Raw genomic sequence first — 142,930 nt, 5'->3', positions numbered from 1 at the left:
AATTAATACATCCCCTTTATCTTCTCTAACTATGGTCATGAGGAACGTAGCTTCCTGGGGTCTGAAGCAAGGCATTTATCAAAAGGGAGGAAAAAAATATGTTAGCCAAGTTTGCTGCTGGCCTGCTTCCCCCTTCTCTCTGTGTGTATTTTAAAATGCACTTTGGTCTTGGGCCAAAATGTTTCATTGCTGTTGGATCTTTCTAATTTCCACTTAAGAGCTTGAGCCGCACAGCAAAAATCACAGGGGCAATTGTAATTAAAGTGCAGTCACATCTGCATTTCAAATGAACTCGATCCATTTGGGTTTCCATAATATTAGGGGATGAATAAATCATGCTCTCCAAGTTATGAATGGCTGCAAAACCAAGTCCCAGGAGAGAGAGCAACTGAAGGCTTCAAAATGCTCCGAGTTATTCTGGGCAGCGAAGGTGTCACTTTGAGGACTCATTCTAAACCCGGATATTATTCTCCTTGGAATAATGTCCTGAAAAGTGCATCATTGACCCCGTTCTCTTAACCTTCACGCAAGAGTGATCCACTCTTTTCTCACTTAGAAAAATTTATCTTTCGCTTGTGACAGGCGACCATGTCAGACATGCCACCATTGGTGATTTATTATAAATTGGTAATTTATTGTTTTAATTTTCATCTCAAGAATCTGTCATGGAGGACAGATGGAGCATGAGTAGTTTTTGATGGGCCATTATAAGATTGTTTGTGTTTAAGTCACTGGGTCACCAAAGAGTATCTGTCAAAACAAACAGCCAAAGTTCTGTTTCTGGCAGTCAGGCCGTTTGGGCGCCCTGTCCAACCCTTCGGACTGAAGCGACTATATCAAGTTGTTCCTTTTAAACACATTGTTGGAGAGCACCAAAGTAAGAAATGCACAGAGACACAAAGCAAAATCAAAAACCTTAAGACTTAAGCAAGTGGAAAGCTAACATTCACTTAGAAGGTTTCTGTTGAGCAATGGAGAACTTGAGCTTCTGCTTTGATGAGTACATGGGTGAGAGGCCAGATTAAAATCTTAGAGGCCACCCCAAGGGAGGAAGCTGGAGAAAAATACCTGCATGAGATTGGGAATCCAAAGAGCTGTCATTTCTAGGGTTAGAGTGAACCAGAAATAAACCTAATTGCAGATGGTTATAGAAAGGAAATTCTCTATCTAGACTTACTGCTTGGGAAAAGAAAAAACATTCCCCTGAGAATTCATATCTATAAATAAGATATTGTACAAGCTTTCAGACTAAATTCAGAAAGTCTCTGTAACTGCTAAAAACCACCAATACACAATTTTATTTAAAGTTGTCCCAGGTTGGTAGCACCTCCAGGATATTGTGAAAGGCAAATGTGAATTCTCTTTGAAAGAACTCAGCCTTAGGCCAGGACTCAAAGAGTTTCCAGAGATAAGGGTTCAAGGAAATAAGCTGCTCATGGCAAATCACAAACTCCACAAGGAAATGAGGCACTATGTGTGAGAACCAGCACAATCAATAGACAAGCGGGGAGAAAAGTCCTCAAAGAGAACTTGAAAATATGAGCTAGGAACAGCAGATCACACAAAATGACTATGAGGGTGTTTTGGTTTTTTTTAAAGAACAATTAAAACAAAAAGCAACAGGTGAAATGAAATTTCGATAGATAGATTAGCCAGCAGATTAGCAATAGCTAAAGAGAATTCAGTAACTACTTGAAGAGAGGTTGAAAACATGTTCTGGAATGCAGCTTAGTGACACACAGGGAAACAAAATGTGAAAAAGGAGATGAGAAACATAGAGGCTATAATGACAGGGTGTAAAGTATGTCTTAACAGACTACCAGCATGAGGTAGGAAGGACAGATCATATTTTTTAAAAATTACAGACGAAAATTTATCCAGAATAGTGGAAGAACATCAATTTTTAGATCCAAGGAATCAGGTGAATTCCAAAGTGCTAGCAGGTAAAAGACCTTTTATACAAGAGAAGAAATTGATGGGCATGTCAGTAAATCTAATGTATATTTATAACACAAAAAGTGTTAATAGTATTAGATTTCTGGGTCAAAAAGTGTAGCATTAAAATTCTAGACAAGAGGGACGCCTGGGTGGCTCAGTTGGTTAAGCAGCTGCCTTCGTGCTCAGGTCATGATCGCGGCATCCTGGGATCGAGTCCCACATCGGGCTCCTTGCTTCGCAGCCTGCTTCTCCCTCTGACTCTGCCTTCCACTCTGTCTGCCTGTGCTCGCTCTCGCTCACTCTCTCTCTCTGGCAAATAAATAAATAAAATCTTTAAAAAAATAAAAAAAATAAAATAAAATAAAATTCTAGACAAGAAATGCACTTTGGAAGGGGATTGGTTAAAGATGCCTTTTACTTTTAGTTTTTGCAAGCAACATACAGTACTTGAAGATCTAGGGTAGCTTTTATAATACTAGAAACTACTCTAAAAATGGAAAAATAGTTAAAAAAAAAAGGTTATTTATTACAGTGCTATGCATAACAACAAAATGCTGAAAACAACCTATATGTTCACTGGTAGATGACTGGTTGACTAAACTATGATATATCCATGCAGGGAAGTCCTATGAAAAGAATGAAAATATAATTTCTAAACAAAGCATATAGAAAAAAAATGAAGTGAGTGGGTAGCAAACTCTCAATCATTCCAAAAGAAGGCAGAAAAAGGAGAAGAAAAATATAAATAGAAAAAGTGAACAAAGGTAAGTATATAATATTATAGTAATGAATAGAAATCTGGCATATCAGTAACTATAATAAACATAAGATGACTAACCTCTAGGGTTAGGAGCTGAGAGTGTAAGACTGAGTTAAAATAATCCTACACAAAAGCTGATACAAGAGGTATATCTATAAGATATTATCTCAAGTGATTAAAAGTCAATGAATGGGAAAATATGTATGGGCTGAATATTACTTCTCAAAAGCTGACATAAAGAATTTAAAGAAAATAAGTTCCACTGAGATTCACTAATGATAAAGATAATGAGGAAATGTTCAATGCATAAGAATGAACTTGTGGGTTCCTGGGTAGCTCTGTTGGTTAAGCATCTGACTCTTGGTTTCAACTCGGGTCATGATCTCATGGGTTGAGATGGAGCCCCACATTCGGCTCTGACTTTGGCAGGGAATCTGCTAGAAGATTCTCTCCCACTGCCCCTCCTTCCATGTGCACTCTCTCTTGCTCTCTCTGTCTAAAAGAAATCTTTTTAAAAAAATGAATGAATGTGTAGGAAATTCATATTTAATTTCAAAATATATAAATCAAAAATTGACTATCAAAATAAGAAACAAAAATTCATGTTATTAATGGGAGATTTTAATAAAGATCTCTATAGATATTCAGGGTGGACAAGCAATAATTGATAAATCAAGCAAACCAAATAGTATTAAGTATATAGACTATATACAACAGTACTCCTCAAAATTAAAGAAAACACATCCTTTTCAGGAACATATGGAATCGTTAGAAGGCATGTGAAAACTGACCATCTTCTATGTTATAAAGCTTCCTGCACCAAATTTAGAAGGAGGCATCACATACATATCGAACCACAACACAATTATTCTGGAGCACATAAACAATAGCAACTATAAAAACCTGGAGAAAACCATACATCCAGACATTAAAAAGACTTTTAAACTGCTCATGGGTACAGAAAGAACTAAAATAGAAATAGGAAAATAATTGGATATAAAAAATAACAAAAATATTAGATATCAAACTTATGGGACAGTCGAAACAGTACTCTGTTAGGTCAGGTATTAACATCATCTCTGTAATAATGAGGTAAGCACCCAACTTCACTTCAACAAAACAACAGAATTAATGCAGAGAAAGGAGAAGGATGGGATGATGAAGCAGATGGTGATGATAGAAGAAACAAAGTTGCTGTAGAAAGAGAAGGATCAGCAAATCCAAAATTAGGTTCTTTAAAAAAGTTAAATGGATAGAAAATCATCTGTTGAAATTTATTAACAAAAACAGAGGACAGGGGCACCTTGGTGGTGCAGTGGGTTGAGCATCAGACTCTTGATTTCGGCCCAGTTGTGATGTCTGGGTCACAAGATCATGGCCTGCATCAGGCTCTGTGCTCAGCGTGGATCCTGCTTAGAATTTTCTCTCTCCCTCTCCCTCTTCCTCTGCCCCTCCCCTCCACCTGTCTTTTCATTTTCTCTCTCTCTCTCAAACAAATAAATCTTGGAAAGGAAGGAAGGAAGGAAGGAACGAACCAACGAACAGAGAGAGAGGAAGGAAGGAAAGAAAGATGAATGGAAGGAAGGAAGATAGAAAGAAAGAAGAAGAAAGGACAGAGACTCCAGTGAATTCTACTGGAAAAGGGAACAAGAATACACATCTACTGAGACAAAATGGGTAAGAACATATGATACACACCTTTATACCAACACATTTTTAAAATAATGGATTGGGGATGCCTGGGTGGCTCAGATGGTTAAGCATCTGCCTTTGGCTCATGTCATGATCCCAGGTTCTGGAATCAAGCCCTACATCTGGCTCCCAGCTCAGCGGGGAGTCTGCTTCTCTCTCTGCCTCTCCCTTTGCTTGTGCTTGCTCTGTCTCTCTCTGTCTCTCAAATGAATAAATTTTTTAAAAAACTTTAAAAAATAATGGATTGGACAAATTCCTTTAAAATACAGTTTATCAAGAAGACATAGAAAAGAGGAATAGTCTTAAAATGATTTAGGAGATTGACTCCATAATTTCAAAATATTGGCTCAAAGAAATATTGAGTCCCAGTTGGCTTTACCAGCAGTTTTACCAAACATTCAGGAAGAAATAAGTGCTATAACTGCCAGATAATATAAAGAAAAAAAAGGGGGGAAATCCCTAATTCACTTTTTGAGGTTGGTATGACTATGATACCAAAAACCTGATAAGAACAATAGGAAAAATTAAAATTATAGGTTGATATCACTCATGAGTGTCAATGCAAAAAACCTCAGCAGAACAATGAAAGCCAGCAATACATAAAAAGATTAATGCATTGTGACCAAGAAGGTCTAGCCCGGAGATTGAAAGACAAATGAGGACCAAATAATCTTTACACCTATCAGAATGGTTACAGTAAAAAACTACAAGAAACAAGTGTTGAGAAGAGTCAGGATTAGAAAGGAGCCCTCATGCACTGTTAGGAATAAAAATTGGTGCAGCCATTGTGGGAGACAGCATGGAGGTTCCTCAAACAATTAAAAATAGAATCATCATATAATACAGTGATTCCACTGAACCTGGACTGGATCCTGACAGAAGAACCAAGTGATACTCAGAGACCTTGGAGGTTCAGAGGTTTATTTAATGCTGGCGGGCCCAGAGAAGAGTAGTCTCCCAAGGTGCTCTGAGCCGTGAGCACAAAGAGGGTAGTTGATAAACTTTTAATGATGCATCTGTGTCACTCTTGCTACAGAGGCAGGCGGGACAGGAGGGAAAACCTGGAATGGCGCTGGGGCTGGGACTGGGATTCCCCTACTGGGTGGGTTGGCCACCTTAGAGCACAGATTTCCCTTATCACCACCATTGGGTATTTACTCAAAGAAAATGAAAATGCTAATTGGAAAAGATATATGCACCCTTATATATGTTTATTGCATTATTTACAATAGCCAAGATCTGGAAGCAACCCATGTGTCCATCGATGGATGAACGGTGATGGTATGTATACCACCGGTATACATACGATGTGGTATGTATACCGTACGGAATATTACTCTGCCGTAAAAAAGAATGAGATCTTGCCATTTGCGATGACATGGATGGATCTAGAGGGCATAATGCTGTGAATTAAATCAGATGGAGAGAGACAAACGCCATATACTTTCACTTAAATGTGTAATTTGAGAAACAAAACAAATGAACAAGGAAAAAAGAGATGAACAAAAGCAGGCTCTGCAAATACAGAGAACAAACTGGTGTTTCCAGAGGGGAGGTGGGGATATGTGAGATAGATAAACGAGATTAAGAGTACACTAAACTATGATGTGCGTGAGTAACATGTAGAATTGTTGAATCACTATATGTACACCTGAAACTAATACAGCACTGAATTAATTATCCTTGAATTTTTAAAAGGGCTGGTTTAACAATAGGAACATGATTTAGGAAATTCACCACAGTAATAAAGGATTAAAAACCATATGATTATTTACGTAGATGCAGAAAAGTACATTTGATAGAACTTCACTTCTGATCATGACCAGATCTCTTAGCAAACTGTAATGAGGAAGGAACTTCCACAACCTAATGAAGGGCATTAAAAAATGTAAAGCAAACATTATGCTTAATGGGGTTGACTCAGAAGCCACTTGAAGTGACTCCCAGGGGCCCAAGTTTGGGACAGTTTGGACATTACTAAAAATAACGCTAGCTCTGGATGTAAACACATCACCTAAATGTAAGCCCAGAAGTTATTCGTGACAAAAACAAACAAATCAACATATTAATGATCTCTTCACTGGGGCACCTTCGTGGCTCAGTAGATTAAGCGGTTGACTCTTGATTTCAGCTCAGTTGGTGATCTCAGGGTCCTGCGATCCAGCCCTGTGTGGGCCTCTGTGCTCAACAGGGAGTCTGCTTGAAATTCTCCCTTGTCCTCTGCCCCACCCCCGACTCAAATGTGTTTTCTCTCTCTCTCTCTCACTTTATAAAATAAATAAATCTTTAAAAAAAAAAAAAAACAACTCTTGATTGGCTGCCTTTAAATATAGTAGGAAACCGACTCCTTAGTCTGAAAAGTAGCAAATAGGAGTGCCTGGGTGGCTCAGTTAAGAGTCTGCCTTTGGCTCAGGTCATGATCCCAGAGTCCTGGGATCCAGTCCCGCACCCGGCTTCCCACTCAATGGGGAGGGAATCTATTCCCTCCTCCTTCCCACTCCCCCTGCCCCTGCTCATGCTCTCTCCCTGAAATAAATAAAATCCTTTTTTTTTTTAACTAGTGAATAATGAAAATCAAGAATTTACATTATCTTTTTTATATGGTCTGTTCCTCAGACCAACCAAATAGTTGATGTGAAAAGCTTTCCCTTATCACTGCTTATAAATGGAAGAATAATAAAATTAGAATATCATATATTTGGAAGCTGTAGTGATCATCAGTGGCTGTGAACATCACATAGACTCAGATAAGTCAGTACTATGTGTCTCATGGTGGATACAGCTCTCTGTGGAGTCATTCCTCCTATCCTGCCCCAAAATCAGAGTTGAACCAAAGCATGCCATTAGAGCTATCAAGTTACAGGAAACAGGGAGAGAAGAACATCCTGTCAGCATGGAGATGCAATTAGCAAAATCCCAAATGTGGCAAATCCTAAAGGCCAAATGATCTTGTTTCTTCAAGAAATAAAACTGTGAGAGAAAGCAGGGAGGAGAAAAAGGGTTTGGGCAGCAGCAGCCCCCTGGAATCCATCATGTCCCAGATTTCTTCTCTCTCTCTCTCTTCTCCTCTCTCCTGCAAGGGAGAGCTGCTTAGTCATGGTCACAAGACAGCTGCCAAACCTCCAGATAGAGCGTCCACAACCAGGGAGGAAGAATTCTGGAGCCTTTCTTTGATTTGGGACAGGCAGTCCTTTCCAGGGTCTGTCAACCGGGACTCAAGCAGAATTCGGTCTCCTGGAACCCCCAGCTGCAAGGGTGTTAGGGGAGAAGACTGGTTTTAACTAGGTGCATTGGATCAAAGAAAGTGGGGTTAAGGAAGAGGTGGGGAGTGGATTCTGAGCAGCAGGTGGCCCCTTGCCTCTGACACAGACAGATTGGTGTTGTCCTCGAGACACTGGTTCATCTGTTGAGATTAGAGACATGGCTAGGGCCCAGATCACAGCTCACTGCTCAGAACAGAAGGACATTTTTGACTTGGGAGGGGTGTTCTTATTAATGCTAACCAGCCAGCATACAGTTCAATAACATATATAACCACAAACTGGGCTCCTCTCTTCCCCCAGTCCTGACTTCTTTGCCCAAATGCCATAAACAAAATAATTGTCTTACAAACTCTACAAGTCTTGGGGCACCTGGGTGGCTCAGTTGGTTAGGCATCTGCCTTCAGCTCAGGTTGTGATCTCGGGGTCCTGGAATGGGGCCTCCCGTAGCAGGGCGCCTGCTTCTCCCTCCCCCTCTGGCCCTCCTTCTTTATGTTCTCTCTCTCTTTCTCTAAAATAAATAAATAAATTTTTTCGAACTACAAGTTTTATTTCCTGTTCTCTAGACGCTAATACCCATGATAGCCTATATGGGGGGCATTTTTCGTTTTTTAGGTATGTCATATAAAAGAAGAATTAGATCATTTTTCTCTTTGACTTAACTATTTTCCCTCTCCTTCAATTGAATGCAGAGAATGATATAAAATCATATGATTAATGGATTGAGCCACCCCTCACCATCAAGTCTTGGAACCTATCGCATAGGTTACTAGTCAAATATCTATGCCAGAGAATTAAGCCAAAGCCAAGAAAGTTACTTCTCCCTGTCTCTTTCTATTTTCCTTCTATCCAGAGAAGGAAAGGGGATTTTTAAAAATTAACAAACTTTATTTTTTAGGGCATGTTACAATTTGCATTGTGTTCCCCCAGAAAGACATGTGGGAGTCAACCGTTCCTGTGAATGTGACCTTATTGGAAATAGAATTAAGATGAGGGCTTTAGGGTGGGCCCAAATCCAATGTGACTGGCATCCTTCCAAAAAAGGGAACTTGGGACCCAAACATCACATGCACAGAGAGAAGAGGATAGTGACCAGGGATGTGATGGTGGAGGCCGAGGTTAAATGGGGGAAGGTGCAAGCTAGGAACACTAAGAATAGCTAGATATCCAACTGGACTTCCCAGAAGCTAGGACAGGGCAAGGAAGGAGCCTACCCAGAGTCTTAGAGGGACACCTTTACCGACACCTTTGTTTTGGACTTCCAGCCTTTAGAATCATGACACAATAAATTTCTGTCGCTTGAAGCCACCCAGGTTGTGGTCCTAGATACAACTGCCCTAAGAAACTAGTATCTGTGACAATTTTAGATTTACAGAAAAATAGATCAGGAAGCAGAAGTTCCCATATATTTCCTCATAACATGCCCTCCGCCAACACAGGTTTCCCCTATTACTAACCTCCCGAGTTGGTGTGGTACATTTGTTACAATTGATGAGCCAATATTGATATATTATTATGAACTGAAATCCTTTAGGGCTCACTCCCATGTAGTACCTACCTTGGTTTGCTGGTTAGTTTGTTTTAAGATATTATTTATTCCTTTGACACAGAGAGAGAGATCACAAGCAAGCAGGGCAGCAGGCAGAGAGAAAGGGGGAAGCAGGCTCCCCACGGAGCAGAGAGCCCCATGCGGGACTCGATTCCAGGACCCTGAGATCATGACCTGAGACAAAGGCAGAGGCTTAACCTACTGAGCCACCCAGGCGCCCTGCCGTGGTTTTTGTTTTTGTTCAGACATAAGTTTTCAGCTTCGCTGGGTAGATACCAAGGACCACAATTGCTGGATCATATGGCAAGAGTATATTTTGTTTTGTGAGAAACTGCCAAGCCTTCTTCCAAAGTGGATGTACCGTTTTGAATTCCTACCGGCGTGAATGGGAAATTCTGTCGATCCTCATCCGTGCCAGATCTTGGTATGGAGGTACGGAGAGGTATGTCATTGTTGTTCTAATTCACAATTGCCTGATGATCTGTGATGTGGAGCATCTTTTCATATGTATATTTGCCATCACTGTGAAGCCCAGGTCTTTTGAAGTCCAGATCTCCTGCTTATTTTTAAGTTGGGTTGTTTGTTTTCTTGTGGAGTTTGCATGTTTTGGATACCATTCTGTTTCAGATCTGTGTTTTGCAAATATTGTCTCCTGCTCTGTAGCTTGTCTTTCATTTGTTAAACAGTGTCTTTTGCAGAGCAGAAGCATTTTAATTTTAATGAAGCATAACTTATCAATTTTTTTTCACTGTGCTTTTGGATCTAATAAGCCATTGCCAACCCCAAGGCCACTATTCTCCTGTTATCTTTTGTGAGTTGAATAGTTTGCATTTTACTCTTAGGTCTAAGGTCCCTTTTGAGTTCATTTCTGTGAAAAGTCCGAGATTGTGTCTCTATTCATTTACCTGCGTCAATGTTCCAGCGGTTTTCATTTTCATCATTTTCATCAAAATTATCCTTTCCTACTGGATTGTCTTTGTTCCTTTGTCAGAGATCAGTTGCCTTCGTGTGGCTCTATTTCTGGGCTTTTTATTCTCATCCATGAGTCTGTTTGTCTATTCTTTGTCCAGTAAAGATAAAAATAAAAATAAAGAGTAAAAAATACTGTCTTGGTTGTTGTGCCTTATATGAAGTCTTAAAATCCTCCAGCTTTGTTCAATATTGCCTTGGCTATTCCGGGTCTTTGCTTTCCCATATCAAGTTGAAACTTTAGAGTTAGTTTGTCTGTATCCACGAAATAACTTGCTGGGATTTTGATTGAGGTTATATTGAATTTATTGATTCACTTGGGAAGAACTGATACCTTGACAGTGTTGAGTCCTTCCAAACCATGTGCATGGAGACTTTCTCCACTGATTTAGTTCTTTGATTTTCTTCATCAGATCTTTGTAGTTTTCCTCATATAGATCCTGTATATATTCTGTTAGATTCACATCTAAGTTGTGTGTGTGTGTGTGTGTGTGTGTGTGTGCGCGCGTATATGTTAAGGAAAGAGGATTTTTTTAAAAAGTGTTTATAAAAGAAATAAAATTAGAAAACTTGGCAATTACAGAGAGGTAAAGTAAAAGAAGAACAATTAAGTTGCAATTCAAGGCATAATTCCAAATGCAAAATACCAAAGGAACAGAATATAGTTCTCTGAAAGGCATAAAGAAAACCCTGAAGTCTTCTTTAGTGAAACAGACATGCAAAAAGCAAGCTGAATGCCCAAGAACACAGTTCAGGGATGAAACCAGCTTTCTGCAGGTCAGAGAAAATTCCCCCCATCTGGCAAGGCTCTTAGCAGCCCCTGCCTGTACCATGCCCTGAAGTCTGTCCCTGCAAGACAAGGAGAAGAGAGACAAAGTCACAGGCAGGGCCCCACAGACCCCCAAATCTCTCTTCCACCACTCAGAAAACCAAGTCAAGCCTTTGCGATATCACGTCTTCTGAGAGAGCCAGGCTGTCAGAGAGACTGGGGAAATGCCAGTCCCTACCCAGAATTAGACATCTCCTCTCTCACGCGAGGATAACGAGGACAAAAGAGATATCATTTGTCAAATGTTGTTTATCAAGTACAACTGCTATAAAATTTTCTCCCTAAAAGGCAGGAGTCTTTGTTGATAAGAAGCTGGGCGGCTGAGATTGGGCTCTGAAAGCAAGGCTTTCAGAAATCGAGAAGACAGAGAGGACAACTTAACAGCTCTCGGGAAAAATGAACAGGAATTTTAGGGTGTGGGGAATGCTGAGAACAGAGAGGAGAAGAGAAATGGGGAGGAAAACTCCCAAGGAGGGCACCTGGGTGGCTCAGTGGGTTAAGCCTCTGCCTTCAGCTTGGGTCATGATCTCAGAGTCCTGCAGGGAGCCTGCTTCCCCCTCCCTCTCTGTGCCTGCCTCTCTGCCTACTTGTGATCTCTGTCTGTCAAATGAATAAATAAAATATTTTTTAAAAACCCCAAAAAAACCACCCAAGGAGGACTGAGTAATATGGTTTGGTGTCAGAAGGACTAGACTCCGGTATAGAATATCTGATTTCATGGTGTTTGGGGCCATTTCAAGGACTTCTGGGGGCTCTCACATAGACTGACCCCTTCCTCTCATCTTCCTATCCATGGGTGATTTCTGCTCTGCTTTATTGTATTTTGTGAAATAAAGATCTGGGGGCGGGGATGGGGGCTGGAAATCAAGGAAAGCAGGGTGAATTACACAGTGGGTCAGCACGGAGAAGAGTGTTATAGGAGGGAAAACAAAGTGATCTCACAGAAACCACTCAAAGTCAACATGACTGCAAGAATACAAATTTCAGGGAATATGCGGACATCTTGGAGAAAAATAGGACATGAGGATCAAATGTCAACTAGGTCATGTAAGAAAGAAAAAGGTCTCCTCTTTAAAACTGATGACAACCAACGTTAATCGACTGTTTCTCCTGACTCAGTTTTTGCATCCAAGCAATTTACAAACATTATCTCCTTTGACCTTATAGCCCTATGAAGTTAGGGTTCTTATCATTGTCTTTATTTGCAAATAAGAAAATTGAGACTTATGGGAAGTAATAACTTGCCCAAGGGCACTTGGCAAGTGACCAAGCAGGGAGCCGAGCCCAGACAGCCCAACTCCAGAGCCCAAAGCTCACCTAGATGGTTTAAAGCTGTTTCTCTGGTCCATGGACAAGAATGACTCACAGCTAACTAAGAGGTCTTACGATTCACCTAAACTCTTCTTGTCAAGGTCACCAAATCACCTCCTGATTGCAAAATCCAATGCACTGACTTCTGGGTCATAAAAGAAACAGAATCTAGTTTTTGCTTCCCCCGCCCCCGCCCATGACAACAGCTAATGTGAATCCTGTCCCAGCCAGATACTTCTTCCTCCCTCCTTGAATCTTTATTTTTCTCTACACCACTCATCTGTATTTGAGATTTCCTATTTAACTTCTTTGTGCACTGTGTTCTCCTCAACTAGCTGTCCCAACAACGGAGGCTTTTGTTCCATTTTATTAGTACTCAGTCAGTATTGGTTCAATTCTCCTTAGTATTTAACCAGGAATACAACATTTCGGAGATGCGTGGGCAGTTCTTGGAAAAGTTAAGCATCTACCTGATGTCCTAGCAATTCTACTCCTAAGCAGTTACCTAAAAGGAATGAAAATATAGATGTTCCCGTCCTCATCCCGCCCCCACCCAGCAGTCCTGTTATGAATACTCTGTATTCCTAACAAATAAGTCAGACAGAGAAAGACAAATCCCAGATGTATGTGGGCTCAACAAACAGACCCAGACTCTTACAAAGAACAAGCTGGCAATTGCCAGGGAGACACAGAAGAGGGTTTGGGAGAAATAAAGAGGATTAAGAGGTACAAACTTTTTCTTAGAAAATGAATAAGTCACAGAGATCAAAAGTACAGCCTAGAGAACATAGCCTATAGTCCTGTCATAATGTGTGGTGACAGATGGTGACCACACTTACCACCGTGAGCACTGACTAATGTAAACGGTTGTCAAATTGCTCTGCGGTACCCTTGAAACTAATATAAAGTTGTATGTTAATTATACTTCAGTAAAAAATAAATAAATAAATTAGAAAAAAAAAAGTGTTCATAACAACCTTATTCCTAACAGCCAGAAACTGGGAACAACTTAAATGTCCATCAACAGCAGAAGGGATAAACTAGGGTACATCCTTTATATGAACTAGCACTCGGCAACGAAGAGAAACAAACCACTGATATAAAAAGAAATACACGGGGCACCTGCGTGGCTCAGTGAGTTAAGTATCTGCCTTCAGCTCAGGTCATGATCTCAGGGTCCTGGGATCAAGCCCCACATTGGGCTCCCTGCTCCACGAGGAGCCTGCTTCTCCCTCTCCCACTCCCCCTACTAGTGTTCTCTCTCTCTCTCTCTCTCTCTGTCAAATAAATAAATAAAGTCTTTAAAAAATAAAATAAAATAAATTATTAGTCAAAAAAGGTTTTTCTCCTCCTCCTGGAAAGCAGTGGGATCTGGTGAAATGGAATTTCATTTAGCTGGGAGAGTTCTTAGCTTCTGTTCACTCACACCCAATATGAGGAACACAGTGCTTGTCTGGCAGCATGCTTGTCGGGATGAAGTAAGACAAGGTATATACAGTACACTCTTTGTCTTAGTAACTGGTACAGAGTAAAAGCTCCAAAACTGTTAATCCCCTGCCTTGCTATTAGAAACAAAAGATAAGGGCCACCTGGTGGCTCAGTGGGTTAAGCCTCTGCCTTCCGCTCAGGTCGTGGTCTCAGGGTCCCAGGATCAGCCTTGCATCAGCAGGGAGCCTCTCTCCCCACCCCCGCCTGCCACTCTGCCTACTTGTCTCTCTCTGTGTCAAATAAATAGATGAAATCTTCAAAAAAAAAAAAAAGAAAAGAAAAGATAAATCTTTGCCCTGATTACTGCGCTCCATCCAGTTCCAGGTTTTGGCTATCTTTTCTGAGCACTGGCCATTTTCTGAGCATGCCTCTGACTTTTTGGAAATTGAAAAATTCAGTCCATAAGACCACAATGCTTTTGCCCTTGACACAAAGCAAAGCTGGGTCAAATGCAATCAATTTAGATAATGGCAAGGTTAAACATCATTTCTGCAACGTACTTCCTAACCCTCAGATCTTCTTTTTCTTAAGGCAGTGATTGACAGAAGGGGCTCGTTGACAAAAGGCTTCCACAACTGTCATTTTGATTCTCAAAGTAAATGTCTACCAAACGTTATGAATTTGGTTGGTGCTGTTATTATCGTGGAGAATAAAAGTAATTATCGGTCGATTTTGCATTATTGACCGGTGTAACGATTTCTGTCTCTGTGAAGTCCTGCTCTGGGGATCCTGTGTGATCCTCACATCTTTGATGTGGCTCCCTCCCTAAGTGGCACTGTGACAGTCAGGCCAGCAGGATGTCAGTTCTCAGCTGGGCGGGAAAGGTCCCCCACCCCCATTCCTACCACAGGACCTGCAATGAGCTGCCAGCAGGGCTCTGGGAGACTGGGGGAGGCAGGCAGATCTGAGGACTTCAAGTTCACCTCTGAGACCCTGCAGAATCTATGAGGTAGGAGGACTTGTAACATTTCAGATTCTGGGGTTTCCCCCCCACAGGGCCGACCGGAGATATCCTGACAACCTGACTTCTGAGGACATATAAAAGCGGCCAAAATAGTCTGTGACCCTTTCTGCTTGGGGAAATCCCTGTCCATCTCCCAGAGGGTTTCTATCCACCTGGAACCGTAACACTGTCTGCTTTATTTGCTCTCCACCATTAGACTTGATCAGAGGCCGGGAGCAGGGGTACACATCTGGAACCAGCGAGTAAGAGCTAATATTAAACCCCACCCCTTCCCAGTTGTGACTGCTGGCGTCCCCTTCCACGTAAATCATCAGTCCCAAGGTGCATGGCCAGCCAGAGCTCCAAGATCTGCCTTCTACCTTCCAGTTTTCCTTGTAGACTGGCATCATGGGACTTCATTAGAATAAGGAATAGAGACGTGGGACCCTACTCTCTTCCTGTCCCATCAGTGCCACATGGGGTGTTTTGTGGAGTAAGAAGGATATTACAAAGCCTCTGTGTCCCTGGGCAAGTTCCTCTTTCTGCCCCTGATTTCCTTTTCTATAAAGTGGGGATGCCACCTCACAGGGTCATCCTGGGGATTGAGGAAGAAAGAATAAAGTTCTAGCCAGTCAAAAGATAGAGGCTACTGAGTGTAATTAATTTTATAGCAACCTCCTAAAACCTTGTCTCTCCTTCTCATAATCCTGAAATCGTTTTTTCTCCAGGCTTCATGACTGCCTTGGGTATCTCTTGTTGGTCATCTGGTCCCCCTCAGGTTGTTTCGCCTGGATACTTCTGCACCCACTAGAACAGAGAGTCTCACCTTTTCTCAGATTTCCTCTCCCTTCCAAAGAGATGGAAAAGAGGGGTCCAAGAAGATAGGGCGCCTAGAAAATTCTTCTGCCATACTGAAGAGTCTTTGTGTTCTGCTATGATTTGGTTTCCCTTATAAACAGCAACTACAGAACCACTCAGGACCCACCAGGTGAGCAGAGATGGGGGAACCAACAAATGCACATTCATAAAATCTTTTGGTTTCATTTAACACAAATGTTCCCAGATGGTACATGTGAGGTGTTTCATGGTTTTCTACTTTGGGTCATTGTTTTCTTATTCCTTAAGCAGGAGGAGTGCCACAGAATCACAACCTCTTCTTCCTGGAAGGGTCCTAAGAGACCTGGTCTGGGGCACCCTGACTGAGGGCCATGGAAGGCCTTCAAGGTGGGGGTGTGACTCTCTGACACTGCACCTTATTTTTAGGCATATGTGTGTTTTGGGGGAGAGCTTTGCCCCTTTCATGGCTTCTCAAGGATGCAATGTCTCAACCTCATGATTTTACATACAAAGAGGCCAAGGCCTGTAGAGAACAGGTGGGGTGCTTCCAAGCTAATTTAAACCTGGTTGTGCCTAAAGGAAGGCTACCCTCAAGAGCCATGGACGGCTGCTTTATTGTTTCCCTGTATCTCTTCAGCCCATCTGCCAGGTTGCCTCTCTCGGAATCTAGCACGCTTGCCCAGAATTTCCAAAGCCTCCTGCTACCCATTCCCTGTGCTGCACCCTGGAGAGAGGGTTGCCAGAGTTACCAACAAACCGGCAGTAACAACCACAAAAGGATGCCTCGTTAAATCTGAATTTCACATAAAGCACAAATAATGTCCTAGCACAAGTAGGTCCCGTATCTGAAACACACTTTTAACCAGGCAACCCTCTATGGAGATAACACAGCCACATAATCCAGAGCCGTGACCTGTAGCACATTTAAGGAATGTTCTTGGGGCCCCTGGGTGGCTCAGTTGGTTAATCATCTGCCTTCAGCTCAGATCTTGATCTCAGGGTCCTGGGATCCAGCCCCGTATCGGGCTCCCTGCTCAGCAGTCTGTTGTTCCCTCTCCCATTCCCCCTGCTTGTGTTCCCTCTCTCCCTGTGTCTCTCTCTGTCAAGTAAATAAATAAAATCTTTTTTCAAAAAAGTTCTTCTATAATTGCTAACTAAAAATAGGGCGGGCCATCTGGGGGCAGAGACCAGGACCCCCCAAATTGCCCAGAAAGTCTGGAAGGAGTCCAAGAGAAGCTCAGAAATCCATGACCCAGGGGTAAATAGTATTTTCATAGGCCAATTGTGGTGTGGGAAGCCTCTCTAAACTTAGGAAGGCTGAAACTAGGGGGGGTCAAAACAATCCCCTCTTAACCTGAAGTCTGTGAGAGGTTTGGCAGGGGTTCCCCCACTCCTGGGAAGAAAAGCTGGAGGGTTCGCCCAGGATAGAAGGTTCGTAGGGACTCCCTAGACACCCTGCAGGAAGTGAGGAGAATGTCCCTTCCAGAGGCAAAAAGCCGGAATTACTAAGTTACTGTTTCTCAATAATAATAATAAGAAGAAGAATTACCAAAATAACACCAATCTGTAGAAATTTTGCAAATTTCATTTTCAAATATGAAACTATAGGACACGGAAGACTGAATCACAAATAATTAGAAGGCCAAGCTCTCCAGACTATAAAATAATTGCATCTCAACACTTGGCTTTCATGGTGACACTGTGACGCTGGATCCGTGGCTCAGCCGTCCCAATGTCTTGCTTTCTGTAAAAATCGTTGCTAGGCCTGAGTGCCTTACTTGGGTATTTTAGGCCTCACATCTTTGAAAAGAAGTTTGAATCCTAAGAAACGACATTGGCAAAGTTAAATATATCCTAAGAGCTATAGAAGTATGCCGAAAGGCGTCTGATAAGCTATAGTTGCAGATACCTTAAAAGACGCTAGCAGATGACACACTGTATTTCAGAAAGTAGCCTGAGCCTTGTAGCTCCTCACAGGCTGACGGGACACCAGTTATATCACATTGCTTCTACAGGTCCTGTTTCTTTTATAGATTATACTGTAAAGAACTACATGTTCATTATAGTTCTCAGATACATGGCACCTAAACCACTGAGATCATGATGCTGGGTATCTAACCTATTTATTTTTTAGTTGGAGAGAGAGAGCATGTGTGTGCAGGAGCGGGGCAGTGTGGGTGTTGGGGGTGGGCCAGAGGGAATGGGACAAGCAGACTCCATGCTGAGCAGGGAGTGGGAGCTGGGACTCCATCTCAGCACCTTGAGATCATGACCTGAGCCAAAATCAAGAGTCAGATACCTAACTGACTGAGCCACCCAGGCACCCCTAAACTTGCCTTTGAAAGATGATACTGTTATATGCAATATTTTAAAAAGAGATTTTCGGCTAAGAAGAACAAATGAACAACAGACATACGAAAATATGTTCCACATCACTTGGCATCAGGGAAATACAAATCAAAACCACAAAGTGATACCACGTCCCACCAGTCAGAATGGCTAAAATTAACAAGTCAGGAAATGACAGGTGTTGGTGAGGATGCAGAGAAAAGGGAACCCTCTTACACTGTTGCTGGGAATGCAAGCTGGTGCAGCCATTCTGGAAAACAGTATGGAGGCTCCTCAAAAAGTTGAAAATAGAACTCTCCTATGACCCAGCAATTGCACTACTGGGTATTTACACCAAAGATACAAGTAATGATCCAGGGGGTGCCCACACCCCAATATTTATAGCAGTAATGTCCACAATAGCCAAACTGTGGAAAGAGTCCAGACGTCCAATGACAAATGAATGGATAAAGAAGATGTGGTATAAAGAAGACAGTGGAATATTGTGCAGCCATCTAAAACAGTATGAAATCTTACCACTTGCAACGACATGGATGGAACTAGAGGGTATTATGCTAAGCAAGTAAATCAATCAGAGAAAGGTAATGATCTCACTGATATGTAGAATTTAAGAATCAAAACAGAAGATCATAGGGGAAGAGAGGAAAAAATAAAACAAGATGAAACCAGAGAGGGAAACAAACCATAAGAGACCCTTAATCATAGGAAACAAACTGAGGGTTGCTGGGAGAGGGTGGGGAGTGGACGAATGTGGTGACTGGGTGATGGACTTTAAGGAGGGCATGTGATGTAATGAACAGTGCTCAAGGGTTCCTATTTCTCCACATCCCCTCACCAACTCTTGCTGTTTCTTGTGTTTTTTATTTTAGCCATTTGGGCAGGTGTGAGATGACTTTTTCTTTTAAAGATTTTATTTATTTATCAGAGAGAGAGGGAGGGAGAGTGAGTGAGCACAGGCAGACAGAATGGCAGGCAGAGGCAGAGGGAGAAGCAGGCTCCCTGCCGAGCAAGGAGCCTGATGTGGGACTTGATCCCATGACCTGAGCCGAAGGCAGCTGCTTAACCAACTGAGCCACCCAGGCATCCCCTGAGATGACATTTTTTTTTTTTTTTTTAAAGATTTTATTTATTTATTTGACAGAGATAAATCACAAGTAGGCAGAGAGGCAGGCAGAGAGAGAGAGGAGGAAGCAGGCTCCCCGCTGAGCAGAGAGCCCGATGCGGGACTCGATCCCAGGACCCTGAGATCATGACCTGAGCCGAAGGCAGCGGCTTAACCACTGAGCCACCCAGGCGCCCCCTGAGATGACATTTTAATGTGCTTTTAATTCACATTTCCCTGAGGATGAGTGATGTTGAGCACTTTTTCATGTGTCTGTTGGCCATCTGGATGCGTTCTTTGGAGAAATACCTGTTCATGTCTCCTGCTCATTTTTTATAATTTTTATTATTTTATTTTAAAATATAAAAATATTTTAATATTTGCTTTTGTGTGTATGTTGAGTTGTGTACATTCTTTATGTATTTTGGATACATCCCTTTATCAGATAAGTGATTTGCAAATACCTTCTCCCTAGTAAGTTGTCTTTCAGATTTGTTGATCATTTCCTTTGCTGTGCAGAGCTCTTTATTTTGGCATAGTCCCAACAGTTTATTTTTGCTTTTACTTTCCTTGCCGCAGGAGACATAGAAAAATGTTGTTACAGCCAATGTCAGAAACATTATTGCTTGTGCTCTCTTTTAAGATTTTTGCTGTTTCGGGTCTCACATTTAGGTCTTCAATCCATTTTGAGTTAATTTTTGTTGATGGTACGTAGCTGTCCAGTTTTCCCAACATCCTTTGTTGAAGAGATTCTTTTCCCCATTGCATACTCTTACCTCTTTTGTTGAAGATTGATTGACCATATAATCATGGGTTTATTTCTGGGCTCTCTATTCTATTCCACTGATCAATGTGTCTATTTTCTACCAGTACCATCCTGTTTTGATTAGTACAGCTTTGTAATATAACTTGAAGTCTGGAATTGTGATGTTTTTCTTTTTCAAGATCTCTTTAGCTATTCAGAGGCTTTTGTACTTTCATACAAATTTTAGGATTGTTTGTTGTAGATCTTTGAAAAATGTTGTTAGTATTTTTATAGGGAATGCATTAAATCTGTATATTGTATTGGGTAGTATGGAAAATTTAACCATATTTGTTCTTCTAACCCCTGAGCATGGAATGTTTTTCCATTTGTGTGTGTTGTCTAAAAGTGGAATTTTTAAAAAAGTATAGCTTTTGTTGAAATCTAGAATTTATACTTTATTAAACATTAAGAATTTCTAAAATAAAATTATGTAATTGACTCTTCATGGCATGAGGTTATCAACTCAGCCTTTCAACTATGTATCCAATAAAATTTCAAATTTATGTTTGGGAAATGTGTTTTCAATACACTCCAACATTTCACTGTTGCTGAAAAGTGTTAGACAGTTTTTGGATAGTACACAAAATGCCTGTAGCTCAAACACCTTTTTTTCTGCATTATTTCTCACCAAGTTTAAAGAATGTAAGAACCTGACATGAAGTATGGGAACGCAAGTAGAGTGAAAAGGGTGTTCCTCTGTCACCTCAGCCTGGTGTGGAGCCTCTGACCGGAGTGAAGTGAGGAGGGTACCCACATGGGGTAGGGTTGGAGAAGCAGCCCAGTGCTGGAAGTCAGAGCCAGTATGGGATAAAGAGGTAATCCCCACAGAGGGGAAGCCCAGCTGATCACTAGAGTCTGAGCAGGAGACTGTCTACATGAGTGGGGGCAGCACAGCACAAAGAATCTGAGCCAGTGTGAAGTGAGGTGGGATCTGGAGGGGGAGGTGCAAGTTTGGGTACATACACGGGAACTGGCCAAATTGTGTAAGTATATGAAGGATAACGGGAGCCAGGTTTCTTATATTTGGAGTAGTTTCAAATATGGAAGGGGAAAAAGAGCTTGAATTAGACCTGTTTATTGGATTGGGATTGAAAATAATTGTATGAACTCAAGCCCGAAATATATAGATACATAAAGGTAAAGAGAGATGGAAATGTGTGTAAGTATGATCCCAAACACATGTGTGTGCCTATACACACACATATATATTTAATAGTGTTCACTAACTTGCTTGGAAACAATGACATCTCAATGGCAATGAGGACACCTAAGCATTCAGATCCTGGCTTCTAAATTCCCTTTTCCACTTCAAAGAACCAGAAATTAACTGATTCTAGGGCTGGGTAGTAAAAGTACAAGATAAACTTGGAAAATCTTGTTATATTGAAGTGTTCAGAGAACTATGAGTACTTGTCAAAAGGACACAGAAGTCAGTTTGAAGGGGCCCCTCCTGGTCAGACTCGAGACAACATAACCATCACGATAAATAATAATGGTAACAGAATATAATCCATTTAAAAATAGGAAAATATATGCCCATACAAATATTAAAATAAATAAAAAATCAAAAGTTGGATGAGGGATGGTATATTTAAATAGTGTTAAAATACCACCCCACTAAATACTTCCAAATTTTGGAAAGGAAAACTATAACTTCACAGTGAAGACTAGAACAGTCTGCCATAACCAGGTGATTAAAATTAACATCATCAATGATGGGAAAAACCAAATCCTATGCCACATAAGATGCAATGAGAAGAACACAGAGTCACTTCTGTGTTATTTCTGTCAAGAGACATAACCTGGATCTAATCAGGAGGAAACATCAGACCAAACAAAACTGAGGAACATTCCAGAACAAACTGGCCTGTTATCTTCAAAGATGTCAGGTTTACAAGAGTCAAGAAATGACTGAAACTTTGAAATGACTGAAAGACACTAAGACAGACAGGAATGCATGCATCCTTCATGGGTTATTGGGGCAATAGCCAGAATGTGAAAGGGGGTCTGTGGGTGAAAGGATAGTTATATATTCACATACATTTCCTGATTTTAATGCTTGCACTGTGGTTATGTGGGAGAATATTCTCATTTGTAGGAAATCCATAGTAACGTATGCAGGAGTGATAGAGCACTGAGGTTATTAATGAACTCTCAATTGGTTTAGAAAAATAAAGCTCCTCATTAACTAACTTTTTAATTGTTTCAAAATAAGAAAATAATAGTGTACAGAAGAAGAAATATAAAATGTCCTAAATACGTTTTAAGTAAATGTCTTTTAGTTGATTCTGTTTTCTATGCACATTTGCAGCAGAGTTGTTGTATTCTTGGCCCAAATTATTTTACTATACTTAGTATTTGTGTGTTGCATACTTTGTATTTTGACTTAGAATCTGTAAACATGTAAACATGCAAAGTCATATGTAATAAAATTTTATAGTAATAAGTAAATATCACGTAATGTAGTATGTATGTAACAGGTAGGTAATTTATACACAAACTAAATCCCCATATCACTGAAAGTAACAGCTATAGTACAACTGGTGGACCATTTTGCAGAAGTTCCTAACTTACTTCTGTGCAATATTTTGTGGCTTATTAACAATCAATGAACATTAACTCTTAAAAATGTTGACACTACGAAAGCACATATAAATTGGAAACTCAAAATGCCATTCTGTCTTCAGCAAACAGATCTCAGAAGATATGATCAATAAATCAACTCCTAAAGATCAAATTTAGCTAGTCTCTAATATCAATGGTGTCTCATTTTTCATTTTAAGATACAATCGGTATAAGAATCAGAAAAGCAACTCTTTGTCTGGAAGCAGTTTACTTTATTTTTATTTTTGTTTGGGCAAAAAGGCCTTTCCCTTTATCCAAAATATTTGTGTTTCATAATCAAAGCAGAATGATGCATAGACATCTCCCATTTAACATTAGTTAATCCATCCCTGAAACTCAGATGCTCTGAATAACAACAAAAATAGTCTTTGCCCCATTACTTTCAGTGGTAAAATTTATTAGACATTATATGTCAACAGAAAATCCCAACAATTTACTAAGACATAACTAGAACAGAGGAAATGACTACACATAAGTAACAAACACATGAGGGTTATAAGATGCTTACAACATTGTTTCCTGATCCTAACAGTTAATATGCTTGCTCTGTATTCAACAGCTTGTAGACTTTGCATGCAATAGTACATCGACAATACAGCACCACAAATAACAGACATCAACAAGTGGATCTAATGGGGAAAATGCAGACAGAAGTTGCAATAAATTAAGGCCATTTCCTGCAATGCACTCACCAAAGTGCTACTCACTTTGGAGTGGACAAAACTTAGGAAGTGGCCAAGGGGAGCTCTGCTTACACTTTACACTCTCAGCATTTATTTGTATAAATTTCTTTATAGGGCAGTATAGAGACATGAGGCCACATTGAAAAATCAAAGCTTGTCATCCTATGGCCTTGGGTCAAGAATAGAGATAGTGTTGCTCATGTCAGTTTCAACCTCCAGTGGCCTGACACTCTTTCAAGTCTTCACCATAGCCTTTCTCAAGCTCAATGGCCAATAATCCCACAGGAGGAGATTTTAGGGCCCTCTCAAACTTCTGTTTTGCTATCTCTCCCCAGCCTGCTTCCTCTGCAAAAGTCACCACTTTGCCTGTGCATCTACCACCTCTTAGAGCCTTTGGAATCAGCCACGAATTGCAGTGCTGATTCCTTCCATGACCACATATTGTTTACAGGAAAACTCTTCTTCGTTATGCCTTGCCAGTCAGAGTGACAGTTTCATCCACAACCTGGACCAGGTTCGGGAATGTTCTACACATAAATATGAGCAAATGTCTTCTGTACTGAGAGACATGTACATTCTGTAAATGGGCTCTATTGAAAAACCAATACATACGGTACACTTATGTCCTGACCCAGCTGGAAGGAGGAACTTCATTTCCATCTTTCAGAAAATTGGTGTAACACATTGATTTTCATAACAAAGAAAGCAGTTTTGTGTCCTCTACCAAAAGACTGTCATAGTAAGCAATAAATTGCCTCTTTGGAGTCAACAAATTAATAAGATATTTTCTAAATTTCAAAATAACAAAGACAGAACGATGTCTGTAATGCTAAGGGCATCCCCGTAGTTGCGGGACATTGTGTCATGGACCACCTGAGCAATGACACATGGCAGCCAGTATGATTTGTACATCAATTCACCTGGCAACCTGTTAAAAGAAAGTCTTGCACATGACAAGCTTTCAATAAGACACTGACAAGATGGCCAGGAAGCCCCCTTCCCTGGCTTTTTCAGGTGTCCAGACATCTAGTCAACCTACCTCACCAACTCATCACCATGCTTACTGGAGTAAACCCAATCTCTTCCTTCCCCCTTGGAGATGGGAGAAGAGCCACTCACACGTTTGTATGGAATTCTCATTCCCCCTCGCTCTGTCCCCACATGGCGCTGTCCGTGTAATAAATAAACAAATCTTTATGTCACCCGGAAGTTCCTGGGTCAAATTACACAACTTGGACAATTTAGGGTCACTACAGCCGTTTGTTTTTCTCTCCACCTTAAGCCTTCTGGGTGACCAACAGCTATCTAAAACTCATGTTGCTGCCATATGCTGCTGTTCTGCTTCATCTTCCCAGTGAAGTTCAGTATTTTTCCCTAAAGTTTGGTTTATCAGTATTCTTAACTTGGAAGGAAGCTGCAAACACTGACTTTGATTTTTGGAGTGCTAATGGCTAAAAGAATTTTGTGATGATATCGATTTTAAGTGAAATCTATTTTTAAAGCTTTGGATTGGCAAGTCTGGGATGAGAAGTGTCTGGTCTCAGACCTGTGCTTTCAGACTCGGACGGATGAATCTCGGATCAGTAGAGCAGGAACTGACAGCTCCTGTATTTTCTAATACTTACAATTATGTCTTTAAAAAACCATCTCTAGGGCACCTGGGTAGCTCAGTTGGTTAGGCGTCTACCTCCAGCTCAGGTCACAATCCCAGGTCCTGGGATCAAGTCCCACTCTGGACTTCCTGCTCTGCGGGAAGCCTGCTTCTGCCTCTGCCTCCCATGTCTTATGAATAAATAAAGAAAATCTTTTAAAAATTAAAAAAAATAAAAACTATTTCTATCTTCCCACTTTTAAAGATTAATTCTAGGAATTATTGCTACAAATCCAAGTGTCCTATCTCTTTCTTAAAAAGTCTTCTCCAGGGCACCTGGGTGTCTCAGTTGATTAAATGTCTGACTCAAGATTTTGGCTCAAGTCATGATCTCAGGGTCATGGGATTGAGCCCTAGTGAGGCCTCTGTGCTCAATGGGGAGTCTGCTTCTCTCCTTTTCCCTTTGCCCCACCCCCCTACTCACATGTGCACACACGTGTTGTCTCTCTCTCTCTCTCAATAAATAAATAAACAAATCTTTAAAAAGTCTTCTCCAAAGAGAGTTTGAGAAATAGTCCAGTAATGGGCTGGAAGAAAATATTACAAGTTTTATTCATATTTCATGTCATCCATTTAACTGTTTAGCTTTTGCATGTCATTTATAATGTGCATAATAATTTAGTAGAGTAGTAGAGTCTATAATTTATCAAAAATTTGCTTAAATTGGTGGTATGTCTGCAAATATTTTTGTATGTATGTATGTATGTATGTATTTTTGTGAAAGAGAGGTGCACAGTAATAAAAGGAGATCACTGCTCCAGGGACCCAGATATTTCCCCAAGTCCTGTTTCCTTCCATTCCCTCTGGGCTTCATTAGACCCCCTTAACACCACATCTTGTCCCTAAAACACACCCTCTGCAGCACCAAGTTCGAATGCTTAACTCGGGCCATCACTGCAGGCTGTACCGGGATGACCTTAGGGAAAAGGGTGGTGGGTCTCAAGGGTTTGCTGTGTCACCCCCATGAACAGTCCTTTGTTCTGAACAGCTAGTGCAGCCCACGTTTGCAATCACAGGCTCTGGCACCAGAGTGGGCGTAGATCCCAGCTGGCCCCTCAGTAGCAATATGGCTTAGGGAAAGTTGTGTCATTTCTGGCCCAGACTTAAGGCTCATCCATAACGTGGAGGAGAAGACAGTGTGACCCTCAGTGGGCTGTTGAAAGGATCATGAGATGGTTTGACTCAGGTGCTCCGAGGTACCCAGCACACAGTAGGCCCATAGTAGAACATAAAGTTGTTCTATTGATCTTATAGTTACTATTACTCATACTAACAAAACTGATCATTTGAGATAATTTTCAAGCGAAGTGTCTTCGCCTGGATTTCTAAGATTAACCTGCTTCAAAAATGAATTCTGCTCTACTGTGAAAAACGAGCTAACCAGCAGGTTTCTTCTGTGTCTTTTCTGAACTTTTTAGGATCCTCTCTAGAGAAAGGTTCTAAAGGAAGGCAAAGTGCAGAAATACTCTTGCTTCAAAGGATGTGTAGGAAATGATTAATTTTGCCAAAAAACAGTGCCTTGAACATAAAAGATGTTTGACGAAGCTCACTGTAGACAGTGTATCCCTCCAGGATTCATAAGTTGAAAACTCAATGTCCAAAGGGACATAACTAGGAGATGGGGTCCTTGGGAGATGTTTATGTCATGAGGGTGGAGTCCTCATGGGCGAGATTAGTGTCTCCATAAGAGAGACCCCACAGAGATCCCTCGCCTCCTCCACCTTGGAGGTTATAGGGAGAAGATGGTCATCTGTGACCCAGGAAGTGGGCACTTGAACAGACACGGAATCTTCCAGGGTCTTGATCATAGACTTCCCAGCTTCCAGAACTGAGAGAAATAAGTATGTCTTTAAAGCACCTAGTTTATGGTGCTCTTGTTACATCAGCCCAAACTAAGATAAAGCTTGTCTCTTATACTGAAAAATAACACAAATGTTAACAACAATTAAAAAAAAGGAACATTGTGGCCAATGACATGTAATGAACATCATCTCTCCTCTACAGAGCCAAGAGCTTAATTAGTTTCGGGCAACTCAGTAGAGTATGATTAAACCAAAGAGCAGCAAGATGTCTAAATGCTCAAGTACTCTGCCTCCTACTTTTCTGCCAAAACAAAAGAAAAGCCCTAGGCTGGTTTTGGTTGCCAACAAGCACAAAACAGCCAAATTCCAAATTAGAAAGCTCTGGGGTTTAATTGTGGATGTATGGAATTACATAGAAGCTCTCTTTGATCATTCCAAAGGATGTTTCCCTCAAAGGTTACAAATACATCTCAGCCTACCAACCATCTCAGGCCTACCACAAAAATTATATATATACACTTTTAGCATTTTAAAATGTGTCTAAATTTCAGTTTCGGATCCAGTTTTGACTATTGTTATGGGCTTAGTTGGATGCCCCCAGATTCCTACGTTGACGTCCTAACACCCAGCATCTCAGAATGTGGCAGTATTCAGAGACAGGATTTTTAAAGAAGTGATAAAGGGAAAACGAGCTCACTGGGGGTGGGCACCAAGCCAACAGGACTGGTGTGCTTACAGGAAGAGGAGATTAGGACACAGACAATACAGACTGAAGGACAATCATTTGAAGACAGAGTGAAGAACACAGCTATCTGCAAGCCAAGGAGAGACGTTTGAAGAATTGAACCCTACTGCCACCTTGATCTTGGACTTCCAGCGCCCAGAATCATGAGAAAATAAATTGTATGTTGCCTAAGCCACCCGGCTGTTGATATTTTGTTTACGACAGCCCATGACTCAGAAATTTGAAGACCCGCCCCCGCTAGACTTTATCCTTTAGTTCTGTTTCAGCTTCAGGGGCTTGTGTAATACTACTGTATCAAGGAGGGAGGCTCCTGCCATTCCCCGCACTGGGTCATTGAGACACTGCACAGCTGTCCCCAGGGCTGGCTACATAATTTGCAAGCCCCATGCAAAATGAAGATATAGGGCCCTTTGGGCAAAAACAGGGAGGAAGTGTTTGTTAAAGGTACTAAAATAGAAAGCTCATTTCCTCCATGGTCTGTCTTCTGAAGGGGCATGGCTGCTGTTTTCTATTTGCATTTAATGTCATTCCAAGCAAATAAAAAATTTAAAATGTGATTGTGGGCATGATTTTTGCCATTCATCTTCGCAGGGTGCAATGTCAGTGTTAAATAATTCACGCAGGGATTCCACAGCTGGGGCACACCCACGTGCCCTCTTCTTATCAGAACCGTGGAAATCGTGCACAAGACCAGCTCTGCCATCTTTACCTCACCTGGGGACTCACACCTGTTCCACCGACCCTGCCTCCCTCGGCTTCCTGATGAGTAAGGAACTTGACAGGATCAGGAGCCGGGGGCTGCCTTTCTTTCCCTTCCCTCCTAAGTCACCACTTCCAAGGCTTGGCTAACACAGGGAGGTGACATGAGTGAGAAAGGACAAGACAGGGTTCTGGGCTGCTCACAAGAGGCCACCGCCTCCTGCCGGTGCTCAGAGCAAGCTCTGATCTGTAGGGAAGGCGAGCTCTGGTTGACTCGGTCATAGACGTCACGTGGTCAGCGAGTCTCGTTGACCACCACTCACGAGGTGTCCATTTCCATGCTGTGCTCACCGGGCAGGGCGAGCAGTACATGCAAATGAGGAGGCAAGGAACAGTGGATACCCAGAGTGGGCTGTCCCCTCCACTATGTACGTGCTCCACTGTCCTACCTGTTATGCCCCAATAATGGGTCCATGATTAAAAGAGCAAGACTGATACAAAGCGAAGGTCAAATAAAGCTTTATTTCACACCAAGCATCAAGAATCAAACTGACCAGCCAGGGCCGCTTCTCTTACAGAGAAGTCGACCCCTCTCTCTTTTACGGACTAGCTTTTAAGGGCAAAAGCCATGCGGTTGGGCCTGGCCACGCACAGGTGGCCAATGAAATTGTAATGAAAGACCCCCCCCCCCCGTCGTTAACTAATTAACTGCTCTTTTGTTGTGTAAAAGTACCCCTCCTCCCCTTGCAATGAAAAGACCCTTCCCCCAGGGTTGAATTCAATGTAACTGCTCTTTTGCCTTTCTGTAACCGCTTGGCTTTTAGGGCATGACACTTGACTCCTGTTTGAACAAGATACCCTCTCCTAATAGCCGGGGCAAGTTCACGTAGGCAAGGGGGCTGCATGGTCCCATAGGTCACGTAGACAGGGGGCTGCATGGTCACGTAGACAGGATGCCTTTCTGCTGAGTGATGGTGATGAGGGAGCAGGAGGCTGGCTGGGGACGGAGCAAAGGCTGGCGCCTTGCACCCCCTCTTCACCCGCTCCCCTCCATATGTGTAGCATTCCTCAGGCACCCCTGACTGCCATAAAACGATAAATAGTTGACTTGCAGGGATCACAATCCTGCAGAACAGGAATCTCCCTTGCTCTACAAGATGTCCTAGAGACCTAAACAGGGAGGTTACCTTATCAATAGCACAAATTTCCAGAGGCAAATAACTCTTGGTTCCTGAAGCCCTAATGTCCCCCTCCCACCATAAACTGGAGGAGATTGGGGTAGAAAGGAATGTAAATGATGGCCGGATCATAATGCCCCACCAAGAATCCCCCATTATCTTGATGTTAGTGCCTGACCTAAAGACGACATTGATCAAGCCATAATGGCAAAGACTCCCCCCCCCCCGCACCTTGTAGACCCTCCCTAGCATGTGAGAACTCTGTCGAAATCCCCCATTCCTTCACCACCTCCCCCCCCAACCGTGGGGTATATAACATGCCCACCTTCACAACCCGGGGCAGCAGCAGCTCTTCCTGCCCACGGGCCCTGTCCCCGTGCTTTAATAAACCACCATTTTGCACCAATGACGTCTTAAGAATTCTTTCTTTAGTCGTCGGCTCCGAACCTCCTCACCCCACCGAACCTGACTTAGGTTCTGGGACTTCATCAATGGGGTCAAGCTTCTCCTCTTTGTTTCCCCTTCCTGCCCTTTTTCTTCATGCGTGGGGGTCTTCCAGGACCAATCCACTAACACCAAGTATGCCTTTTTTCAAATGTTCAAATTGTCAGCCAATCGGCCCCATCCCATCCGGGACTTGTATGTACCTGTCTATAAAAATCCTGCACCACCCCAGCCAGGTGTGCTCAGCTAGCAGGAGCTGCTGACCACCCACAGGCGTGCGCTGACCACCTGCAGGCGCCTGCGTAACAATAAAGAACCTCTTGCTGTTTGCATCCTGTGGCAGTGTTGAATTCTTGGGTAAGGGGATCCGCGTGTCTTTCAGTAACACACAGAGAAAGCTGCACAGTGATGCTAGGTGACCAATTGAATTACAATTTACCTTTTAGTAGACATTTGACCTAGCCTATCACCTTGGTTAGGATTGGCGCCCAAAAGACTCACAAAGGGCGGGACCCATACTCTTTGGTAGCTAGGGAGACAGTATGCAACCCTCCACTGATCAGATGTCTTCACCTGGCCTGACCCACCCTTGTATTTGGGCTTTGTTACCTGAGGTTGATTTCCGGGACTTGTTTTTAAGTAAGCCCCCTGGGAGAAGGGGAGCAGGGACAGCTTAAGGGTTAAACAACAAGGTTATTGTGTAACCTCAATGGAAGCCGCTGGCTAAAATATAAAAATATAAAATAGGTCCTTACACCACCCACTTCGCTCATAAAACACAAAGTCAAAAATAAAACTGAGTAATTCCTAGACAGTGAGAGAGAAGCACACTGACTTCACCTTAGAACCCTTCTGAGGGCGGTGCTTGGCTGGGGTAGGGGGATGGGGGGGTTGGGGGATAGATAATGGGACCTCTCAGGGTGTGGCCCAAAGGGCAGGGCCCTTTGGGAAGGGGCTTTCTGGGGGAGGGGCCCTTCTGGGAGCAAAGCCCTGGATGGGGGCATTCCCTCTGGGGGCAGGGCTGGGAGCAACCCCAGAAACCTGGCCCACAGAGAAGCTGGTCCTGTCTCTCCCTCTGCCCCCTTTCCCCAGGGACCCCTAGGCTTTGGAGACTAAAGTCAAAATTAAAGCCATATGTCTAAATGGTTCATACTGTGGTTGGGTAGTGCTTTTAACATATTAATTGACAGGTTTTCTCAGTATTTGTCAAACCTTTCCCAACTCAAGACTTTCTCTTAAGCAGCAGCGCAAGGCTGGCCCTTCAGTTGGGTCAAGCTGTTTGGTGATTCTCTGTAAAAACCCACCCTCTTGTGCTGCTCAGGAGGGCAGTGCTGCATCCTAGGACAAACAAATATATATCAAATGTGTTTACAAATTATATTTATATGTATACATTCAATTCTATGTTTACATATATATGTATAAAATAAAAATAAAAATATTGTTTAAAATGCTGTTTTGTGGGGAACCTGGGTGTGTCAGTCCTTAAGGATCTTCCTTCCACTCAGGTCATGATCTTAGGGTCTTGGGATTGAGGCCCACATTGGGCTCCCTGCTCAGCAGGAAGCCTGCTTCTCCCTCTCCCACTCCCCCTGCTTGTATTCTTGCTCTGTCTCTCTGTCAAATAAATAATTTTTTAAAAAGAAATACTTTATTTAAAAAAAAAATAAGTAAAATGTTATTTTGCCCTCTATCCTGGTAAGATGGAACACATTCCTAACAAGAGATCTTCCTTGACTCTGTGATAAAAATTTAACATTGTCTTAATGAATCCTCACAATATCCGCCCCCTCAACCCTTCTCAGATGTTACAATTAAGGTTCAGTGAAGTCCAAACACTGGGCCTGAGGTAATATACCCAGTATGTGGCCTCTTGGCATAGTCTAGCAGCCCAAATTGGGGGCGAGGGTGTTTGAGTGTCGTTGGCCAGGATGAAAAAGCTGAAAGATGAAAAGAAGGGTAGTCTTGCTTTTTGGCCCAAAAAAAGAGGATTTAGAAAGAGACCTGTCGCCCAAAGGAGGAGGCTCCCCACTGATCCTGGCTGGGCAGGAGTCAGAGCAGAAGGGAAACTCCCATCACCAAGGAGAATGGGTTTCTCCTTCATACAAAAACATAGGATCCCTCTCACCTGATATGTTTCTGTCCCATAGTCATCCCCCTGTGCCTGCCCCATAATAGCATTCTCAGGAAATGGCTGAGAGATACATTCAACTTGCAGAATTATAGCAAATAAAGTAATCTTTGACCCATCCTGGGAGCTTCTGATTACTGGGAGGGGCCAAGCCATCCTAGGGCAAGTGCACTCATTTCAAGAACCAGTAAAATGACTCCAAGAGTATCCTAAGGGCTAGTGATCATGACTGGTCCAGAAATATTTCTGGGAGTCCCTTTTAACATCCCTCCCATCATTTCTTCTCATCTCCAAGGGAATGGTACTTAGGTATTCTGAAAGAAATATGCATCACTAGTAAACTGTGTGTGACCCCTGCCGCCTAATTCATCCCTCACCAGCAATTAACACTGATGGTTTGAAGGATGGCTACTCCCCTGGCAGGGCAAGAGCTGAAGCAGAATGTATGGGGCGAGGCGGCTCTTCCCCCTGGATATAAATAATTAAACCCAGTAGCCACCCTTCCTGCCTGGCCACTGTCATTTAGGTATGGCTGATTATCCCTAAATGGGAATGAGATGGGGGCGGGGGTGGGGGAGGGAAGCAGGTGACGGTCAAAAAAACTACAGCAGCTGCCACTGAGGGTCCAACCTGGCATTAGACTGAGCTCAAGTCCTGACTCCATCATATACGAGCTGTATGAACTTGGAAAACTGAGTTCAACTCTCGAAGCATCTGCTTTGCCCCCACTTGGAGTGAGAATAGTCAGTAGTATTGACTTCACAGGGCTTGTTAGGAGGATTAAATTAGATACTGTTCATTTAGCACAGTTCCTGGCCTAGAGAAGGCACACATAAAAGTTGATTATCGTTTTTATGGACCTCCAACTTTAAGCCTTCTATAAAGAACCAAATGATATCTCTGAAAAATACCAACTGCCTACAAGGTTGTAGGGAAAGTGGTATCTATGTTGACCTGATTAGAAAAAAGTGGAAAATCTCTCTTGTTTAAGCCTTGTTGAAAATTTTCTAAACTCTGTCCGCTCTTCTGCTTTAGTAATTAGAACAAACGTTGGAGATTCGTGGTTTTCTGATAATTGAGTTGCTCGTTGTAATGCAGGGCAATTCGACATTAGTGTTTATTTAAAAAATTACCGCAAATGAAGATAAATGGTGAGACGTGCACTAAATTTGATGAAAATCCTGACGTGAATGTTTCTTCTTGGGATTCTCTCTCTCTCTCTTTTTTCTCCTATGATCTGAGAATGGATTACATTCTACTTGGGTGATGGCTCAGGTCAAATGTGTGGTTTTGCAGGTGCCTAGCCTTTCACAGACAATCTTGGAAGAACCATCATTGTCTCTGTAAGAAAACGGAGGGAAAGATGTGATTTTAACACTCAGCCTACAACAGTTCAACAATCTACCAATGTGAATTTAGAAACGCTGAGCAGGTCCCCCTTCTAGTAAGGAATACTTCTCCCGTTTTCTTATAATACCTGAGTTTCTACAACTGAGCAATCTACTCTTTTGTGTAAAACAGCTTCCCAGGATTCTTTCTCCTTTAAACGCAAGTGAACTTTGGGGATGGCACTCAGATCCCTTTCTTTTACTGGACAACTGTGGAGCAGGGGTTGGGTGTGTTTCAAGAGGGAAAATATCCACAAGGGGACAGAAAAAGGACATAAATGTACAAAATCCCATTTTCCAAGAATGTAAAAAGCTAACTTCCAGGGGAGCGTGGGTAGCTCAATTGTTAAGCATCTGCCCTTCAGCTCAGGTCATGATCCCAGGGGCCTGAGAATCCAGCCCCACATCGGGCTCCCTTCTCAGCAGAAAAACCTGCTTCTCCCTCTCCCACTCCCCCTGCTTGTATTCCCTATCTCATTGTGTCTCTGTCAAATAAATAAATAAAATCTTAAAAAAAAAAAAAAGCGAACTTCCAATATGTATTATTTTCTTTTGCTCTAAATATCTCACAATGTTCACTTGTTGAAAGCAATTGATTGAAACCCTGGGAAGAAATGGTAGATTTAAGCACTCATCAGAGTTGTTTGTGCTGCTTTGCAGGGGTCTGGCTGCACTAAATTATTTCAAGAAGTATTAATTATCTAAGTCACTCAGAAGAAGCCATTTACCTATTTCATTTTCTTTCTTTCTTTTTTTTTTTTTGAAGAGAATCTTTTTTTTTTTTTTAAAGATTTTATTTATTTGTCAGAGAGAGAGGGAGCGAGAGCGAGCACAGGCAGGCAGAGACAGAGGGAGAAGCAGGCTCCCTGCCGAGCAAGGAGCCCGATGTGGGACTTGATCCCAGGATGCTGGGATCATGACCTGAGCCGAAGGCAGCTGCTTAACCAACTGAGCCACCCAGGCGTCCCCCTATTTCATTTTCTGTGGTTCTTGATCCTTCCCCCAAATTCTCACAGGCCTCCGCAGCTGGCACAGAGTCCGCTCCCATAACTATAATCCATGTCCCATACTCTCACCTCCATCATACATCATACATACGTGATAAAACCCCACCTTGGTAAAAACCCAACCCTCTGTCCACCCTACATCTGCCCCTGGCAGCTGAACATGGATCCCAGGATCCCAGGACCCTGAGATCATGACCTGAGCCAAAGGCAGTGGCTTAACCCACTGAGCCACCCAGGCGCCCCTTTCACATTAAATTCTCAGCCACAAATCCAAGTATGTTTCTCTGACCGACAGAATCTCCACTCTTCTCGTGAAATATTTTGACTATTTCACATCTTCTTTCCTCCAACCTTAAGCCAGGGCTTCTCAACACTGGCCACACTTTTGAATCACCTGGAAGCCTTTAAAACACAGGAGTGCCCACCTCCAGAGGATCTGATCTAATTGGTGTAGAACCAATTAGATTAATATCCAATTGGGGTCTGGATATAAGCGTGCTTTTAAAATTCTCCCAGTGATTCTAATGTACAGCCATTTTGTTCAGAGTGAGAACTGAACACCTTCCTTCAGATACAGCTGATGACTGACCATTCTGATGACTTCACTGAGAAAAGTAAATTGGGGGCACCTGGGTGACTTCAGCTCAGGTGATGGTCTCAGGGTCTTGGGCTCTCGCATCAGGCTCTCTGCTCAGCAGGGAACCTGCTTCTCCCTCTCCCTCTGCCTGCCTCTCTGCCTACTTGTGATCTCTCTCTCTCTCTTTCTCTCTGTGTCAAATAAATAAATGAATAAAATATTTAAAAAAAAAGAAAGAAAAACAAATTGGGTGGGTGTGTAGGTGGCTAAGTGGTTAAGCGTGTGAATCTTGGCTCAGGTCATGAGCTCAGGGTTATGGAATCAAGCCCCACGTCATGCTCCATGCTCAGCGGGGAATCTGCTTGAGATTCTCTCCCTCTCCTTCTGTCTCTTCCCCCTGAGTGTGTGTGCTCCTGCTCTCTCTCTCTCTCAAATAAATCTTGAAAAGAAAATCAAATCGGTAAGGAAAGAAGACCCACAGAATCCCACTAAGTATACCTGGGTGGAACCCTTACTCCAATCCCTTCTGAGTGAGGACAAGCCCCTCCACTTGGGGTTTCTTCTCATTTCCCTGATCTCTGAGTATGAATGTGCTCCAGGACCCAACCTCAGACTTCTCCTCTGTCTACACTGAATCCTTGGTGACTGTCCCTCTCCTACCATCTATCTCCTGATGACTCCACATCTCCACCTCCAGTCCAGACCTGGATTTTGAACTTTCTTCCACTGCCTGCTTTCCAGATCTACCTAGATGAGTTAAACCCAACATGTTCAAAACCAAGCTCTTATTCTTCTCGAGCTCTGCTGGTCTTGCAATAGCTCAAACAGGAAACTGTAGAGTCATTCTTGATACATCTCTTGCTTTCACTGCCCATGTTTAATTCTTTGGTAGAAGCTGTGGATTCTATCTTCAAAATATATTCTAAATCTGACCAGTTCTCCACACTTCAGTTACTCCCACTGTGGTCCAAAACACAGTCTTCTATAGCCTGAGTTATTGTAATAGTCTCCTATCTGGTCTTCTGGATTCCATCTTTGCTCTGTTCTAGTTTATTTTCCACTCAGCAGTTAAAGCAATCCGTTTAAGACAAAAGTCAGACCTTGTTATTTCTCTGCTCTAAGATCTCCAATGGCTCCCCACTTCACTCAATACAAAATTCAGTCTTACAAAATTTAACACTCAACTTCCTTCTCAATTCATCTCCTACCTCTTCACTCAGCTATCTCTGCCTCCGCTCACCAGCCTCCTTAGTGTTTAACAGAGTACAGCAAGTGCGTGCCTCTCTTGGGGGGTTGCACTTGTTTCCTCTTCTTAAATGTACCCGTCTTATTCTCTGAATCCACTCAAGGATCTGCCAATGTCTTCTTATCAGAGTAATCTCCCCTAACTGCCCACACAGCCAGCACCAGCACCATCACAATCAATGTAATTTCTGTCCCTTTCTACTTTTGACCTCTTATCAACAGCTGACATATTATATATTTATTTATTTACTGTCTGTTCTCTCTCTTCTATTTGAATGCATGTGCTATAAAAATTGTATTTGTGGGGTTTTTTTTTTCCTGATTTATTCTGTGTTCAGAAGAGGATTTGATACATAATACTCAGTACATAATTGTTGAATGAATGAATGAATGAATCAATCAATGGAAATATCAGGTTATCTCAATCCTAAGAGAGATTTCTCTCAAGCATTTTCTATAGTATTGCCCTATTTCATTCTCTCCATCTCTGGGTTGATTAGTAGATAAAATCATTATGTAAAATCAGTTTGAGCAAGGTTGGATCCTTAAGCTTCTATGTCACCTAGGACTCCAAATGTCACGGTGTACCATGCACATTTGCCTCCAGCCTTCTCCCCCATATTTTGGTCATGGTTCAGCAGCTGTGGCATCGTTCAGCTTTCTTTTCCCCTCCCCTGTCTCAGTTCCAGGAGGTCCTCCTTGGCTTTGGGCCCCCTCCTTGTGGGTGATGAAGGCAATGTAGGGAGAGGCAGCAGCTGCCCTGACTCACCCCTGCTTTCTCCATTCATACTGATCCAGTAAAGCATAGCCTGTGCAGTACAGGGCTGGCCAGGTCAGTCTCTGCCACCTTAGGACCTCATTTTTGTTCCCTGCGGCAGCTTGGCCATTTGCAAAATCAGAAATTGTAAAAGTACAAACAGGAGACAATATGCCATATTTTATGGATTTTAAGATGCCCCTCCTCTCCCATTTTCTTTCACATCTCCAATGTCAGGAATTGTCTTATAGCTGGAGCTGAGCAGGTGGAAGTCCCTATAAAGTTACCACAGCTTGACCCTGTGCCATGTGGTTACTGCTCCTAGGGCACAGTCGATCATCTACATCCCTTGGCATGCCAAGCCACAGGCCTTTTGAGGACCATTTAAAGAAAGAAAATAAACTGGTTATTATATGAAAATCTCAGTTAAGGAAAAAAAAAAGAAAAGGAAAAAAAAAAAGAGAAACCCCACCAGCATCAAACCAAGCAGAACGGAGGGGTGGCAATTTGGATGACCTCAGAATACTTTTATAAGAAGTGCAGCATGCAAAACAATCTTGAGAAAGGAGAACAAAGCTGGAGGTATCAGTTTCTTGGATTTCAAGATATACTACAAAGTTATAGTAATCAAAACAGTAGGGTACTGGGAGAAAATATACCTAAAAATCAATGGAAACAGGATAGAGAGCCCAGAAATAAATCCACAATTATATGGTCAATTAATCTTTGACAAAGGAGGCAAGAATATGTAACAGAAGAAAGTCTCCTCAAAAACAGTGTTGGGAAAACTGGAGAGCCATATGCAAAAGAATGAAACTAGACCACATTCTTTTACCATACACGTAAAGATACTCAAACCGGATCAAAGATCTAAATGTGAGATCTGAGGTGTGCCTGCCTGGCTCAGCCTGTACAGCATACGACTCTTATTCTTGAGGCTGTGAGTTTATGTCCCACATTCAGTGTAAAGCTTACTTAAAAAAAAAAAAATTAAATGAATAAATGAGAGACCTGAAACCATAAAACTCTTAAAAGACAATAGGCAGTAATCACTTGGAGATTGGTTTCAGCAACATTATTTGTGGATATGTCTGCTTAGGCAAGGGAAACAAGAACAAAAATAAACTATTAAGACTTAAACAAAGCTTTTGCACAGTAATGGAAACCAGCAACAAAATCAAAAGGGGACCTACAGAATGGGAGAAGATAATCGTGAATGATAAATATAATAAAGGATTAATAACCAAAATATGTAAAGAACACACACACACACACAACCCCAAAAAACCCAAACCCCAATATATAATCCAATTGAAAAATGGGTAGAGGACTTAATAGATATTTTTCCAAAAAATACATACAGACATCCAATAGACATGTGAAAAGATGCTCAATATCACTCATCATCAGGAAAATAAAATCAAAACCACAGGGAGATCTATCACCTTATACTTGTCAGAATGGCTAGTATTAAAAAGACAAGGAAGAACAAGTGTTGGCCAGGATGTGGATAAAAAGGAACCTCTGTACATTTTTTAGTGGGAATGTAAATTGGTGCAACAACTGAAAAAAGTATGCAGGTTCCGCAAAAAAATTAAAAATAGATTTACCATATGCTTCAGTAATTCTAGTACTTGGTATTTACCCAAAGGAAATAAAAACACTTGATTCAAAAAGATATATGCCCTCCTAGGTTTACTGCAGCATTATTTATAATAGTCAGGATATGGAAGCATTCAAGGTATTCATCAGTAGATGAATGGGTAAAGATATGGTGTATATAGATATATAATGGAATATTATCCAGCTATAAGAAAGAATGAGATCTTGCCATTTGTGACAACATGGCTGGATCTAGAGGGTATTAGGTTAAGAGAAATAAGTCAGATCGAGAAAGGCAAATACCATATGATTTCACTTCCTTTTTTTCCCCTTTTTTAAGACTTTATTTATTTGAAAGAGAGAGAGAGATCACAAGTAGGCAGAGAGACAGGCAGAGAGGCGGGGGAAGCAGGCTCCCCACCAAGCAGAGAGCCCGATGCAGGGCTGGATCCCAGGAACCTGGTATCATGACCTGAGCCGAAGGCAGAGGCTTTAACCCACTAAGCCACCCAGGCGCTCCTGTAATTTCACTTCTATATGGAATCTAAAAAAAGAAACAAGTGAACAGACAAAAACAAACAAACAAACAAACAACAACAACAAAAAAAACAGTCTTTTCGTTCCTAGCACAGCCATGGCTCATGGTCCCAAGAAACATCTGAAGCGTGTAGCAGCTCCAAAGCATTGGATGCTGGATAAACTGACTGGTGTGTTCACTCCTCGCCCATCTACTGGTCCCCATAAGCTGAGAGAGTGTCTCCCTCTCATCATTTTCTTAAGGAACAGACTTAAGTATGCCCTAACAGGAGATGAAGTAAAGAAGATCTGTATGCAGCATTTTATTAAGATTGATGGCAAGGTCCGAACTGATATAACATACCCTGCTGGTTTTATGGATGTCATCAGCATTGACAAGACCAGAGAGAATTTCCGTCTGATCTATGATACCAAGGGTCGCTTTGCTATTCATCGAATTACACTCGAAGAGGCCAAGTACAAGTGGTGCAAAGTGAGAAAGATTTTTGTGGGGACAAAAGGAATCCCCCATCTGATGACTCACGATGCTCGCACCATCCGCTATCCTGATCCCCTCATCAAGGTCAATGACACCATTCAGATTGATTTGGAAACCAGAAAGATTACTGATTTCATCAAGTTTGACACTGGTAATCTGTGTATGGTGACTGGGGAGTCACCTGGGAAGAATTGGTGTGATCACCAACAGAGAGAGACACCCTGGTTCATTTGATGTGGTTTACGTGAAAGATGCCAGTGGCAACAGCTTTGCCACCCGACTCTCCAACATTTTTGTTATTGGCAAAGGCAACAAACCATGGATTTCTCTTCCCCGTGGAAAGGGTATCCGCCTCACCATTGCTGAAGAGAGAGACAAGAGACTGGCGTCCAAACAGGGCAGCGGGTAGAATGGTCCCTAGGTGACGTGATTGGAAGTCTTTATACCTAATTAAAGGTGATACAGCATGATTAAAAACAAAACAAAACAAAAAAACAGAAATAGACTCTTAAATACAAAGCACAAACTGGTGGTTATGGGAGGGAAGGTGGATGGGGGATGGGTAAAATAGGTGAAGGGGATTAAGAGGTACAAATTTCCTGTTATAAAATAAATAAAATAATTTCCTGTTCTCATCTGGAGATGAAAAGTACAGCATTGGGAATACAGTCAATGATATTATAATAAGTTTATATGGTGACTGGTGATGATACACTTACTGTGGTGATCACGAGTAATGTATAGAATTGTCAAATTACTATGTTGTACACCTGAAACTAATTTAACATTGAATGTCAGCTATATGTCTAATAATAATTTTTTAAGTGCAGCATGACAGAAGCTCTGGGTGGCTCAGAGGAACATATTGTGAGAAAAATCTGGGCACTGAAATCTCTCAGTTAGAAAGTAAATAAGAGTAGTGAGATTCTTAATGTGAGGTTTGGAAAAACGTTAACCAACAATTTTAACTTTTATTTTTATGTATGCATTAAGGCCATACGTGATAAAAATCTGTCTAAATACTTACCAAAGAGCTTTTTGAATACATTTAAATTAAAATATTAATGAAAAGAAAACATTGTATCATAGTTTGAATGGTAGCATTTTTTGTTTCTTATTAAACTATACCAGGAAAGGAGGCCAAGACTCAATGAAATATGGCTATTATCCCCAGTTTCACAAGAGCATGAACCTCTCTGGCTTAACAAAGCCTAAGGAATCTACTACAGAAATGGATTGTTCTTACTACCCTGGAGCCTTTTGTGCAGACTATGAACCAAAACCTCAATATTAATCTTAAAATTAATTATATTACAAAGTTGTATTATTTGGAAGATGTGTTTAAATGACTCAAATTTAAAAGATCTCAGTATAATGCTGTTTCTATAATTATCCTCCCAGACAACATTACTTGTAAAACTTTTAATGATGAAGAACCATAATCGTAGCATCGAGTAGGAGGTTGCCAAGCAGATGGGAAAGTTTTTTGGTTTTTGTTTTCCAATTGTTTCCTTCCCTTTCCTCCCCTCCTTTCACAAGGAGAATCAGCCACCTGTTTTTAAAAGGCTGAAGTATTTTTACTGTTCTTGGTCGGAAACATTTGTTTAAACAAAGTAACACTTGGTTGCTAAACCCTTGATTCTAAATGGACATAGCCATCTCATTTTTGTTGGGCCAGGGTTTGGATAACAATTTGATTTCCCAGTCTGTTTCTTTTGTGACCATATAATCCTCTCCCAGTGTTGCATGCTCTGTGAGCTACAAGCACTTGTGAGCTCATAAGCACAAAGACTGTAAGGTTTCTTTGGGATTAGCACCATACAAATGCAAATTTGGGACAATGGAAGACTGTGTCCATCCTTGTAACTGTTACTGCTCTACTTCCTGCTTCCTCTGGGTAGCAAAGCAAGGCAGTTTTTAAAATACACACTCACTTTAGCTGCTGACTTTTTCATTGGCTGCCTGGAGAAGAGAAGGAGTTCTTGCCTATGTATTTCAGTGTTTTGATCCCTTTCAATTATTTTTTAAAATATATGTCATTAAATTTTACAGGAGTATTACAGAATTCCTAATTGCAGAATTTGAACTTGAGCTACGCAGTCTTACTTTTCATCTTCAATCTATGTGTCATTGACCTTTTTAAGTCTGATTACCTGTATGAACTCTCTTCAGAATCTTTCCCTGGTTAACACAGTATAGAGAAGTGCTGGAAACCAGTTCTTTGCTGTGACACAATTCTTCCAATGGAGTTGAAATGCTTTGCAAACAATTTCACGTATATCAGCCAATTCGTATACAAAAAGCAATGTCATGTGAATCCTTTCCTTTTTATATATCATCTTTCAGTGATGATCAGGAATTCATGCTGGTACAGAGACTCTGGTTTGGGAGGAGGAAACAGGGGCTTGCGAGGGGAGGGCAAGAGCAGAAGCTGCTCACCTGCTGTTAGAACTGACCTTACGTGGTGGTCCCAACATCTTCATCCTTTATGCATCTGCATCCTTTATGCATGAAATAGCAATATGCCTTTCCCTTTCGTGTAATCCTTATTTAGTTAATACCCAGTAGGATTTGCAAGCCCTTCACATCTCTGTGGATTTATTTTATTTCAGAGTGCAAGTGACTTTATGGCCCAGTTACCATCATTGTGACTTATTGCATTATTGTGGGAGGGAGAGAGGAGCAAGAAACAGCCTTGATCATGTGTATCATCATCAACGGAATGAGTGCCACACACTCCTGGCCAAGGCAGAGGGATGGATGAAACCTTTCTGATCTATTGTTTATCAGAACACTGAAGCCTGGGTGATTGTGCTGTATTTTAATAGACAAGTGTGTCAAATGTATGGGTGAAGATGTTGCAATAGTGGTGTTAGAATAATTAATATTTGGAAGTTAATGAATATTTTGAGTTTAAAAGATGTCAAAGGTCAAAGACGGGAGGAATGACTAAGACCGGATGTTGCCCCCCTGAAATTACAGGGGTATTGAAGCCAGACTGAGTCACCACCTGACCCCAGAAATGGACCGGCGAGGCGGGCTCCTTATTAGAGCAAGGCTCCCGGAAGCCAGATAGCCCTTGTGCTTGCAAGAGCTCAAGGCACAGCCTGCTGTGGAGCACGGAAGCAGCAGCAGCCCCAGCAGCCGCGGGAATCGTGACCCTTGGGCCCAGCGCCTACCTGGAATTTCCGCAGCGCCTGGTTCAGAACCACCGGGGCGGACAGCTCCCCGCCGCCGCCGGCGCCGACTGCGGAAGGGGACCGAGAGCGCGGGCTTCACGCTCCGTGAGCCGGCTCGGGCAGCGGGAAGACCGGCTGCGTTCCCCCCCTACCCCCGACACCCACTCGGTTCCTCCCTTCCCCCTGCAGGGCCGCGCGGGGCCTGCGGGTGGCCGTCCCAGGCCGCACGTCCCCGCAGGCGAGGAAGCCACCGGCCGCCCTCCCCCCTGCCGCCGCCGCCGCCGCAGCTGCTCTCCTCGCCCCGCCTGACCGAGGGAAGTGGGGCGTGCCCCGCGCCGGCCCCGCCTTGGCCTGCCTCCTATTGGCCGGCGGGCCGGAGGGGCGAGGAGGCGGGGTCCGCCTCAGGCAGCTCGAGCCGGGGAAGGTCGGCCGCGGAGCGCGGGGTGCCGCGGGAGGGTGCGCGGGGACGCAGCGGGCGCGGAGGAGACGCAGCGGCGGCGGTAGCGGCGACAGGAGCGGCGGCGGTAGCGGCGGCTCCTGGGCCCGGCCGCAGCCCCTGCCTCCCGCCCTCGCGCCCTGCGTCCCTCCGCGGCCTGCAGCCTGCGGCGCCCGAGCTCCGAGGGCGCTTCCCCGGGCGCTGGGCCCGAGGCGGCCAAGACGGCGGGCCGGCCGGGCGCGGGGCGGCGGGCGCTGTGCTGCGGGCTGCGCTGGTGGGGGGCGGCGAGCCGCGGCGCGGGCCCGGGGCCCGGCGCGTGCGGCTGGGAGGCGCTTTGGGGGGCGGGCGCGCGGGCGGTGGCCGGGGCCATGGCCGAGGGCGGCGGGGGCGCGCGGAGGAGGGCGCCGGCGCTGCTCGAGGCGGCCCGCGCGCGCTATGAGAGCCTGCACATCTCGGACGACGTATTCGGCGAGTCCGGCCCGGACAGCGGCGGGAACCCCTTCTACAGCACTTCCGCCGCCTCGCGCTCCTCCTCGGCCGCCTCCTCGGACGACGAACACGAGCGCCCCGGCCCCCCGCCGCCTCCAGGCGCCCCCGAAGGGCAGGAGTCCGACGAGGACGAGGCCAGCGCGGGTTGGAGTGCCACGCTGCGGGACCGCCCGCCCCCGCGCTTCGAGGACACCGGGGGTAAGGCGCGGCCTGCGGGGGCGGGGGCGGCCGGGGAGGCGTGAGCGCGGGGCGGGGAGAACTCCAGACGCTCCGCGGACCGGCTGCTCGAGGGCGGCTGTTCGCGTCAGCACACAGATGGGGCCGTGGCAGCGGGGATTTGAAGTGCGAGAATCAATCTGGTTGCGTGGTGGTGGTTGGTGGGGGCCGCTCCGACTTCCCCGCGGATGGAGAGGATGAGGCGGAAGCTGGGGCCGGCACCCTGCCGCTGGCAAGGACCCAGGGGCGGCCTTCCCTCACTTGCTGGGAGTGTCCAACCCAGTCACACCTGTGGGGTTGCTCGTTAGGGGCGCATTTGAGTTAGGTTCGTAAAGCCTGATGCAGCTTGTGTGTGAGTGTGTGTGTCTTGCGGGTCGGGGGTGCGTACATCGGTTTGTGTGGATGGCCCCAGAGCAGCCTTACCCAGGTGCCAGGGGTGGGGCAGCCAGCCTTTGGAGGGAGGCCCAGTGCGAGCTGGGATGTCTTCACTGGCTCGTGTTTTCTCCAGTGAATCTGATCAACTTTGTCCATGCCTTTCAGGATCACTTGCTCAGAGAAGAGTGAGAGGACCAGTTAGCAGCGTTAAGCTGTCTGCTCTCGCTCCGGAAGGCACTTGTGTGTTCTGCTTACCAACACGATCATGGTCAAGCCCCTGATATCTGGAGGTCGCAGGCCTGCTGGCAGTTGTGGCTGCTTGAAGTCCTCCTTTACTGCCTTCTTTTTGGGAAGGTAGTTCTGACACATCTCTGCTTAGCCTGCAGAAGCTCTGCGGCCTCTGCCCTCTGGGAGAGATGGAGACCAGCCAGCAGTCCCACCTGTCCCCTGATGCTTTCTGTTCCTTGCTCAGCAGCCTACTGCGGCAGGCCCTTGTTTCTGCACACCATTTTCGTGTGTGGAAGAGTGTGCAGCCAGTGTTTTGGAGGACCAGGGAGTGGTCATACTGGACCCAATGCCGCTCTCCCTGTGGCTCTCCATGATTGTTGTTCAACCATAGGAGGGCAGGCCAAAGGGAGCCCTGGCTGGTGCCTGGGTTTGGATCTGGACCTTGTGCTGCAGCCTGCTGGTAGGCTGATTGGGTTGGCTGGACTCTCTCAGCAGGGAGTGGTCTGCAGACCTCCCACAGACAGTCTGCAGTGTGAACACCCTGAGCTACAGCTGGGCTCTAGGGTCTGAGTCAACTGTGCCATGTTTTGGAATGGGTGAATTTAACATATTCTCATTTAGGCTTCAGTTCAGAGTTTGGGAATTTTCAAAGTCACGGCACCCTGCATAATCCTTTTAAAACCCGTACATTACCCAGAATGTCATAAGGGTTTCCAGCCCCAGATGGCTGTTTTCCATTCAATTAGCTCTTTAAGAATTGTGCGTACCCAGAGCTCTGGTTGGCAGACTTGATGCTGTGAGTGCTGTGATCCAGTTTTTGATCCTGGAACATGAGAGACATGTCCTCTTCTTTCCCTCCCTCTCTGGGGAAAATAGGGGAATCGTGTTAGCTTAAGCCTGGTTATGACTAAGAGCCATGAGTGTTGGTCTGAGAAGGATGAGCGCACCTAAATACATTTTCAAGCAATATTATGTTTCTCAGTAACCTATACTTGGGAGAAATTCTGCATCAGCAATTTAATCTAGCCACTGCAGCACTTAAATGGTCATGAAGTTCAGGATCATTTGTCATTTAGCATCAGGTTCAAATTCTGCTTCCTTCGGATGTGCACTGAGCTCACACCTGGACCCGAGAATCACAGGCAGGCAGGCGCTTTAACCAAAGACATTAGTGTTTATTGGATGGTATTTATACCCAATTTTGTTTTCTGGTTTTGTGTGGAAGCTTGCTTTTAAAATCCAGCCCTAATGAAGAATTTCCTTTTCTCCTTGAAACAGTCTTTCCCTGTGGGAAATTTGGGGTGGTGGCGGAAGGGTGAGGTGGATGGTTTATTAAACATGAGTTCAGATGGCCTGGAACAATGGGATATGATTTATGGGGCCTGGAAATAGATGCCAGGCAGAGAAAACCCTTGTGCCCCGCGGTGGGGGGAGAGAGATGGACAGGTTTGGTAAGAGTGAGAGCTGCACCCTGGCCACTCTGAGAGCAGAGAGGCTCAGGCTCTGAGGTTTATTAAAGTGTCAAATATAACCCCACTTTCAAGGAAGGCAGCTTGGGCCCGTCTTCCATCTTTGTTCCCTGGTTCACTGACAGACGTCAGCAGGCCGGTGGGGTAGGAAAGGGGGGTAAACAGGACGGTGGCATCTGGATCTGTGATCAACCCTCGTATAGGAAAATCCGTAGCAGAAATGGCTGTTGCTGCTAGAAGCAGATGAGGAAAGCAAAGGACTTAGGGAACAGGTTTCCTGCCTGCTTTCTGCTGCAAAAGCGTGTGTGTGTGTGTGTGTGTGTGTGTGTAGATAAGTGAATGTGTATGTGTGCATCGATGTCTTACACATAAATATGTATTGCTTGTGCTAGCTTGGGCTGGTTGGGGTTTTTGGTTTTGGTTTTAAATTAGAGATCACAGGTGCTGTCTAGGAGCCCCGCTGATGCCCTAGAGTCCCTGCGCCGGAGAGAGGCATCGGCACTGGGCACCCCTGAGCTTGGATCTGCATCTGGAGTGTACACAGTAGGGAGGCACCTGGTGCCCAGCCGAGGGGAGGAGGGCAGGGAGGCAGAGGTGTTTCTGTGGTTCAGGTTGAGACTAGTCCGCGAGCAGCTCTTCTAGTTTTCCAGTCTTCCCAGATTCTTCCTTCTGTTCTGTCCACGCATTTAGCTTCCTGGATCAGGTGCTCCAGAAGTGCAGCCAGCAGATAGGAGTGGAGGTACCCTCTCCCTCTCTCCCTTCCCTCTCCTCCCTGGGTTCTGGTTGTGCCTGGAGATATGGGCCCCCTTGAGGTGATTTAAATCCAAAGACCATGCTTGCCCGGCTGCCTCTTAAACCCTGTGTGAAGGGAGGGTCAGCCTGGAAGCTGGAGATGCATGCTGGGACCCCAGGGTCCAGAATCTTCTCCTGATCAGACTTACAGCTCTCCCTCTAAAATAACCCCCTCAAGCTGTCAGCCTCGCCTGCCCATTGTGTAAATAACCGACAGAGCAGGCAGGCTCACTCCTTGGAAGCAGCTCGAAATTCAGACCTGGCTGCTTTCTGGGCTTCTGCCCTTTTCATGTCTTATTCCAAGCAGTCTTGTGATTTGTTCCCTCTGAGGAGGCAAAGGAACAGGCAGATTCCCAGATGCTCGGGGGCTCCTGTGTGTTTGGCTTTGTCGGTAGTCCCTTTGCCGTGGCTGGCTGGATTCTGAGCTGTTTGCTTTTTCTCTAAGAGGCTGGACATCCTAAGAGTGTTTTCTCTGTGTACCGTGTCAGCAACCCTCAGTAATCATTCAGTAGGGAGGTGTGACCTTGAGAAGCTGAAGACGACCGCAGGGCTTTGGAAATTAACACGGTTAAATGTTTTATCTTAGGGTTTGTTGTTGGTTTACTCGGCTTAAAGTCTTTTTTGACTGAGAAGTAAGAGGAGAAACATCTTAAAGCTAGAGTTAAATGTATACGCTCATAATGGGTTTGTGAGCTGAGGTACCTGGGCCCTCGTCATTGGTGTCCACGGTGAGCCCCTGCTCCCAGCTTTAGCTCTGTATGGCATTCGGTGGCTCCGGGAGGAGCTGGGTGTCTGGGCGAGCGACAGGGTACGCCTTATGCAGTGCTCCCTAATAGTCAGCTACGTGCCCCTACCACACAGAATTCAGAGAAGGGAGCTTCCTGGAGGGAGGTGGTGTTCAGGCTGTGGGCATGACGGTGACCACAACCAGCGGGCCCCAGTCATAGCGTTCCGTTTCATAACCACGCCAAACCTTTGCGAGTACTCTGAGAGAGCCACGATCACCTCCACTTCACAGAGAAACATGGTTTCGTCTGAGGCGATGAGATTACCTGGGGAAGTGGTAGCCTTCTTTTCGAGGGAGACTTGATTAATCAGGGAGGGTCGTGCCTTTTTAGTTTTTTTTTTTTTTCTTTCTTTACAGCATCTGAAAACTTTTGCTGTCAGAAATATTTTCGTATTTTTACAGGGAATTGCTTGTCACTTTTTCTCAGGGCGTACGCAGTTCAGTGAGATCTAATGCATGTATGTATTTGTGTAACCAATCCACACAGTCGGATAAGAGACAGAAAATCTGGAATGTTATCTCTTTATTTAATCTGTCGCAGCCACTGTGTTGAGCATCAATAGAGCGCTTCTGCAGGCAGCAGGGCTCTGAATCCATAGGGAATCTGGGGATTGTGTGGGGTCTGGTACTCAGTTTTATTTTATTTATTTTATTTTTTTTAAAGATTTTATTTATTTTATTTGACAGATAGAGATCACAAGTAGGCAGAGAGTCAGGCAGAGAGAGAGGGAGGAGGACGCAGGCTCCCTGCTGAGCAGGGAACCTGATGCAGGGCTCCATCCCAAGACCCTGGGTTCATGACCTGAGCCGAAGGCAGAGGCTTTAACCTATTGAGCCACCCAGGCGCCCCTGGTACTCAGTTTTAAAGTCGAAAACTCACCTTTATTCTTAAGAAGTGTGATTGTGTATTTTTTTCTTATTAATAAGTAATATATGTACATTTTAGGGAAAAATGGTAAAATTTTAAGAAATCCCATAACCCCTCATGACCTTAGCTAATCATAGTTAATCATATCGAGTATATCCTTCATATATCTTAGGTGACACCTTGTTGGGTGACCTGCTCTTTAATTGTAATTAATATATTGTAGTTGTTTTCCATTTACATTTTTAAATGTCAATTTTAATGAGTCCGCGATATCACACAGTTTCCTCTGGGTCAGTGTTGTTGCTGCCACCCTCTTGTATTTATTCTGCTGTGGTAAATATTCTTGAAACCTATGTGTGCACATCTGTAGCACAATCCTTAGCAGAAAATGACCAAAGCAGAATTGAATCAAGGACCCACTGTAAGGTTTTTGGTGTCTGTGCTGAAATAGGTCTCCAGAAACATACCTACGATGCTCCTGCCCGCCACGCACCGAAATCCTTAGAAATGCTCGGAGGACCTGCTCTAGTGCGTGATTCCTGCCCGTTGGGGCTCTTAGAGGACCGTTGCCTTTGGTAAAGCTTGCTGAGGTGTAATACACACACACAGCACATGAGTCCTAGCGCGGCACGCTGTGTGTAACTACTACCCAGATGAGGATCAGGAATGTTCTGAGCACCCCAGAGGTTCCCTCCTGCTCCTTCCCACTCAGTCACTCCCTGCCCCCTGCTTCTGTTCCATCACCAGCCATAAAGGTTGCCTTTTACCTTGCTCTGGTGGTTCGGTTCCTCAGGACATCTGTGGATTCCTTCTTGTTGCGTATGTGGCATCTTAAATTTCATATCGGGCGTAGTCTTCCATCACGTAAGTACTGTAGTCAGTTATCTGTTCTCCTGTTAATGGTCTTTTACATGGCGTCCAGTTTGGGGCTTCTGAGGATAAGCTGCTTCAGACATTCTCATGTTTTTAATGACAGATACATTTCCCTTGAGCATGTAAACCTAGGAAAAGGTTTGCCAGGTCCTAGATTTGATGTGGGTCTCCCCCTCTGCCCTGTTGACCTCGTGGGCCGGGTGATGTTTTGCTGGGGAGGCCTGTCTTGTGCATGGCCAGATGTTGGCCGCCTCCATTCGGCCTCTCCCCACCGAATGCCCAGTGGCGCCCTTTCCTCCAATTACAACAACCAAACGTTTCTCCAGGCATTGCCATATGGCTGCTGGGGAGCCAAATCACCTCCACCTGCTTAATTTTTTAAAAAAATTTATTTTAAATTTATTTTTTGAAAAGATTTTATTTATTTATTTGAGAGGGAGGGGAGAGGCAGAGGGAGAGGGAGAAGCCAACTCCCTGTTAAGTAGGGAGCCCGGCACAGGGCTGGATCCCAGGACCCCAGGACCCCAGGATCATGACCTGAGCCGAAGGCAGACGCTTCACCGACCGTGCCCCCTGGTGCTCTGAGAACCCCTGCTTCAGTACATGCTGCCACACTGTGTTCCAGTTCATCCAGCCGCCAGCGACATGCGGGACATGCCATGTGTTAATTCAGCATCATATTGAACCCTGCTGGGATAAAACGATGAGTGAGACCTGTCTCCTGGGGTCCAGCAGGAGAGACAAAGTAAAGACAAGGAGAAAGAGCCTCTGGGAAGCAGTGGGATCAACGTTAACAGGGATTTATATGGAATTCTGGGGAGGGTCACCTGGTCCAGCGGGGTTGGGGAGGAGGTGGCCCCTCTGATGGAGGTGGCACCCTGAGCTGCTTCTGGAAGCACAGATAAAGATTACTCAGGTGAAGAGGAAGGAACAGGGCATCTCCAACTCGGGCAAAGGCCAGGAGGAGAGAGAAGGTATGCCACTCTGCCCAGGGGCGGACCCACCCTTTTCCTACCCTGAGCATCCCGACCCAAGGCCTTATTTACGAAAATGTCCTGAAATGTGACATGATGTCATCGTTACCACAGCACAAGTAACTGTAGCTGGGATCCAAGGTCCCATGTTCAGGTGCAGATACAGATGTTTCTGGCGTTTCCTGGCGCCCACGGGGAGGGGAATGTGGTCGGCTTGGTGAGATCTACGAACTTAGGATGGAATCTCTGGAGAAGCCCTGAGCTCTGCCCTCGAAAGAAGGAAGAGGGAAAGGGAACAACTCAACTTCTGTTGGCAGGAAGAGGCATGGTGTTGTCTCGGGTGGGAGGGATGTCGTACTAAAAGGATAACAGGCTCTGAAAACACCCTGTAATGTGACGATGATGTTCCGCCCTGACTGGCACGTGGTGCAGAGAGCCCCTCTCCCCTTTGTGAGTTTCAGAAAAAACTTACTACAAAAGTAGGAACCCCGGGCCATAGTTAGCTGTGTGTTTAAAAAGCCACTTTACTCAAAAGTTTAGAACTGCAAATCTTTACACTCTCACTGTGACAGACTCACTCCTTGGCCAGGATATTGGAAACTTGATCTGCTTCCATTTCCAGCTTCTGGTCTGGTGGACACCCCCACCCCATCCCCATTTCTTCTGTGGAAGAGAAGCAATCTTTTACAAATATAGGCTAATCTGATGATTCCCCGCTTAAACCTTCATGTAGCTTCCAGCTGAAACCAAAGGGAATTCCAGAGTCCTTCGCAAGGCCTCCAACGCCGACAGCTGCTCCGCAGCCTTCCTTTCCAGTGTCCCCTGTAGTCCGCTGTCCTGCCGTCTGCACATAATCTATTCATTTCCGCCTTCATGCCTATGGGGCTCATACCTGGAATGTTCTTCATGGCAGGCTCTGCTTGTTAGTTTGGTCTTGATTCAGATGTCACTGCCTTACGCCATCCCTCTTTGCTGCCACATTTGCTAATATGTTTCCCTTGTGGGATGAGATGCTGGATGTCTTGGTCACAGTTAGGACACGGTGAGTCCTCTCTGTTTGTTGAATAAAGGAACTAACAGAAGTCCAGATGAACACACAGCTAGATTGTTAAAAATGAGAATGGAGGGGCACCTGAGTGGCTCAGTTGGTTAAGCCACTGCCTTCGGCTCGGGTCATGATCTCAGGGTCCTGGGATCGAGTCCCACATCGGGCTCTCTGCTCAGCAGGGAGCCTGCTTCCTCCTCTCTCTCTCTGCCTACTTGTGATCTCTCTCTGTCAAATAAATAAATAAAATCTTTAAAAAAAAAAAAAAAGAGAATGGAATCAGCACCAATAAGAAATGTCTGCAAGGAGCTAAACGTTTTCTACATCCCAAATAGTGGAAGAGAGGTTGGACCACTCTTGAGGGAACGGATTCCCTACTAGGATGGCAGCGAAGCAAGTCTGGGATGTATTTTACAGGTTTTCTGTCCTGCATAGAAAACTGAACTTGGCCTCGGAGGAACTCTACAACCTTGGGCTTCTGCGGCCTGCCCACTTCCTAAGAGCTAGAGACCCCCAGACAGGAGCCTATTAGAAATCTGAAGGGAAGCCAGCCTCTTGTACACTTTTGTCTGTTTAACAAGTGCTTGTGTGTCCTGTACTATGTGCAGATAGTGTTCTAAGAACTTCATTTTTTGTGGTTTTTTTTTTAAGATTTTATTTATATATTTGAGAGAGAGAGGGCAGGAAGTGAAGAGGGAGGGAGAGGGACATGCAGACTCCTCGCTGAGCAAGGAGCCTGACACGGCCCTATCCCAGGACCCTGAGCTGAAGTCAGATGCTTACCCACTGAGCCACCCAGGTGCCTCTAAACACTTTGTAACGTGTGTGCTCCTCAAAACAATCTTGTGAGGTATTATTATCCTCATTTTTAGTATAAGGAAACTGAGTCACCGATTGGTCAAGTCATCTCGGGTGAAAGAGCTCCTTTGATTAGGGGTCGAAGAAACCCCATCCTTACAGTGTGAATGTGGAACACAGTATATCTGGTCAGATCTTCTAATTAATGGTATTTCCCTTGTGAGGGGCCCTTGAAGGCCAGTGTCATTCTCCAGATCTTTCTAACCTGCTGCCTCTCTTCCTGGTGGCGGTACCTCGTTACTCAGCACCCTTTGTAGTGAGACCGGGCAGCTGCCTGGATTAAGGGCGGTGGAAAATGAGCCCAAGGGTGGACTCCACTCTCAGGCCTGGACACGGGGAAGCCCCTCAGAGCCACACGTCAGGGATGTTGGGGGCCGGCAGGCAAAAGGACCTCGTATCGAAATCACCATTTGGAGAAAAGCTGCTCCGGCATCAGCCACAGCTCTCAGGGATTAAATGCTTGTCGGCCAGAAATGAACTCCTTCCCGGGTTGGTTCATGGTACGCTTGGTGGGGGGTGTTAGAGGAGCCACGTTTGCAGGCACAGATGCTGAAGAAAAGCAGATTCCTCGGGGGAAGTGGATTCAGAGCAGTAGGGCCCACGCGGCATTGCTGCGTGGGGACTCCTGAGGGGCTACGAGGGAAGACAACCCAGAGGATACAAATCGATTCGCTGTCTCCTCGCTGCGATGTTCCCACGGTGATTTTGGGAGCGGCCAGGGAAGGGTGCCGGGAAGCCACGTGCATCCGGCGCTCTGGAGATGGGTGCTGAACCGCACGTCGGTGGTTTGAGGCTGTAGACAGTTCGGAAGGGGCTAGGGGGTCAGTTTATGGCTGGAGAGGACCTGGGGCAGGAGGCCTGCGCTGTGCGTGGGCTCACCCTGTGACTTTGCACCAAGGGGCTCTTTCCCAGGGTTCTGAGGGTCAGGAAAGATGTGCAGGGAAGCCAGCCCAGAGCTGCTGGCTCATTCTGGGGAGCTTTATCTTTCTTCCTTTAAACTCCCTCTGTCCCGTGTGGCCAAAATGCACATGATGGCTTTTGTGCTACTTAGGTGATTTTCAGACCTTTTCAGCAACCAGGAACCTTAAAGAGGGCAAACCCAGGGCACCTATATGAGGCAGGGGAAAGCAGGTACTGTCTTTGAAGCTGGGAGTGTTAGGGCCCCAAGCCCCCACCCCACCCCAGGGTGCTTCCACACCCCATCCCTCTTCCCGGCAGCCCCTCAGTTCCTCATACTCTAATGTGAAGGACCTTTGGCTGGGACCTGGGTCAGGAGAGGGGAGAGGCCTCTGAGAGGCACCCAATCCTTTCCGAGATGGTGAAGAGGACATTGATATGTCAATGAAATTCTGATGTTTCAAAGCCACCCAAAAGTGTCTATGGCAAAAGTGATTAAAAGTTGTATTATTTTGGGGCTTCCTGAGTGCCTCAGTTGGTTAAGCATCTGCCTTCGGTTCAGGTCATGGTCTCAGGGTCCTGGGATCGAGCCCCAAATCGGGCTCCCTGCTCAGTGGGAGAGTCTGCTTGTCCCTTTGCTTATGTACTCTCTCTCAAAAAAATCACACTTGTTTTTAGTTTTAAAGATTTTTATTTTATTTTGGATGGAACTGGAATGGGAGGACACCTGTTTCCTTCTTTAGGAAACTGTTACAAAAAGAAGATCAGGAATTGCGAGAAAGGATGATTTTCTAGGAAGAAAAAATATAAATAAGTGTAATTGTATAAAAGTGGTGAGAATCTTGCTTATAGATGTTCCTCCTGCATTTTGGAAAGTTGGAGAATCCGTAATACCTTCAATTAAAGTTTTCCTGAGAATCCCCAGCTGACTTTGGGGGTGCGGGGCATTGTCCTATGTGAAGATTCTGAGCTTCTGTGAGTGAGCAGACCTCCACTCCAGAGTGACATAAAAAGCAATCTGCACCTCCTTCCTGATTTGTCTGTAATGAAACTTGCTTTCCTCAGGTCACAGCATTCAAGGCAAATAAATATGTTCCCTTTCGCTGGCTCTTACTCATACTTCAGCAAGATTTCCCATGTGCTTTCCTTGGCTGGCTGGGAAACTGGACCACAATTTATGGCATCTTAGGGGACAGTTGCGTAGAATTCCAGTGGGAACCTGGAACAGAACCTAATTGGAGATTAGAGACCATTGCGGTGTGAAGCTTTTCTTTGAGATCGAAAGAGGTGCATGTTATGCAAATATTAGCAAGTGTAAGTTCACACTGTCTATTGAAAATTTATAGACTCATTATGGTCAAGAAGGCTGGAAGATAAGTAGATTTTGGGAAAGATGCAGGTAAATTCAGGGAGGTGGCAAATTACCCCAGGGAAAGTAGAATGGCTAAAGAGTATGGCCCAAACTTTTAAAAAAGATTTTATTCATTTATCTGACACACAGAGAGCCAGAAAGCACAAGTGGGGGGAATGGCAGAGGGAGAAGGAGAAGCAGGCTCCCTGCTGAGCAGGGAGGCAGGTGTGTGGGACTCCATCCCAGGACCCTGGGATCATGACCTGAGCTGAAGCCAGACGCTTAACTGACTGAGCCACCCAGGTGCCCCCTGGCCCCAACTTCCAAAGATGGTTTATGAAACCTTCTGGGAAGGAATGAAGATCAGCAACTGTCCTTGATTCTGTTTCTCAGGAAGGCATTGTGATGTGGTGCCCAGGACATTGGAGACAGACACATGCTCAGTGCCCTTCCGGCTCTGCCGCTAAAGCAACACCTTCCAGAGGGCAGTGAAGGCACCGGGTGGCATCACACAGGGTCAGACCCGGGAGGCACTCAGCCATGTAGCCCTTCCACCATCCTGCTGGGTTTGGAAGAGCGCTATCAATGTCCCTGCTGCCAAAGGACCATCCAGAGCGACGTGTCCCATGGGGCACGCTGGCATTCCTTCACCCCTTCAGGTTATTGGCAGCAAGGCTGGAAATTTTTGAAATTGCCTAGGAAAATGATAGCAAACGGCTCCAAAAAGGAGTTTCAGAACGCAGACTTCATACTATGTTTTGAGTACATTTCATTCATTTGGCAGATACTGACCAGGGTGCTTATGTGCCAGGTGCTGCTGCATTAGAAACGGACTTGAGAAGTTAACAAGAGGGGGCTCTGGCCCTCAGCCAGCACAGAGTGGATCAATGGATGCAGGTGACCAACAGAGCACTGTGACGTGGAGTACTAGGTGCTCTCCTAAGAAGGGTGTGCTAGGAGCTGAGGGAACACTCGGGGGGGGGCCAGCACCAACACTCGGGGAAACATGATGGATGCAGATGGCTCCAGGGGAAACCAGAGAACTGCTCAGATTCCTGCTTCTTAACAGCTCCAAGTGCCTGCCGCTTCAGAGACAGAGTGGGGGCTGGGCAAGCAGGGAGCTGGGGTGGGCGCAGCGATGCCTGATTTCTGACCTCCAGCCCCTGCGCTGTTTCACTTGTCCCTTGAGGAGTACAATGACATAGTATTTCACCAACGGAGGATCTACCCCTGCATGCTGGTACTGGGAAAGCACACGAGGGCTGCGGAGCTGAAAGCAAGAGTTGGTAGTTCCAGTAATGTGTGCAGGGTTTTAAAAACTATACATGGAGAAATATCCAGTCTTATTTGCATGTGTTTGTATCATGCACAATTTTTAACTGCAATCCTCCTTTTACCTTCTTCCCTGTTGTTAAGACTCTCCTCTCCTCACCGCTGCCTTTGTCCCTATAATACCTGTTGACAGCCTGGTGCTCATCCATGAGCTCATTCGCCTGTATCCATGCACGTATGGGGCTCTGTTGCTGTTTAACATATATGGGCTCATTTTATCTACCTCTTGATCTAGTGCTTCCCGGTTAATAATCCCTCCTGCATAATGTCCTTCTGTTTTTATCTTCATTTTTATAAAGAATGGCTGCTCACCTTTTATCAGGTGCCTTTATTTTTTTATCAAATGCATTTATTGCTATGGTCCTAGAGTTTTTTCACAGTTAATTTATTGAGGAGGTAAATCATATTGATTTTCTGGTCTGGAGCTCCCTTTATTTTCCTGGAATAAATCCAAGCTGGTCTCAGGATATAGTCCTTTGATAGATGCCTGACTTCTGTTATTTGCTAACATTAGTTCAGTTTCTGTTAGCTAATCTGTCCTAAGCCAGATTTGTTAATAGCTTCCCCTCTCCTCCCTCTCAGGTTTGGGTATTAAAATTGTGCTCAGCTTCATCAAGTGAATTGACTTATTATTGTTTAATTGCCTGTTGCCATTTAACAGTAGAATGACAGTTATCCAGCTGCAAACCTGTCTGGTCTTGGAACTCATCTTCTGAATTTTCCATTCTTGAATCATTTTGATGATTTTGTTTTCCTAGGAATCATCATTTCTTCTAGGTTATCAAATTGATTAGTATAAAGTGCCTTGCAGTTTAGTGATTCTTTTATATTATGCATTTGCTTTTATATCTCTGTTCCCAACCCTTATCTGTTTTGCACTCTCTCTCTCTCTCTGTCCCCTCCTCCCTGAAACCCCCCTCTCCCCATCCCCCTCCCCTCTCTCCCCACCTCCTCCCACACCCCATCTTCCCCCTCTCTTATCCTTAATAGGGCATGTGAAGTTTTTTTTTATTACTATTTCATTAGTCTTTCGTAGAAACAACTTTGAGTTTATTTGCCCCTCATATTTTTTTATTAGTTTAAAAATTTATCTTTATTATAATTACTTCCTTTCTTTTGATTTATTGAGCTGCCCTTTTCTGATGGATTTAAATGAGTACAGTTTCTTTTATTCAAAAAATGTTTTAAATTGAAGACATTTGACACTAAAATCTCCTTAGAGTATAACTTCTGGTGTCTTCTGTAAGTTTTGGTATGAAATAGTCTCCTTTCCATTGCTTTCATGATTTTCTTCAGTTGTCTTATGATTTCTTCTTTGACTGAAGACTATTTCTTAACTTGTATGTAGTTTCAATTTTTTGTTACCAGGTTATCTTAATTCTGATTCTACTGGATTGTGATCAAAGAACTGTTCTTTAAATCTTTAATTTGGAAGGCTTGTAAAGGTTTCCTTTGTTGCCTAGTATGCAATTAGTCTTTACAAATATGGCTTTTATTAGGTGTAAGAAAGAAATGTTTTCCGAGGGAAATAAGGATGTCTATTTTCTTTTTTTTTTTTTTAAGATTTTATTTATTTATTTGAGAAAGAGACAATGAGAGAGAGCATGAGTGAGGAGAAGGTCAGAGGGAGAAGCAGACTCCCCGTGGAGCTGGGAGCCCAATGTGGGACTCAATCTGGGAGCTCTGGGATCATGACCTGAGCGGAAGGCAGCCGTCCAACCAACTGAGCCACCCAGGCATCCCGAACTTTATCATTTTAATGCTTACATTTATGTTTTTGATGCATTTTGGGTTATTTTCTCTGTATGGTGTGAGGCAGGGCTCCTGTTTCATTATTTGCATGTGGCTGTTTGGGAGTAAAATACTGTTCTTACCCCATTGAATTGTTTGGCACCCTTGTCAAACATCAGTTGACTGTAATTTATTTTCCTTTTTTTTTTTTTTTTCCCTTTGAGGCATTTCACATGCACGTGTATATTATATTTCCAGGAAAAAGGAATCCCAGGATTTTCCCTCCTGCCTGGCTTCTTCCTTCTTCATGGTGCATGATGACAGAAGAATTTTTCCGTGCAGTGAAACCAAACTAAAGGGATGGGAACAGGCTATTCTGCCACTTTTCTAGATCTTTCAGTTATACATCAAGTATGGGGCTTGTCATGCCACACTTGTTTAACTTGCCCGTGAGGTTCACAGCAGTTTTCCCAGCTCTGTGGTCATCAATAATTTCAAATTTGCCAATGTACTCATGCTTCATCATCACAGTGAGGAAACGGGACGATGACTTTGGTGCAGGGCCTCCTAAGAACCTGGCCTTCGCCTCCCCTTTCAGCAGTGTTAATGTTCTTGAGGGCATCTGTGGGACATTTGTTCACACTGTTACTGCGGCACAGAAAGATGGCAGAAAAAGCTGTTTCCCCTTTTATTAATGTTTGGTCTTTTTCTCCTTCCCTTTCTCATAACCGAATGCGTATTTCCCCTCCGTCATTTTGAAAACAGCATACTGTTCTCCAGCTGTTTTCCCCAGAACGAGACCTTGTGTATCAAGAATCCTTATTTCATGGTTATTATACACAATCTTAAAGATTTATGACTATCCTCTTATTTTACACATGCATACACATGAAGCACTAAATACGGATTTTATCTGAATGGCTAAATGTTGGCCAAGACAGAAGCCAGTTGTAGTGGGAACTTCTAGGATAAAGATATAGTCTGAAGTTTTTGTTCTTTAAAAAAAGCCTTCATATTTTATTAAAAATTTTAGGTGTCCGAATTCAAAAGGTTGACAATACAGTACAAGAATAATAATAATAATATAATATATCTTCTAATAATAATAATATAATAATAATTTCTCCTGCTGCACAGTCACTGCTGCACACTAGTAAAATGAGATGTTTCTTTTCTTTTCTTTTTTCTTTTTTAAAGATTTTATTTATTTTCTCCTGCTGCACAGTCACTGCTGCACACTAGTAAAATGAGATGTTTCTTATCTTTTCTTTTTTTTCTTTTTTAAAGATTTTATTTATTTTATTTATTTGACAGACAGAGATCACAAGTAGGCAGAGAGGCAGGCAGAGAGAGAAGGAGGGAAGTGGGCTCCCCGCTGAGCAGAGAGCCCGACGTGGGGCTCGATCCCAAGAGCCTGAGATGACCCGAGCCAAAGGCAGAAGCCTAACCCACTGAGCCAACCAGGCGGCCCGAGATGTTTATTTTCATTTGGGATTATAGAGGGGCAAGGTGTTTTTGGCTCTCCTGCTGAAGTAGGGACTCCTGTCAGTATTGTCTCCACCTTTTTTCCTAATAGTAGCTCTGGAAGATGAAGACATGAGGGTTTGACCAGGCATGAGGGTTTGACCAGGACATGGGATGGTATAAGCTCATTGACATAGTCTCATGAACTAAGCCCTGGTTTATTGGTCACAGTCGTTCTCCCAGTATTTTCAGGAGTAAACTTCAGGTGTTGCCCTTACTCTAATTTTTCTTTCTGAGATTTCTGACTGCAATCGCTACTTCCTGCAGTCACTCAAGGAGAAACGAGGCACGTGGCAGCGCAACAGTGTGTTTTTCTTTCAAGATGACAGAATCACTCTTGATTTATGCACGCATCTCGGAGTTTCATATACGAACATGGATTTTGGTGTCTACCCTGAGGAGGTGATACATACGGTGTGAGGCACACTTGTATTGTCATGACACGTCACCTGGGTTACACAGAACTTTCTGGGCCCAGCAGAAAGGCAGAAACCCGGGTGAATTCCTCATTGTTCCAGCAGGCTGTCAGCCCTCAAAGGCCTTCTGGATGTGTTTGTGCATTGCAGTGTCTGCTGTGTAAGATACAGAAAGAGCACAGTAGTTCAGGGGGGAAATATTTAGGAACACATTTTCCAGGAGGAACCAGGATTCAGTTTGGATGACTCTTGACCATTTTTCTTCTTCTGACGACTGAAAGTGGTAGTTAGTCTACAGTCATGGTTTTAACATGCATTTTGAATGTAATGTTAGTTGTTTTCATTGACATAAAACTGTAAGAATTGTCTTCCTAAAGGGCATTCGTGTAAGGCCCATTATTTTCCAGCTTGATTAATGAAAACAAATTTTTTCTGTAATGCTTTCTTCCTACTCTGTATTAGTTTTCAGGGCTGAATTGAAAGTGATTTATTGTGGATGGTCTTATATCTGCTCGAGGAATTTTTTTCTGTTCCTGGGTTTTTAAGGTGGCAGAGTTGACTTTCTGGTTTTAATTCATCTTTACTAGATGAAGAATTCGCAAATAGGACCTTTTCTTGAAATATTCATAGCCTGGGGGTGCCTGGGTGGCTCATTCAGTTAAGCGTCTGCCTTTGGCTCAGGTCATGACTGCAGGGTGCTGGAATCGAGCCCCGCATTGCACCGGGATCTCTGCTCAGTGGGGAGTGTACTTCTCCTGATCTCTTAGTGTTTCTCACCTCTCTCAATCAAATAAATTTTAAAAATCTTTAAAAAAATAAACATAGCCTGAATTAAGTGACTAAAACATTAAATTCTTTAGGGCTATTTGCTTTAGTATGATGAAGGTTAACACATGAAGTAATTCTATAAAGATTATAATTATGATATCATCCAACCTCTATTATTTTGCCTTATATCATTACTTAAATTTTCTGTCAGTTCTAACTTCTGACGTTTTAGTTATAATAAGTCTTGGCATGGATCTCTTTGGGGTTCATCTTTTTTGTATTCTTCAGTTTGTGACTTCTATTTAGTACTTTTTAGTACTTTGAGTACTTTTTTCTATTTGGTACTTTTTCCAGTCTCCTTATTGAAGTTCTCCCTGTGTTCATCCTTTTCTCCCCCCCCCCTTTTTTTAAAGACTTATTTATTTAAGAGACAGAACGTGAGTTGAGTGCAAGTTGAGGGGCAGAGGGAGAGGGAGAGAAGCAGACCCCTTGCCGAGCTCAGGGCTCGATCTCGACCCTGAGATAACAACTTGAGTTGAAATCAAGAGTTGGGCATTTAACCGACTGAGCCACCTAGGCTCGTGTTCATCCATTCTTCTGAGTTCAGTGAGTGTCTTTATGACCGTTACTTTGAACTCTTTATCAGGTATATTACTCATCTTGGTTTTATTAAGGTTTTTTCTTCTTGTTTTTTGTTTGGAACGTATCCCTCTGTTTCCTCATTGCTTGGCTGTTTTTATGTCTTAGGCAGAGCAGTTCCACTCCTAGTCTTTACGGAGCATAGTGTAGGGGATGGATCTGGTGGGTCAGCTTTGCCCTGGCCCTTGCTTGTCTAGTGAACCTTTGTGATGGCCAAAGCAGTCTGTTTCTTGTACTTGATAGGTCTCAGTTGTTGGGCATGTGCCAGGACCTGTCAGTGATCCAAAGCTCTAGGGGGTGGGGGATCTCAGTCGGCTCCTGGTTTCAGACTGATTAGAAACCTCACCCCATGGCTCCTAAGATAAGGAGATACAGACAGTCCCATGAGGCTGCAGTTGTGAACCCTGCTGGCTTCCAGACTAGGCAGCCCAGAGGTTTACAGAAGCAGGAGCTTCTCCCCAAGGAGTGAGGGGTTTGATCCCTTTTGGACCTGCAAACAGACCCTGGGCAGCAGGTGCAAAAATTAGGGCTCCAGATGAATGTATCCACTCCTCTCGGGGAGGTACTGGTGAGCTACAGCAGGACCTATGGAGCATGCAGATGGTGTGTCCCTGAGAACACCTTCAGAGCCTCAAGACATGTGGAAAATCTGAAGCCTGCCTCTCAGGCTGAAGCTCTAGGACAAGTGAAGAGGCTTTTTTTCCCCCACAGGAAATCTGGGTGTGCGTTCAGTTGGTTGTCTGTGCAGTGCCCTGGGGTTGGCAGCCAGCCAAGAGCTGTCTCTCTGATTGTTTCAGTTGGGTGGGAGTCAGGAAGAAAAACCCCCACTGGGGCATCAAGGAGAGTCCCCTGTGTGGTCCATGCTTGCTCACTGGCTTTAGTGAAGCAGCTGGAGAACACAGGGCTGGGCACAGCCCCAACTTTGGCGGGCAGGGGAGATTGCAAGGACTACATACACCTGCCTGCACTAGCAGCGCTAACAAGGTAGAAGAAGAGGGCAGACACGCTGCCCACCAGTGCCACCATCCAGGAGAGAGTTCCAATGGGACCTTGCCTCTCTGGCCGACTCTTGATTAGCAGACATCTTTTTCACAGGGCACCGGGGTGGCTCAGCTGGGCATCTGACTCTTGATTTCTGGGCATCTGACTCTTGATTTCTGCTCAGGTCGTGATCTCAAGGGCTGTGGGATCGAGGCCCGCATCAGGCTCCGTGCTCAGCATAGAGCTGCTTTTGCTCTGGTCCCCAGGATGAGTGAGTGTGTGCCCAAGCCCTTCAAGAGTGCAGCCTCCGTTCTTACAGCCTTCAGGGTCTCCTAGACTTAAGCCTTGCCGGTTTTCAAAACCAGGCAATTTGGGGACTTATCTCTCTGGTGCAGGTTGGGATGTTTGCTATGGGGCACACCCCCCGGCCCCCCAGGGAGAAGCTCCCACTTTATGAGAGCCCTCCTGATTGTGGGTTACTGTCCTGGTGGGGTTTTGGGTAAGACCATGCCTCCGCCTCTCCTGCCCACCTCCATGTGGCCTTTTCTCCTCTGTTGCGGGAGAGCTGTTTGGCTAGTTTTCAAGTCTTTTCAAAGGGAGCTTTTTTATACCCAGCTGTATAATCCAGCTGATCCTCCTCCGAGGGGAGGATCCGTGGGAAGAGGGGACTTCACAGTCCTCCTATGCTTACGTCCTGGACTGCGAACAACTGTCAGTTCTATATAATTGTTTTTTTTTTAAGATTGTATTTATTTATTTGACAGAGATTACAAGTAGGTAGAGAGAGAGGAAGCAGGGTCCCCGCTGAGCAGAGAACCTGACATGGGGCTTGATCCCAGGACTCTGGGATCAAGACCCAAGCAGAAGGCAGAGGCCTTAACCCACTGAGCCACCCAGGTGCCCCCAACCATCAGTTCTAAAAGGAAAGATATTCTTTCTAAAGTTATCTGGACAGCATACTCTTAATATTTGTAATATTTGGATTCACCTCATTCTGTTTCTCTCTCTCTCTCTTTTAAAGATTTTATTTTATTTGTTTGACAGAGAGAGACACAAGTGAGAGAGGGAACACAAGCAAGGGTAATGGGAGAGGGAGAAGCAGACTCCCTGCCAAGCAGGGAGCCTGATGCAGGACTTGATCCCAGGACCCTGGGTTCATGACATGAGCTGAAGGCAGATGCCAAGCGATTGAGCCCCCCAGGCACCCCAAGGCCCATTATTCAAACTTTTCAACAAGGACTTGGTCTGGTAGTTGCTTAGATGAATATGAGAAGCCATTGAGGGCAGAAGTTGCCCCAGAGAACCTCATTCTCAAATACCAGGTTCAGTGACCATGTAAGCAGAGGCTTGAAGCTGCCATTGGCAGGGGTGGTATACTTTCTAAGTTGACTGAATATTACATAATTGAGACATATTAAAATGTTGCTGCTGTGATCACAAAAGGCTTTGGGTTTGGTCTTTTAGGTTAGCTTGACCTATTTTCCTCACTTTCTACCTGGAGATTAAAAGACTAGATTCTCAGAGCCAACAGGAGGCGGGCATGGTTTCCTGGTGCGGGCTCAGCCGGGCTCCGAGACCTTTGCCCAGGCCATGTCAGCATCCTCCAAAGAGCTCAGCCAGCGCCAGATCTGAGGGAACCTGGACCATTCCTGATATAATGTTGGGTTAAGTTTGAGACTGTTAAAGAATAAGAGACTTCTGAGTCAAAATTCCCGAGTCTCCTTTGAGTCCAGCCAAATCGTGGAATTCTCCAACTTTCCCGTCTCTACTGATTTTGCTTGGCAAAGTAACCTAACCTGAGCCTCAGTTTTCTAATCTGGAAAATGGGGGAATAGTAGCTACCTTACTGCCTTTTTGGGAAGGGATCACGTGTCTGTAAAGCATGTGTAGCGTCAAGCCCACAGAAAATCCTCTGTGAACACGCATCCCTTTCCTGCCCCTCTGTCTGCTGCTTGAACCCTTCCTGGCTTTTCTTAGGGGTAAACAGTTATTGTGGGGCTTGCTTGGTCAGTGAGCGGCCGAGGCTCCCTCCCTTTGCGGTGATTACTGACGTGTGTACGTGGATCACTCAGAGTCAATCCTCAGGGAATCTGTTGCTCATGAGGTTTGGTTATAGAATATGATGAGTAATGGTTGGCATTAGTCATTTCTTTTTTTCCAGGGAAGACTGGGGATATCTGAGAAATGAGAGGTTTTAGCTGAACCCAAAGGCAGTTCCCCCCAATCAGCAATCAGCCATCGCTCCTGGCAGGGGCTTCTGGGTTGGGGGCCTGCTGTCTTAGAAGGTGAGACAGTTTGGGAGCCCCTGGACCCCCCACCCCCACTCTCTCTCACTACATTCCTGTCCAGGTCACCTCCTGTCTTGTCGGGGGCTGGCAGGTGTTAGCGCTGTGTGGCGGGGGGTGGGGCGGGGGCAGTGGACGGGTGGGCCCCACACAGGCCCGTGCACGGCGGAGGGATGAAGGGGGATGCCAGGGACTAGCAGCGAGAGCAAATGTGGCTAGAGGCCCGAGGTCTCTAGTTTGGGAGATGCCGGGCAGCAGAAATCCCGCTGGGGACAGTCAGGAGTTCCCCGTGAGGAGAGCCCCGGGTGTCAGTAGCAGTCACCCAGCCTGTCTGCATGCTGAGCCCTGGGCTGCCCCCTCATGCCCCCCGAGGGGCTGTGAGCGTCGCCATGTCTGACGTGCGTTGTCTGCCTCCCACGGTGGGTGAGGGTTGGAGTTGACCCACGAGGATGCTCACTACCTGGGGGGGGGGGCTGTGACCCCCAGGGGCTCCTGCGACTCAGGAGCCAAGGCCAACGTCCTTTCCTAAGACCATACAACCTGTCCCTGTGTGACTGTCTGCAGGGAGCTGTCCCTCCTGGGAGATGCCAGGAGTCTTTGGGTGGGAGGGACAGAGCACTGAAGGGGACAGTGGTCTTCCAGTGTAGACAGTCTTGAAAAGTCGCCGGTGCCCCACTGGCTCTGTCAGAAGCCCGACCCTGGGCCCTCGTAGCCCAGGGACCTTTCTGAGCCCATTTTCTCATAAAGCGGAGAATATCAAGCAGACTCAGAGGATGTTGGGAGAATGAACGTGTATAAAGTCTCTTGCATAGTGCCTGGCACAGACGAGGTCCTCAGTGAGGGCTGGCGCTTGCCCTCTTACTGGTGTTCTGTAGCCACACAGTGGACAGTGAACCAAACAAGTATTCATTGAGTGTGTCCTCATGCAGGTACATCAGTGGACAAAGCCAATTCTTGTCTCTAGAGGGGGAAGCAGAGAAGCAACCACTGGGACAGACAGATGGCCCATCAGAATGGAGGTGTTTCAGAGGGAAGGAACAGCAGACAGGACGGGGGGCTTGGGAATGATGGACCAGGGAAGGGGCTCAATTGTGGAATTAAATAGAGCAAACAAGATAGGCCCCATTGGGAAGATAAGATCTGAGCGAAGCTTTCGGGATGCGAGGGAGTTGGCCAAGTGCATACCTGAGAAGTGGGTCTTCCTCCCATCCAGGTGGGCGAGTGGCTAGAGCATGAGGCCCACGTGGAAGTGTGCTAGGAGGGCAGGTGCCAGGGGGGCAGGTTGCTGGGGAGGTAGTGAGGGAGGAGGAGGAGGAGGACTCGAGAGTAAAGGGTGGAGGTGGCTCGTGGGAAGCCTTCTAGGGCGTCTTAAGGACGTGGCTCTTTTCTTGGCGTCGGAGCCTGTGGAGTGCTCCTAAGAAAGGATGGTGTGGCCCAGTGTAACTCTGGAAGAGCTACTCTGAGCACAGGATTGAGATCGGAGCATGGGGTGGATGGGGGGGGCGAGCACAGCATGTGGCCCTGCCACAGTCTGACAGGAGATGGGGGGAGGAGAGGACGCTGCGAGGTGTGCAGATCCAAGGCGTGTGTTGGACCTAGGCCCAGCCGGGTACATGCAGGGACTGGCCGATTCGACCTCGGGAACCGAGCATTGGAGGAATCCCCGCCAGTGCTGAGAGGAAGTAGGCATCGTTTTGCTAGAAGTTTACATTCAGTAGTGAGTGAAGGTGCCCTCAGCAGTGTCTTCCTGACCCCGTGCAGTCACGTCCACTGCCTCCTGAGATGATCATCACCAGCGACGGCGACAGCGGTACTGACGACAGCTGTCCGAGCACCAGTGCAGAAGCCCGTTGTGGCTGAGATCCTTGGTGTCAAAGAGGTGGGCCTAACCTCCCTCCCCTCTAAGGGGAGCACATGCTGAAGTTGCTGGACCCATGGGAGGGGTTAGCTCTGCAGAAGGACCCTCCTGAGAAGAAGGGCTCCCCTGGGCATCTTCTGCTCACTGAGTAGTTAGCTCCCTGAGGAGATACCAGGTGGGCATCAGCACGACGGGGAGGGATTTTTGGGGGGGACTAGGTTCACCAGATAGAATATAGGATGCTAATTCATTGTGAATTTCAGATAATAAATGTGTCAGTGGGCCTGTCCGTATGAAAACCTGTTGTTATTTATTGGAAATTCACATGGAGTTGGCATCCAGTATTACATCTCACTAAATCTGGCCACCCTCTCTTGGCGTGTTCTTGCTAATTGATGGGCTGCCCCTGAGACTGAGTCTGCCACCTTAGTAACCTGCCAGGGTTGCCAAGTAAGTGGACTTGACTTTGAGAGAACCATTTAATCTTGTGGGGAGAAGGTTCTGCTGGGTTCCTGGCTGGGTTCGTCTCCGTTGTCTGGGCTGAGAGTCAGGGCCTCCTGCTGAGCTTGGATCAGAGCACCCGGTGTGCACCTCTTCTGTTTTTACCAGTTGAGTTGTTCCAGGGGATGAGGTGTGGACTCCCTGCTGGGTTTTAAGTTGTAGCAGATGTGAGGGTGCTGGCCCTGAGGGAGGTCCTTAGCCCCTGCAAACCCAGGACTAGGAACTCTAGGGGTGGAGTCAGGTGCCAGGAGCGCAGACGCCTTGGGCTGGCGATGCCTTCTAAGGGCTTATGGTCTGTTCTGGGAAGACCTCTGCCTCCAGCCCTACCCTGAGCATCTGCTGTGCTAGATACCACCTCCTGTCTGTATGAGCTGATCATGTCCCTCCCACCCCAGATTTGTATGTCGAAGTCCCAATTCCCAGCAGCTCAGAACGTGACTATATTTGGAGATAGGACTTTAAAGAGATGATAGAGTCAAAATGAAGTCAGTGTGGGCCCTATCCAGTACAACTGTGTCCTTACGAGGAGAGATTAGGACACAGATACCCATGAAGGAAGACTAGGGGAAGACCCAGGAAAAAGATAACCCTCTGCAGGCCAAGGAGAGAGGCTTCAGGAGAAGCTATCCCTGCCCACACCTTGATCTTCTAGCTTCCAGAACGAGGGATGACACATTCCTGTTTAAGCCCCTGGGTCTGTGACACTTGTTAGAGCAGCTCTGGCAGACAACAGTCCACTCTCCAAGGAAGAGTGACAGACTGGGAGTCACCAAGGCAGGCAGGCAGGACTCCGGGGGCTGAAGGAGGCGGCCTCAGTTGTGTGTGCCTTTCAGCCCTTTGCCATCTGGGACCGTCAGGAGCCTGTGGGATTTCCCGGGACCGGAAGCGCCATGTCAGAAGGGAAGGTGAACCGTGATTCATCTGTTCCCCAGCCCAGGCTTTGGTGGTTCCTGGCCAGAGGGCCCTGGAGCTCGTGCTGGGCACTCTGTCCCCAAGCCAGCTCTGTGTTTTCTCGGGCTCACAGCTTGGGAGCTGGGTTCTTTCTGGCAGCATCTTCGTGTGAGCTCTACGGAAGGCAAGTCACGTAAGGAAAATGTCGGCCAGCTCAGAAGCTCTGAGACTATTGATCTTCCTGGAGGAGACTGAACTCCCTTATGTGTTTTAGCTATAACATGCCTGCAGAAGAGTATATGATTGTAGGTCACAGCTGGATGCGTCTTTGCATATGTGTGTGTCCATGTGTTCCTGGAGGAGGTTTTGAAAATAATACTGTCCTGGAGCTGTTTTTATGGCAGAGATATCTTTGAGTAATTAGAATTCATAAATACATCCCGGCCAGTCAAAAACTAAGAATTCATGGGCGCCTGGGTGGCTCAGTCCATTAAGCATCTGCCTTCCGCTCAGGTCATGATCCTGGGCTCTTGGGATCGAGTCTCACATCAGGCTCCCTGCTCAGCGGAGAGCCTCCTTCTCCCTTGCCTTCTGCCCCTCCCCTTGCTGGTGCTCTCCCTCTTGATCTCTCAAATAAATAAAGTCTTTAAAAAAAAAACTAGGAATTTGAAGACTTGGGTTAATTGGAGGGAAGGACAGCAAAACTTGATTCTAGGTTGTTGGTCTTGTAGAATTTCTACTTTTTCCATTTGGATGGTATTGGGGAGATTTTTGCTTTAGATTCTGTAGTTAGGGAAACAGTCTCCTGAACTTAAATTGGAGAAGTTAGCTGGTAAGGTATCAGCAAAGCCAAATGGTAGTTCCACTCAGCACATCAGTGTGGCTTGAAGCCTGCCCTCCCCTCCCCACTTGCCTTACAGGGGCCTGAGCTAACCAGACAGGAGGGGTTTCATCTGCAGAGGCGAGGTTGAAGGTGGCGAGGTTGACAGTTCCATGTGGATGTAGACATGTGTGTGCCCGTGTGTGTGCACGTGTGTGGGTGGCCGTAGACCTCAGTGGAGTCTCTCCCAGCCATCAACTTAGAAAGGACCCTGGGGGGTGCGTGGGTGGCTCAATGGGTTAAGGCCTCTGCCTTCGGCTCAGGTCATGATTCCAGGGTCCAGGGATTGAGCCCCACATCGGGCTCTCTTCTCAGCGGGGAGCCTGCTTCCTCCTCTCTCTCTGCCTGCCTCTCTGCCTTCTTGTGATCTCTGTTTGTCAAATCAATCAATCAATCAATCTTTAAAAAAAAAAAAAAAAAAAGGACCCTGGAGTGTAACTCCAAACTCCTAAGCATGGTCTGTAGGTGCATGAAGTTTCAAGAAACCCCATCTGATTTACTGATTTTAGAGAGCTGAGTGAGTGTTTTGCACAGTACCTTATGAACAAGCTTGTTACACTCATCTGTCTGATCCTCACGGCTGTGTCATGGGGAGGCTCTACTCCTGGTTTAAGGAATAGAGGCTCACATGGGCCCCAAGAAGTCAGGTGCACCCTGGGTTTTGCAAGCCTGGAGCCCAGGGTCTTCTGTGACACCCCTCGTGCATGCTGTCCTCTGCCTCCACGGAGCATCATGGAGTCCATGTGGAAGGTCACCAGCTCTGTGAATGGGTGTGTACCGCCGGGGCTGTCCCAGGCACACCTTAGCTATGGAGGCTCGCCACCCTCTATTTTTATCAAAGATTTATTTATTTATTAGAGAGAGTGTGTGCGTGTGTGTGCATGAGCAGGGAGAGGGGCAGAGGAGGAGAAAGGGGAAGCAGACTCCCCGCCAAGTGGGGAGCTTAATGTGGGGCTCAGGCTCGGTGGTCCATAACCCGGAGATCCTGACCTGAGCAGAAACCAGGAGTTGGATGCTTAACTGGCTGGGCCACCCAGGTGCCCCTCCGCACACCCTATAGAGGAAACAGTCCTGCAATCCCCAGGTGGAGACCCCGAAGGGGGCAGGAGCTTGGGGTGTGGAGGAGGCGCTTGTGGAGAAAGGGGGGTAGTGTGGAGGAGACCAGAGGAGTTGGGGCAGGGGGAGGAGAAGTAGGAGCCATAGGAGCCCGGAGACGGAGCATCTGCCTTCCTGGCCCTCAGGCACCGCTGCTGAGTACGGTGGAAGGACAGGGTCCCTTGGATGTTTCATGGGGAAGTGCGTGGGGGCTGTGAGGGCGGCTGGCGGAGTTCACCCCGTGTGCTCTCTGGGCTCACAAGTGTAGGTAGGAGGGGGCACCTTACATGTTGTGCTCTGGAAAGAGTCCCGACAAAGGGGTGGGTGGCCTTCAGGGAGATAAAAAGAGAGTAGCGCATTTTGTTGAAAACCTGGGTAAAGCATATGGGACTGTTCTTTTGAGGAGCCCCAGGTAGGGTTTGAATGAGAGAAGGCTGGGATTATGGAAGAGTTAGAGTCCAGCCAGGGTGACTGAATGAGCAAGAGAGCAAGGGGGGAGGTGGGGAGCCAGGGCTGTGGGGCTGCGGCCAGGGGCAGTCTCTAAGGGCTGCAGTGGTGGACTCTGCAGCCAGGAGCCTGCAGGGGGCAGAGCAGACCCTTCAAAAGCCACCTGGGTTAAGCAGAGTGTGGACTGGTGGGGACCCCAGGAGATAGCCCCTCTTTTCTGAACTCCTTTCTTGGCCTGTCATGGATCCTGGGACTGGGCCAGAGCCTCTCGGAGCGGATGAGGTCCATGCTCTAGGATGGCCAGACCCACCTGGGTGGGATGTCACAGAGTCGGTCCCTCCTTTCCTTTTGTCCACCATGCGGTCTCCTGAGTTCTGATGGCCCCGGTCACAGCATTGACCTCGCATCTGCCCCGGAGCACACACACTCCTCCTGCCTTTTCCTCCCCAACCCATCTCTCATTCCGCAGCACCGCCCTCCTCCCCTCCACACACCCCCTTCTCACCACCCCCCTTCAAACTGAGGGTCCCCCTGTGTCTCACCACCTACCTGCTGCTCTAGGCTCTTCGGTTAAGCTCCGTGGGGTCTGGTGCATTATTCCCCAGGCCCCGTGGGGTGGATGGCAAGGCTTGGAGGGGGACTTCGGTGGATGAGATCCCGAGCTGGAACAGGAATGTGGGTCAGAGGAGGAGCCCTTCAGGCCCTGGGGACACAGGTCACGGACAGGGGCCATGTGGACCCAGTAGGAGGTGGGAGCCCTCGGGGCCACAGAGCAATGGTGTGGGTGCTGGAAATCTCGATACTGCTCCGGTAGAGGGTGGGTTTCCAAGGTGCTCTGGAAGGATGGACGAGAGGATAAAAGGGTAGGACAGAGTCCTGGTGCGGCTGTGCCGGGCACCGCGCCGTGGTGCTGCCCTCTGGGGCTCTTGTGAGTGAGCGAGACAGTGACAGAGCTCACTGAACTTTGGCTGGGGGAAGAGATGCCTGGAATTGAAAAGACATTTGAAGCTTTAACTTAAAACAGGCTCAGATGGTGGCCTGTCGTCAAAGCCTTTTGCCTCACCAGCTGGGCTTTGGCCATCCTCAGCCGCTGGTTCCCACCCAGTGGGACAGACTGCAAAGTCATCCCAGCCCGAGACTCTGGTGCCGAGTGGAGGTGGGCCCGGGCATCCTCATCCCCTGCAGCTTCCTCTTCAGGGCCACCCCCGCCCCCATTACACAGGGCTCTCCACACCTCTCAGCACAGCCCTATGTGGAATGGGGACCAGGAGGCCAACTGGACTGGGTGTCCAGGACCAAGCCCAACATGTGTCTTCTGTCCTTTTCTGAGTTTCTCTTCTCTCTGTCTCACTGCAGTCCACACATGCTGTGGGTGTAGCCTTTCCTCAGCGAGGGCTCAAGCCCTGCGATGGAAGGGCCTAGTAGAAACCCGAGAGGCAGTTCCTTTCTCAGCTCCAGCTTTCAGGACCCAGGGCAAGGGAAGGGAGCAGGAGGCAGATGGAGAAGCAGTGTTTGATGCCGATGCAGGTGTGGTCCTCTGCGTCTGAACGTCCTCTGTCTGTTGGCCCCTGATAGGGTCCCACCCTGCACCCCCCGATGAGGAGCCCCTGGGGGGATTGGGGCACCAAGAAGATGCTCAGCCTGGAATCAGGTGTTCAGCATTCATTGCGTTAGAGATAGAAACCCCTTAATTCACAGACAGAAGGGAGCTGAGATCCCGAGAGGTTAAGCTCTAGGTGGAGACCTGGCCTGACACCACAGCTCCCAGCTCGATCCATGTGTGGGTGTGTGCACACTGTCCGGAAGGCCCCTCAGGGGAGTGGGAAGGGGCACATGTTGCCTCCTTGGGGATTCCCCAGCAAACCACAGCTGGTCTACGGTCACGTTACTGTTGGTCCCCAGTTAAGAGGAATAATAAGGACCCTGGGGTGCTGTGTAAGGCCAAATGTGGTTTTGATTGCAATTCCATTCTTTTAAATTTTCTTATGCTAAAATGATTAAAATCACTATAGAGGATTGGTGGGGGAGGGGACTTCTGGCAAAATAGCGTTTGGAGCCCTTTGGGTTCCCTTTGGTGCCCTTTGGGTTCCCTTTGGTTTTTTAAATTGTCACCAATGTGTGAAATTGAAAAGCCCATGAACACGAATGCCTCCAGCGGCCTCCCCCCTCCCACTGATCAGGAAGATCCTCTTTTGGCCAGAAGCAGGAACGTGCTCACTGGTCACCTCCAGGAGCTCCGCGCCTCCCGGCCTCGTCCCACGTTGGCGCTTCTCTGAAGCTCGAGGAGGGCCCGCTCAGCAGCTGCAGTCAGCACCTTGCAAGTTCACCAAGGCACTTTAAAAGAAAAAAGTTCAAAGGAAGTGCGATTCTCATTTGGGTTTTGAGACCTGGGTATGAAGCTTCACAGTCCTGGTAAGCTTCAATCCCGCCTTTTCCTGAAAAAGTTCATTTCATCTCTGCTCTTTTCTTGCCACATCATTAAATGAGCGAATGCCCAGCAGGACGCCGGCAGCTGGCGCCCCGTGGCCCCCTTCTCTGGGGCAGGCTCGGGCTGCCGGCGAGCCTGGAAGAAAGTCACGCAGTTTGTGGCCTCAGTTTTATCTATTGCTATCTTTTTTTTTTTGACAGAGAGAAATCACAAGTAGGCAGAGAGGCAGGCAGAGAGAGAGAGAGAGAGAGAGAGGAGGAAGCAGGCTCCCTGCTGAGCAGAGAGCCCGACGCGGGACTTGATCCCAGGACCCTGAGATCATGACCCGAGCCGAAGGCAGTGGCTTAACCACTGAGCCACCCAGGCGCCCTATCTATTGCTATCTTGAAGATCAGTGCCAGGCGTTTGGTGCTGCTTAATAATCGTAAGGGCCATTCTGTTTATCGGCTATTAGAAATGGCATGGGTGAGGTTTATTTCCCTGGAAAATAGCACACCCTCTTTGTTGTGCCAAAAGGACCCCAGGAGCCATGTTCTGTGGATGACTGGGCACCGCTCTTTGTCCTCCCAGGAGCATGCGGTTTGGTCCCAGAAGGTGTTCTAGTACAGAGAGGAAGGCGTGTTGTAACTTAGCACATAAGGCTTTGACCTTGGGGGGCGTGGGGCGGGGCTGGTGTTACATCTGTAAAGGGTGTTACAATTTCCACGGACGCTGGTGTCCTCTGTGGGTCGCGCCACAATATACGCCACGTTATAAGGACGCCATTTGAGAAGTCGTCTCTCTGTAAACCCTCTGTTACCTCCCTGTAGGGAAGGACAGAACAAACATGTTTTTTGCCCTAGGAGAGAAAATGAGGGGGAAGAATTGGAAAATTGCTAAACTGTAGTACCATATGCAGTTTCTGAATCTTTCCTGAATGTTGTGATGACTAAGAGCGTGAGTCAGGACCCTGTATGAGACCCTCACTTTCCCTGTTGTGAATTAACCCCCATCTGCTTTGTTCCAGATGTCGGCTGTCGGTGACAGACAGGCTGGCAGTAGCTCCCCACTCCACCCACTCAGCACACATATACTTGGGCAAACCCTGTCCTTGGCGATGAGGACCTGCTTTCCTGGTGACCTACTAAAGCCGGTCACTCTGGCCAGTTGGTAGGAAGTGGAGGTAGAGAAGCTGGCCCTGAGCCCCTGCTAAAACCCACACCCGCTGAGTCGGCCTCACAGCCGCTGGGAACAGCAGGTGCAAGCTGAGCTCCCTGGAGTGGGCAAGTGGCCGGGGAGGGAGTGGAGGCAGGAAATGCTCCGACAGTTCTGAGCCGGGATCGCTGCTCTGGGGGACATACCCCTAGCCTTAGACTTAGTTTGCCCTCACTCTTGTCGAAGCCCAGCAGCAAAGACAGACAGGAACGCAACTGTTGCCGAATAAATGAGGGTTGATTGAGTTTGCTACCGTGAGGACGTGCCCCAGACTGGCTGGCTTGGAGGGGGGTGATTGGAAGGAGCTCTGTGCAGGGATCGGCCTTCTGCTGGGTGGTTTTCCAACAGGCTTGCGGAGGCCGAGGTCAGTTCTACATTGGGGGATGTCTGGATCCATCAGCAGGAGAGTGTCTTGTCCATTTTATCTGGAAGGTAGAGGATTGCCATGGGACTGGGATGGCACAGGCAAAGCAGCAGTGGCCGCCGGTGGTAGATGGAGCAGAAGATGCTTAGTTATTCTGATGGTTGCAGAGTGCCCCTCCGCCTGGTGTCCCCCCACAGGACGGGATGGCCTCATCTGATGCTTCTTACATCCTAGGGCATCCTAGGTCCGGCAGGGAGTATCCCAGCCCGGCTGTCAGCAGTTTCAGGGCTCTGTTTGATTTTCTCGCCTGCGCACCAACTCTGGACACTAGTTCCCTTCTTTATAATGGGGGTGGCTGTGAATCCCTGGGGCTGGTCGGAAATGCAGTTTGAGAGCAGATCTGGGTCCACCCCAGGCCCCTGGGTCAGCAGCAGCACAGTGAAGTCCCATAGAGGTTTCTAGGTGCGCGTGAGTTTCAGGAACCCTGCTCATCGTGCATTTGTGTGTTCAGTGAAGGGAATGGATCTGAGGGATGGCAATCATCTTGGCAGAGAGGTCTGGTCAAATGTCTGTCCTGGATCTCTCCTGGTGCCACCTCGAGATAAGATGGCATGCATAAAATCAATGAGGACTGCCTCAGCCATTCCGCTTAAAGCTGGTGGTATGTAAAATTGCATTACCATGAGATAGGTGGGGTTTGTGTTGGAAGCCCAGGTCCCATGCTGACCTCACCCTCGTGTGAGCCATTTCTCCTCCCTCCTCCCTATAAAAGCTTGTCTTGACACTTAAGAAAGATCTAATAAAGTCTTTCTGGGAAGGTGTTCATGCTAATGCTGTATTTCCCTACCTGAGCACTCGGGGGTGTTTTAACTTTTAACCAGAGACAAGGGTCTTGACCCAGAGGAGTAAAATTCTAATGATGGAATTTCTAGAATTTCTACTGCTGAGAAACTTTCCATGGTAGAGAGAAGGGCTGTGGATGCCAGGCTCCTAGTTTGCCAGCTGTGGGCACCCCAACAAGACTGTGCAGACCCAGCTGATGCCTCCAGGCGAAGCTCTTGTCTTCATCATTCAGACACCCCTGATCTCACAGAGTTGGGTCATTCGTGTGTTGCCTTGAGGGTGCAAGGGTGACCAACCATCCAGGTTTGCACGAGACTGAGGGTTTCCTGGGATGCAGGACTTGCAGCCCTAAAACTCGGTTGGTTGTAGACAGAGCAGGATGGGCTGGTCGCCAGAGAGTGGGAGAAGTCCCTGTTTGGAAACATGTGCCAAGGTTAAGAGCCCTTTAAATGTCAGAAGTCGGTCCCACCTCACTGCGAGGATAGACTCGAGCTGATGGCAGTGAGCTGGTGTGGCTAGCACTTCCGAGCTCACTCACTGTCTCCCGGGAACCTCGTGGTGCCTGATCTTGGGAGTGACACAGAGGCAGCCTCTGCAGCCAGGGGCCTTTGAAGAGCTCTCAGCTCTGCGGACATTTGAGAGCGAGTGCCATGACTCAGAGCCCAGCCGAGCTTTAAGCACTTGACTGTCAGCTGGCTTTTTCCTGGTTTCTACCTCCATTCCCGGCTTCTCAGACAAAACCTATTCTGGGGGAAGGCACTCTGCGCTTCTGCCTTGTGGACGAGAGGCCTCTGGGGCTGACAGGGTGAGCAGAGATGAGAAAGGAAATGTTGAGAGAAGCCGAGCTGGAGATGGGCAGCACAGGCTCAGCCCCTGGCGAGGTCAGGAATTGCCAGTGCTGGCGGCAGAGCTCGGGGAAACGGCGGCGTAATTGTCCTCTCCAGGCAAAAGCACCTTTGTGTCCAGTCAAGCCATTGAAAACCTTCCTGACTTAAAAGGGGTCAGTGAGCTTTATGGCCAGGCAGATGCCTGCTTTCTTTGGGGGACATTATTTGGAAAGAGGGTGGGGGAGGTGACTTGACCCCTGGGGAAGTACTGGATCACGTATTTCCACCACTTAGGTCTGGTTTAAGATTATCATTGAATGTTGTGTTGATAAAACCAGGAGGCAGAGTAGCCAAGGAGTGAATGTGTGTTAATACTTTTGATGTTCTGACTGCGTGGGTGGGACTTGGGAAAAGGAGAGCGTTCTGAGGGTTGTGTGGTTTGGAGGCATGGCCCGGCTTGTGTGCAACGTGCAGTGAGATCGTGTGTGGAGAGACGGGTTCAAATCCTGATTCTGGCACACAGATCTGGGGTCCTTGGGCAAAGCATCACCCCTCCTATTAGTGCTTTCCCTCTGCTGAGCACACATGTGCTAGGCGTTCTGCCGGGAAATCAGATGTGCCCTCAATTCAGCCTCACGGGTATGGGAAGTAGTTCTCTTGGGTACATTTTACAAATGAAGAAGCAGAAACTTAGAGGATAATAGTGACTCATCCAGCATCTTACAGGGAGTAAGGGCAAAACAAGGGTCTCGGGGCCATTGGTCATTTATCATTTTTTGCCTTCAGAATAAGAGTGATTCATGGGGAGGAAAAACCCAGAGGTTCCCTTCCCCATCTCCTTTGTTCTTTCTGTGTTTCATCAGTCCTCTGCAAAGCTGTTTTTTGTTGTTTCCAGGAGGGCAGTTCAAAATGGAGGCATAGATAAGGCCCTGAACTCACCTTCTCTCATGAGTACACCAAACCTACAGCAACGTTTGGAACATTCCCTCTGAAAAAGCCTCGAAAGTTATTTGAACAGCTCTCTCACAACCGAGGATAAAAGGCCACATCAGAATGGCTAGGAGACACAGTCTTGCCAAAACCCTCACTCCCAGCACAGTGGTCCATAAGCAGGAAAGATGTCCCAGACCACAGATCACTGCCCCGAGGAGTGAAGGGTTCAAGTCCAACCTCAGGCACCCCAGCCCTTGGGACCTGCACTGGGTTTGAAAACCGAACTTCTGGCTTTGAAAACCGACAAGGCTTACACCCAGGAGACCCACAGGGCTGTGAAACCGAGACTGTGCTCTTATAAGGCCTATGCACAGACCCACTCTCCCTGGGATGGTGTGCAAAAGGAGCCCATTGCAAGTGCTTAGCCCATATGGGAAGGAAAGTCATGGACTACTTTTTAAAGCATCTGCAGGCCGGGCGGGACTGTGGTGTAAGTCTCTCCAGGGAGAGGAGGTGCTTGGTGGTTACCATGTCCACGCTCTTCCTCTATCTTGCTTGTGCGGCCTGTCCTGGCCCGGTGCTTCCTTGTGGCTCCACGCTGCTAAAAACGTCAGGCAGGTATGCCCGAGCGCCGGGCTCCCCGCACCCCTGCCAGAGCCAGCGAGTACAGGCAGCCCACGCAGGGAAGCCCCCTTGAACACGTGGCTCTGGTGCCCAGGGGGCTTATGTTTCTGGGCCCCGTAGACCTGGGAGAACTGAAGAGGCAGTTCTCAGCAGGCCGTCATCCCCAGGACACTGCAGAGACAGCCGGCTGACACTCACCCTAGGCCCTCTGTGACCAGCCTCTCGAGCCTGGGAGAGACCCCAAGCCCTGTGTTGGGCTCCCTGTTCAGCACAGAGTCGACTTAAAATTCCTTTCCCTCTCCCTCTGCCCCTCCCAGCCCTACCCTGCCCACTCCTGCATGCTTGTTCCAAGGGAGGGAGGAAAGAAGGAAAGTAAGGGAGAAAGAAAGGGAGGGAACAGACAGCCGGGCATCTGACAAAGTTCAGTATCCACCTATGATTAAAACCTGTCAGCAAGGCAGGTGTAGAGGGAATGGACCTCACCGTTAACAGCCATATGGACAAGCCCACAGCTAACGTTACATTCAGTGGTGAAAAGCTAAAAGCTTTTCTGCTAGGACCAAGAACAAGACAAGGATGCCCAGTCTTGCCACCTTGATTCAACAGAGTATGGGAAATTTTAGCCAGAACATTGAGGTAAGAAAAGGAATAAAAAGGATCCGTATTGGAGGAAGTGAAACTGTTGGCATTTGTAGGTGACATGATTTTGTAGAGAGAAAGCCCTAAGGACTCCGCCAACAAACCATCAGAACTAATAAGTTCAGTAAAGTTGGAGGATATAAAGTTAATATACAAAAAGCTGTTGCACTTTTGTACACAGGAAAAATGAACTATCAGGGAAATTAAGAAAACCGTTCCATTTATAATTGCATCGAAAAGAATAAAATACCTGGGAATAAATTTAACCGGAAAAGACCTATACGTTGCAAACCACAAGATGCTAATGAAAGAAATCAAAGATACAGATACATGAAAAAATGCTGTATGCTCACAGCTTGGGAGAGTCGTGTTGTTAAAATGTCCATATTACCCACAGCAATCTATACATTTGATGCCGTCCCTATCAGAATTCCAATGACATTTTTCACAGAACTAGAACAAACCTAAAATCTGTATGGAGCGGTAAAAGATCCTGAACATGGAAACTATCTTAAGAAACAACAGCAAAGCTGGAGGTATTACTCTCTGATTTCCAACTGTAATACAAAGCTATAGTAATCAAAACAGTATGGTTTTGACATAAAATCAGATGCGTACATCAAGGGAACAGAATAGAGAGCCCAGGAAGAAATCCAAGCATGTGTGGTCCATGAATTTACAACAGAGAACCTGAGAATATGCACTGGGGCGAGGACAGTCCCTTCAATAAACGATTTTGGGGAGACTGAGCCACTCTTTTATTCCATGCACAAAAATTAACTCAAAATGGATTAAATATTTGAATAGGATACCAGAAGCTATAAAACTCCTAGAAGAAAACATAGGCAGTAAGCTCCCTTGTTGTTTCTGGCAATATGTTTTTAAAAATTTTCTTTAAAAGATTTTATTTATTCATTAGAGAGAGACAGAAAGGGAGGGAACATACAGGGAGAGGGAGAAGCAGACTCCCCGCTCAGCAGGGAGCCTGACATGGGACTTGAGCCCAGCACCTGGAGATCAGGACCTGAGCTGAAGGCAGACACACCCCAGAAGCAATGGCAATAAGCACGAACACGTGGTCTGTATCAAACAATAAAGCTTCTGTCCAGCAAAGGAAACCATCCACAAAACTTACCGCATGAGAGAAGATCTTTGCAAATCATATACTCAATAAGGGCTTAACATTCAAAATATGTAAAGAACTCCTAGAAATCAATAACAAAAACCAACCTGATATAGAAATGGGCAGAGCATCTGAACGGGCACACGAAAAACACACACAAATGACCAACAGGCGTAAGACAAGATGCTCAGTGTCTCTCAGCATCAGGGAAATGCCAGTCAAAACCGCATTGAGATATCATCTCACACTTGTCAGCATGGCGGTCATCGAAGAGTGCTAAGTAACAGGTGTTTAGGAGGATATGAAGAAAAAGGAACCTACATGCACTGTTGGTGGGAATGTAAGTTGGCGCAGTCACGGTGGGCAACTGTCTGGAGGTTCCTCAAAAAACTAAAAACAGAACTATATAATCCAGCCATTTCAGTTCGGGTAGTTTTCTGAGGAAAATGGAAACACCAGTTTGAGATAACACCTGCACTCCTATGTTCGTTGCAGCATTACTTACAATAGCTAAGACAGGGAAGCAGCCTCAGTGTTCATCGATGGATGAATGGATAAAGTTGCAGCACATAAATACCACGAAGTCCCACTCGGCCGTCGGGAACAGTGGAATCTTGCCATTTGCAACAACGTGGATGGACCTTTAGGATATTATGCTGAGTGAAATAAGTCAGACACAGACAGATACTGTACGATCTCTCTTATACATGGATTCTAAAAAACAAAATCTGCCTCATAGATGCAGACAAGTGATTGGTGGTTGCCTGAGGGGAAGGGATATGGGGGGGCCTGGCAAATGGGAAAGGGAGTCAAAAAGTACAAACCTCCAGTCATAAAGTAAATAAGTCATGGGGATGTAAGTTACATCATGGTGACTGGAGTCAGTAATATTGTACTGTATATTATGTAACTAAATAGTATATGGTAACAAGGAAGCTAGATTTATTGTGGTGACCATTTTGCAGTGTATACAAATACAGAATCATGTTACACACCTGAAACCAATGTTGTGTGTCAGTTAGACCTCAATAATATTTTTTTAAAAAGTGTTTCCAGGGGGCGCCTGGGTGGCTCAGTGGCTTAAAGCCTCTGCCTTCGGCTCAGGTCATGATCCCAGGACCCTGGGATCGAGCCCCACATCGGGCTCTCTGCTCGGCAGGGATCCTGCTTCCTCCTCTCTCTGTCTGCCTCTCTGCCTACTTGTGATCTCTGTCTGTCAGATAAATAAATAAAATCTTTAAAAAAAAAAAAAAGTGTTTCCAGAAATACCTGTGTTGGTCCAGAGCCTTTCCAGGTGTCTCAGCTTAGTTACTCTTCCCTGAGCCATAGTTGGGACCCTGGTTAAAGGACTTTTGTTAAATAAATATGTTTTCAGTCACTTAACTCAGCTTTGCTCTTTGCAAAGGTGACAGTTAAAATTTCTGCCTTTTATTTTGCCCATCAGCCCAGCATTGCAAGTGGAACGGGCTTTCTTTTTTCTCATGATATATTCACGCCCAGCTTTGGGCTTGAAATTTTAGTCTCCTGCACAGGGAACTTTAGGATTTGGATGCAGATTCCCCCATAGTTCACTCTGTCCTCCTGTTTGCTGAATCACAGTGTCTTCTGGCTGTGGGGCCTTGACTTTGAATAGAGAGACAGATGCTTGGTAATTACAAGGTTTCCTTCCTACAGTAGGGGATTGGCAAGTAATTGCTTTGTTTTTTAAGGGAGAAATTTAAGCAGCATTTTAAAGAGCCAGACTCACAGCTTTTACATGACAGGAAAAATGAAGTGAACCCTTGAAATACTTTCACCTTCCTTCCTGAGGCAAAAGGGGTTTTGGAAGAGGAAGCTTGACTGAGATTCCACTGAAGCGAAGGGCAGGACAGGAAAGTCCCAAGCCACTGTGGGGCCATCTTGGAAGGGCACCACGTGTTGCAAGTGTGCTGAGTCAGAGTCAGGTTATGCCCCACTGTTTTCAGGATATATAAGGAAGACTTTTGTGTGTGGGGGGGGGGGGGGAGTTAGAAAATACAAATAAGTAAAAGGAAAAATACACAAGTTTCCCACCACACTAAGCTAAGCACTGTTTACATTTTGGTAAACATCTTTCTAGATGCAGTGCATGTGCACACGTGTATGTGTGTGTTTAATTTAAAGATGAGCTTGTACTCTATATTTTGTAAACTAATTTTCCCCCTGTGTAAGATCATATAGTAACTAAATATTTTTCAGTAAATGTATAGCCTGGGATACATTTAGTCGAAGAGGACTCCCCTCTTAAGATCGTTGATGAAAGTTGCCAAATTTCCATCCCATCAGAAATAGGAGTGTCCATTTTCCCAAAGCGATTCTGGCAGTTACCCTTATAAAGAATCTTTGATAGTCTGATAAAAATAGTTGTCACGTCATCACCAGTGGGCAATGTGCCTGATACTTGTGGGGTTAAATGTGAATTCATTTACTTATTAGCCTTTTGTTTTGACTGTGCAAATTGTTTAGGTCCTTTGTTTTTCCTTGAGGTGGTTTGTCATTTTTCTACTTGATATGGTAAGAACTCTTGCTCTTGGTATGTTTAGATATTAAGTCTTTGAAATGTGTTACAAATATACTTCACATTTCCAACATGATGTTTTGTCCCAGCATTTGATTATATTCCAAAAGCAGGAAGAGATTTTGAGGAAGGAAGCCTGAACTGGCAGGGTACATGCATGGCAACTATAGAGCCTTTCCTCCTCAACCAACATGGAAATCATTGCTTAGGGAAAAAGTGGGTTCAGGGTTCTCACTGAACAAACCTAAGCCAAGACAGTGTTTCCCTGCTGCCTTAGGGTTCCAGAGAACCTCACTGAACTTGAACAAGGAGCATTTCCTAGTTTCTTTTATTTCTTGATGCTGGATTGTTTTGGGGGTTTTGTGGAGGGGGGGGGTTGTTTTGTTTTCAGAATTTGGAGCTGGAAGAACTTTTAATTTTTTAAATAAACCTTATATCCTAGTGGACAGTTAGTAGTATATATGGAGTGTCATTTCTGTCAAACCATAACATTTCTAACTGGAGAGCAGGGACATGGACCAGTAATGTGCTCTTAAGACATTCATGTTTCTAAACGACCTTACTTATAACCTCATTTCCAGGATTCATTATTTCTGAGCCAACAATAAATTAGCCTTACTGAAAGTACCTTTCTCTCTTGACCCTGATTTAGTTGCTTTTTAAGGAGCTGGTGTGGTTTAGATTCAGAATTACAATAAAGGACGAAGCAGGCGGAGTCCAAGCTGGCCCCAGATGGCCCCCAGACTCGGGGAGGAACCCCTAGCTTCTCGGAGCCCAGCAGGCTGGCAGTGGGCATGCAGGGCTGCCAGAAGGCTGTGTCGGCATGCTTGGCTGGGCCCTTGGGTCAGGTGGCTGAAGCAGGGGCTGGTGGGGAGAAAGAGGCTCACCTTTTTTGGCAGGAAAGGAGCCCTCAGCAGTATTTTCCACCTGCTCTGGGGCTCACAGAGGCTGTGAATAGGATATGCTTCCAGTACCTTCTTGTACAACAAGAGGCTCATTCTGCACCAAAACAGGCAGGGCTGGCTGACTTGCTGAGGACATCCAAGGAGGGAGCAGGCAGGACAGAGGCCCCTTATCTCCAAGTAAACATGAGCAGACCACAGTGAAAAAGCTAAAATCTGTACAAGAAAGGTGTAAAGTGCTTGGGAATCCAGAGGAAGGAGTGCATTTTGTCTGAAGACAAAGACAATAGGAGAAGTGTCCTGAGGAAGCTCCACTGAGCTCGGTTTTGCAATCGGGTAGAGAATGGATGCATGGGGCTGGAGGAGGCCAGACAGACACGCTCTGCTGAGGAAACAGTGTTGGGCCCAGGCTTGGAGACCTGGGTCGTCCTTTACACTGGGGTCAGTGAGGGTGACGGTGAAGGAGAGGTAGAGAATGAGATGGGCAAGGTAGGAAGGGGCAGCTGGCACTCTGTACTGGGTGCCGGGCTATGTGGAGTGTGGAGGCCCTGGGAGGGCCTGGGCTTGAAGGGTGGTGGTTTTTGGACCAACGCAGAGGGGCTCCCGGGCTCCCACAGCCAGGGCTCCACCCGGTTTGGCAGTCAGGGAGCTGCTTATACCAAAGTGGGTGGCGGTCGAGGCACCTGCTGCACTCTGCCGAGTGCTGTAGGGCAAGGTCCGTGCAGGCCAGTGGGTCAGTGTGCTCGCGGGATGGGTGAGCCCGGACTGGGGGCCGGGGGATGGGTAGCACATCCACCCCCACCAAGGATGCAGAGCCTGGGTGCACCCGAGGAGTGTCGCTCCCTGCCGTGGCCATCACTGCAGTGAAGAAGGCGACAGTGACCTCAGCAGCCCCAGGACAGACACAGGGAGGAGAGCAGCTCCAGGTTCCAGGCTGGGGCAGTGTCAGCCGCTCTCCCCCGGGACACCTGGCAGAGAGGCTGGTGGCACCTGCTGGCCCTGAAGGGTATGAGGAGCACTTGTGGGCCGTAGGATTGTCCTGTGGCTGAGCCTATGTGGGGGGTGAGTTGACAAGGCAAGCGCTCTTGGTGCTTGGAGACAGAAAATTTGGGATCTGTTGGGGTTCTGACTTTATAGTTCAACCTTCCTCAGTGTCACTCAGCCTTCGGGTTTATCTCTGACATGGGCAAAGGAATAGCTGTTTCCAAGGTTTGATGTGAAAAATGGGAAGAGACAATGTGTGTGGCAGCGGTTTATGAACTCTAAAGTGCTATAAAGGAGGGTGTTTTTCCTGTTGTTGCTCCTCTCTGCAAGAACCCCGCAGGGGCTGTTCTGGCAGGAGCCCCCTCACCCCTAGACCCTGCCCCTGAGCCACCCACTTGCAGCTCTGTGCAGAGCAAGAGTGAGAGGAAGGGCTGGGGTTGGGGGCTGGCCTGGAGGGCTACAGCAGGCTACGGGAGGGGTCTCTGTGTGCCCTGAGGGCCCCGCTCTGGGAGGCGCAGCTCCTGGCGCCTGGCCGGGACACTGGTCTGAGTTAGGAACTTGCTGAGTTAGGTTAATTTCTCTGTGTAATGAAGTAAAGGAAAATGGCTTGAACGTACTGCGTCCACTTGGGGCTTTTCCATGCCTTATTACCCGGGAGGGCCATTTGGTTTAATTATCTTGGGAGGCATCCAGCACACGTACCTGGCTGGCAGTGGGCTCCCGTCTGCCCTGGGACAGAGGCTCCTGGGTCTGCATCCTGAGTAGCATGTGCCCCTTGCCCAGCAGGACCAGCCAAGCGTGGCCACTGATGAACAGGAAATGGGTCACTGTGGTTAAGTGTATGGGGGCCAGACTTTCAAGGCTCAGATCCAGCCACTTTGACAAATCACCAAGTCTCCTGCTTGAGTTCCTTGCATCTCTAAAACGGGGACAGTAACTTCTTAAAGTGTAGGATGGAGACTAAATGAGCTGACATGTATCAGGGCTTAGCACTGGCTCTTATTTGGAGATGCTAAGGAACTGCTGGCTTTTTAAAATTCAGGTATTGCTGGCGTGTAAGATTAGTTTCAGGAATACAAGATAATGCTCTGATATTTGCATATACAGTGAAATGATCGGTGTAAGTAGTTGACATCCGCCATACATAGTTACAGTATTTTTTTTTTGGCCCGAGAACTGTTAATATCCACCGTCTTAGCAACTTTGCGGTACGTAATACAGTGTTACTAACTACAGTCACCCTGCCCTGCAATACCACCCCAAAACTTATTTCTTTTGTAACTGGAAGTTTGTGCCTTTGACCTCCTCTGCTAGCTGTTTCAATGATCGCAGGAGAGGATCGGAACGCAGACGGAGCAGTGAGGGGCTGGCTGGGCCGCAGGATGAGGGACAGTAGGATTACGTGGAACCGGGCATGCTGACCACGCTGACTGAGGGCAGGAGGCCTGACTTGCCCGGCAGGTCAGTGAACAGGAGCCGCTCGTGTGGCCGCCCCCGCCAGAATGGCAGGTGCAGAGAGCGAAGGTAGAAACCCCGCGTGGAGGAGCAAAGCAGACCTGCAGAGCCTTCCAGAGGGAGGCAGCCTCTCTGTTGTAGGCAGAGTGGGGCTGAGGGGCATTTCTAGGAGGGCTGTGGCATCATGATGGTCACGCTGTCCCACGTGAAGCCTGGCACTAATGATGGTGGAGCTGGAGAGACTGACTGAGGGCACTTGGGAACCTCTCCTGGGAAGGTGCCAGGGATCTTGGCGGGAGCAGTTGTTCTGGGACTGGGGAGTGGGTTAGGGGGGCGGGAGGGTTGAGAAGAGGTTCCAGGGAGGGGACGGTTGGGATGTGGTGCTGGCCACCGGCAGGGAGAGCAGGAGCAGCGAGGGTTGAGTGGGTCACCTGTGAGGCGATGCCCAGGGGTGGACATGTAGGTGGTCAGCCCAGAGGGCGGCTGGAGCTGGGGTGAGGGGCGGAGGTCACAGAGCGAGGACTGTGGCTGGCGGTGAGGCAGCACAGGAGTCCCTTCCAGGTCCTGCCCCTTCTGGGGTAGCTTTATGGGCCAGGAAAAGGACCCCCTAACTGGCTTGGCAGTTGGATCCTTCCCATCTTGTGTATGTCACCCGAGGAACCTGGACAACAGCTGTCTTGGGTTGATTCTTACTGGTGTCTTTAACCATAAAGGAGGCTAAAGTCAGCCCGACCTGCCGAGCTACAGAAAAGGCCTGGGAATGCGGGCCTGTGAGAGGCTCCTCATCTGCACAGAGCTCTGGGTCCGGCCGGCATCCAGCTGCAGGGGAAGCCTCTGTGCTCGGGCTGTGTGGCAGCTCAGGAAGAGCTTTTATGGGGACATTTGTCCCTGCGAGGTTTATATAGAGCAGAAAAGGAGCAGGTAAGAGGTTCAAATGGAGGTGAAGAGAGAAGCAGCCCCTTCATGTGAGGAATCACACGTAGACGGGATTTAACCCAGCGCCACCAGCTCCCGGATGTACCCCGAGTGCTGTGCCTTCCAGGACGCTAGAAAACGCATGAGTGCATGTGGGTGAGCACATGTGAGCTGGCCACTCCGCGGCAGGTGGCTGGGAGGTTTGTGTCTGCGGAGGGAGAAGGAATGGCAGGTATGGCCGTGGAGGGCGAGCTGTGAAGGGCACTTTCCCTCCTTTGCACTCAGCATGAGCTTGACAGCAGATCCTACTAATGAAAGAACCACTTGATGACCCCTTTTATTATAATCCCCGTAAAGGAGTTGATGGGATTCCTTGGTGCTGTGTCAGATCCTGTCTCTGCAGAGAGGCCGTGGAAGGTGGGAGCAGAGGGAAGGCCATGTCCCGTGTGGGGACTTAAATCGTCATCAGAAGTGGGAGGTGCGGAGCACCTGGGTGGCTCCGTCGGTTAAGCGTCCGACTGGTGACTTCGGTTCAGGTCACGATCTGAGGGTTGTGAGACTGAGCCCCGCCAGGCTCCGCACTCAGCAGAGTCAGCTTCAGATTCTGTCCTTCCGTGGTCGTGGCGTACCAGGCCCGTGGTCCGCCGCACCTGCAGCATTTCATTTCGTCTTCAGGATCGCTCTTAGAGGCGGGTGCTGTCTGCTCCCCCACTTTACAGATGAGGCAGAGCCGCCTGACTGCCGCCCCCGTGCCCCTCGCACAGAGCATTCTGGAGATTTTGCTGTGTCTCAGCTTCGTGCCCGGCCAGGCTCTCTGGTCGAGTGCTCGGTTCTCAGGCAGAGCTGTCTCCGAAAGGCTCTTCCATGGCCAGGAACCAGGTCCTGTTCACGGTGTTGCCGGCCCCATTATCATCCCAGCCGGGCGGTCGCCAGGGGCATCAGCCTGCCTTTGCAATGCCATTTCTTCTTTGTGCCCATGGCAGTCCCCGCTCCCCTCTCTGATTCTGCAGCCCCAGGGCCGCATGGCATCGGGATCAAGACCGAGTCATCTGTGGGACTTCTGTCCCCTGCATGCTTGGGGATAAGGCACCATTGCCACCATTTCCTCAGGGAATTTGCTGCATCAAACCCGGAACCTTGCACCCATGCATGTAGGGTTCTGTCCCACGGTGGGGTGACCGCACTCGGAGTTAGGAAGGGGCTTTCCCTCTCCCACCAGAGGCAGGGCCGCTCTTCACCTCACTTAGAAGGAATGAGATTTCCTCCAGTGAGGGCTCGCCTTCCTACCTGCTGCTCATCGTAGCTGCTATTAACTGAGCACTTAGGACACGCAAGGCACGGCGTTCCCAAGAAGTGCGCAGATGCCACCGTTGTCCCCCTCCCACCGTCCTGTGAGCAAGACAGCTTTAGGCCCTTCTATGGCAGTGGCCACAGACATGAATTTAAGGTTGTTTCCTGACTGGGGATAACAGCTGTGTGTTTTAAAGAGCCAGAAAGACCGTTAGATGGCCTTAGTCCAACCCCTTCATTCTGCCCACCTGGGAAGTAGCCCTGTGTCCAGCATCGGGCTGCTCCTCCATGGGGACACCAGGCTGGCACCTTCCTGTGTCCATCTGCTGCTCCCTCGCTCCACTCCGCCCCCCACTGGGGTCCGCACACACCGCCGGCACCTACTTGCACAGCATGGGGCAGGCACTGTATCAGGTCCTGGCCCTGCGCTGTGCATTCACAGTGACCCTCGGGGTTGGCATGCGACCTCTGAGTCATGGTCACGGGAACATATTAAATGAGGACCGTGCCAGCCCTGGGGGCAGCTTCATACCAGACAGGGGCTACCGGGGGGAAAACTGGGGCAGCCTCTGTTGGCCCATTCGTCAGTGGTGTGAATGGTCCCTCTGTGTTCTGCCGTCATTCTGGAGCGCTCTGGAGGAACCCCAGAATGTGGAAGGAGGAGGTAAGGCGAGCAGAGGCCAGGAGGCTGGGGCTCCGCAGAGACACTTGGGATCCCTCCAGGGTGGCAGATGGGAAGACGGGAAGAGAAGGTGGGAGACGGGAAGCAGCCCCTCCTGGCCAGTTGGAATTCTCTCCTTAGTGAAGTGAGCTAGGAAAGCGACACAAAGCCAGCCGCTCTTCCCTGAAGCATCCCTTTGGAAAGGTGACTGCATAGAAAGGAAGGAACCTGCGCGCCCCGGTGTTGGATGGCTCCCGGCGCTCTGCGCACGCTCTGCTCTGCCGGTTCGTGTCAAACCAGGGGGCTGTGCCTGACAACAGAATAATAAGGACAGCGGCAGGAGGAGTGTCCGTCGCGCCTGAGCGTGCTCCAATGTGTCCTCTCTCCCTTAGCCCTCCCCGCTGCTCTGCCGGGCAGGTAGCCCGAGTCTCCGGGCCACATGGCTCACCAGCGGCCAGATGCACAGCCAGGCTCTTGCTGCTAGCGTCGGCCACCAGCTGTCGTGGGAGAATGGCAGGGTTCACACAACTGAAACCCGTGATACAGAAGTGCCTGCAGCACTTCCAAACGTGTACCAAACAGGTACACGTTTGGGGAGGGAAGGGAGACGCTCCTTCCTACGCTCTGCCCACGTTCTCCTGGATATTTTTTTTAATCTTTGTGAGGTTCTTCTATCCTCTAAGAGAGAATGAGAGAAAGCTCAGATGAGCTCGTGTCTTTGAAAACTCCAAGTCTGCCTGGCCATCTATGTATCTCACACGTAAGGGATGAGGAAGGGGGGGTTTATCTTCCTTGGTTCATCCCCAGCATCCAGGGAGGAAATTTCAGCCGGCCCACCTGCTCTCTGCCTTTAGGACCAACTGACAGTTGGCACAGAGTGTGGGAGGAGCTTCCCTGTCTCTGTGGCACTGAGCTCGAGCTGTACCCTCCTCCCTTCTGCGGGCTTAGCCCCACACCCCTCCAGGCAAGCCTCTCCTTGCATTTTGCCAGCAGCTGCAAACAGCTGCCTTTCCTTCCCAGAGTCTTGACAAACAATACCCCAGCCACAAAGAGGAATATTTATAACCGGCACAAAACAAGTGTTTGCTATGTTAACATTTTTGGGAGTCTTTGATTTTTATTTTTTATTTTTTTTTGTAGTCTCATTAAAAATTCATCCCCTGAGGTCTCTGCTGTTTTCAGTCTCCATAAGTTTGGGGTGTTTTTGTCTGTCTGCTCTCAGGCCTTCTTAGAAATGTAGGTAGGGGAAGGAGGAAATCCCAAAGTAGAAAGGGGGGCTGGAAGCCTTTGGAATTGTCTGGAGAGAATCCACTGCAGCCCCCTCAGCATGGGGGCGGGGGGTGTCAGGCAGGGGACACTCCAGGCATGGAGCTGGGTCTGTAGGCTCTGGAAAGGTGACCTGGGACCGGAGGTCCCTCCTGCTTCTCATGGACTGTTGTGACCTCCTGTGCAAGGAATGGAGTGAGTCTGAGGCAGCGAGGCCACGGCACACAGGATATCAGGGAGGGTTCTAGAAATCTCTGAGGCCCTCTTTCTAGTCTTGCAAATGAAACCACCCTTGATGTTGAAAGGGAAGTTAGAAGGACATCAGGATCTCCCCTGCTGTCTTTTTCTGCTTCTAAAGGCCATACATTGAATGATATCATTTGTTACCAGAAATCATATTCAGAGAAGCATAAAGAAAAAAATGGAAATGACTTATAATCTTACCACTCCGAGGTGATATCATGGAAATGCTTGACTGAAATCTTTTCCATCATTTAGAGTTTACAGACCCTTTTTTAAGTTTGGACAATACCATTTGTACTGGTTTCTAATCTTTTTAAAAATGGTCTGGTGACAGTTTTCTTATGCACTTAAATAGTCCTCAAGAACATTCCTTTTTAATGTCTAGAGAATTGCATATCACGAATGTTCCCTATTTGGTGACATTTAGTTTATCTGGACTGTTTTTCCTTTGTAAAACACATGTACATCCTTGAATATTCTCTTAGAATAACATCCAAGCTTGTGAATGCTTTGGAAAGGCTCATTTCTCCTTAAAAATTTTGTGCCTTTGAGGTGCCTGTATGATTCTTTTTTTTTTTTTTTAAGATTTTATTTATTTGACACAGAGAGAGAGAGATCACAAGCAGGCAGAGAGGCAGGCAGAGAGAGAGAGGAGGAAGCAGGCTCCCTGCTGAGCAGAGACCCTGAGATCAATCATGTCCCCAGCTGAAGGCAGAGGCTTAACCCACTGAGCCACCCAGGTACCCTGCCTGTGTGACTCTTTGATTTGGGCTCAGGTCATGATCTCAGGGTCTGGGAACGGTGCCCCACGTCAGGCTTCACACTCCACGGGAAGTCTGCTGGCGGATTCTCTCCCTGTCCTCCTGCCCTTCCCTCATGCTTGAGCGCGTGTCCACGTGCTCTCTCTCTCTCTCTCTAAATGAATAAATGAGTGAAGGAATGAAATGTTAGGAGTTCTTATACTTGCATGAGCAGTATGTTTCTGTGAGCTCAAGATCATACTGGGGCTGGTGTCTGCCATATGTGTGAACATTTGGGGGAGAGTGTTGTCTTGTGTTGTCCTTCCCCACTATGCGTGGCGGACGCGTGGCCCCAGCTCCCTGGTCACCTCCAGCCTCAGTGGTCATGGCTCGTCTGTCCCAGAGCCACCCTGCCCCTGGCCATAGACCTCGCCGTCCTCCTTAACGTGTATGCAGACGGGTACTGCCTACTCATGTTGACGCAAGAGCCAGAATCCGTTTGCCGTCTCTGAATCAGGGGCTGACATCGCTTCTGAAGAGGTGTGCACAGCCCACAGTTTATTCATTCCCAGGGGGGTGAGAGGGCGTGTGTAGGGGAAGTGCCATGGCTGATACTCAGTGAGACCACGATCCCCCAGTCTTCACCCCAGTCCCTGTCAATCAGTAGTCACTCTGCCGTCTACCATTGGAACGATCTGGGAAATTGAAGCCTTTATTAAAAAGAAAACTCCTTGGGAAGGGTCCTACGTGAAGGCATGACCCGCTGGCACTTCAGTTCTCAGTCAGGATCCTGGCAGTGCTGCAGAATTTGGGTCGGGGGGTGGCGCGTGGGGGGTTCACCCTGAAGAAAGCCTGGGCCAGCTGGGGGTGGCAGTAGAAACAAAGCCACCTGCTCCGGGGCCCCAGAACCTCCTTGCTCACACCTCGTTTGGCCACAGTGAGGCTCCGGGGAAGGGACCCACATCTCAACGTGGGCTGATTGGCTTCTGTCCAGCAACTGTGGTGTGACGGGACCAAGTGGGGTAGTAGCTTCCGTCTTTATCACCACTTAGCTCACGGGCCGTTGCAGAGAACATCCCTGTGTAAGGAAGATGTGAAGTTAGGGTTTATATGGAAGTGTGCCAGCCTTCCCACATGCACCCTGATTTGAAGGGTTTCGTTTGAAGGGCGCATTCTGTGTTGTTAGCGTTTCTGTGGGTTACTCTCCAGGAGGAACCTCTTTCTCAAGAAGAGAACATTTGTGGGCTGATGGTGGGGAAGACGTTGACGGCATTTGCTCGGTATAGTGTCGTGTTCTGCATCTCTGTGCAGCTTCCCCTTCTGATGAGTCACTCCAGCTTTTGTGTCTTTATGCATGAAGATTAGGAAGAGGTGTATGAGCTTTGCCTTGACCTTTTTAGCGTGGGGTCGCCTTGCCTGGGAAGGGGATGTGGAGATACCCAAAAGCTACGAAACTGCTGTCTAAACGGGGTTGCAGTGCAATCTGCCGGGAATCTGATCCATCGGAAGGGGAGTGCTGAGCCGCCGAGGACCCTGCTTTTTCCATCATAAGTGCCCCAGCTTGTTCTTTCCTGACTTACGACCTTGGAAATGCAGTTGCCTGGGCTTCATGGGCAGTTCTCCCCCCTGCTGTCTGTCTGCCTGTGCCCTGGCTGGGTAGGGATTCTCCCAGTGGGAAGCGTGCACCTCTCCCCTCCACCCTACCCCATCACCCTCCCCATCCTCCATGCTTCGGCACCTGCCGTGAAGCGGCACGTGGGGAGCTGCCTGGGGTGGTGTGTGTCCATGGCAAGGCATCCATGTGGGGGATGGAAGCAGCCTGGGTTTGTACCCATGCTTGGACCTTGAACAGGTGGCCCAAGCTCTGTGTCTGTTTCCACATCTGCAAAACTTCCCTTAGAAATGTGGTGTCAACGTCCATAAATCCCTATGGGCACATCATCACCTCTGAACTAAGGTTAGGGTCCCCTCCCCACACTGGACACCTCAAACTTCAGTACCTTGTGGAATTAAAGAATGTACCTCAGAGGCTTCCTTCCAGAAGCAATAATCTGCCTTTTGTCCAATTTGAACGAATCTGTTGGGCATGGCACAACACACTTGGGTTTCTACTCTTAAGTTCCTTGATGCAGTGGCCTGGGGCTAGGTGGCCGTCACCTCTGTGTCATCCTCAAAAAGCAGGTGTTTCTTAAACATCCTGGAATTATTTAGGATTCATGTCCCAGCAGGTTTTTCCAGTGCCCAGAAGCGGGGCCCCCAGGACTGATTTAGAGACAGCCCCCACTGGCCCAAGTGAAAGCTGCTGCTCTTGGCCTGGAATTCCGTCTCATCCAGGGCTGTTTTTTTCTCTGTGGTGCTTGCATTGTTTTAAGAACCTCACCCTGAAGCAGCCTACTTTGAAGTTTAGGGGGGAAAAAAACCATAACAATGCCATAAGAAAGGGTGATTGGGATGGCTTTTGTGTTAGCAAGTATCAGCCACAGTTTAGAAGATGGCATGGGTGAGCCGAGCCTCAGAGCATGTGCAGGTGAGACAGCCACCGGTCCTCCTGATCTGAGCTGGGCTGTGACCCTGGACTGTGTCTGTGAGTGCCTGGTCCCATGCAAGCCCAGACGGGGAAAGGAGGCCCACATTTATGGAGCATATTTTGGAAAAGAAGTAGAATGAGCTCCTGTTTCTGGGGGGGGGATGCCTTCCAGCTAGTACGCAGAGTCAGATCACAGATGGGCAATTTGCGAGGAGGTTCTTGGTTTCTCTGCCTCGTCTCTGTAGAGACCTCCACAGCTGTTAGCTCCATGTGTTGGATGGTGTCATGGGGGCCATCAGAACTGGGAGAATCTTCCAGGAAGAGGTGTGGTGGTCAAAGGCATGGACTCAGGCTGAGCCATTGGGCATGGATTCTGGTTCTGCCCCTTGCTGGTTGTGTGGCTTAGGCAAGTCCCTTACCCTGGGACTCGGTTTCCTCATCAGATAAGTAGGGGGTCAGTGATGGTACAGATCTCTCAGAGCTGTCATCCAGGAATAAGTGAACAAAGTTACCATGTATAAAGCAGAACGCAAATAAAACAGAAGTGATGTGTATGTGTATGTGTATGCTAAACAAAATACACATTCTTCCGTATTTACTGAAAAATAAATACCCACCCCGCAACAACCCTTGTGGAGCTGGACTTGGGGCGTGTGACCCTGAGAAAGGAAAGGCTCTAGGAAGGAGGGGATGGTAGGAGCCCAGAGGTCAGAACTGCCTCCACTCAGTCACCGTGACATCAACCTTCTCCTTATTTCCTCCTGGGAAGGTGAGGCTGTCGGTGCCACCTGTCCTGGAGGCTATAGGGTGGCAGATGGGATGGGGTCAGCCTCCAGTGCTCCCCCACTGGCTTATCTCTGTGAGTTGTATCGTGAACACAGATTCTTAGCTAACAGGCCAGCTCTGCCCTTGTCCCTTGCCCTCTCTGGCATCGGCCCTACCTTCATTTTAGGACGAGGACACCAAGGCCCGAGCTGCTTCTTGCTCACTCGCCTGAGGACAGTCATTACCAGGATGCACTCCATTCTTTCCGTCACTCTGGTATCTCTTTCTCCGTCCCTGCTCCCCTTTGTCTTAAGTTTTCTCATTCCACATTCCCTCTCCCAGGGTGTGGGTGGCTGTGCGGTGAATTAGAGGGATATAATTAGCGTGCAGGGATAAAGCCCCTCCAGCTTGCCGTCGTTCTTCTTGGACCGGCTGTGCTGAGACAGGGCCTGGTACCATCTGTCCCTGCAGAGTGCCATGGGTAGCCCAAGGTAGTAGAAAGGGGGATGGGCACTCCCCCTGGAAGCCATGCCCTCTGCCCTACCCTGGTGATCCTGCAGTGCCCTCCCTATGGTGCCCCCAGCACACGCGCGTGCGCACGCACGAGGACACACACACACACACACACACACACACACACAGCAAATACAAATGGCCTGATGAAAGGAGGAGCCAGGTGTGGGGTCCACAGACCTGGGCTGGGCTGTGACAGGCCGCAGTGGGCTGTGCTGGTTAGGCTGAGCCAGGAGGGGAGATGCCACCACCTTAGTCCTAACAGGTTTTTCTGGGGGAGGGAGTCGGGTACCATCCCCCTGCCGCCATGCGCGGATCCTGCAGAACCAGTTGCCTGCATGGGGAGCCCAGGAGCCAGGCCACCCTGGACGGTAGGGGCCGGCGGCGGAGGAGCTGTCCCCACTAGCATCTGCCCGTCGGCCCAGTTCCATGCAGTCGTCTTTGATCTCCTGTGCATCGTTGACCCTGACCGTGGTCACACGGGAGCTGCTTCTCCAGCCCCTGAGCAGAAGTGGGGGCCGCCCTTCTGATGCCACCAGCTGGGTTCAGGTGGCGGTGTGACCAGTACCTTCTCTTCGGGGCTGGTAAAGGCCAGGCCCTTTCCCCCTGGGGCCTCGCAGAGCCTTCTGGCTTCTCCACAGACCCTGGCATTGTCTCTGGCTTGGGGCCCAGACTTTGCGGAGGTCACGATGGGCCGGTGCCAACGGCCTTTTGTCTGTCTGCTTCCTTGGGCTCCTAGTACTTTCTCAGTGCTGAGACTGGATGACAAAAATGGCACATTTATATGCCCAGCCCCGTCTATGCATCCCTGTAACTCTGTGTTTAAGTCTCCTGCGTAGACAGGCACAGAGTCTAAATCCAGGGTCTGGAGAACTGAGCGATGCGGGCGCGTGCGTCCCCCCCACACCCCCGCCCCTTCTGCAGGTCCACGCATGCGCACGCCTCGTCTGCTTGCGCACGCGCACACCGTGTGGTCCTCTCCGGGCCTCGGGCTGCCTGCAAGGGTCCCGGCACCCAAACCCCGGGCAGGCGTCATGGACCTGACCCTCTCAGTCTCCCCCCTCCCTCTCCCTCAACGTTTTCTCGGGAGCCCCTCAGTGCTCTCGGCCTCTGTGAGCGGCGGGATGCTGCTGGTGACCCTGACATACAAACGATCGTTAGCCTTTGAAGACCTTTCCCTCCCCTCCTCAGCACGCTCCCTCCCGAGCCCGCAGTAGGCCAGACTCGGCCCCCCGCGGCGAAGACACAGCAGGAACCTGTCGGACCAAACTCCCCTTCCATGTGGACCTCACACACTCCCCTTCTGGTTACTTCTCCCTGGGGATTTGCCGTGAATGGTCAAGTGCTGCTGACTTCCTCCGGAATCAGGCGGGATTGCCTGTTTCTACTCCAGCAGCCGGACTGTCGGCGCTGTGTGCTCTGGCGGCCCCAGTGGGCCCCATCCCACTCCTTTTTGGGGGGCGCGGGTGGCGATGTGCCTCAGCTCAGAGTTCTTTCTAAGAATTTCTTTCAGCCGAGAAAACAATTCCCAAGTCCATATATACTTAAATAGTCAGTTTTCAGCTTCTGTCTTCTCTCCCTAAGCCTTTCTCCTTCCGACACTTCTGTGCCTTCCCTCACATCCGTTCTGACGGTCAGAACTTCATCACTCCTGCGGAAAATCAGAAGAACCACAAACCTAGAGAGACTCAGCCATCTGGGAGTCTTCATGCCCACACGCGTGGGATGCACGTGGTGGTGGGAAAGGGAATGTCAACTCCTTCATTCACCAGCTTGTATGACCTTGAGCAGGTCCTTCCTGAGCTCGTGCTTCCACAGCTGCAAAGCCGGTGTCCCAGGGCCTCTTGGGTTGGCTCCTGTGATAATTAAATGTGGTCAGGGAATTGCTCGTTGTAGTGCTTGATGCCAAGAAGACCTTCTGTCAGGCACACCAGAGTTTTCTGTTCGGTTAGGTACATATTTGGAACACCCCTCATAAAGCCCAGGCAACAACTCCCCATCCTTTTCATTGTTCACACTCTCCCTGTGTGCCTGCGACATGGTCCCTCTCTCTGTTGCCTTTCTTGCAGGAAGGACTAGGGTAGTCCTGGGGAACATGTGCCATGCCACGTGGAACTGGCCAGAGCTGGTGGCAAGGTGGGGTCAGGCTCAGTCTGTGGGCTCAGCTAAGGCCCAGTGTGTGGGAGGAGGTAGGATTAGGGAAGGAAGCTGAGGAAGCAGAAGCACCCCAGATAAAACCTGGACATGAGCCTGGTTTAGTTTGGGATGAAGAGCCGCAGTGCGTGTACTTGGGGCAGCAAGATGGGAGCAAGAAAAAGCTGTGAAGTCATGGAGGAAATGAGCAAATTATCTGTGCGGCCCCTCCCTGCTGGTCACTGTGCACGCAATGGGGCCTTTGAGGTGGGGTGGCCCAGGAGCCCCTCAGCGCCATGTCCCTTCCCCATCATCTTTTTCCCAGGTGGGAAACACACTCCTGCTGCCCTTTCTATATCCAAGCAGAGGCTTTAAAAATACAGCTTCCTGTGAAAAAGAGACACAGTGTCTGAATGAAGTATAAACTGTGGTTGCTATGGCTGCTGCTCTGTCATAGCCATCTGGTACGTCCGCTCTGAGAAGTGGGACTGAAACTGGGGGTATGGGACTGGCGGCCGCTGGTGTGCGTGTGATTCACTCCCGTCACTGGGCGTGCACGGGGAAGCAGAGGCTGAGCGAGGCGCCTCCCACTCCATCCGTGTCCAGGCTGTGAATGTCATGGTATGTTAGTGTCACTTTACCAACATGGACACTGTGGCTCAACGGGTGCTATAGACTGATGATTAGGCCCCCCACCCGAATTCCTGTGCTCAAACCTAATTCCCAAGGTGATGGTATTAGGAAGTGGGCCTTCGGGGGGGCACTTAGGTCATGAGGGTAGGGAGTTTCATGACAGGATAAGTGTCTCAGAAAAGAGTCCCAAGATCTCCCCAGACCCTCCCCTGCATGGAGACACAGCGAGAAGACAGCCCTCTGTGAACCAGGGAGTGGCCTCTACCAGACGCCAAGTCTGTCAACACCCTGATCTTGGACTTCCTCTCCAGAACTGTGGGTAATCGATTTCTCTTATTCAGGCCACCGAGCCTGTGCTGGTCTGTCATGGCGGTCCCCATGCACGACAATTGAGAGATTAAGTCTCTCAGCTCATGAGTTCCGGAGCTGGAGCCCAGTCTGAGTCCTTGACTTTCCTGGACAGCAACTATTACAACATCGTGTGACAGGAGACGTTCGTACAGGTCTCTTACATTCCTCAGGGTACTTCCATCATTGTCTTTACTGTTTCATTAGTCGTGAAAGGGAGATGAGGCAAGTTAATCAACCCAAAACGGAAAACCAGAGAAACTTCAATTTCCCAGTGTTTAGTGAGACAGTGGATGAACCAGGAATAGAACCAGCTCCCGCCAGTCCCTCTCAACCCCGACCCCAACTGCAGGTGACTCTACCTGTCATCCTTACCGACACCTCTCTCGACCGTGTTTCAGCTCATCTCTAAGGATAAGTGAGATTTGTAGTTGTGCGGATGAAAGGTGGTGGGGGGTGGGATAGTGTCCTAGTGCATAAGGCAGGTCCTAGGTGGAGGGGTTTAGCCTGGACCAGCCATTCTCAGTGGCCACATGGACCGAAGAAGGCTACAGCACACTTAGCCATGGAGGACTCACAAACTCATGGGTGGTCATGGAATAGTGTTGTCACCCGGCCTTTAGGGTCCTGCCACCAAGGGAGTCGGAGTCACAGTGAGGCTCTGTACCTGCTAGCCTTCATTCACCCCTTTGACGTCAGACCTGCTGCTCTGTAGGCGTGTGTGTGCTGGACGCTCTGTTAACACGCTTCCTGCCTCGTTACTTTGCATTGAAACTGATCCGGTAGGGGGAAGTGTAAACGTCCTTTGTTCTGTCTGTCCAGGCAGGTGGGAGCAGATCTGTGTTCATTAACAGAGTCTTGGCCTGGAACGTAGTGTACCAGCCACAGCTCTGGAGAGAGAGGACACGGAAGGTCCTCGGGCCCAAGCGGGTGGCTCTGAGTTGACCCTTTCTGTTTCAGCTGCTGCCCGTGAGCTCACTGCATGTGGGGGTGGTCAGGGTCACCTCTGCCCAGCAGAGCACCCCTCCCCGCTGCAGATGTTTCACAGGGTCAGTGGCAGGAATCAAGTACTTGCCTTGGCTGTCGCACTTGAATAGAATTGTATATTTCATGTAAGTTAAGACTCTTTCTTGTATGTGTACAGGTGTCCTGGGCGGCGAGTGGTTTTGAAGGTGAGCTGTCTTGGGCAGTTTTCACGTGGCCGCCTCAGGTGCACATCACCCTCTCTCTGTCAAGTAGCTCTTTGTCACGTCACATTTGGTCACGCGGTAGATTTCATGTCTGCATCAGCCAACACACGAGCCCCCTTCTGGAAGAGCCGCACACCCCCTGTTCTGGGGCCCGTGTTTCCTACTATCAGTTCAGCTCAGGGGTCCGATTCAGGAACTGTTTCTTTGTGCTTCCGGTGTGCTTGACAGCCACAGTGCTGTGTTCCTTGAGGAAGACCACAGGCAGAGTGTCCTCTTCTGTGTCCTGATAGGGGCCCCACAAGCAGGAGCACAGCTGGTGCTGCCCCTGGGCTTCTCCAGCCGAGTATCTGTGTGTTTTCTAAGGGTTCCGGAGAATAGTTTGGAGCTTGCCGTGTGCTCCATGGAAAGGTACCATGGAGAGGACGGACCGTGATCTGAGCCTGCATCGGTAGCTGGGTAAGCATTGCGGGTTAGAGCACAACAGGACGGGGCACTGGACGCCGCTCACAGCTGCCCAGGGACACAGGTGTGGGCGACCCCATCAGGCCACACAGATGAGGTGCCGAGCCTCAGGGCAGCCGGGAGCAGGGCCAGGACCCATGTCTGAGGCTCCTGCCCATGTGTGCAGACTTCCTTGATCTGGCTCCAAATCAAACTTGTTACTCGTCTCTTAGCTGCGGGCCACGAGGCTAAACCAGGAAAGAAAGCTTGGGGTTCCAGAGGGGCGTGTGGCTGGCTTCTGCAGCCAAGACTGTGGAGGGCCTGCATAGACCATCATACAGACCGTTCTTCCGCATGTCCGTCAGCCGCTGGGGGGTCGGGGCAGGAAAGACATGGAGAGAAATGAGGATCCTTGTAGCAGAAGATAAAACCCAGCTGCGGCCAGCACTGAGGACAAAGGCTTGACCACGCTCTATGGTACCCTTTTATAGAATGTAACATCTCAATTTTTTTTTTAACCTCTAAACTGAGAGGAATATTTTTGTGATAATGGGGGATGTTCTTCTATATTTTTATAACTGCTTAATTTTGCCTGGACATAATGATTTCATTTTTTTAACCCTTTAACTCTGAGTACTAAGTGATCCTTGTCTGTGTCACGACACTGCAGACAATTGATGCCCCAAAATGCTAGTCTATGCAAAACGCCGTTCTCCTCTCAAAGTGAATGATTTTGTCTCCAGAAGGTTGGACTTCAGAAAGCCACACTTCATTTCCAGAGAGCATGAAGGTGGGGATCCGGGCCCCATGCGGCTGTGGTCGTGCAGTGGGCACAGGGAAGGCTGCTCCCACAGGACCCTCGCTCACTCCCAGTGGGACTCGTGGTGAACTGGCCAGGATGGGCCGTGGCCTGTGTCTGAGGTTTTATTCCCTCTGCGGTTCTTCTTACTCCCATTTGATGGGTCAGGAAACCAAGATGCAGAGAAGGTGTGTGGCCTGCCCAAGGTCACATAACCAGCAGCTGTAGACAGAGGGGGAGGACCAGAAAGAGTTCCAAAGTGGTTTCCACCAGTTCAGAAAGGCAGGAAGTTGAACAAAACAATACCCAGAGCCTGTCCACCTGAGCTGGGGACCCGGAAGTCGTCGGTGACACTCCCCCTCCCACGTCCTGCCCACTGATCAGCTGTTCCCACTTCCCAGGTGGTCTCCCTCCCCAGGAATTACCACATTGCCCCTTCCTGGCTCCCCAGACCTCTCATGTGTCTGCAGGTGTGGGCAGGTGGGGCAGGGGCTGTCCGGGCTCCCTGCCCAGCCAGCCAAGGTGAGCCGGGCTGCAAAGTATTGTACTCCTTCCAGCCTCGCCCACCCCAGCCCTGCTGGCTTCCTCTTCCACACAGATGTTTCTAGCTGCTCTTTTTACCAGGCATTAACATGGGCTGCTGTCCCAGAAACCAGATCCTTCCCACTGGGGTCAGCAAAGATGCCCTTCCTCCCCACTTACCCTTCCCACTCCCCCTCCCTGCTCACCCTCCCCGCTTACCCGCTTTCTGTCCACCTTGTCAGTGGGTGCGTCCAGCGCACTGTGAGCTGGGCTGGGAGCAGTACCAAAGTCCTACCTTGGTCGTCACACTTCAGCTGGGTCTTAGGACCGGAGAATGGAGGCAGACCCAAACAAGTGTCTAAGTCCCTAATAAAACAGCCCTAGACCATGACATATGCAAGGAGGGAGGCCTACTTGGGATGGAGATTGACAGGACCAGCAGTGGTGTCTGCTTGTGGTTGGGTGAGCTTCACCACCTAAGGAAGCTGGAGCTCCAGGAGGGCTTGCGTCTGGCAGATGGGTCCGCGTGGACGTGGGCTCTGGGGTGGAAGGTGCTCGCCAGGGCGGGGCCTGCCCCTGGGCGGGCCTGCGCACCTGCTTGCCTGGCCTTGGAGAGCGGCCTGGGAGGCAGGGCCTCATGTGTTTTAAGTCACAGGAGAGTTTTAATGAAGCAGGGGAGTGTTGTGATCTGGTTTATGTTCCTTAAAAATTTTTTCTCGTTGCTAGGAATCATTTGGGGGAGGCTGTTTTTGTCTTCTTGGCCAGAGATGGTGGCCCCTGGGGGTGGCCGGATGTGCCCATGGGCTGGATGTGGGGGTGGGGGTGTCGGGGGAGGAATCCACGGTGGATCAGGTTTCTGCCTGAAGTAACCAGAGGGAGCTGGCAAGGAGAAGAAAGGGAGAGGACGAGGGATCTGGAGTTTCAGTTCGGGCTCGTGGGGTTTAAGATACCAGCCTCACTCATGTCCTGGTGCAAATGGAAAGGATACGCCGGTGAGGGCCGCTGGCTGGTGGAGGCCCTGGCCTTAGGGCTCGGGTCACCTGCAGGACCCTGGGTCACTTATAGTCCGTTACCCCCATCCAGCACACGTACAGGGAAGTGGAGCACGGTGCGGGGTACAGAGGTACGGACCAGAAGAGGGAGCCGCTGTGGTCACCCCTCAGTGAGGTCCCTGCCCGAGCTCACTGGCTTCAGGAACAGGCTAGGCCCTCCCCACATACCGCATGCAGCAGGGATTCATCCTAAAGCATGAGCACGGCCTGTGGTGCTCACAGCCCTGCGTGCTCTGTGGGGGGCCTCCCAGCCCTGTGCCCCTTCGTGTCCACAGCCATCTCTGCGGTCCTTCTGGGGAGCTTCTGAGACCTCACCTCCCCAGCATCTGGACTCAGGTTCCTCTTGTGGGCACCCCCACCCCCCTGTCTGACATCACTGCTGCCTGCTCCTGTCATTACACTGAGAATGCCCGGGGAGAAAACACCGTGTCTTACTCCTTTCTGTCCCCAGGATCAGTATGACCCTCAGGTGTTCACTGGGTAAGCGGTTCTGATGGCTGCCCTTGCCTTACAGTCCCCTCTGTGAACAAGACACTTGTTCTTGTAGTCACCCCTGGAAAGAGGGGTTGGCTTCTAGCTTGGGGTGGTGGGAGGAGTCTCTTGGGGGATCTGAGCATTAGTGAACCATTCTTCCTTCCTTTTTTTTTTTTTTTTAAAGATTTATTTATTTATTTTAGAAAGAGAGGGGGGCGGAGAAGGGAAGGGCAGAGGGAGAGAGAGAATCTCCAGCAGACTGCCCTCTGAGCACAGCACCCGACACCGAGCTGGACCCCACTGCTTGGAGATCATGACTTCAGGGGAAACCAAGAGTTGGAAGCGCAACAGACTGCGCACCCGGGCAGCCCATCGCTGAGCCATTCTTGATGCTACCCTGGCTCTGTGGGCCTGCTGCAGCATCCTGGGATTGAGAGAGCACGTGATCCCTGGTAGGCCGAGGGAACCAGATGGGAAATGGTGATGGGGCCTCGAGGGCTGACATTATGGGGTGGGGAGGGGAGCGGAGAGGGAGAGAGGAGGGAGACGATGATACGAGCTTGTATGTGGCAGTGCAGCATCGGCACCATCGACCTGCAGAGCCCTGTACCCCAGCCCAGACCCCAAGGGCACACACACACACCTGCTCTTCCTCCTCTGGGCCCTCCCTTACCAGCCTGCCCCGATCCATGTGCCCAGTCCCACGTTGCCTTCGCATTTTTGTCAATGCAGTTCTCCCTTTCCCTTCAGAGTTCCTTCTGGCTGTGCGCTGTAACCCTCCATCCCCCACAGGGAAAGCTGTGCCCGGCAGAGGTGGAGGGAGCTGGTGGGCTTCGCAGACCACACATCTGGCTTAAGTCGTGTGTGTTTGTGTGTATGTGTGTGTGTGTGTGTGTGTGTGTGTACATGCTGTGCACAGATCAGCCACATGCCTCCTTGTCCACTCGTGAGAGCAGAAGGGACACTTTGAAATAATTACCCCGGCAGCAGGTGCTCTTGGACTGGCTCTGGGCCAGGTGGGATGAAGGTCACGTTCACTGGAAGGCGCTTAGAAGTGAGTGACCTGGGGAAGTGTCCCTATACTTCAGAACTTCTAGTTCGTCACCTGCAGAAGGGGATGGTGATCCACCAGGACGAGGACGTTGCGAGGCTCATCTGGGTAGAATCTGGAAAAGCTCCTATAAATGAATCAAACATAAGACCGGCTTAGCTTGGCTGGGGATGTTGCCCACCCCCAGGGCCATATTCTTCAATGGTCATATTAACAAAGGTAGTGATATGGATCGAATCTGAATGGCATTTCCTCCCTCCCTCCCCTCCCTCCTGTCCTCCCTCCTTTCTTCCTGGTGACTGGCCTGTGCCAACACTTCTCAAATAGGAAGCATCACAAGAGCAGAGGGGGACAGTAGAGGACTCGGAAATCCAAACCAAACAGATAAGAGGGTGCCGGCTACTTCCCAGTTGCTTCCTGAAGCAGTTGGCCAGGGCAGAGTTTGCTGTGAGAACTCACTTGGAAATTGCCTGGGAGGCACAATTACTTTAAAGTTAACTTTTGGAAGGGAAGGTTTCATTCTGCTTACTCAGCATGATGGAGCAATTAAAATGCTGGTTTTCCTCCTCTTTGAGAGCTACCCCTGAATAATTTATGGCTTCACCCACTGGAGGCTGTAAGTCTTCGCTGAAACACAATGATTTCCACTAAGAGTGGGTGTGGGGAAGCAGGCTGTTCCTGCTACCCAGGGCCCCACTGGCTGCTGGCCTCAGTGTCACTGCAGCTTGTGGCCAAGGGCAGTTAGACGGCCTGATGCCCTTCCCAAAAAATGGCTGGTGACTGGCCGTGAATATGGTGGCTGCTTGGCTGTCTGGGCCTCTGTTTCTTCTTCTATAAAATGAAGGGCAGTTAGAGCATTGGAAAGCCCTCAGCCCAAGTCACAGGATTTCTGTGGCTGATGCCTCAGGAAAGGTTTCCAAGTTTCCACAGCAGCCTTGCAAAAAGCAGGCATTCCATTTTCCACGTGGGGCACTTGGAGGCATTTATCTAAGACTGTGCACTTAGCTACAAGTAAATTCAGGGTTTTGGCTCCTGAATCTATCTAACCTAAAACCTGGACTGCCTTGTCATTGTCTTATTTTGCTGGGAAAAACTTGTGTTTCAGAAACTGCCTATACCACTAGTGGAGAAAGGGGGGATGGTAAAAATTCTGAAGAGCGTGCATAACTTTTATTAGAAATTGCAAAGCCCATCTCCTGCAGGGTTATCTGGCTGGCTTAGTCGGTAGAGTATGGATCCCTGGCTCCCAGGTCATGAGTTTGAGCCCCAAGTTGGACATAGAGATTATGTAAAAAAGATTTAAAAAAAAAAGAAAAGAAAAAGCTTGTCTCTTAGAAATCCCTCCACATTGTTAGCCTGGCTTAAGTCACTATATGGAATTGAAAGCCATCTCTCTCTCTTTTTTTAAATTAACATATAATGTATTATTTGCCCCAGGGGTACAGGTCTGTGAATCAATTAGTCTTACACATTTCACAGCACTCACCGTAGCACATACCCTCCCCAGTGTCCATCCCCCAGCCACTCCTCCCCCCCCCCACCCTCTAGCAACCCTCAGTTTGTTTCCTGAGATTAAGAGTCTCTTATGGTTTGTCTTCCTCCCCAGTCCCCTTTTGTTTCATTTGTCCCTTCCTTCCCCCCAGGACAACCCCCCCCCTTAAATTCCTCATATCAGAGAGATCATATGATCATTCTCTTTATCTGATTGACTTATTTCACTCAGCATAATACCCTCTAGTTCCATCCGTGTCATTGCAAATGGCAAGATTTCGTTTCTTTTGATGGTTGCATAATATTCCATTGTATATATATACCACATCTTCTTTATCCATTCATCTGTGGATGGACTTCTAGGTTCTTTCCATAGTTTGGCTATTGTGGACTTTGCTGCTATAAACATTCAGGTGCACGTGCCCCTTCGGATCACTACATCTGTATCTTTAGGGTAAATACCCGGTAGTGTGATTGCTGGGGCATAGGGTGGCTCTATTTCCAACTTTTTGAGGAACCTCCATCCTGTTGTCCAGAATGAAAGCCTATCTCTTCAGGGTGCATGTATGTATTTCCAACCGCTGTCCCCGCATTAGCCAAGAGCTGTGAGGTTTTTGTATTTTGGCTAAGTTATCCAAAGGAGCCCCTTCAGATTGAGCAATACGTTTCAAGTTGCCAGGCGTGCAGTTGGAGGGCAGAAGGAGAGCAGTCTCGTCTGCGTAGGCATTTCAGGCCCGGAGCGGTGCCGGCATCCGTAGCGAAGTCACTTCCAGAGAGTGAAGTTACCTCCCCTGGGCAGAGCGCGGTGTCCTTCCCTTGGTGTCCTTCCCTTGGTGTCCTTCCGCCTGCTGGTTGCGTCCCTTTCGGGCTGGGCGAGAACGTGGGGCGGGGGTGTGGGGTGTGCGGTGCGGGGGAGTGTGGGGTCCCCGGCGCGCAGGGGACGGTGCGCCCCCGCCCGGCCGCGTGCCCCGCCAGCCACCCCCAACCCCGGCCGCCTCTGTTTCAGGTCCCACCCGAAAGATGCCGCCCGGCGCCAGCGCCATGGACTTCTTCCAGCTCTTCGTCCCGGATAACGTGCTGAAGAACATGGTGGTGCAGACAAACATGTACGCCAAGAAGTTCCAGGAGCGCTTCGGCAGCGACGGCTCCTGGGCCGAGGTGACGCTGCCGGAGATGAAGGCGTTCCTGGGCTACATGATCTCCACCAGCATTTCCCACTGCGAGTCGGTCCTGAGCATCTGGAGCGGCGGCTTCTACAGCAACCGGAGCCTCGCCCTGGTCATGAGCCAGGCCCGCTTCGAGAAGATTCTCAAGTACTTCCACGTGGTGGCCTTCCGCTCCAGCCAGACCACGCACGGCCTCTACAAGGTCCAGCCCTTCCTCGACTCCCTGCAGAACAGCTTTGACTCTGCCTTCAGGCCTTCCCAAACCCAGGTGAGCGCCCCCACCCCGGGCCTCCCCGGTGGCAGCCCGCTGTCACCCAGAGGGCGCCGCTGCCCTTCTCACCCAGACTCAGCACTCCCAGCCGGGGCAAGGTCAGAAAACAGGGGTTCTGCTTGGACTCGGTTTCCCGCCTCCTTGCCCGCACCCTCCCTCCCCGGAGTGGTGCTGTCTTTCCAGGTCACATGTTTGCCAGGCCGATGTGGATGTTCTTCCATGAAGAAGAACCTGTGATGGTAACTAGCCCGTGTTCTCTGAGCGCGTACCCGCTGTTGCTGTAGGGGTGAGGCCGGGTAGGCGGCACCGGGATGGAGGCCAGAATCTCAGCCACTAGTCAGGTGTCAGGTGCCCGGAAGTCACTCGGGTGTGGGGGTCCACGTGCCACGAGTGTGGCTTTTGGACCAGGGTCCAGTAGAGCCCCACACCTAGTGCTTATGGCCCCCTTCCCAGCTTCCCTCCCTGGTTCTAGAAGGTGCTGTTTGTTCTCAGCTCCTGAGCCGCTGCCTGCTGGTGCTGATGTGTGGCCAGTACCCTGGGCTGCAGGGAGATTCGAGGTTCAGAACCAACCTCAAAACTGTGGAACCGGTCTAGCAACTGAGGCGGTGGCTTGTTCCGGGGATGCCTCTAACCAAACGTTGAGGAAGCTTTTGGCCCATGGGAGTCTGATTCCCATGATCAGTTCGATGCAGTAACAAAAACTGACATCACTTTTATTTGCACACTTAAAGGGCCCTTGGTCCACCCGCACTTTCTTGTGCTGTTTCTGTAAGAGCCTTCTTCCTAAAGCTCAAATTCTTTTTGACTCTGTATCTTGCCTTTTTTTCCTGCGCAGCTGAAAATCACAGGGTTTTTGTGGGGGAAGATATTGTCCTATTTCAGGTCTGTGGGAGCCTGTAACCAGTTTATGAAAGCGTTCCCCTTGCTGTTCTGCAAATGCGCTGGGCTCATTATGATTTCCAGGTGTTTGCCATGCTCTTTCTGACTCCCGGAAGCTTCTCCCTCTTCTCCGCCTCAGCAGATGTGCCCAGTCTCCGGGGTCCAGTGCGAGGCCTGCACTCCCATGCTGGCTCTGCTTTCCTGAATTCCCTCACTCTTTATAGGGCAGCTGAGTCCCATTCTTCCTTGTCCCCCTTGTGGCTCTTTCCTTCCAAACAGGAGATGGGCTCTTTTCGGGACACAAGCCCTGCCTTGCACAGGGCTCGGCACGTTTTTTTGTTTGTTTCACTGAATATTTGCATGGTTGGAAATGAACCAGACCAGAGCCCTACTACCTGGATGCAAATGGAAAAGAGCAGTATTCTGACCATCCTTGGGGCCAAACATTTGTACAGCTACTGGCAGAGGCTGTGGGCTCACTCTGGCTGAGTATCTCTTAAGAACCCCAACAGCCAGCTGCTGGGATGACTGATACTTAACAATGTAAAGACGAGAGTGCTGAGGATCCTTATAGCTCCTCGATTAGGCCAGGCTTATCCAGAGTTATGCTCCTGTCTGGGGTGTGCTGCTGTGAGCTGGCCCCGTGTTGTCTGCCTTTGGAAACTGCGGTGTCAGATGCCCAAGACCCGTCCCCAGGACGATCCCTGTGCATGTGAGAATCTTAGCATCCATGTTCATCAGTGATAATGGTCTGAAATTCTCCTTTTTGGTAGGGTCTTTGCCTGGTTTGGGGATCAGGGTAATGCTGGCTTCATAAAAAGAGTCTGGAAGCTTTCCTTCTGCTTTAATTTTTTGAAACAGCTTCAGGAGAATAGGTATTATTTCTTCTTTGAAAGTTTGATAGAATTCCCCAGGGAATCTGTCAGGTCCTGGGCTCTTGTTTTTTGGGAGGTTTTTGATCACTGCTTCAATCTCATTACTAGATACCGGTCTGTTGTCAGTTTCTTCCTGGTTCAATTTTGGGAGTTTATAGTTTTCCAGGAATGCCTCCATTTCATCTAGGTTGCTTAACTTATTGGCATATAACCGTTGATAATAACTTCTGATGATTGTTTCTACTTCCTTGGTGTTAGTTGTGATGTCTCCCTTTTCATTCATAATTTTATTAATTTGGGCTTTCTCTCATTTCTTTTGCATTAGTGTGGCCAATGGTTTATCAATCTTATTGATTCTTTCAAAAAAACAGCTTCTAGTTTTATTGATATGTTCTACTGTATCTCTGGTTTCTACCTCATTGATCTCAGCTCTAATCTTGATTATTTCCCTTTTTATGTGTGGAGTTGGTTTGATTTGTTGTTGATTCTCCAGTTCTTTAAGGTGTAGAGACAGCTGGTATATTCTGAGTTTTTCTGGTTTTTTTGAGGGAGGCTTGGATGGCTATGTATTTCCTCCTTAGGACCGCCTTTGCTGTATCCCATAGGTTTTGGACAGAAGTGTCTTCATTCTCACTGGTTTCCATGAATTGTTTCAATTCTTTGATCTCCTGGTTGATCCAAGCCTTCTTAAGCAAGGTGCCGACCCTGGCTTCTAGAGCTGATGCCCTAGATTGGGGCCGGCAAACTGTGGTACAGTCTGGTTCACTGCCTCTTGCAAATAAAGTTTTATTGGGATCTGCCGTGTTGTCAATGGCTCTCCTGGACTAGGAAAGCAAATCACACAAGATGCAGCAGAGACCAGCTGGCCACTGACAGACGACGTGTACCAGCCCCAGCTCTCCGCCGGGGCTCCTGGAATTTTAAGGAACAAACCAGTCACCTGTGATCTCCCTAAAGGGCAGATTCTGATCTAGTCACTCTGGGGCAGGGTCCGAGCTTCTGCACATCCAGCGAGCTCCTGGGTAATGTCAGAACGCGCTCCGACAAGGACCGACTGGAGGACAACACTCATCGGCTGTGACGTGGACAGTACCTCCCACGCCTCCATTAATGCTCCCCTGAATTCCACTCAAAAAACAACAGACCTATGGGGTTCAGTCTGGCCCCCAGGCTGTTCTGTTGTTGAAAGCATGCAGACAATAAACTTGGCCGCCCCATCATGTGCTCACAAAGGGGAAGGCTGGCGAAGCTTCTGGGCCACAGTGCCTCCCACCATGCCTTGCTGACTCCGTGAGACCATAAAACATTCAAAGCCCCATTTGGAAACACTGTAGCAAAAGGGACAAGTCCCACAGGCTATCAGGAGAGGGAGCGGGCAGGGGATGGCGGGGAAAGGGCAGAGAGAAGCCCTGCGGCCGCCCGGCTGCTCCGGCTCAACGACCGCAGCTCAAGAAGCAGGTCCTACTCGCCCCCCTCCTCGAAGCCACAGTGCATAGAACTGGTGTCGCTCCCTCATCTTCAGGAAACCAATGGAGCTCGAGTCCGTGTGCACTTATGCAGAAGCAGCCGCTCACGATGTCCCATCACACGCCCCACCAAAGCTTCATTTCTCCTATGCTTCATTTCAGTGAAATTCAGACACACTTGCCAATCACAGTTAGGCTTGAAATAGGATCAGGGTGGGGAGAAGTGTAGTGGATTCCTAAATGCACCCAAAAGTCTCCCCAGAAACACTTCAGCTTGAAGAAGCCAAGCTTGGACCACCCCACAGAGCCATTTCTTTTTACTTTATGGTCATGTCATTGACAACGTCTTACAAGCATGTTATAAAGAAATTGGAAAAGGCGGAGTAGGTTTAAAAATTGCCTTGGGAATCCCGCATCCAGAAGAACATGACAGTGTGAAGGAGAGCCAGAGGCTGGGTCGTGGCGACGAGGCCACAAGACACCGGCTTCATTTCAGGACAGGCTCGAAGGAGAGATCGTTGAGCCCTGGGGGAGCAAGGGGGTTGTGAGCCAGCATGCGAGCAGTCTGGAATGCCTGAAGAAATAGTGTATATTTTCCTTTGTTCCTCACAGGGACAGAAGTCAGATCAGCAGGTTTAGATTAAATGCAGGTAAATCTGAATCTGTGAGGGGAAGGACTTTTTAACAGTGCGAGGTGTCCGTCGGGAGGGTCTTTCCTGAAAACAGTTGTGCAGGCCCAGCTCAGAGTCAGGTCCCCTGGCGATCTCGCTACCAAGAAAGAGCTTGCACGGGGGACCGTGGGCTGCTAATGATAATTATTATTATAATTGTCACATTAAATATGTGAATATATAAGTATACACGTTAAATACGTATCATTTTATAAATATGTAAAATAAAAATAAAATTACTTTTTAAGTTTCCATTCACTAAATACCTGCTGTATGTCGGGGCCCATGCAAGGTCCCATGCATGTGGTTTCTCACTCCATGCTCCCCAAAACACTGGCGTAGATGTTACCCTCTTACAGATGAGGAGGCTTGGGATCGGACAAGTACGGTGACGCAAGTCACACAGCCGGTCAAAGGCAGGGACATGATTTGAGCACCGATCAGATGACCCCGCCCCGAGCTCATGTTGCCCTCCGTGAGCATCTTGGCTCTTTTGTTCCTGGCAGGTGCTACATGAACCCCTGATTGATGAAGACCCTGTGTTCATTGCCACGTGCACGGAGCGGGAACTCCGAAAGAGGAAAAAGCGGAAATTCAGCCTCTGGGTCCGGCAGTGCTCTTCCACTGGCTTCATTATCCAGGTGAGCCCGGAGATGGCCCCAGGAGGCCCAGGGATGAGCTTGCTCGCTCACCATTTCCAGGGCTTCCCCAGGAGCTGCCACAGAGACTGGGGCCAGGCTGGGGCTTCTCACAGGGGCACTGGGATCGCCGACACTGCCCTGCATGTTCTTCCCTGTTCTGTCCAGCCGTTCTGGCTCAGTAATAACAATAAACCCTCATCACGGCTCAGGCCCTGATCTCAAGGCCAGAGGCTTCACCCAAAGAGCTGGTCACAGGAGGTGACTTCAATGTCTCTTGAGGACATGATGTGTGTCCATCCCAGAAGACCCCTTCCATCCTTGACCTGCTGGGTCTCTGTCCCCCCCGCATCCGTCCTGAGGAATCCTTCTTCACAGGCCCCCAGCAGCCAGCTGGTTAGATGGGGCTCAGTGAGGACCTGTCCTCTGAGCTGGCAGGGTCGCCCACGCCCGGGCTCCGCTCTGCTTCAGGCAGGCACGGATGTGGCTTTCAGGAGAGGAGAAAGTGTCCTGTCCGGTGTCTGGCTGCCGGGATCAGCCGGGGTGCGGTGTGCACAAAGGAGAAGGTAGGAGATGGCCTAGGCCGGAATGTGGCACCTGAGTGACAGCTCCTGGCCCCATATTGCTTTCTCCTGCCACGCGGGGATACCCTCTCCCATTTGTCAGTCCTGCCAGCCTGGCAGTCACAGCCGACCGCACCTCACCACCCTTGCCGGGCTGCTGGCCCGGACCTAAGGCCCAGGGATCTCACGCTCCTTCCCCGCTGAGCCAGAGGAGGAGTCATGGGAAGATTCAGGAGGCAGCTCCTCGCCACAGGAAGGGAAGCACACATGCTCCTGCAAATGTAGCTGCTAAGAAGGACCTTCCCTGCTCTCCCTGCGGGCGTGGGGGATCTTGAGCTTGGGCGGGGGCCGGGATCCCCAGTGGGACCCCAGACTTGCACCAGCTTGAGCACAGGCTTCTGGCAGTTGACACAGTGGACCTGTCCCTGAGTGGGATTTACGCTGTATATGCAGCCTGGGCTCCTCTGTCCAGTGGTTCCTGTCACCTCCATGGTGTCCTTTGCAGTGACACACACTGGAGACGGGAGTGGGGTTCGCTTTATATAATCCCTAAGGAACATTGGTCCTCCTTGGAGTAAGTACTTCCCTTGCACCTGTCCACTGCAGTGCTGAGCTGAACACCGGGACTTGGAGACACAGCCCTGCTTCCTTGGACACTTGCCCCTGTGGACTCTGTGTGCTTCTGCACCATTTTTCCTGGAAGCACTCAGTGGCTACAGGTCAGGTCTGTTACCTGGACAGGCCACAGAACTCTCCCTCGGGACATGTTCTTCCTAATTTCTGTCAAATCTTTAAAATCCCATCGATAAAAAGGTTGGATCGGTACCTTGAAGTTTCCTTGTGTTTCTAGAACTTTCTGATCTTAGGAGTCTTTGCTGCCATGCAAGGGGCTGTATTAGAAGCCAGAACTGAGCAGCAGTCGGGCTTTACACCGTGGCTGGGGCAACACGAGCCATTACCCTCCAGCTACAGGCTGTCCCATGACGGGGTGGGCCAAGGGCTGTCTTGGTCTCCCCAGGGCCTCTTTTCCTTTGGTCCCAGGGAAGGGGCCCAAGATGGGCAACAAGGCGGGGAAGAACACCTTCCCTATGAGGAGCCGGGGCACACAGAGGAGTGCCATGTGGCCTGGGGAGGGTTCTCTTTAGTTCCCCTTCCCTTGGTTCTCCACATTTTGAGTCTGGTCTAAGGAGTTTGGAAAGTCAGCAGCCTGGGCAGCTGGGTGGGGCGAGCAGTACTTTCCCCAGGAGAGCTTGCACACCTCCATCCCCCGGCATCTCCCGTCAGCCTGTGCGGTGTGAGTGCTGGAGGGTCGATGGAAATCCTCACCCAGGTGCCCATGTGGGGTACCCACCGAGGCTCACACTGGGCTGCTTAGAGCTGGCACTTCCTGCTGCTGCTGTCCTGTGACCCCAGGCCGCCTCTGCCCTCCCCGTCCTGGGGCCGGCAGCGGTCCCGCTCCTGCCGCTTCCCAGAGTGGCTCTAGATCTGAGCATCCTCCCCACGGAGGGAAGGGCTGGGGTTGCTCATTGGCGAGGTCCCCGCTGCTGCAGGATCCTGTGGTCCCCCTCTTTGCAGATGTGTGGGGCTGGGTGCACAAGAACACTGTCTTCATTTTAGTTTGTCACATACGTTCTCCTGCTCCGTGGCTTTGCAGCTGAGAAGCCTGGTTGCTGAGCCTTCGGGAGGCCACAGCCAACCTCTGGCATGAAAGGCCCTTTGCCATTCTGCTGCCCATCTGCCCTGCCACGCCTGTCTGAGGTTGGCCGCATGTTTTGCTGCGGCCAGTGGGATGCGAGCTGGAGTAGACACATGAGGAAATCCGAGCCGACCCTTGCAGGAGTCTCCTTGGGCTTCTCTATTCTGCCCACGAGGGTGTCCAGGCCACATCCCTCAGGTCTGAAAACCCATGAGCTGTGGGGCTTTTCCACATGCCACTGAGCTTCTGTGGTGGTTGATTCTGTGTTGACATAAATGACCCAGGGCCCACCAGTTCGGGCCCGCAGAGCCGGCCGGGCAGCTCCCTTCCAGCTACTGAGGTCATACTGAGCTGATGTCTTAGAGGAACTGTGGGCGTGTAGGTGTGTTTTTAGCAGAAACCAAGGCTTTGCTTCGACTTGGCTGTTTCATCCCCACAAGGTTCAGCTTTCATTGGCTGGACTGCGTCCTTCTGAACCACCATCAGGCTGAGGATGAGCTCTGTTTGGAACGTTCTGGGTGAAGGGATGGGGAGGGGGAGAAAGTTGCACGTTGGTCAGTGATTTCTCTGGCGGCCTCAGGGAAGGTTAGTGGGAAAGAAGCAGGAGCTCAGCGTGGCTGACTCGTCCTGTCTGCCTCAGATGGGGGCTTCTCTCCCCACAAGGGCATCTGGGTGGCAAGGGCATGCCAACAGCTACACAAAAATAATACTGGGGCACCTGGGTGGTGCAGTCGGTTGCATGTCCGACCCTTGGTTTGGGCTCCGGTGGTGATTTCGGGGCTGTGGGATTGAGCCCCATGTTGGGCTCCACAATCAACAGGGTGTCTGCTTGGAATTCTCTTCCTCGGCCCCTCCCACTTGTGTGCTTGCGCGCACTCTCTCAAATAAAGTCTTTAAAAAATCATAATAAGACTAATGGTGAGGGTTGTTTAGAAGAACTTTTGGTATTTGTCAGTGTTTCCCCAGGAAAGGTCTATGGGGGAGGGATGTGGTAGGAGCGAGATAGAAGGAGAGATTATACAGACTCAGTCTGGAAGTTAAGGATTCATAGTCTGCCATTTCTGAGAGTGCAGGAGGTAGGGATAAAAGGTTTTCAGGAGGAAGGAGCAGTGGATGGGGCTGCCGAGCTCTGGGAGCTGCAGAGGGTGCGAGGGAACCCCTTGTCAGCGGCATCCCACTGGGTGCAGTGACGCCGTCTGCCCCTGGAGCTCTTTTCCGAACCTTCCCCCAGCCAGCTCTTACGGAGGCGCTGGCTCAGACGGCTGGACCTGGGCTCCCACTTGGCGTCCGTGGAGCTGACCTGCAGGTCCACTCACCTTCAGAGTCCTTCCACCCAAAATGTCTGTCTTGGTGGCCCACCATGCACCGGCCCCTTGACCCTGAATCCTGCGACGCTCAGGGCCGTTCATGTCACTCTATGGAGTCCGTTCCCGCTGCTATGCCCTGGGCCTTTTGCCTTTGGCCGTCTGGTGGACTCTAGTAGGAAGAATGGTGGGTGGAATGCGTACTGTGAATGGGGGCGGGGGTGTTAAGGAAAGTCGTGGGCCTGTCCTCAAGGAGCGTTTCTGTTTTATGGTGGCACAATGTGCACAGCATATGCAGTTTACTGTTTTAGCCATTTGTAAGTGTCAGTTCAGTGGCAGGAAGTTTATTCCCAGTGCTGTGCAGCCCATATCACCACATATCAGTAGCAAGAAGTTTATTCCCAGTGCTGTGCAGCCCATATCACTATCCGTTTCCTGAACTTTCTCATCATCTCAGGCATCTGGGAGCATAGGTCTTAGCTGGGGGACCGTACACTGTCAGGCAGAAAGAATGAGCCAGTGCTGCTGAAGCCAGAGCCAGGGTCCCCGGTACCTGGGTTTGGCTGTGCCTTCAGCACCGTGTCTTCAAGCTCATCATGAACCCCTGGTCAGGCTTGCCTCAGGCTCTTGCTGTGGGCCAGTGGACTCCCAGCTACAGATAGTGGAGTAACCAGGACAGTGAATGTGCTTTGTGGTCGTGGGCCTCGTTGTTGTCCACCTGCATCCCACACAGGGACCTCAGCATCAATCACTCTGTCCTCGGACAGCTCTGTGGGATGCCAGGTGGCAGGGAATACCTGCTCCGCCTCACTCCCTTCCTGACTTGGCCTTTCTGGTGTCACTCCCTGACCTCCATGGGACCCAGAGGTTGTGATGAATAACTGTGTGTGGTGGTTTTGCTGGGCCACAGTACCCAGATATGTGCTCAAGCACTATTCTTGATGTGTCCGTGAAGGTGTTTTCAGGATGAGATTAACAAATCCGTAGACTTTGAGTAAAGCAGATTATGCTCCACAATGGGTGGGCCTCATCAAATCAGTTGATGACCTTAATGGGTGGCAGGTTGGGGGGCACCAAACCTGATCTACCTGGAAGAAGAGGGAAATCTCCTGGAAAAATGCATTTGGATTTGGATTTGGCCTGCAATTCTTCCCTGGGTCTCCAGCCCACCAGCCTGTCCTGTTGGACTTACCAAGCCTCCATAATCATGTGAGCCAATTGCTTTTTAAATAAATCTCTCTCTCTCTTAGTAGAGGGAAGTAACTGTGTGTGTGTGTGTGTGTGTGTGTGTATTGGTTCTACTGCAGAGGGTTCTCCTGCCCTCCACCTGGCTTAGAGGTGAGCGATCTCATAGGAGAGACAAGTGTATTAAAGCCATTCATAAGTACAGTGTGGCAGGTGCAGCGTGAGAAATGCCCATAGTGTTACGAGGCCATAGGAGGGCACCTGGGGGCTAAGAAGGGCTCTGCGGGGGTACAGAGCAGGGCATGGGATGTACCCACATAGAAAGTGCCTGTGGCAGCAGGGGTGGAAGGGTGGGAACAGGAGCATCCATCTCTGCAGGCCAGGCGCTGAGGTGCGTCTGCTGAGCCTGCTTGTTCGTACCGTATGCCCGGGAAAACGGAAGCTCCCAGAGAGTGTGTCATTTACCCCAAGACTCAAGGCCGAGAGGAGCTGATATGGGAGCCAAAGGGCTGGCAAGCTCCCCGTTCTGCTCTCCGTGCAGCCTGCGTCGCACTCCCCAGGGCCCTCAGGAAGGGAGGAAGGAGTAACCGCCCAGCGTGGGGCATCTGCCCTCTCAGACATGGGAGTCCACAGGGACAGTATTTCTGGGACTCACCGTTCAGATGTCCACTTAAGGGGAATCAGGGGGATCATGTTATGTTTATATCTGTGGTAGAGAATTACCAGGGCTAACGGAGGCCCCTTTCATCCCTCCCATGACCACACCCTGGCATAGGCTCATGGAAGATCGTTAGGCTTTTGACCCCAGGCTTTCCCAGCGGTGGAGTGAGCCAGCAGGGGGCCATGTAAATAAGGCTCTGAAAATCCCGAGATGTCATTGCTCCTTGGGTTCTAAACCCTCTGTACCATATGAGACCACAGCCGATGCCTTCTTTTTCGGTAGAACCACTGTTCTCTCCAGATTTGAGAATTACGGTGTGCTCAAGAGTATATACTCTGTGTGTCCTGTGTCCCAGGTCTGCCAAGAGCTGTCCCCAGCCCTAGCACACCCTCTAGTTCGTGTCATTTGCAGAGGGTCTCTGAGAAAGCGAGCCTGCCAAGGAGACAGACCTGTCCTCTCCTGTGCAGTCTCCCTTGTGAGCTGGGGGAGTACTGAAAGGAGAGATTTATACAGAAGATGAGATTTCCAATCTCATGGAAAGCCCTGTCATCTACAGTTTGGAATCCCTTCCTCTGAGACCTTACATGTGCTCATCTTGGAAGCTTGTGACCTTGCTGTGGGGTCAGAAGGAGATGCTATCTCTACAGACTGCTGTTCTGTCTCTACAGACTGCTGTTCTGTCTCTACTAGGTCAGAAAGATGGAGAATCCAGTGGGAAAAAACTGGCCAACAGTTTGGTTAATGTTACATAGACCCACGGTGACCACAGAGCCCTGAGATTCTTTGAGGGGAAAAAAGCAAAGCATTGTAGTTAAAAAGAGCAGATTTCTCCTGTCTGTATGTGTTGCGCTAGGCCACCTGCCTCTGCAGGGTGAGACCCAGGGTTCCTGCGAGGGTTGTTGGCAGGCGGGAGAGCCCCACGGAGGGGGTGGGAAGACTGCATGCCCAGGAGCACACTGTGTGCGTGGCCTGAATGGATGCTCGGTGGGGAGGCTGGGCCGTCTCCGGGGCTTCAAATGGCTGCTGTGTGGGGCAGGGACAGAACCACTCTAAACGTGAAGCCCTGGTTTCCAGCTCAGGGAACTGACGTTCACTGGAGGTGGTTAGACCTCAGAAGCCAGAGTTCAAGATGGAAATTCTCAGACCAGCGGACCCCCAGTTCCCACCCCCTGCACATCCCCTAGCATGTCCAGGCTGAGCCCAGATGGGCATCTGTGAGGAGGGGGGTGGGAGGGGAGCTGCCATGGAGGTCCCTGCCCCACGTGCTGTTGGGGGACTTGCTCATCTGGAAGCATCTCTCTTCCTTTCAGCCTAATCTGTGGCGTCACGACAGCCTCTTCTAGGGTTCAGGCATCGGCGGAGTGCCAGCTCCATGCCATTCCGTGCTTAGGGACTCTCTACATTACTCATTTTTTCTTCCCTGGAACCTTACAGTGCCCGTTCCACAGTGACAAGCTAAGGCACGGTGAAGTGAGCTGCCTTGCCACTGGGTCAGCCATAAAGCAGAAGACCTGGGGTTAAAGGTGGCCTTTCTTATCCCAGGGCCCACCCTTTTACCAACCAGGCTGTTTGAAAGAATGTTCTGCATTGTAGACAAAAACCACGTACCTGGGGTGCCTGGGTGGCTCAGTGGGTTAAAGCCTCTACCTTCGGCTCAGGTCGTGATCCCAGGGTACTGGGATCGAGCCCCACATCGGGCTCTCTGCTCAATGGCGAGCCTGCTTCCTCCTCTCTCTCTGCCTGCCTCTCTGCCTACTTGTGATCTCTGTCTGTCAAATAAATAAATAAAATCTTAAAAAAAAAAAAAAACACCACGTACCTGTTTCTTACCCACTGTCACTGCTTTCTCTTATTTTGAGACTTGCTTCTTAGATTGAAAGAACTTGAGGAGTCGGTGCTGGTTTTGTCTTTATTTGATTTTTAGTCTTTTTTATATTTGGTCCTGACTGATCACTAACTGGATTAGCTTAAATGTGAGGGTCCGAGTGGGATTAATCCACTAGAGTGGATTTTGCTCATGGAGTCCAAAACCGGGCAGGACAGGGCGTCCATCCATCTGTTTCACTGCGCCTGGGGAGGACACGAGCTTCCCTCCTGGCCGGCGTGGATGTGGTTATGTCACAGGATGGAGTTGGCTGGGGAACAAGACATCTGTCACATCATCTCTGCATGTCCTCGAGCAAGTAGCGGAGGACTCACTTTTTCCTTCGTCTTTTTGGTGGGGCTCCTTTGCCCAGCCCTCGTCACCATGTTGGGATTCAGAGGAGACAATGCAGTACTAAGTGCTCATCGTAGGGAGTCAGTCATTGGCTGGACCAGATCGAACCATGGCCTTCTCCCCCAAGGAACTTAAACTCTACAGCTGTACTGGATGTGGGTGGGTGCAAAGAGCCCAGATGCTAGCACCCATCCCTCCACCACACCTCACCAAGAGTTGAGCCCGGTTCTTGCAAGGGTCTGTGTGCTGAAGGTCCAGCCAGCGAAGAGGACAGCCTTGGCGCCATGGTCAAGGTAAGAGGCAACAGAAGAGACAGTTGGTGGCAGGAGTCAACAGTTAGGTGGTGGTTTACAGACTTTGCTGGAAAATAACTAGGCTGATCAACCAAAGGAAGCATAAAGCCGCTCTGTCCCTAGAAGTTTCCATTATAGCAACGACTGGTGCGTATGACTGTTGAGTACTTGAAATGTAACTGATAGGACTGAGGAATTGAATGTCTCCTTTGACTTAATTTTGGGTAACACAGAACAGCCACGTGTGCATCTAGAGGCTACACAGTGGGTGTAGAGCTTGGCTATTTTGTTTTTTTTTTTTATTTTTTTATTTTATTTTATTTTTTTTAAAGATTTTATTTATTTATTCGACAGAGAGAAATCACAAGTAGGCAGAGAGGCAGGCAGAGAGAGAGAGAGAGAGGAGGAAGCAGGCTCCCCGCCGAGCAGAGAGCCCGATGCGGGACTCAATCCCAGGACCCTGAGATCATGACCTGAGCCGAAGGCAGCGGCCTAACCACTGAGCCACCCAGGCGCCCGAGCTTGGCTATTTTAAAAAGAAATCCCCTTTACACATAGCTTTCGCTTACAGACAGTGGCCTTATGAGGTACACAGAGCATAAACGATCCTTACAAATGAGGAAAATCATGGGCTCAGAGCAATTAAGTAACGTGCCCCAAACCACAGAAGCCAGTGAGGGGCAGAGCCCATGCCCATGGGACCCAGCAGTTCCGAAATTGCCTTCCTCCTCTCTGTGTGACAGACTCCATTCCTCTCGTGGCCAGTGACTGTTACTTACACTTTATAGTTCTCACAGGTGGCCGCCCCTGGATACCCCAGTCACCAGCCTCCCACGTCCCCAGGAGCTCACCCTGCCTCCTTTCAGGCAGCACAGACCATGCCCGTGTCACCTGCTTCCCTGCTGTGACAGTGCCACCCTTCACCTGCGTCCAGCGTGGCTGGTGAATAAAGGGTTCGAGCAAGGATCACAGACCCTAATGATGAGTGACTTCACGGTCCCCAGATATGCCGCGCTCCAACAGGGCATGGCAGCAACAGGGAGACCAGATTCTTTTCTGTTCTGATGGTTCAAGACCAACATTGCTAAACCAAATTTACCTCAAAACAGGGAAAGTGCAGAAACCCCAGTGACAGCTTTGTGGGTACATCTTAATGAGCTCTCAAGCCATCAGTTACTGCGGCTGTCACCAGGATCCTTCTAAGAGGGTGGGAAGGGGCACAGGAGCCAGGCCCCTCCTCTCCAGGTCTCCGGGCATCACAGAAATGGGCTGAGATAGAAGCAGGCTGCGTCCCCCCAGGTATTACTATAATCCCTATCGTCTATGCTCCTTTCTGTTACAATGTTTCTAAAATACGCAACATTTGGAGTAACATTCTGGGGCCAAGTGTAATGCTGCATATTAATTTCCTTTCCTTTTTTAATAAATGTATATATTTAAAAGTTAACCATAGGAGCAAGAAAAACCTTTTTAAAGGAAAAGCTTGACAATTGAAAGATCCATTTTTCTGCCCTAAAGACACTAGTCCAAAAAGCTTGTGGCTCTCTAGATAGTAAAGTTTTGGCAGCAAACTCCAAGTTCAAAGGGCTAGATGATGCTCTCTGCCTGTGGGACTGTTTCAGCATAAGGATGCTTGCTCCAGAGGCCTGGAAGGTGAGACCAGACTTGTGGGAGGCATGCTGGCCAGGAGTTCCACGTTTCTGGGAGGGGTGTTTCCTACAGCGCCGTCTTTCCTAGGCTCTTGCAGAAAGCACCCCGCACAGAGTATGAGCATGTGTGTGGATGTCCAACGATGCTGTCTTTCTCCCATTATGATCTTTAGGGCAGGCTTTCGACCCTGGACACAATTCATTCATGTGTCTGCAGCAGTTGCAGTGACAGTGGAGTTGGGATGAGATTGCGTGGAAGGTGATGGTTTGTTCATGTTACATGTATTCATTCAGCTGAGGCGTCCACATTGACATCTTCGACCCACTGAAGTACTTCCGTCAAAGCCCACCCCAACCAGTGGGGTAGTGGACCGGAGGGACCCTCGGACGAGCCGCACCTGTCGGGCCAAGCCCCTTTGTGGCTGGGTTTTGACCACCCAGCTAACGTTCTTCCAAGTTGTGCCCCTCGACGGGGACTCGGGGACTTACAGCTTTAGGTGTTATTTATTGAAATGTAGATCCAATTTTATATTCACTTTAAAAATAAACTCACACCAGAGGGATGGGGGCTAGGAGCAATAAGTGAGTGGGGGTTAGGAAGTTCAGACTTCCAGATATAAAATAAGTAAGTCATGGGGATTAAAAAAAAGTAGAGCATAGGGAATATAGTCAGAAATATTGTAATAACTTTGGTGACAGATCGTGACTACACATCTTGTGATTGTCATTACACCTGAAATCAATATATTATTATATATAGTACATTACATGTAATACTATAATAATGTAGTTAATAGTAATAGTAATGATACAGTTTTATGTGTCAACTAAACGTCAATGAAATACTTTAAGAAATCACGCCTAGCAAAAAAGCAAAATAAACTCATTATTTTATAGTAGTGAGTGCCCTAAATTTGGGACCATCCTTGGACTGGACTGCTGTCCCTTGGTCTTCCTCCAGATCTCCTAATAGGAACTCAAAGACCTTTGATTCCACACCTGTCCCCTGTTCCTGTGTTGGAGCAACCAAGCTCCTGCTCCTTGGGAAGAGCCTGGCTGGAACATTGGGAAATGCCAGTGTCCAGAGAGGCCTGCGTGCACAGACTAAACTGTGCAAGTCCAGGATGGCCCTCTAATGGGACTGCATGCCACTAGCTTCTGGGGACTGTGTGTCTCCCAGGGGAGCAAAAGGCTGGCCCCGACCAAGAGCGGTCACCCTCTGCACACGTGTGCTTAGCTCAGAGTCTGTTAACAGCCGCTAACTTCCATCGGGATTGCCTTTGGGACCAAATACAGCAAGTTCCAAACACACCCATGCTTGAGTAGCTCTGATAGGGGAGTCCTTTTGTAATTATGTTTAGTCATTTTGTGATGAAATTGTATTATATGTTTGGCATCTAAAAACAAATATTTCAAAAATATCTGTAATTCTCGTATAGAGAGACAGCCACTTGAGGATGGAGTCAGCATAGCTACATAAACACGCACACACACACACCCCATTTTATAATCTCGTTACTTCACTTACAAAGATGTTGTGAACCTTTTACTATTCTCTACTATATTCTTTTACTATTCTATACTATACTATAATACTATACTACTACAGTAACTTTTCTAGATTGTGATTTTGAAAAATTACACTGTATTTCGTTATACCTGCTGATTTTAATCAGCCTCCTTTTCACGGGAGGTAATTAGGTTGTTGCTAATTGTTTTTAAAAAGATTTATTTGAGAGAGAGCACACAGGGAGAGGCAGTGGGAGAGGGAGAGAGGCAGACTACATTAAGTGCAGAGCCCAGCACAGGGCTTGATCTCACGACCCTGAATCATGACCTGAGCCAGAACCAAGAGTCAGATGCTTCACTGACTGAGCCATCCAGGTGCCCCAGGTTGTTGCTAATTTTTTGCCATTATAAAAAAACTGGAGTTCATCAGGTGCATAGAAATGCTGCCGTTGAAGCAGCGTGGGGCAGTAGGCAGGCCTTGAAGACTCTCAAAAGATTCCTGTCCCTGGTATGCGCACACCTTCTCCCAGTTACTCCCGTAACACTTTCAGGGAAAACATGAAAGCCTTTCTGTTTTCCTTAAATTAGAAGGAAAAAAAAAAAAACACCCACCTTTCAAGCTGAGGAAAGTGCTTTAACATATCCTATGAATGTACTGGTCTTTATACCAGTGCAGATGTAAAATGTAAATTCCGTATGGAGGGAGAGAGGCGCAGGGCAGTGGAAGGGCCCTTGAAAGTCACGACCCAGCCTGAAACCACCTCGGTTAGAGACGTGGGCATTTGTACCGGTGGTGGCATGTGTCCCCTTACCCTCAGCCCTGGACATGGGGAAGCTGCTTTGGGAGGTGATTCCAGCTTCCGTGACTGGGAAGGGTTGCCGATCGTTGGTGATTTGTAGCTGCTACCTCTGCCTCGGCTGCCTCTGCCCCTGCTGAGCTGGGAGGTGCCCCTGCCCTACCCCTTCACCTTCAGCCACTTGCCTCCAGGCTTCCCTTCTTGTCCTGTGGTGAGAAGAAATGGCCCGTTCCTCGAGTGTGCATGTGAGGGATTCTTGGCTCCCAGGTCAGGCCCTCCGGTTCCCTTTGAGCATCGCCCCAGCAGGACTGTGGCGGGTCCACGCAACCCCTGCGTGCCCTCACGCCCCTCCCCAAGGACGTGCATGCTTCCAGCATGTGAAGAGCAAGGGAGAGCACACCAGCCTGAGCCGCCAACTCTACTCTGGCAATCAGAGGGACGACGTTTTGAAGGTGCGCCGCGCTTTGAAGCCCGTTAGCCAGGCAACCCGGCCGATCCGCCTTCTGAAGTGCTGACTTTAAAGATTTTATTTATTTATTTGACAGACAGAGATCACAAGCAGGCAGAGAGGCAGGCAGAGAGAGAGGAGGAAGCAGGCTCCCTGCTGAGCAGAGAGCCCCATGTGGGACTCGATCCCAGGACCCTGAGATCATGACCCGAGCCGAAGGCAGCGGCTTAACCCACTGAGCCACCCAGGCGCCCCTGAAGTGCTGACTTTAGAGCCGTGATGAGATGAGATAGGTCCCCGGCTCGCCCCGGTGCCCCAGCCAGGACAGCTCCCGGCAACAAACTACTGGGAAGACGTGATCCCCTCTAGGTTATTCTAAAACCCAGGAGAAAGTCCCTGTATTCTTTGCTGTCAGGACTCGGGATAGTGTTGCCCTATGGCCTGCTCACCTCAGTCTTCCATCCCACACAAAACCAGGGCTGCACGTTTACATGGGGAGGGCCTTGTCTGCTGTGCAGCTTTGTCGGGATGCCTGAGGTTGGTGTGTGCGCGGCCTGGTTCTTCTCTCTGATGCTTTGTTCCTTCTCCAAGTTTAGCACCTTCTCCTCTGTTATGGACCAAACCACACCCCTCACATTCATGTGTTTGAGTCCTAAGCCCCAGTCCTACAGAATGTAACTATATTTGGAGATAGGGCCTTTATTTTTATTTTTATTTTTTTAAGGATTTTATTCATCCATTTGACAGAGAAATCACAAGTAGGCAGAGAGGCAGGCAGAGAGAGAAAGGGGGAAGCAGGCTCCGCACTGAGCAGAGAGCCTGATTTGCGGCTCGATCCCAGGACCCTGGGATCATGACCCGAGCTGAAAGCAGAGGCTTACCCCACGGAGCCACCCAGGCGCCCCAAGATAGGGTAACTTATAATTAATGTTAAAAAGATGTCATTGGGGTGGACCCTTATTTAACATGGCTGGTGTCCTTCCAAGAAGAGGAGGTTAGGACACAGACACAGGAGGATGCTCTGTGAGGACACAGGGAGAAGACAGCTGTCTGCAAGCCAAGGAAGGAGGCCTCTCCCAACCCCTCGATCTCAGATCTCAGACTTCCAGCCTCCAGAACCAGGCGAATGGGCATTTCTGTTGTTGAAGCTACCCAGTTTGTGGTACTTTGTGAATGCCGGCCAGTAGACTGACCCATCAGCCTGCAACTCCTCTCCTTACGCCTTGTGAAGAGTGGCAGCTAGAAGACCTGATTATGGTTCGGGCAGAGAAAAGTGAGATGGTCAGCAGCCATGGTAACAAGCCAGGATCCCACTAATGTGGCTGCTCAGGGTACCTAGTGACCTTGTCCAAAGGCTTTCAAGTTTGTTTTCTAACACTATTCTTGCTCCATCACATGTCTCACATCTTGTACACAGTACAGTTAGTTGTTTTTTAGCTTGGCCGAGGGAATTTCCATGGGGTCCTGTTAAACTTTGCCTGCCCTGGGCCAAGTGATCCAGTGACTGCCCCATACCCCAGGGAGGCCCTCAGAAGCCACGTGCGATGTCATCGTGGTTGGGCCTGAGGGGAGCCCACGACACACCTCCCATTCCATGGTGGGAACGTGGGTTTGGATGGAGGATTTCCTTTTGAATGACACATGGGACAAAACTAACGGTCCCTACAGTGGATTTCAGGAGACATAGTGCCCAGCGTGGGTATGAGGGGATTTCAGGTAGGCTCTCTGGGAGAGGTAGATATGAATCTGAGCCTTAGGTACAGAAACCCGTGGTAGTAGCCACAAGATTGGACGTTGCTGAAGGAGGGAAGACACGTTCTGAGAAATGGCCTGGCTCGGCCAGAATCACATGTGACAGAAGCAGAGCTTGGCTGCCCTATCTCTGTGTTTTCTTCTCTATCAAAGAGATTTCTTCTGGGAATTGAGGTGGAAGAACCATAGAGATTCCAAAATGAAATGTTGGGAGTGCTGCTGAGTTGTCTAAAAAGATGTTCTATTGTCATCAAGCCATTGCCTGCCAGGGCACAGAAAAGTAGGGTCCTCCGTGAAGACATCTCAGGTGAGTGTCTGGGAAAAGATTAGCCCTCAGAAGACGAGCTTCTTTTGGAATTGGAGTCACATTCGCCTCAGGAACATCAGAGCACGTGATCGAAGTCATCTGAGGGTGTTGTGGACGGAACTGGATCCTCCCTGGGGCCATGTTGGTTTTTCACAGCCAAGCATCATCGACTCTCTGCGTGGACAGACGTGCATTGGGCAGTTCTGTATGTCAGAGGACAGGCGGGGCTAACCTCCTTGCCGATTGAGTGTCTGTTGTCCCTGGGGCCCCTGTCTGGCACTGGTGAGCACCATTAGCTGGTGAAGTGCTGCCAGTGAAGGCACCTAGAACATTCCACAAGAAGAACTCTTCTCCCTTAAGGAGAATGGTAGTTAGTTGGTACCCGTATGACAGATTCTTCCTGACTCGGTCCGTCACTGGGAGGCCTGCAACCTTCTTGAATCTGTTCCCATTTCCTGTGATTTTCCCCTTTGGCGGTGTTCCTAGAAGATGTTCATGGGACAAAGCGTGTAAGCATAGCTTGCTAATCCCAGCATAGTCCTCTTTGCTGGTGAGTTTTTAATCCTTGATCCTGACTCCTCTTTTTCTGTGTGGTGGCTCCTGTAAGGAAAAAGGCAACAGTGAATGCAGACGCACTTTGTGAATTAAAAAGCTGTACTCGGGGACCCCTGAGTGGCTCAGTTGGTTAAGCGTCTCTTGGTTTCAGCTCAGGTCGTGATCTCAGGGTCATGGGACTGAGCCGTGTCGGGCTCTGTGCTGAGCGTGGAGCCTGGTTCAGATTCTCCCTCTGCTCCTCTCACTCCCCGCCCCGCAAAAAAACCCACAACTGTATTCAAATGGAAAGTACATGGACAAGTTTATCCTTACAGGTGAGGTCATCTTAAAGTGTCGTTTCTCATAAACTGAAGTCCCTCCGTGCTTCTGGACTGGGGATGTGTTTGCATGAACCTCGTTGCCAGATTCATTGCCCATCATAGTTTGACCCTTTTCTTCTTTATTTTGACATTTCCAAACCGGAAAGTCATGGGCGGAGCCACTGGCCACCTTGACTGTGGGGTGGCCCTGGGGGCTACTGGGAGCCTCCGTGGCCTGAGGAGGTAATGGTGTGTTAGGGGCTGCGGAACCAGTGGCTCAAGGGAGCGGTGGCTTTCCCACCCGTTTGGGGCCCAGCGAGGGCAGTCTGGTCTCCAGCCCGGCACCGTGCAAGCTCCCTGACCGCTGTGTGTTTCTGTTCCAGATCTACGTGCACCTGAAGGACGGCGGGGGCCCCGACGGGCTGGACGCACTGAAGAACAAGCCACAGCTGCACGGCGCGGTGGCCCGGAGCCTGTGCCGGAACGCCGCAGGCAAGAACTACATTATCTTCACGGGGCCCAGCATCACCAGCCTGACCTTGTTCGAGGAGCTGGAAAAGCAAGGTTGGTTGTGCGGCGCGCTGGTGCCAGCAGGGCCCTTGCCCCCCAGAGAAGTGGTGGGGAGGCCTGGGGGTACAGGTGCGAGGTCGTGACTGGCAAGGACCGTAGGCCGCCACGGCCAGGATGGAACATGGTTTCAGCCGGCTGCGTGCCCGCCAAGTACCTGGACTCCGTCAGGCACCGGAGATTGGAAAGGACACCTGCCACAGGCTCGCGCTCTGCCCACAGCATCTTTGTGTCCTTTCTTGTGAGACCGTGGCTGTTCAGGGCTTGTCCTGGTGTCCTGGTCCGTTCGGGCTGCTCTCACCAAATACTTGAGACGGTGCAGCTTATAAACTGCAGGCAGTTAACCTATTTCTCGTGGTTCTAGAGCCCAGAAGTCCAAGGTCAGGGCACTGGCATGGTCGCCTGAGGACCTCTTCCGGGTTGCAGACCTCAGGTGACAGAAGTGGCCAGGGTGCTCTCTGGGGGTCCCTTTTCTCAAGGGCACTCCTCCCATTCATGAAGGCTCCACCCTTGTGACCCTGATTCGTCCCAGAGGCCCCGCCTGGAACACCCTCCTCTGGGGCCTGCGGCTTTCAGCCGAGGAATGTGGAGGGGGGGACACACACACTTGTTCTGTGCACCTAGACACCGGTCCTACGGAGGCTCCTGAGTCTGGACTCAGTCTCGTCTGCAGTGAGGGCTCTGCAGTTGACAGGGATGATGCAGGGATTTATGCAGATTAGCACAGGCTGTTGTGCGGTGGGTCTCAGGAAATTCTTCATGGCCCTTGGTGATGGGATGCTTTGTTCATCGGTTCATGGCTCTGGCCGAAGCAGCCACTGGAGAAAAAGATGTGGACCAAGACCAGGAGACCAAGGGCAAGATGCTTACCCTTTGCTTCGTCCCACATTTTGGGGATTTATATCAAGTCGGGAGAGACAGAAAAAACCTCTCTCCTGCCATGGCAGCCACTAGAATTGCAGACCTATTGCTTAGCAACGGTTGCACATCTGGCCTTAAAATCCTCTCGAGTCATGGGGAGCCAGCAGCTTCTGACCTTGACCTTGACCTTGGCCACGGCAAGGAAGCAGCGGCCCCGGGACTCTGAGCTCTGCTGGGTCTCAGCCCTCTGTGAACCCCGACAGGGCTTGGGGTTTACCTGTGGGGAGAACTCGGGCTGCAGAGGTCAGACTATGCATAGAGGGGCTGTGGAAGTCAAGTTGCAGAAAATTGGCCCTCATGTGTTACTAGCCACCAGAGAAGAAGGATGGGCTCCCACAGTAGGCGGTATGGTGAGAGCCCCAGCTGCCCTCTCCGCCCGCCTGGCTGCCCGCTCCAGTCCTGGGGTGGGCGCATGGCCAGGAAGGCCCCGGGTCCCTGGAACTGCCTTGGGGTGGACATGCAGGGCCAAGGGAAACATGCACATGGGGTACAGAATGTTTCAGATCACTGACGATACAGTGTCAGTCTTCAGTGACCTTCAGTCTTTGACTGAAGACCCAGAGGACGAGACCGTCCCCAGCGACTTCAGTCAGAAGTGACTGCAGGCATCCAGACCGGGGCTGGCCGTGGGGAGAAGCAGGCTTCCCAGGATCTGCTCAGTGGGGCAGGCTTGCATGCACGTGGGGAGGGCCAGGCAAGGCCTCAAGCCCAGGGCGGAGTTCAGCGAGGCCTCCTTGTGCACACTGGCCTGTGCTCACCATCCCTCCTGCCCCTTGGAAGCTTCTGTGTGTGGAAGGCCACACTGCCACTGCTCCCTTTAGTGGCTCTGTGTTCAGAGGCAGGACTCTGGCTTGGTGCTTGTCGCTCGATGATTCTTCCCTCTGGGGTTAACTTGTCTCCAAGGGGACGGCGGCTCCGTTTTGCACGCTGCCTCCGGGAGCCGTGCAGACAAGCACCGGGCTGGGCCTGGGGCTTGTCGGGTCTTGGCCAGAGTGTTAGGGCGTCCTGAGTGTGGTCAGGCTTGGACAGCAGACAGACCTTGGCTTAGTCCTTGTCTTTGCCCTCCTGGCTGGGAGCCTGGGGACTTCCTGGAGCTGCAGTCCGTCTTCAGTGTGGGTGGGATAACCCGAGGGCAGAAGTTTCTAGAGGCAGGTGCTCAGGCTCTGCACCGTCCCTGGCGCGTCGTGAGCACTCGCGACAAGACTCCTGTGGGTGCTGCCGGTTCACGGCGCCTGCGATGGTCTCTTGCGTCATCTTCAAGGTCCTTAGAGAAGTCCTCTGGGGTAGAAGTCGTGAACTGTAGCGGTCACCCCCGCGGGACGTCCGGGCGGCCCGTCCTCCCAAGTGTGTCAGCCTCAGAGCCAGGCAGTCCCTCTTCGGGCCGGCGTGAGCAGGGTGTCTGTGACCGTGTGGACCCAGTTTTGTGTCCCTGTCCCCGCAGAGATCTACTGCTGCGGCTTGCTCAGCTCCAGGAAGAGCGACTGCACCGGCCTGCCACTGTCCATGCTGACCAACCCGGCCACGCCCCCGGCCCGGGGCCAGCACCGCATCAAGATGAAGGGCAACATGTCTCTGATCTGCTGGTACAACAAAGGGCACTTCCGCTTCCTGACCAATGCCTACTCGCCCCTGCAGCAAGGTGGGGGCCGGCAGGGGCTCTGGGCCGCCCTGGAGTCGGGAAGCCCCCAGTCCTCAGCCACGTCAGTGCTCCGGTGGGGGAGGGGCAGGGCGGCAGGAGCCACCGGGGCCCGTGGGCTGCCATCCCCGGGCTTGTCCGCTTGGGAGGGAAGCCACGACGGCGGCAGGATTTGCGTGTCCCCTGACTGGTGTGTGGCCACTGTGAGTGGCCGTGTCCGAGTGGCATGTCCCCCATCACCGGGCCACTCGGATTCTCTGAAGAGTCTTCCCTAATGGGAGGGGAGATACTGACTGTTTTATCCCTTCGGTGTCTTCATTAGAGGTTAACAATGAGCGCTGTGGGGCATTCAGGTGATTCCATTGGTAATGTCACGTGGGGTGCAGAATCCGTTTGTAGCAGAGGGATTTAGTGAGCAAGGGCTGTAGAGTTCAAGTCGCTACAGCTGAAAGACTTTTAAACTGCTGACAAGGAACCAGAAAGGACAGCAAGGTGCTTGACAGAAATACCTGTGGTTACAGGTGTGTTTGAAAATCCCCTGTATTCCTTTGATGAAGACATCTTTTCTCTTTACTTTGGAAGGACCTCCACAAGGGGCTCTGTTGTGTGTGGGTGGGGTGGGGCGTGTTTGTGTGTGTGTGTGTGTGTGAGAGAGAGAGAGAGAGAGAGAGAGAGATACATTCGTGGTCTGTACACATGTGGTGTATACGTTTGTGGGGGGGTGCTTAATTAACTGCCGTTCATTTATTCCTGCCCCCACCCCTGGCACACATACCTACTTCCCATTTCAGTGGAGACTGGAATCCAGGGACACAAGCCCGTGGGACTTAGGTGCAGAGAGCTATAGAAAGCTGCCAGCTTCTCCAGGGCTGTGCGAAGGGCACTTAGAGGAAATTTGGAATTGACCTTGCAAGCCAAAAGTGAGACTTTGAGCCAGACTTCTATACTCTCCTGATGGGGCAAGAGCATTCACAGGGAGAGCGTTCAGGAAGACACTGTAGGAGCTGCCTGCCGTCAGATTATGCGTAACAGATTATAAATTACACAATATGATTTAAGACGACAGAACCTTAAAACCCCAGTCTCAAGGGCTGGGAGCCTTAAATCCATCACCAAGGGAACCAGCAAAGAGGATGTTGATCAGGAAGAAGAGAAAATTGGTAGGGTTGGTCTTTAAATATGCCAGAATTTAGTGTTTGTGTTTCCTTCAGTTATAGTTTCCATTTCTAAAGTACTCTAAATCACAAAGTCCTGGGGCACTTGGGGGGCCCAGTCGGTGAAGCTTCTGCCTTGGGCTCAGGTCCTGATCCTGGGTCCTGGCATGGAGCCCCGCATCGGGCTCCCTGTTCGGTGGGAAGCCTGCTTCTCCCTCTCCCTCTGCCCCTCCTGCCTCATGTTCTCGCTCTCTCATGCTCTCTCAAATAAATAAATAAAATCTTTAAAAAAAAAATCACAAATTCCCAAATCTTAGACTCCCTTAAAAATCGCAGGGAGCCTGCCTCCGCCCTCTGATAGCACCCCCAGGAGCACTTGGAGGCAGGGTTGGGGTGTGGAGAGCCCAGGCTGGGTGACCCACCTCTCCTCCCCACGGGACATCCTTTAACTAGTCTACATCTTCAGGCGATTTTTTTTTGTAACAAAGGGAGATATTTTCCTTTCAGTATATTTAAAAAACTTGATTTTTAAAAACCACTTAGTATTTAATTTTCTTTCTTTCTTTTTTTTTTTTTAAAGATTTTATTTATTTATTTGACAGATCACAAGTAGGCAGAGAGGCAGGCGGAGAGAGAGGGGGAAGCAGGCTCCCTGCTGAGCAGAGAGCCTAATGCAGGGCTCGATTCCAGGACCCTGAGATCATGATCTGAGCTGAAGGCAGAGTCTTAACCTACTGAGCCATCCAGGCGCCCCAGTATTTCATTTTCTTAAATGTCATCATTTTTCTGCCTCCCCCTGATTCATAATCCATTTTCTTCACAATCTGAATAATGGTAATAGTGAATATCTCCATACATTAGGGAACATCTTTGACCATTTCCTCAAAATAAAGCTGGAAGTGCAGTGGGTGCCCAGAGGTCTGAACATCTGGAGGACCTTTGATGACGTATCACCCAAAGACCGCACTTAACCCCTGTGACGGGCTCTGGGGGTACCGACACTCCTCTTGAGTTTGCCAACACATTTTCCCCCCTAAATTTGTCAGTCTGGGGGATGAAAATGCTACAGAATTTTCAATCTAAATTGCAGGACCACTGGTGGGGTTGAGCATTTCTGTGTATTTGCTGGCCAGTTTACAGTGATTTCTTTGTATTCTCAGTTTGTCCTTTGAAGCGCTTGTTGAAAGCTTATTTTATGCTATAGCAAGTATTTTTCTGCATTTGTTTTATTTTTGCTTTTATTTATGACTGGTATTTTTTAAAGATTTTTTTTTTTTAAGATTTTTTTTTTTTTGACAGAGATTACAAGTAGGCAGAGAGGCAGATAGAGAGGAAGGGAAGCAGGCTCCCTGCTGAGCAGAGAACTATGCAGGACTCGATCCCAGGACCCTGAGATCATGACCTGAGTCGAAGGCAGAGGCTTAACCCACGAGCCACCCAGGTGCCCCTGACTGGTATTTTTTAACCTAAAATTGCCTTTCCTTCTGCATGGGCAGATCTGTTGATCACGCTCTTTGTTCTGAAACTTCTTGCTCGGGGCCAAGGCTGGATCAGGGCTAAGATCACCTGCTTACCATACAGCGTGACTCTGCTCTTTCCAGTAACCCACTATCAGCTGGATTTTTGCTGTTTTGTTTTGTTTTTTTAATTAAGTGTAAAGAGTGGCCTAACCAAGCGGCCTTGCCTCTGTGCCTGAACCACTTACAGAAAAACTCTTCTACTTTTTAAAAATATCACTCAGAAGATGAAGCCTCAAATATCAGAAGGACTGCCTCTCAGCTTCATACTCTTTCCTGCTGTGATCATAGATGTACGCGCTCTTCTAAAAGTTGAGAATTTCCAATTTTAGAAAATAGACAACCAGTTAGGAACATTCTAGGAATCGGTTTCTTATTCCTTCTGGATTCTAAGGAGAAACATCCTTTCCTTCAGAGAGCTCTAGCACGGTCACTGGCTTCTCAGAAGTCCCATATCTAGGGACATCCATCCAGAGGACCCAGCCCTCCTGCTCTCTTTCTGAAGTCCGTTTTGGAGCTGTCCTCTCCCTAGCAGAGCCTTTGCCCATGTTGGGTTCAGACTCCACAGGACCCACGCACATACAGAACGTGCATATAGGACTAACTCAGGGCCTGCCTCATTCAACCTCATGGGGTGGTGGAAGGAACGTCAGCCACCGCAAGTAGCCTGGGAGGTGAAGGACAGGACTGCCACTGCGTGTGAGCACACGTGTTTCTCCCAGCAGGTCAGACAGATCACGGGGTGCCTCAGAGGTACGTGCGTAGAGCACAGCTAGGCACGGAGACTGGCACACAGCCGTGACTGTGTGGGGCCCACCCATGGCAACGTCAGCAAAGCTAGTAAATGTCACACAACCTCTTGTCAACGTGTCCCATGGCCAGGCTTGTTGTGCTCGGAGGATATTACAGGACAGCAGCCCCACCCTTTGTAGCTGGAACAGTGTTTGAGAATCCACAATATGGCCAGGGACGGAGTGATTTATAAAGTGGGGGAAGTGCTCAAGCAGATGGGCGCACACCCAGGCCTTGAAGCCACCGCTCTGCTGAAGTTTCCAGCAGAGCCTCACCGAGTGGATGGGGAGGGAATGAAGGGCTGGAGCAGGTCCCCCCCGGGACTGGGGAGGCTGGGACAGGGCAGTCCAGGAATTACAGCCCCAGCGGTCACCCAATCTCAAGTTCTCCAAGGACTTCTTGGTGTGAAAAACCAATATCGGGGGCATGGCTGTGGGACGGAGACCAAAAGAAACAGAAAGACCCCCACTCAGGGCTCAGTCTGTGCAAATGGGTCCCTGCACACTGGTGTCCCGTGGTCCCTCAGTGAGAGGGGGGAGACACGCTAGGTGGAGCCCCTCGGCCCCGCAGGGGACCCCCTCTTGTACTTCAACTCTGTCCACTCAAGTAGTCCCCAAACTTCCCAATCCTTTAGACTGATCCCTTTAAAATATACATATACATGCACCCAAAAATGGCTTTTGTCATAATCCCGTGATGCTGTGTGGGGAAGCTGGCCAGAGCCTCACCTGAGCATTCTCCCACATCTCCTGCATCACCTCTGGACGGCAGCTGTGGGCCTGTGGGCGGGTCTGGGAAACGAGGTCGTCCCAAAGCAGTTCAGGCAGCGGGGTGAGGAGAGCTCGCTGATCTCCTGCCCCTCACACCCAGTCAGTGGGACGTGTCCTTGGACACATTCTCATTTGCATTCAATAGAGGGAAGGTGTTTGAGGGCTTGGGGAGGCGGTAGGGTCAGCCTTCATGTGGGGAGGGGTAGGAGGGGAGAGTCAGTCCTGTACCTCCCCTTGGCTCTCTGCAGGCCCGACCAGGTGCTTCATCCTCCCTGGTTCCACTTAAAGCCACCTTTGGTCCCGTCATCACCCCACATGCCCGCAGCACCCCTGCACACCCACCTCACTTTATGTTGTCCTCAAGTCCTCATAAGCTTTTAGGGACTGGCATCCAGCTTCTCTGTCTCCGCCTCCCCCTTGGGTCCCTGGAGGGCCAGGCAGGGTGGAGATAGGCACCTGTGTCCGCGGGAATGGGCAGGAGACCGTGCGGACGGGGGTGTGACCTTCTGTCTTCTCCGCAGGGGTGATCATCAGGAGGAAGAGTGGGGGGATCCCCTGTCCCTTGGCCGTGGAGGCGTTTGCTGCTCACCTTAGCTACATCTGCAGATATGATGACAAGTACAGCAAGTGAGTGCGAGGCGGCTCACAGCCACGGGAGAGCATGGACTAGAGGTGGCCGGGTGCTCAGGAGTCCCCCATTTCAGAATGAACAGAGCAGGCCCCTGGGAGACAGAATCTCAAGCCCTCGTCCTGGCCAGCTGGGCGCCCTGTCTCCTTCCCCGCCACCCTTGCCCGAGGTGGCCATCCTTCCACTCACTCGGGCGTGGCCATCTCTTAGTACTGGGCCCTGAGCCTGCCCCCTGCCCCCACCCCAGCCAGACTGCCCTTCCCCCGACCCTCACAGCTGCAGCCCATTTCCCAGCGCGGGTTTGTAATTCTTTCCCCTCTGGATGTCCGCAGCAGGTGCACACCCATGGCACTGTAACAGGAATCCAAGGAGCGATCGCTAGTGAGCCTGAATGTGACTGTTAATTGCTAGGATTCAGCCTCACAACCTAGAACAGAGTTGGAGTAACCCCCAGGACAGGCGGGTGTTGACTCAGCCCACTTGGAGGGGAACCTGCTGGGCTTCTTCACGCAGAGAGAAAACCGAGGACCCGGTTCTCCCCGGGCTCCCTCGCAGGAGAGCCCCACCCCATGGGGAGTCCATGAGCCAGTGTTCATGGCTCACAGCCTGCTGATTCCACGCGGTTCCAACAGAGAAACCCGCGTTGACTTAACCGACACGTTAGGGACCACACTGGGCTGCTGGCGGTGAGGACACTGACCTTCAGACACCCCTCAGGTGCCGAGTGACGGGGACACAGTGCAGGTAGCAGTCCTAAGTTGGGTTGGCCCTGGAGGTGACATTCGTCCTGGATCTGAAGGGAAGCCAGGGGTGGCAAAGAGACGTGCACTCGGGAGGAAGGGGACACGGTACAGATGCCTGCATCTGAGGGTGAACTTGCCCTTGGGACGTGCAGGCGGTTCGTGTGTCTGGGACATTGCAACCACAGCATCCGAGGAGGGCTCTAGGCAAAGAGGGCCGCCCCTCGGGCCCTGTTCCCTTGGAGCTTCCGAGCCTTGCCGTGGAAGGCCGGCTCCCCATTCCAGCATCTCCAGCAACCCCCAACCCTAGTCCTCTGATAGGAGCAGTTTTCATCTTCTTAGTCTTAGGTCAATTCACTGTGACAGCCTCGACGGGAGCCAGCCCCCGGCCAGCTTCCCACCCCGCGGCTCTGTGGCAGCACTGACCGTGATGAGGCCCTTTGGGACCATGCCCCCCGCCCCGTCCCGGGTGCCCAGGAGCCCCAGGGTCAGCCTCTCCGACTCCTCTGTCCTCGTAGGTATTTCATCTCTCATAAACCGAACAAGACCTGGCAGCAGGTGTTCTGGTTCGCCGTCAGCATCGCCGTAAACAATGCCTACATCCTCTACAAGATGTCTGATGCCTACCACGTGAAGAGGTACAGCCGGGCTCAGTTTGGCGAGAGACTGGTGAGGGAGCTGCTGGGCCTGGAGGAGGCCTCCCCCGCCCACTGATGCCTCCGCGGCCAGGCTTAAGGGAGGACCGGGGCCGGGAACCTGGAGGAGGGAGAGAGCCTGCCGTTGTGACCTGCCCAGCCAGAGCCCTGGGGCGCCCCTGGGGGGTTAGGCCCGGCCCACTGGGGAGCCCCGGGCCTCCGCAGGGCCCAAGGTGGGCCTGGTCAGACGATGGCTGCTGTCCCGGTTCCCCTTCAAAGAAGAGCACGTCCTCCCTCCAGAAGCCGCCACCCACCCAGGGCCAGGGCCGCACTCAGACTCTACACGTGGGCCGGGCGCTGTCAGTGGCATTTGCCCAGCGGGGCGCCACACCCCTGTGACCCCCGTGGAGCTCACCTCAGAACGGGGGACCTGGGAAGGCTGTTGCCACCGGAGGCACCAGGGGTGGGAGGAGCCGTAGTGTGTCCCGCTGGAAAGGCCTGCGCTGGGAGGATGTCAAGACACAGGTGACCTGGTTCCACCTCGTGCCGCGTCCGCAGGGGACCAGAAGCAAGCCGGAGGTACTCAGGTGGCTGGGCAGGAGACCAGAGCGTTCTCCAGCACTCGCCTTGGGCAAGTCTCCTGGAACAAGAAACGCAGGGGGCCATGAGACCCAGGGGTGGAATGGGGGAGTGGCTGCCCATTCTGCTGATGAGTGAGGCGGCCCTGCTCATTTCATTTCTCTGGCTGGTGGCCGGGGTGGGGGGTGGGGTGGGAGGGAAAGGGAAAATGCCAACAGAAGCGCAGTGATGTGTGATGCTATTTTTTATTTTTAAATATATCTTCAGGTTATTTTCTTACTGTTGCTTAAGATCTTCTGTAAAAGGAAAACGTCCCCCTCCTTTTCCGCCCCCTCCCCACCCCCACCCCAGCCGTGACTCCTTGCATGAGCACAGTTCTGGGCCCTGGGACTGTACCAGGGCAAGAGGGGGCGGCCGGCTTCCAGAACAGACATGGTTCCACTCCGCCGAGGATCACGGGGGGCCTGTGGGCCTTACGCTTTGTCACAGACGTCACCATCGGCGAAAAACCTGTTAGCGTCGCTGAAGCAAACGACAGAAGGTCTGGGGAGGACACTTGCTGCTTCTCTCCACCCCCACCACATGCGATGACCTGGCAGTGTCTGCCCGGGGCTGGCACACCTGAGCCACAGCATCTGGGCCCCGTGGGAACGCAGGTCCGCGGGTCTCCTCGGGAGGCCTCGCCCGACTGGCCCACTGGCCTGCCCATCTGCCCCCCAGACGAGAAACAGTGATTTCCAGAATTACACGACCCCCCTTGTACCCCAATTTATATAGCCCCCTCGTTTTTTTACAAATGCGAAATCTCTTCTACTCAGGCTTTGGGACTTTGTTGTTTGTTCACACTCAGTTAATTCCCAGCGTGGTTGGCAGCATGCTCCCGACTCTGCGCCATCCCTGTGTCCTGGGTTCCTGAGGACCCCCACACCCTGTGGTTGGAATTCGATGCCACGGATTGTAGGCCCCATTCTCAGTTGTGTTTCAGAACACCTTTACCGTGTCCTTTGATTGGATTGAAAGCACTTTTACCACATGGAGAAATATATTTTTAATTTGTGACGCTTTTCTACGAGGTCCACTCTTTCTGAGTCTAATGTGTTTCCAACACTTGGGGAGACTCTGATGAAAGCTGATGAATTTTCTTTTCTGTCCAAATAAGTAAAAGAAAAAAATAAAAGTCTATTTAGATGCTGATTCTTTGTTGACATGTGGATTGCTTTCCAACATCAGGGACAACAGTACCAGCTCCTCTTTTAAAGACTCGACTTTTTACCAGGTCATCTAGAACATACGATCTTGAACCGATTTTAGTATCCTTTGCCTCTGGGCAGTTTAAAAAAGAAATGCAGTTAAGTCTTTTTTTTTTTTTTTTCAAGATTTTATTTATTTAGGGGAGCCTGGGGGCTTAGTCATTAAGCCTCTGCCTTCAGCTCAGGTCACGATCCCAGGGTCCTGGGATCGAGCCCTGGGTCGGGTTCTCTGCTCAGTGGGGGAGCCTGCTTCTCCCTCTCCCTCTACCTCTCCAATCTGCTCATGCTCTGTCTCTCTCTCCATCTCAAATAAATAAAATCCTCCCCCAATTTTTATTTATTTGACAGAGGAATAGTGCACAAGGTGGCCCTATGAGAACAGTTGTATTCTAGGTACCAGGGGAAAATCCGCACCTGCCTGCCAAATGGGCTTCCTCCTTGTTTCTTCTAGTCACCGTCATCATCCACGCCCACTCAGAGAGGCACCGTTGGGACGGTGGGTGGGTCACTCTGCCTTACCAAGTAATTCGAGGGAACTTAACACCATTCCAGGGCTCTGGGTTTTACGTGGTAGCCCCTGTTTTCAGACAAAGGCTTGAAGCAGACAGCACCTTTTAGTGGAGCCCCTGCAGGGTTGGGAAGTTTCTGTCCTTCTGGAAGGAGGACAGAGTGACATGGAGTACTGATTAGGAAAACCCGCAGCCAGGAGCACCTCGCCCCACCGATGATGTGAGGCCGAGAGCCATGGGGAATCGCTCCAGTGTTCAAATCCACCTGGCTCCAGTGTCCCCCTGGGTTTGAAGCCCTCAGCTTGACCTTGGACGGGCTCCTTTAGCAGCTGGCCACTGCTGGTGCCAGGGGAAGGGCCCAGAAAGGGGCTGTCAGCAGAGGGGGAGCTGGCACAGGCCTGGCAAAGGCGGGGAGGCAGCAGGCACCTGTGCGTCCCTGCCCAATGAGACCTTTCTACCCCGGCCCTGCTGTGGCGGCATCCACTACCCTGGGGGACAAGCTTTGCTGCGGGTCTCAAAAAGAAAACCAGAGCAAGGAGCTTCCTGACCCTTGTGGAAAACAAAACAAAAGCCTTGAAGCTTCTCCAAAGAAAAGCTCTCTTGGACCAAGTTTACCGAACTTTTGTGTGGTCCAGGTCCCAGACCCAGGACGGCATCCGTACTCAGAGTTGGGTAAGGTGAGCCTTCGGAGAAGGGAACGTGGGTGGACTTCTGTTCTGTTCTGTTCTGTTCGCCTTCCTGATCAGTTTCTTTATTTCATTCACCTTGTCTCTTTTCCCCCCACTCTGCGGCCCCCAAAACCTCAGTTTTGAACAAGGTCTGACTGTGGTCAGCGGAACGTTATAATACGAAGGCCCTATTTCCAAACTCTGGTGAGCCACGTCGGAAAACCTTGGCGTCTGGATCATTCTCGGCAAAGACTTTTGGTTTCTTGGCTCCGTCAAGCAAGGCCCAGCTGCCAGAATCGAATAACCTCTACAGCTGTTGTAGAGAAGAAGACTGCAGGTGTCAGGACAGGGACAGGAAGGCTCTGGTCATTGTGCATGGCCGGGCAGTGCCATAGTCCCTGGGAGCCCAGCCTCAGCACTGGGCAGTGAGCGAAGCAGGCAGACCCCGTGGGCACGGCAGCCCACACCTCCTGTGGAATGTGGGGCACTTACCCTGGCATAGGGCTTGGTTTGTCCCAGAAAGGACTCCAGATATGGCTTGGCTTATTCTGGAAAGAACAGAACCAGCCTCCTCAGAAGACTGGACCCAGACTGTTTCTGACCCAAAATTGCCAATTTGCCATGCAGCCAATTACACAGAAGTGTCTTTGGAAAATGCTTGCCCCGAGAGCCGAGGATCCATGAGTATTTCTGGAAAGCACGGCACCACGTGTGAGCAAGGAGTTAGAAGTGGTCCCAGCCCTTCCAGAAGTCAGAACCCAGCAGGAGGAAAGTTTCTTAGCTCAAAAGCACCAACTCTCAGCGACGCCATGTTCTTCCTTCCTTGCCCTTGTGGCTTACACTTAGTTCTATTTTCTCCAGGGGAATGGGGTCCTGCCCTCTTTTTCCAGCCTGACAACTGGTGTGAGGGTTCTCTTGTCTCTCCGTAACTCCTAATGTCCCAGCTCATTTAAATAAGAAAGTCTCACAACATCAACAAAAGTAGTGGTATATAAAAATCATTCACTGGGAAGATGAGATTTTAGCTGTTGGCTCTTTCCCTTGTCTTGGCTGTCTTTCTATAAAATGCACTAGTCCTCAAAAAATTTAAAATAGTACTACCAGGGGTGCCCTGGCTGGGCCTGTTAGCTGAGCACGTGACTCTTGATCTCAGGGTCGTGAGTTCAAGTCCTATGTTGGACATAGACATTACTTTAAAAAAAAAAAAGTACTCCCATATGATCTAACAATTCCTGTCTGGGTATTTATCCAAAGAAAATGAAAACATTAATTTGAAAGTGTGTGTGCAGACCCATGTTCGTTGCAGTGTAATTTACAACAGCCAAGACATAGAAGCAACATAAGTGTCCATCAGTGAATGAATAGATTTAAAAAATGTGGCGCATGTGTGTGTGTGTGTGTGTGTGTGTGTGTGTGTGTAATGGAGTATTACATAGCCTTTAAAAAGGAAAGAAATCCTGCCATTTGTGGCAACAGGGTTGGACCTCGAGGGAATTATGCTAGATGAAACAAGACAGAGAAAAAGTAAACATGTATGATCTCTCTAATATGTGGGATCTAGAAAAATTATATATATATATATATATATATATATATATATATATAATTAAGCTCATACCTAGAGGTCTAGATCATAGAACTAGAGACCTAGGTAGTTGCCAGAAGTAGGGGATGGAAAGTGGGAGTGAATTGCCTTTTTGCCTTTTTTTTTTTTTTTTTTTAGTTAGATTGATACCAAAGAAACAAAAATGCATCGGAGTTCTATAATTGAGAACTTCCTCCCGGTGAATAGAATGTAGGAGGAATGAACAAAAGAAGGAAACAGGGACTGTGGTTTCTTGTATTGCAATAAACTAGAAAGAACAGAACAGTTGCACACATTTTTTAGGTGTAAATTTAAGATCCGGAGTTGTGGGATTGTGGGAATTTTTTATGGAGGCATTTTTGGAGTCACTTTCATGCATTTCAACCTAATGCCATTATAGTTCATCGTGGCTTTTTCAAGTGTGTACCCTTATCAGTACTTCTCAGTAGAAGGACGGTGCCCAAAGTGGGACAAATGCTCTACTCGATCCTGTGCCAGTTCAGCCATGAGTCCAGCCCCGGCCATCATCGTCCAGGAAGAGACCACCGGTTAGGAGGTCCTGGAGTGTGGGACGGTGGGTCCACATAGAAACAAAATGGTAGGGGCCGTTGGGAAAACTGGGTGATTAGCTTGGGTGGTGAAGCCCTGACTCAGGAGGGAGCATGGCACTTCTCTCCAGACACCCAGTCTCCTTTTCCGTGTGGTGCCCGTCACCGGGAGTCAGGCCTCAGCTCAGTGGGGGGAGCGAGTTCCAGTGTCTAGACCTGCCCGACGTCAGGATGGGACTCAGAAAGCAGGGACCTCTCTGCTCGCTCCTGTGTCGTCAGGACACAACATTGGAAGGTTCCAGAAGGTGTTCTGTGGGCAGTAGGTGGTCTTAGCCCCAGGCTGTGGGCTTCAGCAGGCCACCCCTGCTGGCCGCCCTCCTGACCTTCCCTGAAGGGAAGCCAAGCCCTGACCTCATGCTGCTGGGTGGAGGCCATTGGCGATGCAGAAACCCAAGTGTGGAGACGATTGCCTCTCTCCAGAGCATGTCCTCGCTCCCAGCTGCCCCCTTCCTTCCCCTTCCTCAGAGGGAGGTTCCCACTTCCTCTCAGTTCAGGGGGAGTGGCCATCGGCAACGGAAGTCCGTGTCCAAGAATCCGGAAAGATTGCGACTTTATTTGGACATTTCTTTTTACTGTCATGTTGTCTTGCTTTTCCTTACAGTTTTTGGTCAAGAATCTCCAGGAGCAAAATTTTAGTCTCATCATGAATTGTGCCTACATAGCCCTCAGGGGATCTCCCCCACGTTCACCCCATCCCTTCTGGGAAGATAAAGCTGACCCTTCCATCAAGATTTTGACTTCACACTAAGACACGCTTGCAGTAAAGTTTTACAGATTTTGTATATCATGAGCTAAATTCTGAATTCTAAAACGTGAAGTATGGCGCACACACACACACACACACATACTCCTATATACGCGATTTAATTCCTAGATTTTTATTTCTTCAGCAACGTTTGTCTCCAGTCAACAACTGTGTAATACAATCAGATATATTGCATTTGCTTCTCTCTGGTGGGTTCCTCTGGGGGAGGGAGGAGATGATGAAGGAAATTCATGAAAAGCCTGGCGAGCCCACCTTACAGATTCTCTCACATGTAAAGAGGGACGGCAGGTCAGGGGAGCCCCAGGTGCCGCTTGCATGTCCAGACACCTGAGCCTTCTCAACTCTGCTGCCAATCCTGGGGAACGTCGGGGGAGGGGGTTCCTGTGGGAGCCCTTTTCTACCCCCGCCTCCCATCTTGTTCATTTTGGGGGTGGGGGGGGCAGGTGGGAACAAAGGGTCTCCACCACTGAGGGCCGATTATGCAGCCTGATGTTCCTTCAGCTGCCGCTATCCCCACTGCCTGTCATCGTCCCCCTTTTCCGAACCTTCTGGAACTGGAAGCATGAAACTGGGGTGAGCGTCTGCTGTCAGAAGGTAGGTCCTTCTGAGCAAAGCGAGAGATGCAAGCAAAAATGCTTGTGGGCATCAACGAAACAAAGGGGGTGCCTGTGACTTTGGCTTTGGTGGCAGTATCCTAAAAGACCAGAAGGTGGAAGTTGTTGTCATTAATGTGGAAAATCTTTATGTAGAGTGAAATGTCAGATCCTGCTTTCCAGGGTTCTTTCTATACTTCGTTACAGAAGAATAAAAAGATTTAGAGAAGCATATGCTTTTCAACTTAAAATCAGATTTAAAACAGAACAGCACAGGGACACCTGGGTGGCTCAGTGAGTTAAGCCACTGCCTTCGGCTCAGGTCAGGATTCCAGGGTCCTGGGATCGAGTCCCGCATCAGGCTCCTTGCTCAGCGGGGAGCCTGCCTCTCTTTCCGCCTCTGCCCGCCTCTCTGCCTGCTTGTGTGCTTTCTCTCTCTTTCTGACAAATAAATAAATAAAATCTTTAAAAAAAAAAATAAAACACTCCAGCACATACTGGCAAAGCTTTAAGTTCTTCTGCACGCCAAAAATAATTTTTATTGTTACTAATTTCAGAGGTAGAGGTCAGTGATTCATCAGCTGCGTGTAACAACCAGGGCTCATATGTCAAGTGGCCTCCTTCATGCCCATCTCCCAGTAGCCCCGTCCCCCACCCACCTCCCCTCCAGCAACCCTCAGTTGGTTTCCTAGAGTCAAGAGTCTCTTATGGTTCGTCTCCTTCTCTGATTTTGCCCCAAACGAATTTTCAAACACTCTTCAAAATTTAAAGATTTCCAATCTCTGCTTGCCCAGCTTTTTAGTAAGTGATGAACTGATCTTTACTTCGTTGTGTGTTGTTGGCCCCTGAGGTGATCGTTTTCTACAGTTGGTGACTTCCCTCAACCACCATCTTTGTCTCCTCTCTCTGCTTTTTCTTTCTACATCTTTCTGTCTCTGACTCCTCTCTCTGCAATTGTCTACCTTTCTCTTTTTCTTCCCTCCCTCACTTTCTCTCACCTTCATCTGCGGTCCCATTCTCCCCTCCCTGGCCCTCCCCTTTTCCCTTTTCCCCACAGAACTTTGGTGAGCCCCACCGTCATTCCCTGACCTACCTCTGTGTGTGTGTGCGGGGGGGGGGGGGGGCAGTCTGGGACATTCCTTCTGCCATCTGGGTTCTTCCTTTCTGTTCTCCAACATCCTGGTTCTGAAGTCTCACGGCCCCACAGGGACTCTTATCTCCTCTCAAGTAGGGGTGGGGGACATGATCCTTTGTATCAAAGACATCACGAGGGCAGAGGCACCCAAGAAAGAGGTGAGGCTTCGATAAGGAGAGGGAAGACCCTTTATAGCCAGGAACAGTTGACAAGATTGATTTTACTGACCCTCAGGGCCCAGTCCATCCCTTAGGGCTCATGGGAATACTCAGAAAATCCAACATCTGTCTTCTGGTTTGAGACAGGGTCAGCAGAGGAAAGTGGACCAAAGACCATTTATTAAAGAAACTTTTATATTATTTTATTTTATTTAACTTTATTTTATTCAATAAAAGTTCATCCCCATTAGACACCGGGGATGAACAAGGAGGGTCTTTTCTGTCAAGGACTGCCAAGTAGTGGGAGACACACACACAACTACCTCATGTCATCAGATAATAATAGTATATGAAAGAGTAGTCAAGGAACAATGACCAAGTTTTCTCACCGAGAAATGAGGATATGCTGGCCAAACCACATTCCGTCCCTGGGGCAGAATGTTTTTAAAGGAATTGTTACAGGAGATCTGTATGGAGAGACAGGTCAGGTGTGATGGTCACTTCACAGAAGGAGTGTGCTTGTTTGATGGAGCGAACCTGTGTGGTGCTGGTTCCTCTTAGGGCAAAGGCTGTGGGATTTGCCATTGGGAGAATGTTGGGCCAATAGGTACAAGCCTAGCAACTGTGCCCCAGTTAAATCACCTCGATACTACAGGGCCAGAGAATGTGAGGTCCATTCATGTGAAAAAGTGTGCTTAAAGGAGAAATTACCATTCTGGAGGGAGGAGCTTGCTCCTGAAGAAGTCAAAGACAATTGAACACACAATTCTCTGTAACACGCGCACACACACACACACATCCCACATCTCTCCAGTTCCGGGAACTAGAAAAAGATGGAGTAAGACTTGTCAGGGGTTCCTTGACCCTGCTCCCAACCCTCAGCCCCAACCTGACTTTGGGCAGCCTGTGTTAAGCCTTCCTTGTGGTAGCGGTCACTTTTAGGCACATTCACTGTCCATCAGGGCTAAAAGTCTAGCGACCATGAGTAATCAAGCCCCCAAATCGAGACCCATGACCTGTAAGATAAGCGCATTCCTGGAGGTAA

General features: G+C 48.9%; 1 protein-coding gene and 1 pseudogene across 1 annotated transcript; both read left to right on the top strand.

Moving 5' to 3' along the window:
• Positions 1-38,997: 38,997 nt before the first annotated feature.
• LOC123393844 lies at positions 38,998-39,848 on the top strand (annotated as a pseudogene).
• Positions 39,849-43,329: 3,481 nt separating this feature from the next.
• On the top strand, positions 43,330-135,807 carry PGBD5 (piggyBac transposable element derived 5). Its single transcript, XM_045087096.1, has 7 exons — positions 43,330-43,683; positions 104,479-104,906; positions 109,307-109,441; positions 125,058-125,238; positions 127,604-127,801; positions 132,553-132,658; positions 133,918-135,807. Exons 1-7 carry the CDS (start codon positions 43,365-43,367, stop codon positions 134,111-134,113), a joined length of 1,563 nt encoding a protein of 520 aa, XP_044943031.1. The 5' UTR covers positions 43,330-43,364; the 3' UTR covers positions 134,114-135,807.
• The last annotated feature ends 7,123 nt before the right edge of the window (positions 135,808-142,930 follow it).

This window comes from Mustela putorius, unplaced genomic scaffold, assembly GCF_011764305.1.
Source record: "Mustela putorius furo isolate JIRA1106 unplaced genomic scaffold, ASM1176430v1.1 tig00001033_pilon_pilon_pilon, whole genome shotgun sequence".
In the NCBI taxonomy this organism is placed as follows: domain Eukaryota; kingdom Metazoa; phylum Chordata; class Mammalia; order Carnivora; family Mustelidae; genus Mustela; species Mustela putorius.
Note: the sequence above shows the minus strand (reverse complement) of the source record. Positions and strands in the feature narration are given on the sequence as shown.

Excerpts from the sequence above, each read along its gene's own strand:
- PGBD5 (XM_045087096.1), top strand. The coding sequence starts at position 43,365 with ATGGCCGAGGGCGGCGGGGGCGCGCGGAGGAGGGCGCCGGCGCTGCTC. Across the intron at positions 104,907-109,306 it reads TCAGGCCTTCCCAAACCCAG|GTGCTACATGAACCCCTGAT; the intron begins GTGAGCGCCCCC and ends TGTTCCTGGCAG. Across the intron at positions 109,442-125,057 it reads CCACTGGCTTCATTATCCAG|ATCTACGTGCACCTGAAGGA; the intron begins GTGAGCCCGGAG and ends TTTCTGTTCCAG.